Source organism: Phyllobates terribilis, unplaced genomic scaffold, assembly GCF_046119375.1.
Source record: "Phyllobates terribilis strain yellow unplaced genomic scaffold, ASM4611937v1 Scaffold_9__5_contigs__length_417890890, whole genome shotgun sequence".
Taxonomy (NCBI): domain Eukaryota; kingdom Metazoa; phylum Chordata; class Amphibia; order Anura; family Dendrobatidae; genus Phyllobates; species Phyllobates terribilis.
The window spans coordinates 35,854,947-35,999,125 of NW_027362769.1; positions in this window are offsets into that span (position 1 = coordinate 35,854,947).

The following is a 144,179-nucleotide window of genomic DNA, read 5'->3' on the forward strand; positions in this document are numbered from 1 at the left end:
CCTTGTAGATTGTTTGTGTGCCCACACTAGCAGGGTCCTCTCTCCTCTTTTTCCAGTCGGTGACCTCTTTTCACATGTAAAGCACCATGGAATAAGTGGCGCTATAATAATAAATAATAATTATACTACTTGTACTCTGGGTCAATTGATGGCACTTTCCTGGTGTCTGCCCCTAATTTTATGTGTTTTGGCAGCTTTTGGGCCCATTTGAAGGAGCTGTGTATGTGTTTGGTTTCGCCCCCCACTGAATCTAATGGCGTTCGGCAATGTTCGGCGAAAATTTAATGACTAAATCGGCGAATATTGCAAATTCGGCGATCGTAATCCGAACCAAATATTGAAATTTTCGCTCATCTCTAGTTATAGAGCTAAGTCTCCATGTATGACTGAAGTTTTCACCAAATTTTTCATGCTGAACAGGACACAAGACATTATGGCTGCCAAACAGAATAAAACTTTTTTTCTTATTTTGTTTCTCTTCTGCAGAGATATTAGCAATTAAAGTATTTGGCACTTGAGTTTATTTTTGTTAAGTCCATGTGGGCATTATCAGAGTGTACTCACTGGGGGCATGTACTTCAGCGGTATGATGTTGCTTAATAATAAACAGAAAGCATCATTCAGGAGAAGAAGAACATGCCCCATAATAGCTAAAAACAGGTTACTCTTGTGTGAAATGTAATCACAGTCTGCTCTGATCTCACTACAAAGTGATTGGTGAGCAAGGAGTCTGCTATAGACATGTCTGCAGTGCATTGCCTTAAGTGTATTGCTTAAGTGTACGTGACCCAACTTTCCCATGCTGATGACTTCTTCCTTTCTCTGCTCCTACATACACATGGTACGTGACCCAACTTTCCCATGCTGATTTTTTACTTCCTCTGCTCCTACATACACATGGTATGTTTTTCAACTAACAACCCCTACACCCAACTGTTATTTATGACCTTGTTTATTCTGAATATCCAGCATCTTGCGCAGCCTTAATCAGCTGATCAAGATGAGCACAGACCACTCTCCTCTGGTTCACACCTGAATGCACTCTGTAGCACATATATTGTGAGCAAGGAGTCTGCTATAGATGTGTCTGCAGTGCATTGCCTTAAGTGTATTGCTTAAGTGTGGAAAATATGAATTATACCTGAATTGGAACAAAGGTAACTGGATACTTGGACACTGTTTGCTTTCACTCTCACCCTCATAATCCTTCACTTTTTACAACCACCCATAATCCCTACACCTAGCAATGAACTGTTCAACTCTCCCTCAATCCTTCCCATCCATCTCACCTACTCCTCAGAACTATTCCTCAACATTCAATCCTGTGGCTTTAAGCACAGCCAGCCACCTCATGCCCTCTCCTGCTCCTACCTGCTAAAACTTTCTCTACTCCTCCTCACTGCTAGCGATATCTCCACAAATCCTGACCCTCCTCACCACATCTCCACAGTTACTTCCACCTCCTATCCACAATCTATCACTAACTCTCACAACCTTTCTAACATTATACACATCCGCCCAGCCCCGCTTCCCCAGTCCCACTAACAGGAGTTCTATGGAACATGCGTCCATCTGCAACAAACTTTTCTACATCCACAATATTTTCATCACTAACAAACTTTCCTTCTTCAGTATCACTGAAACCTGGCTCACCCCCTCTGACACGGCCTCCTCAGCTGCACTTTCGTATGGTGGATTCCACCATTCCCACACACCCACCCCATTGGCAAGCATGGTGGAGGAGTAGGTTTTCTCCTGCCAGATAACTGCACTTACTCTCCCCTCTTTTGAGGTGCACTGTGCGTCATTTACCATCCCCTAGGACCAGCCACCACCTTCTTAGACCACTTCACCACCTGGCTACTTCATGTCCTTTCTGCGGACTTTCCCACGATCAACATGGGTGACTTCAACGTCCCCATCGACACTTCCCTCTCAGCTGCCTCTAAGCTGCTATCCCTCACTTCCCCCTTTACCCAATGGTCTTCCGCAGCCACTCACAAAGATGGCCACACTCTGGACCTCATCTTCACCCGCCCCTGTTCCCTGTTCAACCTCTCTAACTCACCCCTCCCTCTTTCTGACCACAACCTACTTACATTCTCTACTCCCTACTCTCCAGGGCAACAATCCCCACTCCACAAACTTGCATACCCTTGCAGAAATCTTAAACACCTTGACCTACACTCACTCTCTGAATCCCTTCTCCCTCTTATAGACATCAGTTGCTTACATGACGCAGATATTGCTGCTGCTTTATATAACACCACAACAGCGGCAGCTCTCAATTCGGTCGCCCCCTCACACATACCAAAGCTCGCACAATCAACAGGCAACCCTGGCATACCAGCCTAACCAAAGAACCGCGACGGGCTTCCAGGGTTGCGGAGCGGAGATGGAAAAGGTCCCACTCCAATGAGCACTTCATTGCATTCAAACAGTCCCTCACTACCTTCAAGTCCACACTCACTGCAGCAAAACAAACATACTTCTCATCTCTCATATCCTCCATGTCTCACAACCCTAAACAGCTATTTAACACTTTCAATTCTCCTCCGCCCCCAGTGCCTCCTCCCTCTCCTCTCATCTCAGCTGAAGACTTTGTCTCATTCTTCAAGCAGAAGATTGACACCATCAGACAAAGCTTTTGCCTAAAGTCCCACCAGCCCCTCCTCACACCTACTCAATCCTCCTCCTCCAAAACCAGCTTCTCCATCATTACAGAACTTTACTCTTTACTCTCCAAATCATACCTCACCACCTGTGAACTTGACCCAATCCCATCCCACCTCATCCCCAGCCTTACCACTATTTTCATCCCAACCCTAACCCACCTCTTCAACCTGTCACTAACAACTGGTGTCTTCCCCTCATGCTTCAAACATGCCTGAATTACACCCATCCTCAAAAAGCCATCCCTTGACCCATCCTCTCTGACAAGCTACCACCCCATATCACTTCTCCCCTATGCCTCAAAACTACTGGAACAACATGTCCACTTTAAACTGTCCTCCCACCTCTCCTCCTGCTCTCTCTTTGACCGCCTCCAATCTGGCTTCCGGCTGCATCATTCTACTGAAACTGCCCTGACTAAAGTTTCCAACAACCTACTAACCACCAAATCCAAGCGACACTACTCTGTCCTCCTCCTCCTAGACCTGTGATCTGCCTTTCACACAGTGGACCATTCCCTCTTACTACAGACTTTCTCATCTCTTGGCATCACAGACTTGGCCCTATCTTGGGTCTCTTCATACCTAACAGACAGGACATTCAGTGTCTCACACTCACACACCACCTCCTCATCTCGCCCCCTATCTGTCAGTGTCCCACAAGTTTCAGTTCTAGGACCCCTGCTCTTCCCCATCTACACCTTTGGCCTGGGACAGCTCATAGAGTCTCATGGCTTTCAGTATCACCTCTATGCTGATGACACACAGATCTACCTCTCTGGACCTGATATCTCCTCCCTACTAACCAAAATCCCACAATGTCTGTTCGCTATCTCATCCTTCTTCTCTGCCAGATTTCTAAAACATCATGAATAGAATATGAAAACGGTCTGCGGACCGCGTTGTGGAGTGGGTTAATAAAAGGCTGTTATAGCCCTAATTTTGTCCTAATAGTGATCATTATTCTAGCTCTCCGCAGATCGCTTTCATATTCTATTCACGTCATTCTCTCCCTCTTTCTGAGGGTAAGTGGCAGGAGCAGCTTTGGGTGGATCCTATCTTATATCGGAGAAGTGAGAGGACCTGCGGTGATTGGGGCTAACACTCCCTGCCCATAGGACCTGCAGTGACGCACAGCTAGCTCCCGACCACGTGACCGGAATACGGAAGCTCCAGTGATGGGCGACGGTGAGCAGTGTACTGAGCGAGAACCAGCCTCTCCACACTTAGGCGCACACTGGGGTTGTGCAGGGGTGCACAACTCCATTAAGTGAGTAGTCAATTGGACTCAGTTTTTTAAAATCCATCAGACTACCAGGTCTTTCACATAGTGCACTCTCTTTCTTTTTGTTTTACAGATTTCTAAAACATAACATGGATAAACCTGAATTCATCATATTTCCACCTTCCAATTCATCCCCCCCATCTGACCTATCTATCAACATGAATGGCTGTTCACTCTCCCCAGTCCCGCAAGCTCGCTGCCTTGGGGTAACCCTGGACTCTGATCTCTCCTTCAAACCACATATCCAAGCCCTTTCCACTTCCTGCCGACTCCAACTCAAAAATATTTCCCAGATCTGCACATTCCTCAACCATGAATCTGCAAAAACACTAGTGCACGCCCTCATCATCTCCTGCCTCTACTACTGCAACCTCAGGCTCTGTGGCCTCCCTTCCAACACTCTTGCACCCCTCCAGTCTATCCTAAACTCTGCTGCCCTACTAATCCACCTGTCTCCCCGCTATTCCCGGCCTCTCCTCTCTTTCAATCCTTTCACAGGCTCCCATTGCCCAGAAATTCCAGTTTAAAACCCTAACCACGGCATACAAAGCCATCCCCAACCTGTCTCCTCCATATATCTGTGACTTAGTCACCTCTGATCCTCACAAGATCTCCTGCTCTAGTCCCCTCTTATGTCCTTTTACCTCAATTGCATACAAGATTTGTCCTGTGCAACCCCCCTACTCTGGAACTCTCTACCCCAACATATCAGTCTCTGACCTACCATGGAAACCTTCAAAGGGAACTTGAAGACCCTCCTCTTCTGACAAGCTTGCAACCTGCAACAACCATTGCTCCAGCATACCACTGTGTGACTAGCTCTACCCCCACCTACTGTTTCCTCACCCATCCCTTGTAGACTGTGAGCTCTCACGGGCAGGGTCCTCTCTCCTTCTGTACCAGTCGCCGTAACATTTTGTTAAAGATCATTGTAATTGTTTTTGTGTCTATACCCCTTTTTCACATGTAAAGCGCCATGGAATAAATGGCGCTATAATAATAAATAATAATAATTACAATTTGCCATGAGTACAATAGACATAAGTGATTACTGACAGCTTTGCGCTCTTTGAGCTCTCATTTCCTGACAGGCAGGGGCAGTAAAGCAGAGGTGACTGCTAATAGAGGAGAACTTTATAGAAGAACTTGAAATGTAACACAGCAAAACTTAGCTGTGCAGCATCTCCCCCAATCCTGACTGCCATGTAGATTCAATAGAAAAAACTTTTCCAGCCAAAAATCCAGGTAAGGCTAAATGCCCACGATGCAGAAATGCTCCGGATTTTTCCTGAGCGTTTCTGCATCTCCCTGGCAGAAAAAACACATGCGGATTTTACATGCGTTTTTCCTGCCAGGGACAGTGAAGCGTTTTTGCATGCATTTCCGCATGCGGGTTGTCAAGCGCTTTCCAAGCGATTTTAGCATCACTTGGAAAGTGCTTAACAACTTGGTCACACTATACAAATCCATGCAACCGGCATGCATTTATATAGTATGACAGTAAAAGAATGGTAAAAAATAAAAAATAAATTTTATACTTACCTTCTGATGGCCCCCAGTCTCCTTATCCGATCCGTCCGGTGTCCCCGGTGTCTAACAGTGGTCTAAAAGCACCTTCCATGACATCATTTAGTCATGTGATGGGTCACGCGACCGCCGACGTCAGCGGTCGTGTGACCCATCACATTACTAAATGACGTCATGGCAGGTCCTTTTAGACCATCTCGAACTGCCAGCGAGCCAGGACACATCGCTATGGAGACCGGGGGCCATCGGAAGGTAAGTATAATGTATATTTTTTATTTTATTCTTTTTTTTTACAGGTACTATGGTACCCGGGTCTGGAGGAGAGTCTCCTCTTCTCCAAACTCAGGTACCATCCGCACATAGAATCGCTTAATATCCGCATGTGCAGATGTAGTGATGCGGATATTATGCGATTCAATGCAAGCCAATGGCGACGGAAATTATGTAATTCCGCAAAATAATTAGTAGTGCTGCGGATTTTTCCGCAATGATAATCCGCAGCAGAAATTTCCGCAGCATGTGCATAGCACATGCGGATTATCATTGGGGAACATGGCAGGCCTTCTACCAAGCGTTTTTTAAGAGTTTCTACAGGGGAATTGCTGCTGCGGAAATGCTTAAAAGACGCATAGTGGGAACACAGCCTAAAAGAACTTTATTCCAGTGTGATTGAAAAATGAATGACATCTTCAATTTCATCCAGCAATGTAATATAAATTTTCTGCTGTGACTTTATCTGAAAGATGTAAGTCATCTTTGCATTACTCCCAGCACTTTCTAATCATACACAAGGTTAGACCAGGAGATCGGTGCTGTTTGTCATTACATTTCATACACTGAGGAACCTGCTCTTAGCTATTGTGAGGGTGTGTTCATTTCCTCCTATGTGTTGCTGCCTGCTTATGATTGGGCAAAATCATACATGGGGAAGAATTACATGCTCCAAGTGAAAACTCTCTAAGGCTATGTGCACACTGGGCATTTTTGGTGCATTTTCGCTGTGTTTTTTCTGCACGGAAATGGGCAAAAAACACTAGGGAATCCTTGTGCCAGCTAATGCAATGACAATCCTGAAGTGTTGTGCACATGATCAAGAATTTTCCTGTCAGGATTGTCATTGCGTTTTAATCTGCAGCATATCAATTCTTTGTGCATTTTTGCAGCGTTTTTCACTCATTGACTTCAATTGAGTCAGTCAAATCCACAGCAAAAAACTAAGGTATAAAAATATTCGTGGATTTACTGCAGATTTTTGCTGTGTATTTGACTGACTCAATTCAAGTTAATGGGTCAAAAACACACAAAGAATTGACCGCGGGAAACTACTCCTCCCATCAGCCTACGGCCGCTCTCACTGATAAAAGTCATACCAGGCTGTTATTGATTTTCTCTAGCCATGATGTTTTCTTAATCGTTTTTAACTTTTATGGTCTTTTGTATGTAATGAATCATGTGTAATAAAAATTTGTATTATTAATCTATTTCTGGTGATCCTTATATTTGCACGCTTCTTTTTCTTCGGTTTGTTTTTGAACCATGCGGATTTACCGCATTGCATACATTCTAGTAGTCAAATTTCTCTTGCATAGACTAGCGACTCCACTAGAGAAATTGACATGCTGCGGTCCTGAAAGATGCGCCGCATGTCAGTGTCCGCGGGTGATCCGCAGCCTCAGAAATACACATAGTGGACATGGGATTTCTAGAAATCCCATCCACTGTGCTGTAACATCTGGCTGCTGGGAGTTTGATGCTGCATAAACACGCAGTGTCAAACCCGCAGCATTTCCTGATCGTGGGCACATACCCAAACTCACCCGCAGCATGTCAATTTCTGTAGTGAAGACTATAGTCTCCACTTCAGATGTTCACCAATTGAAATTTAAATATATGTGGTAGATCTACATGTACTGACAAAACAAGTGCGGTATTAGGAGTAATGGGATTAGCGTTAATAGGATTAGGTGTCGCTGACACCAAACTGTAGCTTTAGTAATGAAGAGGTGTCAGCCAGACACCCTCATTATTAAACCTGTAAGTAAACACACATACTGAGAATATAACACTTTATTTGAAATAAGACAGACTCATTCTTTAAATTATTTAAATTAACCCAATATACTCACCCCAAGTCCAATGGTAATCCAATGGTTAAAGCGATGTCCCAGGTTTCTTTTTTCAAATATCTTTTTTTAGCTCCAAAAAGCATTCATTGCTGTACAAAAATGCATCAAAAAAACGCATAAAAAATGCACCAAAAATCGAGGCAAAATGCGTGTGTTTGCTGCCAAGAGATGCAAAAAACTTGCAGAAATTTCTGCAATCAAATACTGAACATGCGCATATAGCCTAATAGTGTCCGCTTAAACTTAATGAAAATCAATTCATTAGGTGCCAACTACTTTGATTACTAACATCTCAGCAATGATGAGGGGTGAAAAAAACAAAAACATTTTATTCTGGTCTGCACTCTGCAGTCATTACTACATTGTGTGCCTAATTCAACATATGAATAATTTGGTGAAAGGTCCTCTTTAACTGTATGAATTAACTCTCTACTACTGAGCCTGTGCTATCTTAGTAAGATTTTTTAAAACAACAGATTGAGTTTGTCTGCAGCGTCTTGCTGCCCAGTGAAATCACATTTGTTGGTCACATTACTACAGTGTGTTTAATCATACTATATAGATCTGACCTATTTTGACAACTTTACATCCTTTTATATTGGCAGACAAAAAGTTCACCCTTACGCTTCTGTAACTTGCAAGGAACATTAAAGGTGCCCCAGCTGGCACTTATCCGGCTTATGGGACCATAGTGTTTGCAATCTGGAATGACACTGCCACCCTCAGTGCAGCACTGGTGTCTAGACAAGCTAAAATCTGTATGACTTATTAATGAACCCCATGGGCTATACGTGATGCCCAGTTCATGGCCACTTCTGATTTGTGCATAGTGCAGAAGATATTACATGGTAGGATCTGTAATCTTCATTTTAATGAGCCCTTCCATAATGTTACGGAAGAATAAATATTTATTTTTAATTAGCTCTACATGGTGAAGTATTTCGGTCTAGTCAGTGGTCTACTTTGCTGAACATAATACAATATGCCATATTTTTCTATTATATACTGTATCTCCTTCCTGTAAGGGGTATGTGTGAATTTTCTATGCACATTTTGAACTTTGATTATTTTTTTGCTCGCTGTTAAATTCCTTAGCAAAATAATGTTTTCAGGCCATTCTCTGACCGGTTTTCCCACTGCATTTGACTTCCAATCTCAGTTCATACAGGACCTCCTGTTTACATCTGACATTGTTCTGTGGGGGGATTTGCTCAGCTAAGAAACAATCCAGAGTTTTCCTCTATGATATGACTGACAAGTTTTCCTGTCTGTTTATGTTATGTACAGTATATATCGAAGCAATTACATTTTTCACATTGCACCTTTTCTTAAATGCTAGCTGGTTCCCATCTGTTAGTTCAATGCATTGCTTGACCTTGTGTAAATAGCTGCAATTGAAAAAACTGCTCTTGTTTCTTTATGCTGATATGTTAGATTGGTAATATAAGATCGTGCTTTGATTTTAACAGTTAGAAATGATTGTGTTTAATATTGTGTTTTATGGCATGTATTATGGATGCACTAAGTTGCATATATACAGGGATGTATTTACTGTTTGTGTGCTTGAATACACACATTAGTATCTATTAGGGTCATATGTCAAAGTAAATTTTGGACATCTTTGCAATAAAATGAAAAAATGCGTTTGGCACAAATGTCAAATGTTCAAAGGCCTCCACTCACCGTTTTTCCCAACATAAATGTTGCTTGTTATTTTGGATGAATGCACATACACTGTGTGCACAATTATTAGGCAATTTGTATTTCTAAAGATTTGTTTTATTATTGAACAACTACAGTGCTTTTTAGGTATATGCAAAAAATTAATAAACCTAAAACATGAATATTTATGAAAGTAAGTGACATTTTGTCTTTCATAGAAGAATATCTACAGTTAGGTCCATATATATTTGGCCAGAGACAACATTTTTCTAATTTTGGTTCTAGACATTACCACAATGAATTTTAAGCAAAACAATTCAGATGCAGTTGAAGTTCAGACTTTCAGCTTTCATTTGAGGGTATCCACATTAAAATTGGATGAATGGTTTAGGAGTTTCAGCTCCTTAACATGTGCCACCCTGTTTTTAAAGGGACCAAAAGTAATTGGACAATTGACTCCAAGGCTATTTCATGGACAGGTGTGGGCAATCCCTTCGTTATGTCATTCTCAATTAAGCAGATAAAAGGCCTGGAGTAGCCACCCTTCTTTTCAATAACAGTCATAATTATTCCATTCATGTCAGTTTCTTAATTTGTTGACAATCAACTTTTTTGGGCAGCACCAACCACAACCTCCATAATACTGTTTAGAGAGGTGATTGACTTCCTTCGCTGTAAATCTCCCATTTGTGAAGGGCCCACAAGTTCTGAATAGGGTTTAGGTTAGTTGAGGAAGGGAATCATGTTATAATTTTTTTCATCTTTAAGGCTTTTACTGGCAGCTGAGCAGTGGGGGACTTTGATGCATTCAATGAAGCATTGTCCTGCATAAAAATAATGGCTTTCATGAAAAATGCACTTTTTCCTGTACCACAACTTGAAGAAAGTGTTTACTAAAACCTAACAGTAGGTTTGGCAGTAGAGATGAGCGATGTTCGACTCGAACTGTTCGCCAATCTCAAATTCGAGCTGTTTTGGGCGGTGTTCGAGCCATTCGACGAACACGAACGATTTGAAAAAAATCCGGCTGTTCGATGTTATGCTCGATAATTGTTCGTGCACCAAAATCGTAACTGGATTTTTTCACAGTAATGCTGTTAATCAATGTTAATACACAGTTTGAGTGTACAGTGGGTGGGGGAGGGGCAGGGGATGGATCTCTGCAGAAATAATGAAGATCTCCATTTTTTTTTCTCTTTCCCGCATTTACAGTGGGGAGGTGCAATCTGTCAGCCTATCAGCAGCGCTCACACGCAGCGAAGTGCTTTTTTTCACACAAGCAAGGGCATGTGTCATTAGCTGTGTATGTCACATGTCCTTGCCTTATAAGACCCAGCCATTTTCCACGTCGCCACCATTTTCTCACTGCTGCAGCTGAGTGTTAGACGGCACCGCTGCTGCTGTGGGCGCTATACTTTCTAACTTTGTGAATTGCAAGCGAATTTGCTCTTAAATAGACAGATAGGTTAGGAGTAGGGACTAGTTGTAATTGCAGCCCTTTTGAGGGCTAGGTTACAGCATTTCCTAGGATTTCCTAAGTGTTTTTCACAGCATTTGGCTAAATCTAGCTAAGCAAATCCTTTTGGGCCTCTTGCAGTGTGTGTTAGTCAGTGGAGTAGCCTATCTGTGTTGCAAGCTACACCACCTGTGTATGTAATACAAATTTTTTACTGCACCTAGCCAAGTAAAACCTTTTGGGCATAGTAGCAGTGTGTGGTACTCATTGTATTAGGCCATCTATACCAAGCTCCACCAGCTTTGAAATTAATAATAATTTTTAGCTGCATCTAGCCCGGAAAATAATTTTGGGCATAGTAGAAGTGTGTGGTACTCATTGTATTAGGCCATCTATACCAAGCTCCACCAGCTTTGAAATTAATAATAATTTTTAGCTGCATCTAGCCAAGTAAAACCTTTTGGGCATAGTAGCAGTGTCTGGTAGTCAGTGGAGTAGCCCATCTGTACCAAGCTACACCACCTTTGTATTTAATAACAGTTTTTTACTGCATCTAGCCCAGTAAATACTTTTGGGTCTGTAGCAGTGTCTGTTACGCACTGTAGTAGCCCATCTGTACCAAGCTACACCACCTTTGTATTTAATAAAATTTTTTTACTGCATCTAGCCAAGTAAAACCTTTTGGGCCTGTAGCAGTGTCTGTTACTCATTGGAGTAGCCCATCTGTACGGATATGCAGCGATACAAAATAACCAATGGTGCCCAAGCTTATGGCCTCCGTATTGGGCAGAACAAGTGCTGACAAAAAAACAGACACTCCTGGAACTCTTCCCAATAGTGGTAGCAATAGAAATATGGGGCGTGCGCCTGGCTAACAAAAATATACGCTTCATAACAAAAAACACCAGCCTAGCGTACTGCATTAATAAGATGGCATCATCGTCTCCCCCAGTGCTAGGCCTACTACGCCGGCTAGCATTCCTGTGCCTAAAACACAATGTATGGGTCCGCGCTAGCCACGATGCTGAGGGGTCTAACGCTGCTGCTAACGCTTTATCACAATTCAATTGGCAGATTTTCTCAGAGCTCCTCCCCAACGCCCACCCATCGGGCAACAGTTGCCCACCCTCCCTATGGGATCTAGTGGTGAATAGTTGATGCCATTAATCAGAGCGTCAGTTGCCCCGTCGACGTGGCAAGCATACGGTAAGGCATGGGAAGAGTGGACATGACTAGTAGCAGGCAGACGGGTTGACCAATGTGAACAAGCCAGATTACAAGTCACCATAGAATTTCTCCACCAGCTAATGATGAGGGGCATATCAGGGGCGTCAGCGCAGCGGTGTCTGACTGGAGTAGCATTTCACTTCCAACTACTGAATTGGGGAGATGTGACAAAGAGATTCATCATCAGACAATCCATAAAAGGGTGGAAAAGGGGTCAGCCAAGTCAGGAGTGTAGACGTCCCGTCCCGTGTCACTAAAACTGATTTCTCACATCATATCCCAAACACCATTAACATAACACTCACAATTTGAAGCAACACTACTGTCTACTGCATTTGCGATCGCCTTCTTCGGGGCGCTATGCATAAGCGAATTAGTACCTCAATCCAAAATTACCACCAGTGGAGGCTTATTACACCAGGACGTAGTCGTAGCCAATAATGCAATACGTCTACGCATACGCAAATCGAAAACAGTTCCAGCGGGCAGGGGCACTTGGGTACTTCTACAACCCACAAATGGTACACTGAGTCGGGTAACAATAGTAAAGACATATATAACCATCAGATTACAAAGTAATTTCTTCCTATCACACATTGATGGAACGCCATTATCAAGATACCAGTTCCAAGCTATATTTAATAAATGCCTAACATCGGCAGGGAACCACCCCAAAGATTACGGGACACACTCATTCAGCATAGGCGAGGCCACAGAAGCAGCAAGAGCAGGACAGTCAGAAACGGAAGTTCAGAGGATTGGGAGATGGCGATCCACGTGTTTGGCGAGATACATAAGACCGGACTTGTTATCCTAGCGTGGTTTGTTTCTTTTACAGGTGACGCTAAGCAGACAGTGTGGGTGATAGGCCACTCGTATATATATTGGGCAGAAAAAAGGGCGAAAGTCCGCCCAGGCGGGAGGAAATTAGTTTCATAACACATATTTCAACTGTAGAGGTATTAGAGGCCTGCAATGGCCAAAGGTACTATTGGAGGTAATCAAGGTAGGGAGAGAGGCAAGAGGTCCGGTCATCTTAGTTATACAGGCCGGGGGAAACGACCTAGGTCATCACAAGAGCGCATAACTAATGGCAATAATGAAACTAGACACTGAGTGCTTCAGAGAATTTTTCACAAAACTAACTATAGTATGGTCAGAGATTGTGCCGATAGCGGTATGGCAAGGTGCGCGAGACATCACGGCCATCGAACGGACAAGGCGGGTAATAAATATTCGGATGGCAAAATTTAGAAGAGACAGAGGCGGTGTAGTGATACGACACCGACAACTGGAAGGAGATAAAGCAGGCCTCATACGGCCCGACGGTGTTCACTTAATGGATATTGGACTGGACATATTCCTGTCAGGACTCCAGGACGGAGTGGAACAAGCGTTAAGAGTGATGGATGGGGGTCAGAGTCCTGCATACGAGTACGCAGGATCCTCCGGGGCCTGGAAATAGAAAGGACATGTTGGAGAGTTACACTTGTTGGCCAACTTGCCGGTGTGGAGACACAGGGCATGCTGCAACAAGCTGAATTATTTTAGAAATAAAATGCCTTTCTAATGGAATGAGTATAAAGAGTTAATAAAGCTGTGCCCGATCCTCACCCATCCAGTTGTAAGAGTTACATTATTGTATTGTCAAGGAAAGGGGGGCGGTAGGGGGGCTGAGCGTCTGGGTTTGGTTGGGGGTCCCCACAGTCTGCCTAGGCTAGATGCAGTTAAAAATTCTTATTAGATACACAGGCAGTGTAGCTTGCTTCAGAGCTGGGCTACTACGCTGACTAGCAGACACTGAAGCTTTGGAGCAGACCTCTGAGTAAACAGCTCTTCAGGCGCAACCATCTGTGTTACCCCAGGCCATAGTGTATGTAGTTTCTTACGGTTAAAAGGGGGGGGGAGCTACCCAACCCACCTGGAATTGACAATGCCAATGTCACATAAAACACAGCAAGGGGACTCCAAAAAGAGTCTCCATTTTTTCCAAAAATTGTGGCACAGACACCACTTAAGTGGCATCAATTGCCCCAGAGTTGCTTAAAACGGTTGGTGAGGTGATTTTATCAAATCCTCAAGCTTTTAGTCTCCCCAGGATGACACAGGGGTAGAAACGTCCTTGCGAATCCATGATTTGTTCATCTTTATGAACGTGAGTCAGTCTACATTCTCAGTGGACAGCCGCGTGCGCTTATCTGTCAGCACACCACCAGCACTGCTGAACATACGTTCAGAGAGAACGTTGGCTGCAGGGCATGACAAGATCTCCAAGGTGTGAGTGGTGAGCTCCGGACATTTTTCCCGATTAGAAGCCCAAAATGAGCAAGGGTCCAGTGACACAGTCATGGCTTCGATGTTCACTTGGAGATACTCTTGTACCATCCTCTCTAGGCGTTGACTATGTGTCAGACTTCTTGTCTCTTGTGGCCTTGCAAAGGATGGGCTAAAAAAGTGGTGAAACGATTCCACAAAATTGCTGTTACCAGCAGATACTGTGTTACTGTTACGGTTTGAGTGATGAAGACTCGACAGTCCCACGGTTGGCAAGTTAGAACTGTGAGATTCACTACGTGCACCACTGGTGTTTTGTGGAAAAGCAAATGTAAGATTCTGCAACAGCCTCTGCTGATACTTCTGCATGCGTGAATCCCTTTCTATGGCAGGAATTATTTCGGCAAATTTACTTTTGTACCAGGGATCTAAGAGTGTGGCAACCCAGTAGTCGGGATTACTTCGAATTCTGACAACCCGAGGGTCATGTTGCAGGTAGTGCAGCAAGAAGGCACTCATGTGTCTTGCGCATCCAGGAGGACCAAGTCCTTGTTGTGTTGGTAGCGAGGTAAGAATCATGCTTCCTTCCTCTGCCCTCTCCCCCCAACCTCGCACAACTGAAAGGTGATCAAGGTCTCCCTCATCTGATGAGTCTTCCATGCCCATCGCCAGTTTGTCCTCCACTTCTTCCTCGGCTCCTGCACCATCCTCAACAGTTTGGCTGCTACCATGCACCCTGGTTAATCCCTCTCCCCCACCCTCCCATGCCTGCCGCCTTGGTGCTGCCGAACGTCTGGACCTTGGAGATGTTATCCCTTCCGCATAAGACTCCTCCTCTACTTCCTCCACCTCCTCTTGTCCCACCACCTGACTCCGAATTCTGTTTAGTGTGTGCTCCAGCATGTAAATCACCGGAATAGTCATGCTGATAATGGCATCGTCAGCACTAAACATCTTCGTCGCCATTTCAAAACTGTGCAGAAGGGTGCATAGGTCCCTGATCTGAGACCACTCCTGCAGCGTGATTTGCCCCACCTCTGGATCTCGTTGGCCCAGGCTATACGTCAGAATGTATTGCACCAGGGCTTGTCGGTGCTGCCACAGTTGCTGCAACATGTGCAGAGTTGAATTCCACCGTGTCGGCACATCGCATTTCAGCCGGTGAACTGGCAGGCCCAACGACTTCTGTAGAGATGTAAGTCGTTGAGCTGCGGGATGCGAACGGCGAAGTGAGCACACAGCGACAGTGCCCTCTGCAGAAAGCCATCTAGTCCGGGATAGTGGGCTAAAAATTGCTGGACAACCAGGTTCAACACATGAGCCATACAAGGCACGTGTGTGACATTGCCCCGGCGAAGGGCCGCACCCAGGTTTGCAGCATTGTCACACACGGCCTTCCCTGGTTGCAGGTCCAGTGGAGACAACCATTCATGAAACTAGGTCTCCAGAGCTGACCACAACTCCTCAGCTGTGTGACTCACATTTCCCAGACATTTCAAAGTAAACACCGCCTGATGCTGTTGAACCCTGCTGCCAGAATAGTAAGGAGGTGTGCAGGATTCCTTCTGCGCAGTTAGAAAGCGGGTGGCATTACCAGACAGGCTTTGGGTGCAGGTGGAGGACCGATAGGAGGTTGAGGAGGCAGAAGCAGTGGAGGAACTTCTAGATAAAGAGGATTGACGCACAACTCGTGGGGATGGTAAGACTTGGACAGCAGCCCCTTGTCCTGCTGTCACCATAGTTACCCAGTGCCCAGTCAGCGACATGTAACGCCCCTGTCCATGCCTACTCGTCCAAGTGTCTGTGGTGAAATGCACCCTGTCACACACAGAGTTTCTCAAAGAAGTGGTGATGTTGTGTGCGACATGCTTATGTAGCGCAGGCACACCTTTCTTTGAGAAGTAGTGCCGACTGGGCATCTGGTACTGGGGCACTGCGACGGACTTAAGGTCTCGAAAAGCCTCTGTGTCCACCAGGTGGAAAGGCAGCATTTCTGTAGCCAACAGCTTGCAGATGGTGAAATTCAACCTCTTAGCTTTGTCATGGCTAGGAGGAAATGTTCTTTTACTTGTCCACATCTGAGGGACCGAGGGCTGGCTGTTGTGCTTAGACGGGGTTGAGTAGGGTGAAGGAAGACTAAGTCCATCTAGTTCAACCCATAGCCTAACATGTTGATCCAGAGGAAGGCAAAAATACCCCATGTGGCAAACACTAAGCTCCACATTGGGGAAAAAAAATCCTTCCCGACTCGATACGACAATCAGACTAGTTCCCTGGATCAACGCCCTATCAAGGAATCTAGTATTTATAACCTGTAATATTATACTTTTCAAGAAAGGCATCCAGGCCCTTCTTAAATTTTAACAGTGAATCACTCATTACAACATCATGCGGCAGAGAGTTCCATAGTCTCACTGCTCTTACAGTAAAGAATCCCCGTCTGTGATTATGATTAAACGTTCTTTCCTCCAGACGTAGTAGATGCCTCCTTGTCCCCGTCTCAGGCCTCAGAGTAAAAAGATCAGTAGAAAGGTCTTTGTACTGTCCCCTCATATACTTGTACATAGTAATAAGATCACCCCTAAGCCTTCTTTTTTACACAGTAAATAACCCAAAGTGTAATAACCTGTCTTGGTATTGCAGACCCCCCAGTCCTCTAATAACCTTGGTCGCTCTTCTCTGCACCCGCTCTAGTTCAGCTATGTATTTCTTATACACCGGAGACCAGAACTGTACACAGTATTCTAAGTGTGGTCGCACTAATGACTTGTATAGAGGTAAAATTATGTTCCCCTCATGAGCATCTATGCCTCTTTTAATGCATCCCATTATTTTATTTGCCTTTGCAGCAGCAGCCTGACTCTGGCCACTAAACGTGAGCTTGTCGTCGACCAATACACCCAGGTCTTTTTCAGTTACAGTTTTGCCCATTGTTTTACAATTAAGCATATAATTATACATTTTATTTCCTCTGCCCAAGTGCATTACCTTACATTTATCCCCATTAAAGCTCATTTGCCATTTATCAGCCCAAGCGTCTAGTTTATATAGATCCTCCTGTAATATAAAATTGTCCTCCTCTGTATTGATTACCCTGCAGAGTTTAGTGTCATCTGCAAATATTGAAATATTACTCTGTATGCCCCCTACAAGGTCATTAATAAATATGTTAAAAAGAAGGGGGCCCAATACTGACCCCTGTGGTACCCCACTGTTAACTGAGACCCAGTCTGAGTGTTTTCCATTAATAACCACCCTTTGTTTCCTATCACTGAGCCAATTCTTAACCCACATACATATATTTTCCCCTATCCCCATTGTTCTCATTTTATGTATCAACCTTTTGTGTGGAACCGTTTCAAAAGCTTTTGAAAAGTCCATATACACAACATCCACTGCATTTCCTTGGTCCAGTCCAGAACTTGCCTCCTCATAAAAGCTGATCAGATTAGTTTGACAGGAACGGTCCCTCGTAAGCCCATGTTGATATTGGGTCATGAGGTTATTCTTCTTCAGATACTCTATTATAGCATCTCTTAGGAAACCCTCCAGGATTTTACCCACAGTAGAGGTTAAGCTTACCGGCCTATAATTACCAAGTTCAGTTTTTGTCCCCTTTTTGAATATTGGCACCACATTTGCTATACGCCAGTCCTGTGGTACAGACCCTGTTATTATGGAATCTTTAAAGATTAAAATAATGGTCTATCTATGACATTACTTAATTCCTGCAGTATTCGCGGGTGTATCCCATCCGGGCCCGGGGATTTGTCAACTTTAGTGATTTTTAGACGCCGACGTACTTCCTGCTGGGTTAAGCAAGTGACATTTAATGGAGAATTTTTGTTATCACTAATCATGTTTTCTGTCATGCGATTTTCTTGTGTAAATACGGTTGAAAAAAAATCATTTAGCATATTGGCTTTTTCCTCATCCTCATCCACCATTTCACCCAGACTATTTTTAAGGGGGCCAACACTATCATTTTTTAGTTTTTTACTATTTATGTAGTTAAAGAATATTTTGGGATTATTTTTACTTTCTCTGGCAATGATTCTCTCTGCCTCAATCTTTGCTGCCTTGATCTGTTTTTTACATAATTTATTTAATTTTCTATATTTATTTAATGCTTCATCACTACCTACTAGCTTTAGTTCTCTAAATGCTTTCTTTTTGTCACTTATTGCGCCCCTTACAGCTCTATTTAGCCATAGTGGTTTCCTCCTATTTCTAGCATGTTTATTCCCAAAGGGTATATATTGTGCACAGGTCCTATTCAGGATGTTAATAAATGTCTCCCATTTGCTTTGTGTAGCTTTATGTCTCAGGATATCGTCCCAGTTTAATGCACAAAGATCATCTCTTAACTGCTGGAAATTTGCCTTCCTGAAGTTTAGTGTCCTTGTAACCCCTCTACTACACATCTTATTAAAGGTTACATGAAAATGTATTATTTTGTGATCACTATTACCCAAGTGACCTCCAACTCGTATATTTGATATGCGGTCTGGCCTATTGGTTAATATTAGGTCTAGCTGTGCCCCCCTTCTTGTTGGGTCCTGAACCAGTTGTGAAAGGTAATTGTCTCTCATAGTTGTCAAAAACCTATTACCTTTGCTTGAACTACATGTTTCTGTCCCCCAATGTATTTCAGGGTAGTTGAAGTCTCCCATAATAATGACTTCTCCTTGAGTCGCTGCTTCATCTATTTGCTTTACGAGGATATTCTCCGCTACTTCCATTATTTTTGGAGACTTATAACAAACCCCTATCAGTAATTTATTATTTTTCCCCCCTCCCCTTATCTCCACCCACAGGGACTCTACATTTTCATTAGATTCACATTTATCCTCCCGCAAGACTGGTTTTAAGGATGATTTTACATATAAACACCCCCCCTCGCTTGTTTGTACGGTCATTTCTGAACAGACTATAGCCCTGTAAATTAACTGCCCAGTCATGGCTCTCGTCCAGCCACGTCTCAGATATCCCTACCATGTCATAATTATTGTCCAACAAAATTAATTCTAATTCCTCCATTTTGTTGGTGAGGCTTCTGGCATTAGTGTACATGCATTTTATGTATCTCTCTGTACCTCTATTCCTTCGTACTTTATTGACTGTTCTAACCCCACCCCTAATTTCTTTATTTGTGCCCAGGTCACTATCTGCACTATCTTCCCCACCTATAAAATGAATACCCTCCCCCCCAATCCCTAGTTTAAACACTCCTCCAACCTTCTAGCCATTTTCTCCCCCAGTATAGCTGCACCCTCCCCATTAAGGTGCAGCCGGTCCCTAGCGTAGAATCTGTAGCCAACTGAGAAGTCGGCCCAGTTCTCCAGGAACCAAATCCCTCCTTCCTACACCAGTTCTTGAGCCACTTATTTATCTCCCTAATCTCCCGTTGCCTCTCTGGCGTGGCACGTAGTACCAGTAGTATTTCAGAGAATACCACCTTGGAGGTCCTTGCTTTCAGTTTGCAGCCTAATTCCCTGAAATCATCTTTAAGGACCTTCCACCTACCTTTAACTTTGTCATTTGTGCCAATGTGCACCATGACCGCTGGATCCTCACCAGCCCCTCCCAGTAATCCGTCAACCCGATCAGCGATGTGCCGGACTCGAGCGCCAGGTAGGCAGCACACTTTTCGACGATCCCTGTCTTTGTGACAGATTGCCCTATCTGTTCCCCTAATAATTGAGTCCCCCACTACCAGCACCTGCCTGGCCTGCCCTACTCTCCTATTTCCCTCTTTACTGGAGCTGACATTCCTCCGGCTTTCAGGGGACATGCCTTGCTGCAGTAGTGCTACCCCTGTACCGTCACTCCCCTCATCTGCCAACTTTGCAAACTTATTGGGGTGTGCCAGATCAGGACTAGCCTCCCTGGCACTCTTCCCTCTACCACCCCTTCTAACTGTCACCCAACTAGCGACCTCACTGTCCTGCAGCTCCCGACTACCACCCTCCCCCACATCTACCCCAGTGAGCTGCTGCTCAGTGAGCAGCAGACTCCTTTCCATGTTGTCAATGGATCTCAGTGTTGCCAGCTGCTCATTTAGATCCAGTATCTGGGCTTCCAAATGTACAACGCACACACATCTCGCGCAGCAGTAAGCAACCCCGACCGACTGTTCAAGGAATACATACAGTACAGACCAAAAGTTTGGACACACCTTCTCACTTAAAGATTTTTCTGTATTTTCATGACTTTGAAAATTGTACATTCACACTGAAGGCATCAAAACTATGAATTAACACATGTGGAATTATATACTTAAGAAAAAATGTGTGAAACAACTGAAAATATGTCTTATATTCTATGTTCTTCAAAGTAGCCACCTTTTGCTTTGATAATCAGTGAATATGAATAGCGGTACCAGAGCGCCAATAACAGGGCAAAAATATTAAAAGGACTGATTTATTAATATACACACAACGCGTTTCGGTGGACACAGCCACCTTCATCAGGTGTCAACCTGATGAAGTTGGCTGTGTCCACCGAAACGTGTTGTGTGTATATTAATAAATCAGTCCTTTTAATATTTTTGCCCTGTTATTGGCGCTCTGGTACCGCTATTCATATTCACTTATTGTCCCTTTCCCCCTGTTGGGGTGCGGTAGAGCTGCCTTTAATTTATTGTTCTTTCACCTGTGGGAGGAATTTAATTAGAATCACTACCCAGGTTTTCCAAGCTGCGCTGCCCTAACCCCTCCGGAGCGCTGCCTGGGGTGTTGGTGAAGCTGGGCGTTCATCTCGGCGTTACATGCAACTAACCTGACCACGTGATTCACCACCGAGAGATCAGGATCTGTGAACGCCGCTGGAATTAGATGACAGCCACCAACAGAGCGGAGCTTGTGGAGCTTTACACTGGGGTTGTGCAGAGGTGCACAACTTCATAAGGTTAGTAGCCATCCTCACACCCCTCTAACAATTGCAATACTGAGTCACCCATTGCGCCTTGTTCTCTCCTCTCTTTACCTTTTGCTTTGATGACTGCTTTGCACACTCTTGGCATTCTCTTGATGAGCTTCAAGAGGTAGTCACCGGAAATGGTTTTCACTTCACAGGTGTGCCCTGTCAGGTTTAATAAGTGGGATTTCTTGCCTTATAAATGGGGTTGGGACCATCATTTGTGTTGTGCAGAAATCAGGTGGATACATAGCTGATAGTCCTACTGAATAGACTGTTAGAATTGGCCATCATTACGTTAAGAAATGAAGGTCAGTCAGTCCGAAAAATTGGGCAAACTTTGAATGTGTCCCCAAGTGCAGTTGCAAAAACCATCAAGCACTACAAAGAAACTGGCTCACATGAGGACCACCCCAGGAAAGGAAGACCAAGAGTCACCTCTGCTTCTGAGGATAAGTTTATCCGAGTCACCAGCCTCAGAAATCGTAGGTTAACAGCAGCTCAGATTAGAGACCAGGTCAATGCCACACAGAGTTCTAGCAGCAGACACATCTCTACAACAACTGTTAAGAGGAGACTTTGTGCAGCAGGCCTTCATGGTAAAATAGCTGCTAGGAAACCACTGCTAAGGACAGGCAACAAGCAGATGAGACTTGTTTGGGCTAAAGAACACAAAGAATGGACATTAGACCAGTGGAAATCTGTGCTTTGGTCTGATGAGTCCAAATTTGAGATCTTTGGTTCCAACCACAATGTCTTTGTGCAACGCAGAAAAGGTGAACAAATGGACTCAAATGCCTGGTTCACACCGTGAAGCATGGAGGAGGAGCTGTGATGGTGTGGGGGTGCTTTTCTGGTGACACTGTGGGGGATTTATTCAAAATTGAAGGCATACTGAACCAGCATGGCTACCACAGCATCTTGCAGCCGCATGCTGTTCCATCCGATTTGCGTTTAGTTGGACCATCATTTATTTTTCAACAGGACAATGACCCCAAACACACCTCCAGGCTGTGTAAGGGCTATTTGACCAAGAAGGAGAGTGATGGGGTGCTACGCCAGATGACCTGGCCTCCACAGTCACCAGACCTGAACCCAATCGAGATGGTTTGGGGTGAGCTGGACCACAGAGTGAAGGCAAAAGGGACTGTGGGGGCCAGGTCATCTGGCGTAGCACCCCATCACTCTCCTTCTTGGTCAAATAGCCCTTACACAGCCTGGAGGTGTGTTTGGGGTCATTGTCCTGTTGAAAAATAAATGATGGTCATGAAAATACAGAAAAATCTTTAAATGAGAAGGTGTGTCCAAACATTTGGTCTGTACTGTACATGTGGCAAGATGTACACTGGATAGCATTGTCAATAATGGAGCTCATTTCCTATTGGGGATTGCAATAGACAGAATGTTAAGTAAAAAGAAAAGTAAAGAATTAATGAAATACAGACAGCAATTCAGTCCAAAGTCCTCCCTTCCAAACTCCCTGAATCCAAGTCACTGAAAAACAAGTCACACACTTACTTTAGTTCGCACTTACGCTCCGGACACATTCAGCTCGTTCACACTCGCAAACTAAGAGATTTAAAGAGTTTTTTTTTTTTCCCTTTTCCAGCAATGCACACTTCACCTCAATGCACTTCCAAAGGACTGGATGCACAACCAGAGTTGTGTTAGGATGCAGTTATTGACGTGCTTCCAGTACTCCGTCTCTGTCCAGGAAGGCGCAACCTAGCCTAGTCGTCAATAGCATATTCCTCCACCTCCTCTGCTGACCTCATCGACTGGCTGACTGTGGGTTGACAGTAAGTGGGATCTCCAACCTCGTCATCATCACCCTGTGTGTTCTGACACCCGTCGTCCTCAGAGCCAACCTCTTCCTGCCCTGACCGAAAAGTCAAGTTGTCGCTCCAATCAGGTATTTGAGTCTCATCATCGTCTTCATCATTATCTTCACCAACAGGAGTTACAGTTTGGGAACGATGGTCTACATTATGCTCAGAACCTTCTTCATCTGGTCCTGGGTCCGACTCATAAAGATTCTGGGCATCAGCGCAGATCATTTCCTCGTCTGGATTAACAGAAGCTCTGGAGCAGACCTCCGTTTCCCAGGCTATAGTATGAGTAAACAGCTGTCCAGACTCAACCATCTGTGTTACCCCATACTCAGACGGGCAGCTAGAGACTTGGGAGCTGTGAGGAAGCAAGTGCGATTGGGGTGACACCTCTGAGGACTGGAGTATTTGTGATGTTGAAGTTAAGGTGGAGGAGAGACCACTTGAAGGAGCACTTGATATCCGTTGAAGCACCTGCTGTTTTTGTGCCTCATCTGGAATTTGTAGCGATGGGCGTGTTCGTAAGAAAGGGATCGTATCACATTGTCCACGAAAAGAAGCAGACATCTTAGTTTGGTTGGAAGATGGTCTTTCTTCTGCAGATGTTACTCCCCCCCCACCGCTGGGGGGCTCGACCCACCAGCAGACAGGCACCAGTATTGGGAGAGGGGGGCTGGCCGTCAGGGTCCACCGCGGCTCTGGCACAAACCCGGCGACACGGAGGTCGCACGGGCAGGAACGGACTGGCCGTGTCGGCTTCGCACTCCAGCGTAGTCTCTCTGCCCGCTCGCACCCATAACCTCAAAGGGATGCGCAAGCGGCTTTTCTTCCCAGGGCTGTTCCCCGCCCAGCAGGAACGTGGGAGAGCTCAGGTCTGCCTTCCACTGTACTCCCTTACCTCCCTCGCCCTATTTCCTTCTTCTGTTCTCCATCTAACCCCTCGGCTCTGTGGTGTCCGCTCTCCCTCCAGCTCTCTCCTTCTCACAGGTGGACTACCGCGTGTATTCACACTGTGGCGAATCTTTTGGGCCCAGGCATAAGAAGTTGTCGAGGTAATGGATAATATGTGCCCCCTTAGAAACGTCCATTACAACCCATTCGAGGAAGCAACTAAATGCCTCAAATAATGAGTAGAGATGAGCGTTGTTCTACTCGAACTGTTCGCCAATCTCAAATTCGAGCTGTTTTGGGCGGTGTTCGAGCCGGTCGGCGAACACGAACAATTTGAGAAAAATTCGGCTGTTCGAGGTTATGTTCGATAACTGTTCGTGCACCAAAATCATAACTGGATTTTTTCTCAGTAATGATGAAAATTAATGTTAATACGCAGTTTGAGTGTACAGCGGGGCGGGGGGAGGGGCAGGGGATGGATCTCTGCAGGAACAATGAAGATCTCCATTTTTTTTTCTCTTTCCCGTATTTGCAGTGGGGAGGTGCAATCTGTCAGCCTATCAGCAGCGCACACACGGAGCGAAGTGCTTTTTTTCACACAAGCAAGGGCATGTGTGATTGGCAGTGTATGTCACATGTCCTTGCCCTATAAGACCAAGCCATTTTCCCCGTCGCCACCATTTTCTCACTGCTGCAGCTGCGTGTTAGACGGCACCGCTGTTGCTGTGTGCGCTATACCTTGTTAATTTCAAGCCAATTTTCGCACAAATATACAGATAGCTTGGGAGTAGGGAATAGTTGTGATTGCAGTCCTTTTAAGGACTAGGTTACAGCATTTCCTACGACTTTTATCAGGCAGGTCTGTGCTCTTAAATAGATAGATTGTGGGAGTAAAGACTAATTGTAATTGGAGTCCTTTTCAGGACTAGGTTACATCAGTTCCTATCAGTTTTTGCCAGGCAGGTCTGTGCCAGTGCTGTGCAAGTTTTTTTTCACAGCATTTGGCTGAATCTAGCAAAGCTAATCCTTTTTGGCCTATTGCAGAGTGTGTTAGTCAGTGGAGTAGCCTATCTGTGTTGCAAGATATACCACCTGTGTATAGAATACCAATTTTTTTACTGCACCTAGTGAAGTAAAATCTTTTGGGCATAGCATCATTCTATTAGTCCATCTATACTGACCTCCATCAGGTTGCAAACTGAATATAATTTTTTTCTGCATCTAGCTCTGAAAAAATATTTGGGCTTCTAGCAGTGTGTGGGACTTGGTCTATTAGTCCATCTATACTGACCTCCATCAGGTTGCAAATTAAAAATAATTTTTTTCTGCATCTAGCTCTGAAAAAATATTTGGGCTTCTAGCAGTGTGTGGGACTTGGTCTATTAGTCCATCTATACTGACCTCCATCAGGTTGCAAATTAAAAATAATTTTTTTCTTCATTTATCTCTGAAAAAATATTTGGGCTTCTAGCAGCGTGTGGACTTGTTCTATTAGTCCATCTATACTGACCTCCATCAGGTTGCAAATTAAAAATAATTTTTTTCTGCATCTAGCTCTGAAAAAATATTTGGGCTTCTAGCAGTGTGTGGGACTTGGTCTATTAGTCCATCTATACTGACCTCCATCAGGTTGCAAATTGAATAAAAAAAATTTCTGCATCTAGCTCTGAAAAAATATTTGGGCTTCTAGCGGTGTGTGGGACTTGGTCTATTAGTCCATCTATACTGACCTCCATCAGATTGCAAATTAAAAATAATTTTTTTCTGCATCTAGCTCTGAAAAAATATTTGGGCTTCTAGCAGTGTGTGGGACTTGGTCTATTAGTCCATCTATACTGACCTCCATCAGGTTGCAAATTAAAAATAATTTTTTTCTTCATTTAGCTCTGAAAAAATATTTGGGCTTCTAGCAGTGTGTGGGACTTGTTCTATTAGTCCTTCTATACTGACGTCCAGCAGGTTGCAAATTGAATATAACTTTTTTCTGCATCTAGCTCTGAAAAAATATTTGGGCTTCTAGCGGTGTGTGGGACTTGGTCTATTAGTCCATCTATACTGACCTCCATCAGGTTGCAAATTAAAAATAATTTTTTTCTGCATCTAGCTCTGAAAAAATATTTGGGCTTCTAGCAGTGTGTGGGACTTGGTCTATTAGTCCATCTATACTGACCTCCATCAGGTTGCAAATTAAAAATAATTTTTTTCTGCATCTAGCTCTGAAAAAATATTTGGGCTTCTAGCAGTGTGTGGGACTTGGTCTATTAGTCCATCTATACTGACCTCCATCAGGTTGCAAATTAAAAATAATTTTTTTCTTCATTTAGCTCTGAAAAAATATTTGGGCTTCTAGCAGTGTGTGGGACTTGTTCTATTAGTCCTTCTATACTGACCTCCAGCAGGTTGCAAATTGAATATAATTTTTTTCTGCATCTAGCTCTGAAAAAATATTTGGGCTTCTAGCGGTGTGTGGGACTTGGTCTATTAGTCCATCTATACTGACCTCCATCAGGTTGCAAATTGAATAAAAAAATTTTCTGCATCTAGCTCTCAAAAAATATTTGGGCTTCTAGCGGTGTGTGGGACTTGGTCTATTAGTCCATCTATACTGACCTCCATCAGGTTGCAAATTAAAAATAATTTTTTTCTGCATCTAACCCAGCCAATAGTTTTGGCCTAATACCACAGTTTGGCCACTCAGCTCTGCTCGGTTACCATCCATTGTTTTTTTGTGCAAACAACTCCAGAGTTGTGAATTAGTTAACCACCAAAATGAGTGGAAAAAGGCCTGCTGCTGGTGGAAAGGGGAATAGGCGTGTTGGGAAGGGGAAAAAAGGTTGTGTCCGTGGGGTAGGTGCAGAAGAAAGACCATCTTCCAGCCAAACTAAAATGTCTACTTCTTTTAGCGGACAATGTGATAAGATCCCTTTCTTACGGCCACGCCAATCGCTACAAATTCCAGATGAGGCACAAAAACAGCAGGTGCTTCAACGGATATCAAGTGCTCCTTTAAGTGGGCTCTCCTCCACATCAACTTCAACATCACAAATACTCCAGTCCTCAAAGGTGTCACCCAAATCGCACTTGCTTCCTCACAGCTCCCAAATCTCCAGCTGCCCGTCTGAGTATGAGGTAGAACAGATGGTTGAGTCTGCAGAGCTGTTTACTCATACTATAGCCTGGGAATCAGAGGTCGACTCCAGCGCTTCTGTGAATCCAGACGAGGAAATGATCTGCACTGATGCCCAGAATCTTTATGAGTCGGATCCAGGACCAGACGCAGAAGGTTCTGACCATAATGTAGACCCTCATTCCCAAACTGTAACTCCTGTTGGTGGAGACAATGAGAAAGACGATGATAAGACTCAAATACCTGATTGGAGCGACAACTTTAGTTTTTTGTCAGGGCAGGAACAGGTTGGCTCTGAGGACGACGGGTGTGATAACGCACAGGGTGATGATGATGAGGTCGGAGATCCCACTTACTGTCAACCCACAGTCAGCCAAGATATGAGGTCAGCAGAGGAGGTGGAGGAAGATGCTAGTGACGACGAGGTCAGGTTGCGCCTTCCTGGACAGAGACGTAGTACTGGAAGCACGTCAACAACTGCATCCTCAAACACAACTCTGCCTCTCACCACAAGTCGTGGTGGCTCTTCAGGTCGCATGGGTGCTAAGCCTTGCATAGCCTGGGCATTTTTTCAGATCGATAAAGATGACCCAACTCGTGTTATCTGTAACATTTGTCAGCAAAAGCTAAGTAGAGGCCAAAAAATACATAGTTTGAGTACTTCATGCATGAACCGGCACATGGACATGAAGCATAAGTTGCAGTGGGAAGCTCAGTGTGCTACAATGCGGTCTAGCCGGCCGGGCCAACCACCGTCTGCCATATCTTGTGCATCCGCGGCCTCTTCATCCTCTGTGACTGGGGGGACAGCAGTCACACCTGTTTTGGGGCGCAGACCTGCCACCTCTTTACCCGCAACAGCCAGCGTGATTGGCAGGTCATCATTTTCTTTGGAGGTGGTAACACCAGCTGGTCTTGAGCGCTGTCCGACATCGATAGCACCACCTTTGGATCAAGGCAACCTAACATGTCCGCCTGCATCTTCCTCACAGACCGGCAGTTTGCCGGGGACACCCTTATCAACCCCGTCTAAGCACAATAGCCAGCCCTCGGTCCCTCAGATGTGGACAAGTAAAAGACCATTTCCTCCTAGCCATGAGAAAGCTAAGAGGTTGAATTTCACCATCTGCAAGCTCTTGGCTACAGAAATGCTGCCTTTCCGCCTGGTGGACACAGAGGATTTTCGAGACCTTATGTCCGTCGCAGTGCCCCAGTACCAGATGCCCAGTCGGCACTACTTCTCAAAGAAAGGTGTGCCTGCGCTCCACCAGCATGTCGCACACAACATCACCGCTTCTTTGAGAAACTCTGTGTGTGACAGGGTGCATTTCACCACAGACACTTGGACGAGTAGGCATGGACAGGGGCGTTACATGTCGCTGACTGGGCACTGGGTAACTATGGTGACAGCAGGACAAGGGGCTGCTGTCCAAGTCTTGCCGTCCCCACGAGTTGTGCGTCAATCCTCTTTATGTCATTTTTCCTCCACTGCTTCTGCCTCCTCAACCTCCTCTCGGTCTTCCACCTGCACCCAAAGGCTGTCTGGTCATGCCACAAGCTTTCTAACTGCGCAGAAGGGATCCTGCACACCTCCTTACTATGCTGGCAGTAGGGCTCAACGTCATCAGGCGGTTTTTACATTGAAATGTCTGGGAAATGTGAGTCACACAGCTGAGGAGTTGTGGTCAGCTCTGGAGAACCAATTTCATGAATGGTTGTCTCCACTGGACCTGAAACCAGGGAAGGCCGTGTGCGACAATGCTGCAAACCTGGGTGCGGCCCTTCGCCGGGGCAATGTCACACATTTGCCTTGTATGGCTCACGTGTTGAACCTGGTTGTCCAGCAATTTTTAGCCCACTATCCCAGACTAGATGGCCTTCTGCAGAGGGCACGGTCGCTGTGTGCTCACTTACGCCGTTCGCATCCCGCAGCTCAGCGACTTACATCTCTACAGAAGTCGTTGGGCCTGCCACTTCACCGGCTAAAATGCGATGTGCCTACCCGGTGGAATTCAACTCTGCACATGTTGCAGCGACTGTGGCAGCACCGACAAGCCCTGGTGCAATACGTTCTGACGTATAGCCTGGGCCAACGAGATTCAGAGGTGGGGCAAATCACGCTGGAGGAGTGGTCTCAGATCAGGGACCTATGCACCCTTCTGCACAGTTTTGAAATGGCGACGAAGATGTTTAGTGCTGACGATGCCATTATCAGCATGACTATTCCGGTGATTTACATGCTGGAGCACATGTTAAACAGAATTCGGAGTCAGGTGGTGGCACAAGAGGAGGTGGAGGAAGTAGAGGAGGAGGAGTTGTATGCGGAAGGGCTAACATCTGCAAGGTCCAGACGGTCGGCAGCACCAAGGCGGCAGGCATGTGAGGGTGGGGGAGATGATTTTACCAGGGCGCATGGTAGCAGCCAAACTAGTGAGGAAGGTGCAGGAGCCCAGGAAGAAGTGGAGGACGAACTGATGGAAGACTCATCAGATGAGGGAGACCTTGATCACATTTCTGTTGTGCGAGGTTGGGGGGAGAGGACAGAGGAAGGAAGCATGATTGCTACCTCGCCACCAACACAACAGGGACTTGGTGCTCCTGGATGCGCAACACACATGAGTGCCTTCTTGCTGCACTACCTGCAACATGACCCTCGAATTGTGAGAATTAGAAATAATCCTGACTACTGGGTTGCCACACTGTTAGATCCCCGGTACAAAAGTAAATTTGCAGAAATTATTCCTGCCATAGAAAGGGATGCACGCATGCAGGAGTATCAGCAGAGACTGTTGCAGAATCTTACATGTGCTTTTCCACAAAATACCAGTGGTGCACGTAGTGAATCTCACAGTTCCAACTTGCCAACCGTGGGACCGTCAAGTGTTCAGCACTCAAACCGTAACAGAACCACAGTATCTGCTGGTAACATCAATTTTGCGGAATCATTTCACCACTTTTTTAGCCCATCCTTTGCAAGGCCACAGGAGACAAGAAGTCTGACACATAGTCAACGCCTAGAGACGATGGTACAGGAGTATCTCCAAGTAAACATTGAAGCCACGACTGTGTCACTGGACCCTTGCTCTTTTTGGGCTTCCAATCTGGATAAATGGCTGGAGCTAGCCACTTACGCCTTGGAGATCTTGTCATGCCCCGCAGCCAGCGTTCTGTCTGAACGTGTGTTCAGCGCTGCTGGTGGTGTGCTGACAGATAAGCGCACGCGGCTCTCCACTGATAATGTAGACAGACTCACGTTCATAAAGATGAACAAATCATGGATCCGAAACGACTTTTCTACCCCTGTGTCATCCTGGGGAGAGTAAAAGCTTGATGATTGGTTAAAATCACCCTACCAACCGTTTTAAGCTTTCAAATTACTAATCATGTTTATCTGTATCTTGACTGGAAAATAATTTGGGCTTTGTAGCAGTGTGCAGCACTGATCCTATTAGGCCATCTATAATAAGCTTCACCAGATTTAAAATTAAAAATAATTTTTAGCTGCATCTAGCCCGGAAAATAATTTTGGGGCTCCGAGATGCGCAAGACACATAAGTGCCTTCTTGCTGCACTACCTGCAGCATGACCCTCATATTGTCAGAATTCGAAGTAATCATGACTACTGGGTTGCCACACTCTTAGATCCCCCAAACTTTTCGATCAACCTTTTCATTTTAATAAAGACCAAAAAAATGGTCATTTTTGAAATTATAAGCATTAGCAGGTTGTTAGAAACTGAAATCAAACAGTTTTCAACTCAAAACTTTATTCTAGGTGATGTTACATTTTCACATAGGACCCCTTGTTCGAAAGGAGCTTCTGAACTCTCTCGTCCATTGAATTTGTCAGGTTTTGGATGGTTTCTGCTTCAATTGTTTTGCATGAGGACAGAATACCCTCCCAGAGCTGTTGCTTAGATGTGAACTGCCTCCCGCCATCATAGACACTCCTTTTAATGATGCTCCAAAGGTTCTGAATGGGGTAGAGGTCAGGGGAGCATGGGGGTCACACCATAAGTTTGTCCCCTTTTATGCCCATATCAGCCAGAGATGCAGATGTTTTATGTGCAGCATGAGATGGTGCATTATCATGCAGAAAAATGATCTTGCTGTGAAATACACGGTTCTTCTTCTTGAACCATGGCAGGAAGTGCTGTTTGAGAAAATCCACATACATTATGGAGTTCATCTTTAGCGCCTTCAGGGATCCTAAAGGGGCCGACAATCTCTCTCCCCATGATTCCAGCCCAAAACATTACTCCACCTCCTCCTTGTTGGCGCTGTAGCCGTGTTTGCGTGGGGTGTCCATCAACCAGCCATCCTCCACTCCATTCATCTGGACCATCGAGCGCTGCACGGCACTCATCCGTGAACAAAACAGTTTTGAAATCAGTCTTCATGTAATGTTTGGCCCACTGGAGCCGTTTCTGCTTGTGTGAAGTGGATAGAGGAGGTCGACAGGATGGCGTATGCACAGCTGCAAACCTCTGAAGGACCCTGAATCTTGTTGTTCGGGGGACGTTGGAGGCACAAGCAGCTTCAAAAACTTGTCTGCTGCTATGACAAGGCTTTTTTGCCGCTGCTCTTTCAACCTGACGTAATTGCCTGTAGGAAAGAGTCCTCAATTTGCCCTTATCAGCACGCACACGTGTGTACTGTGAATCAGCTACATACTTCTTGATTGCCAAGACACTTCATCCTGATCATCGCACAATGTTGATTGTAGTCATGCCTTGACCTAAACACTCCACAATTTGTTGCTTCTCAGCAGCCGACACATCCTTTTTCTTTCCCATTTTGGCAGAAAATGTAGGCTGCTTAATAATGTGAGAGAGCCTTCTTAAGTAGTCTTGCCTTTTTTGGACACACCTGCCAAACTAATTAGCACAGGTGTCTGCAATTGCTTACAGTGATATAAAGAGCCCTGACACACATCACCATCAATGAGTTTAACTGACAAACAAACAAATTCTTCCCTTATCACTCCTAAACACTTTTTGCATAATAATTTGGAACGCGGTGTACATGTGCTTTTCCACAAAACACCAGTGGTTCACATAGTGAATCTTACAGTTCTAACTTGCCAACCGTGGTCTGTATGGAATTGTTCAATAAAGGGCCCAAAATTAAGATAACATAGATGGGAGAGGTCTCTATGAATAGGAATTCCTAAGTATTTGATACCCTGTGAGGGCCAGGCAAAGGGAAAGTTGGACTGGATGGAATCCTATATGGATTTAGGGAGGGAGACATCGAGGGCCTCAGACTTCGCTGCATTGATTTTAAAATTTTACCATGTAACAAAGTGATCTATTTCAGCCATAACAGCAGGGATGGATATATGTGATTGAGTGATATATACTAGGACATCATCAGCAAATAGAGAGCACTTGTACTCGGTGCCTCCCACCTCAATCCACCTAATATTGGGGTTATGGCGAATTGATGAGAGCAGGTGCTCCGTCACTAGGATGTATAAGAGAGGGGACAGAGGACATCCCTGCCTTGTCCCATTGGTGATTGTGAAAGGTGATGAAAATGTTCTGACGCACCCCCTGGGCCTTGGGACACCCGGAGCCGGACCCTTTTTGGTGGATGCTGGTGGTTGTAGTCTTCGTGGCGGCGATCCGGTTCCATGGCTCAGGGCGGTCAAACCAGTGGCGGAACTATTTATGTGGTTTTGATGTTTAAATGTCCGACTACGCCACCCGTGGATTGCGGTCAGAGTGAACCGCCGCTACAGGGCAGACCGCTAAGGCTGGTGTTGTGGGTGCAGCAGAGCGTAGCATAACTCCCCACGGGAGGAGTATAGCCTCAGGGCAGTGTATGCGGAGGATGGGGGTGATGGTGCAGGGCAGCAGCAGTAACGACACGGAGTCAGTGATGCAGTTCAGGGCCTTTACTCACAGTTCTTATTATCCAGACCACGTCTGCAGGTAACGGCTGCCCACGTCGTACTGTGCTCACCAGGTGAGGGGCTCAGACAACTCCCAGATAACTTTGGAGCGCTTCACAGGACCCCCTTTGTGTGTCCTTTGTCTGGCCTTTCTTACCAACACTTCTGTCCGGCTGCCTCGGGCCTCCTCTTGGTAAACTTGGCGCCAGTTTCCCTGACCCTATGTGGTGCCTTCCTAGCGGGTGGAGCAAGGGGCTGCGCCACATAAAATGTCAGAGCCTCCGGTTTCTAGCTGAGGGTCGTTTCCTGCCTCCACTAGTTCGGGGACCGGTCTCCCCCTTTGGCCTGACCCCTCCACGCAGGTGGATTCGGGCGTGCGGTGGCGACTTGCCCGTCCGCACCCCTGGGATCCCTTCATTCCTCGTTCCTGGAGCCTTCTCCGCTCCTCTTCCTTCCTTCTCCCTCTTGCAGGCCTGGGCCTCTGTTGCTAGGCCCGCCTCCGGAGCAGAGCTCATGCAGAGCCCCTGCTCCCTGCCACTTCTGCTCAGACTTCTCTGCACTGAACTAAGATGGTGCCCACCTTTTATACTCCCTTCTCAATGCACCCAGGAACTGCTTCCTCCCTGCTCCTGCACTGCAGGGTTCCCCTTCCTCAGTGTTCCCTCCCCCCACTCCAGCCAGGGACAGGGACTGTCGTGCCCATCTCAGGGGCATATTGGTCGCCCTGCCCCACGGCAATGTGGTGTAATGCATGCAGGTGTCGGGTCCTGATCCACACTCCATCCTTATCTGAGAGTGAGATATCACACCTCTGGGTGAGGTGCAATACGTCTGTAGCAACCGAGCCCTCGGTGCTACAGTTCCATTTATCTTCAGCCTAGGTGACGTATTGTGATACAGGGCCGTGATTTTGGCTATAAAAGGGTCCCCTAGACCCCTACCCCAAGCTTTTTAAGAGAATCATATATGGCGTGCCAGGAGACTCTATGGAATGCTTTCTCAGCATCCAACGAGAGTATCTACTTACAAATTTTTAACTGCATCTAGCCCAGGAAATACTTTGTGCCTAGTAGCAGTGTCTGCTAGTCAGCGGATTATCCCGGCTGTTAAGCAAGCTACACCACCTGTAGTTTGGACACTTAATTTTTTCAAAGGAAATGCTTCGGGACCACGGGATACTTAGTGAAGAGCATCAGGAGGCACCCCAAGGCATAGGGGCTGGGACTGGCACTAGGATGCCTTGCGGTGGACAGCCGAGCTCGATCCTTATAAAAGCTTTTTAACTGCAGCAGCTTTAGTGGACGCTACTGGAGCTGGAATTACGCGGCTGCTGGCATGAGACTTGCCCTCCAATAGATCCTTGTAAATGGATTTAAAGTGTATTCATTCAAATTAGAGGGACAATTTAAATTAAAAAGCTTAGAGCTGCCTCCACCACAGGGGGGCTCTCTCGACCCACCAGCGGACAGGCACCAGTATTGGGAGAGGGGGGCTGGCCGTCAGGGTTCACCGCGGCTCTGGCACAAACCCGGCGACACGGAGGTGGCACGGGCAGGAGCGGACTGGCCGTCTCGGCTTCTCACTTTTTGGATTTTAGAAGGGCATGACATGCCTATATCTGTGTCTCCCCCTCCTTTTACTCCTCCACCTCTTTTCTTTTCGCATCACTATATGTACTTGTCACTTTTCCATGTGTTAGTTGTGTCTTCTGAGCAGTTTGTCAGCTTTTGGACACCTTTGAAGGTGTTTTCTATGTGTTTCTATGTGTTTTTGTTTGCCTGCCATTGGTTTTAACGGTGTTCGAAGGTGTTCGACGAACAGTTCGACGAACAGTTCGGCGAACACACGGGTGTTCGACGAACCGAACCGAACTCGAACACTACGGGGGTGGCTCAACACTAATAGTGAGCAGGATCTGGACCACCCCATGGGCAAACAGCGATCTATATAGTATGCTCCTTCCCAGAAGCAGCCCAATAGGGGGACACTATTCGGAGGGACAGGTAGTAAGTAACCGGAACGCCGCATCAATGTCTGTTTTGGCCATTAAGGTGACCCTTCCCAACTTCTTGATCCACCTGATTGCCTTGTCAAAGGATGTACAGTATATACTACTGTACTTGGTTCCGCGTCAATGTTGTCGTTTACTGACCTGCCCCTTGGATATGACAAATGGTGGATTAGTCCGAATGTATTGGGTTCCGTTTTTGGCACAACTCACAACGGGGATACCACTACGTCTTGTAAGGAAAGTGTTCTGAATGGAACCGCCATTCTACCTAAAGATATTTCTTTTTTTAATTTTCTTGTCACAACGTCTGGGTGTTGGTAGGCTGATTTTAGATTTTTACTCCAGCCTTTCTTGATTTTAGAAGGGCATGACATGAATATATCTGTGTCTCCCCCTCCTTTTACTCCTCCACCTCTTTTCTTTTCGCATGACTTTATGTACTTGTCACTTTTCCATGTGTTAGTTGTGTCTTCTGAGCAGTTTGTCAGCTTTTGGACACCTTTGAAGGTGTTTTCTGTGTGTTTCTATGTGTTTTTGTTTGCCTGCCATTGGTTTTAACGGTGTTCGACGGTGTTCGACGGTGTTCGACGAACAGTTCGGCGAACACACCGGTGTTCGACGAACCGAAACGAACCCGAACACTACAGGGGTGGCTCAACTCTATTTGGGAGTTGATTTTGAGTCCATCTTCAATCTCAAAAGGTCCAAATAGCTCAACTTTAATAATACCCTCACATAGCAGTACCCCATCTTCACCTTGTTGGCGTCAGAATCGAAGTAGAGGTCTGTGCCCATAACTGATCCAGCCATGAGCTGATCCATCAGGTTCATCAAGAGTCATTCTCATTTCAACAGTCCATAAAACCATTGAAAAATCTCTCTTCAGATATTTTTTGGCCCAGTCTTGACATTTCAACCTCTGTGTCTTGTTCACTGGTGGTCAGGTTTCAGCCTCCCTTATCTCGGCCATGTCTCTGAACTCTGAATACCTTGTACTTCTGGGAAATCCAGAGAGGTTGCAGTTCTGCAATATGACAGCATTGGAGGATATTGGGTTTTGAGGTTCCGGGTTGCTTCATGTTTGACACTTCTCAAATCTTTAACAGTTAATTTGCGTTTTTTTCTCAACACATTTTTTGAAATCCTGTTAATTATTTGCAACAAAACTTTTCGGATCTGTGATGACTCCCCAATACTTTAGTAATTTCAAGAGTGCTGCATCTGTATGTAAGACTTTTACCAATTTCTGATTTTTCAGAGTCAGTTAAATGGTCAAAATACTGACTTGCCTATTTGTGCACACACTGCGTTCTTCCAATTGAATGTACTGGTACCATTTGACTAAACATTAGGCCAAAAATAATCCAAATAACATTGCAAAACAGAGTTATTGTTTTTGCCTGCTCAATATATGTAGGCAATTGTGTATTCCATGTTCACTGCTTGCATGCATGTACACAGACTTGTATCTGCCATAGCATTAAACACATTTCAAAGTATTAGCAAGTCCAATTCAGTGTGTCCCCCAATGACCATTTTCTTCAAAAATATTGTGGAGACACGGGGGTCTCCCGTGGCCATAATACTACTCAGACAACATAGGGTGAAGGTAAAACAGTGTGGCAATACATTATTGAACCACCAAACATACAATAACATATAGAACAATCTCAGCAAAATACCCTAGAAGGTGCAAAATTACAGAGTCTCACCCTTCCTCTGGCTCGTCAGGATTAAAACTGCTGCAACTCCATGGCTTCCAGGACAGACTACCCATACCAGTCGCACCCCACTTTGCCGGCACACGCAGAGAGGAGGTAATGACAAGATTAGGAAGCTGACAGTCCATTGAGGTACATGGCCAGGAGACTCAAGGGTCCCAACCTGGCTTTCTCCAAGATTATCCATGGGTTCCAGGTGACTGGATGGTCACAATCTTGGCTTCCCCAAACATCTCCATGAGGCCAGGTAACCGAATGGTCCCAACCTGGCTTCTCAGAACATATCCATGGGACCAGTTGACCGGATGGTCCCAATCCTGACTTACCCAAACGTCTCCATAGGGTCAGTGATTGTCAATGCAGCAGATTTGTGTTCTTCCAGCTGGGGCTGTGGTCCCCTAAACTGAAATCCTTTAGAGTCAAATCTGTTTCCCTCTTGATGGAGCCATGTGTCCTAGCTGCTGTTCTGAAGATTCTCCCTTGATACAGAGGTATATGCTCCTTAGATAGTTTACAACTGTCCTTTCAAGCATACATTCACAGGTCAAGGATAAGGGATGATGATATTATCTAGCACTGTGTAACATACCTGGTGGCGGGCTTGCTTAGTGCACCATCTCTCACTATGCAAGATTGCAAACTTGATCATTGGCCCAGTCTGTTAGCATGGCTTCTTTCCATGCTGTCTGTTTGTCTCTGTTCTGACTGTTTAGGGCGGCGGCCCGGTTACTTCCTGATTCTTGTAGCTGCTTGGGCACACCCCTAATGCGTCTTCAGCCTATTGCTGTCAGTCACTGGATATTTAAATCAGCTTCACTTGGAAGCTGATACCTGAGCAACGTGTTCATTCAGTGTGCTCTTTCACTCTGAATGTGCCAGGTCCTATTCTGTGTTTTCTTGCCTGCCTGCCTGAATGTCTGCCTTCCTGGAGGCTGAATTTCCAGGCCTGTCTGAACACGCTCCTAGCCTGTTCGTCCCCCCTCTGGGGGCCGCATACCCAGACTTGCTCCTGTATCTCGCTGCAGTAACAGTTCCTGTCTGAACTGTCTCCTAACCTGCTTCCTGTTTTTCCCTATGTCCATACCTTCCCTTTCTCCTGCATTGTCTGAACCAGCACTTGGCTTTACCTTGGCTCGTTCCTGTATTCTGTTGCAGTAACAGTTCCTGTCTGAACTGTCTCCTAACCTGTTACTTGTTTTGTCTTTATGTCCATTTCTTCCCTTTTGCTGCAGTGTCTGAACCAGCACTTGGCTTTACCTAGGCTCGTTCCTGTATTTCGTTGCAGTAACAGTTCCTGTCTGAACTGTCTCCTAATCTGTTATTTGTTTTGTCTCTATGTCCATTTCTTCCCTTTTGCAGCAGTGTCTGAACCAGCACTTGGCTTTACCTAGGTTCGTTCCTGTATTTCGTTGCAGTAACAGTTCCTGTCTGAACTGTCTCCTAACCTGTTACTTGTTTTGTCTCTATGTCCGTTTCCTCCTTTTTGCTGCAGTGTCTGAACCAGCTCTTGGCTTTACCTAGGCTCGTTCCTGTATTTCGTTGCAGTACAGTTCTTGTCTGAACTGTCTCCTGGCCTCTTACCTGTTTTGTCTCTGTGTCCGTTTCCTCCTTTTTGCTGCAGTGTCTGAACCAGCTCTTGGCTTTACCTAGGCTCGTTCCTGTATTTCGTTGCAGTACAGTTCTTGTCTGAACTGTCTCCTGGCCTCTTACCTGTTTTGTCTCTGTGTCCGTTTCCTCTCTTTTTCTGCAGAGTCTGTACCTGCACCTAACTCCTACTCGTTGTCGCTGCACTTCTGTTTGTGAGTTTGGAGTCACTCGCTACTTATTTGCAAGTACCTTGTGTGTATCTGGTTCTGCTTTTTCCTTCCAGTCTGTTCCGTGTGAACAGAGCCCTGTCCCCTCTGCTCTGTCTTTGCTCACCGCTTTGGCGGTTTATCTCTGTTCTGCCTTGTCCACCGCACTTGCGGTTTAGCTCTGCTCAGCCCTGTCCACCGCACTTGCGGTTTCGCTCTGCTCAGCCCTGTCCACCGCACTTGCGGTTTCGCTCTGCTCAGCCCTGTCCAACGCACTTGCGGTTTCGCTCTGCTCAGCCCTGTCCACCGCATCTGCGGTTTCGCTCTGCTCAGCCCTGTCCACCGCACTTGCGGTTTCGCTCTGCTCTGCCTTGTCCACCGCATCTGCGGTTTCGCTCTGCTCTGCCTTGTCCACCGCATCTGCGGTTTCGCTCTGCTCAGCCTTGTCCACCGCACTTGCGGTTTTGCTCTGCTCTGCCTTGTCCACAGCATCTGTGGTTTCGCTCTGCTCAGCCCTGTCCACCGCATCTGCGGTTTCGCTTTACTCTGCTTGATTACCTCATCTGCGGCTCTGAACCCGTCTCCTAGTCTGTACTGGACCCTACCCAGCCTGTGCTCTAACCTGCCTGTTCCTGTATTCCCCGGTGTGGGTCAACAGCCGTGTCCGGGGTCTGACCTGGAGTCGCACCTGGTCCCTCTGCTCGGTTCCTCCCTGGTGCACAGGCGTCGTATGCCGTCGTGCGACCTTGGTCGGATCGGGTAGATACTTAGTTGCGCCCCTCCAGGCACTCTCCGGTTCATGGTCCAGTGGGATCACTAAACACGTACACGCCAGTCAGTCCGGGCGTGTGCATAACACACTGCTTGAGTATCCACAGCTCATCCTCCAATGTTGACTTGGCAACATTGCAGGATAAACCATTAACACCCAAACAATGCAAGTCAACCAGCTTCAGGGCCCACACAATGGTTAATCAACATATTTAGTAAACATCCATTGTTCAAAGACCCTGAGTACCTGTCCTCCAGAGATAACAGACAATAAACTGTAGGAGTTGATATGAGATGTAAATAACAGCCATTCATCAATTAACAAATATCAACTCAACCTACAAGAAGGGTCAACATTCAGACTTATGACAAAAGTCCATGTTTCTTGACCAACCAAAGAAAGAAACACCTAAATTTAAAAGTCAACATAAAGATAATAGCGTATTTCTCCTGGTCTACTGAATTTACATCTGGATAATTAAGATTAAATACTGTGTTGTCACATATATTATTATACATACAGTGGCATGTAAAATTTTGGGCACCCCTGGTCAAAATTATTGTTATTGTGAAAAGTTAAGCAAGTTGTAGATTAAATGATCTCTAAAAGGGCTAAAGTTAAAGATTGCACATGTCCTTTGTATTATAGGCAAAATAAAAAAAAATTGCAATTTTTTACCTTTTAAAAATTACAAAAAGGAAAATGGGCCAATGCAAAAGTTTGGGCATTCTCGGCGATTTGTGTGCTCAGCTAACTTTGATCAAGGTTTCAGACCTGTTAGGGTTATGGCTCGTTCACTATCATCATTAGGAAGCGCCAGGTGATGGAAATTTCCCAGCTTTATAAAAATCCAACCTCATCTAACCTTGTGCCAAAAAACAGTAGCTGTGGGTTCTTCTAAGTAGCTGCCTAGCACTCTGGAAATTAAAATAGTGGAGGCCAAGAAAGCAGGAAAAGGCTGTAAGAAGATAGCAAAGCATTTTAAAGTTGCCCTTTCCTCAGTTCGAAATGTAATAAAAAATGGCAGTTAACAGGAACAGTGGAGGTCAAGATAAGGTCTGGAAGACCAAGCAAAATTTCAGTGAGAGCTCCATGTAGGATTGCTAGAGAGGCAAATCAGAACCCCTGCGTGATTGCAAAAGACCGTCAGAAAGATTTAGCAGACTCTGTAGTTGTGGTACATTGTTCTACTGTTCAAAGACATCTGCATATGGCCTTCATGGAAGAGCCACAGAAGAAAACTTCTGCATCTTCACCATTAAATTCAGTGTCAGAAGTATGCAAAAGAAAATCTAATCAAGCCTGATGCAATTTGGAAACAAGTCCTGTGGACCGATGAGGTTAAAATAGAACTCTTTGGCTACAATGATCAAAGGCATTTGTGGAGAAGGGCACAGATTTTCAAGAAAAGAACATCTCACCAACCATTAAGCATGGGGGTGGATCAATCATGCTTTGTTGCAGCCAATAACATGGGGAACAAGAGGGAAGAATGGATTCAATGAGATTTCAACAAATTGGTGCCAACATAACACCATCTGTAAAAAAAATTAAGTTGAAAAGAGGATGGCTTCTACAAATGGATAATTCTGATCCTAAACACACGTCAAAATCCACAATAGACTACCTCAAAAGAGGCAGCTGAAGGTTTTACAGTCACCTGATCTGAACATCATTGAAAATCTGTGGCTAGACCTCAAAATAGCAGTGCATGCAAGACGACCCAGGAATCTCAAGAACTGGAAAAATTTTCTGAGAAAGAATGGATGAAAATTCTTCGAACAAGAATTGAAAGACCCTTGGCTGGCTACAAAAAGCGTTTACAAGCCATGGTACTTGCAAAAGGGGTGCTACTAGGTACTAACCATGCAGGGTGCCCAAACTTTTGCATCAAACCGTATTCCGTTTTGTAATTTTTAAAATGTAAAAGATGAAAATATATACCGTACTTTTCGGACTATAAGACGTACTTTTTTCCTCCAAAATTTTGGAGGAAAGTGGAGGGTGCGTCTTGCAGTCCGAATGTGGGGGGTATACATACAGTACAGACCAAAAGTTTGGACACACCTTCTCATTTAAAGATTTTTCTGTATTTTCATAACTATGAAAATTGTACATTCACACTGAAGGCATCAAAACTATGAATTAACACATGTGGATTTATATACTTAAGAAAAAAGTGTGAAACAACTGAAAATATGTCTTATATTCTAGGTTCTTCAAAGTAGCCACCTTTTGCTTTGATGACTGCTTTGCACACTCTTGGCATTCTCTTGATGAGCTTCAAGAGGTAGTCCCCGGAAATGGTTTTCACTTCACAGGTGTGCCCTGTCAGGTTTAATAAGTGGGATTTCTTGCCTTATAAATGGGGTTGGGACCATCAGTTGTGTTGTGCAGAAGTCTGGTGGATACACAGCTGATAGTCCTACTGAATAGACTGTTAGAATTTGTATTATGGCAAGAAGAAACCAGCTAAGTAAAGAAAAATGAGTGGCCATCATTACTTTAAGAAATGAAGGTCAGTCAGTGCAAAAAATTGGGAAAACTTTGAAAGTGTCCCCAAGTGCAGTTGCAAAAAACATCAAGCGCTACAAAGAAACTCGCTCACATGAAGACCACCCAAGGAAAGAAAGACCAAGAGTCACCTCAGCTTCTGAGGATAAGTTTATCCGAGTCAACAGCCTCAGAAATCGCAGGTTAACAGCAGCTCAGATTAGAGACCAGGTCAATGCCGCACAGAGTTCTAGCAGCAGACACATCTCTTCAACAACTGTTAAGAGGAGACTTTGTGCAGCAGGCCTTCATGGTAAAATAGCTGCTAGGAAACCACTGCTAAGGACAGGCAACAAGCAGAAGAGACTTGTTTGGGCTAAAGAACACAAGGAATGGACATTAGACCTGTGGAAATTTGTGCTTTGGTCTGATGAGTCCAAATTTGAGATCTTTAGTTCCAACCACCGTGTCTTTGTGTGACGCAGAAAAGGTGAACAGATGGACTCTACATGCCTGGTTCCCACTGTGAAGCATGGAGGAGGAGGTGTGATGGTGTGGGGGTGCTTTGCTGGTGACACTGTTGGGGATTTATTCAAAATTGAAGGCATACTGAACCAGCATGGCTACCACAGCATCTTGCAGTGGCATGCTATTCCATCCGGTTTGCGTTTAGTTGGACCATCATTTATTTTTCAACAGGACAATGACCCCAAACACACCTCCAGGCTGTGTAAGGGCTATTTGACCAAGAAGGAGAGTGATGGGGTGCTACGCCAGATGACCTGGCCTCCACAATCACCAGACCTGAACCCAATCGAGATGTTGGGGTGAGCTGGACCGCAGAGTGAAGGCAAAAGGGCCAACAAGTGCTAAGCATCTCTGGGAACTCCTTCAAGATTGTTGGAAGACCATTTCCGGTGACTACCTCTTGAAGCTCATCAAGAGAATGCCAAGAGTGTGCAAAGCAGTTAGCAAAGCAAAAGGTGGCTACTTTGAAGAACCTAGAATATAAGACATATTTTCAGTTGTTTCACACTTTTTTGTTAAGTATATAATTCCACATGTGTTAATTCATAGTTTTGTTGCCTTCAGTGTGAATGTACAATTTTCATAGTCATGAAAATACAGAAAAATCTTTAAATGAGAAGGTGTGTCCAAACTTTTGGTCTGTACTGTATATATATATATATATATATATATATATATATATACACTGCTCAAAAAAATAAAGGGAACACTTAAACAACAGAATATAACTCCAAGTACATCAAACTTCTGTGAAATCAAACTGTTCACTTAGGGAGCAACACTGATTGACAATCAATTTCACTTGCTGTTGTGAACATGGAATAGGCAATAAATGGAAATTATTGGCAATTATCAAGACACACTCAATAAAGGAGTGGTTCTGCAGGTGGGGACCACAGACAACATCTCAGTACAAATGCTTTCTGGTTGATGTTTTGGTCACTTTTGAATGTTGGTTGTGCTTTCACACTCGTGGTAACATGAGACAACTCTACAACCCACAGAAGTTGCTCAGGTAGTGCAGCTCATCCAGGATGGCACATCAATGCGAGCTGTGGTTAGAACATTTGCTGTGTCTGTCAGCGTAGTGTCCAGAGACTGGAGACGCTACCAGGAGACAGGCCAGTACACCAGGAGATGTGGAGGGGACTGTTGGAGGGCAAGAACCCAGCAGCAGGACCACTACCTCTGCCTTTGTGCAAGGAGGAACAGGAGGAGCACTGCCAGAGCCCTGCAAAATGACCTCCAGCAGGCCACAAATGTGCATGAGTCTGCACAAACGGTTAGAAACCGACTCTGTGAGGGTAGTATGAGGGCCCGACGTCCACAGATGGGGGTTGTGCTCACAGCCCAACACCGTGCAGGACGCTTGGCATTTGCCACAGAACACCAGGATTGGCAAAGTCGCCACTGGCGCCCTGTGCTCTTCACAGATGAAAGCAGGTTCACACTGAGAACATGTGACAGATGTGACAGAGTCTGGAGACGCCATGGAGAGTGATCTGCTGCCTGCAACATCTTTCAGCAAGACCAGTTTGGCAGTGGGTCAGTAATGGTGTGGGGTGGCATTTCTTTGGAGGGCCGCACAGCCCTCCATGTGCTTGCCAGAGGTAGCCTAACTGCCATTAGGTACTGAGATGAGATCCTCAGACCCCTTGTGAAACCATATGCTGGTGGGGTTGGCCCTGAGTTCCTCCTAATGCAGGACAATGCCAGACCTCATGTGACTGGAGTGTGTCAGCAGTTACTGCAAGATGAAGGCATTGAAGCTATGGACTGGCCTGCCCGTTCCTCAGACCTGAATCCAATTGAGCACATCTGGGACATCATGTCTTGCTCCATCCACCAACATCACATTGCACCACAGACTGTCCAAGAGTTGGCGGATGCTTTAATCCAGGTCTGGGAGGAGATCCCATAGGAGACCATAAGCAACCTTATCAGGAGCATGCCCAGGCATTATAGAAAGGTCATACAGGCATGTGGAGGCCACACACAATACTGAGCCTCATTTTGACTTGTTTTAAGGACATTACATCAAAGTTGGATCAGCCTGTAGTGTGTTTTTCCACTTTAATTTTGGGGGTGACTCCAAATCCAGGCCTCTATTGGTTATTAAATTTGATTTCCATTGATGATTTTTGTGTGATTTTGTTGTCAGCACATTCAGCTTTGTACAGAACAAAGTATTCAATAAGAATATTTCATTCATTCAGATCTAGGATGTGTTATTTGAGTGTTCCCTTTATTTTTTTGAGCAGTGTATATACACATATCTATATACTGGGGGGGAGCGCTAGTGGCTTAGCAGCGGGGCACAGGAGGCAGCAGCCGCCTACTGCAGCCTACATTGTCCCCCCTGATAAAGAAAATGAATATTCACTGCTCCGCATGACTCGCCCCCTGGGCTGTGGGGTACTCGAGACTGGGTCTCTGGGTTGCGCGGTGCTGATGGGGATAGTAGTGGCAACCCGGTCCCGTGCTCAGGGTGTCAGGCTTAAATGGTGGCAGTCTCTTTATGTATATATATATATATATATACATGTGAAAGTCCGACTACGCCACCCGTGGATTGCGGTCAGGGATAGCCGCCGCTGCAGGGCAGACCGCTGGGGCTGGTGTTGGTGAGCAGCACAGGAATGGTATAACTCCCCACGGGAGGAGTGTAGCCCCAGGGCAGTGTAGGTGGATGTTGGGGGTGATCGTTCCGGCCGCGATAGTCAGAATGCAGAGTCCGCTTAAACAGTTCAGGGTCTTTATTGCAACAGATGGTAATGACCCAACAACAGTACCAGCTAGAAGGGGGGAGGCTGGATGTCAGAGAACACTCGGGAAGCCCCTCTGGTCAGGGTGAGTGTGTAGGCCTACCGTGCTCTTTATGCTCTTTCTGACTATTCCCCTCTTCGTGGTATAATAGCCCACGTCCCTGAGCGTGCCGTGTATCCTCGCCTGTATGGCTTGCAACTTGGGCTCCTTTTACCTCTGGCCTCTCTTGGCTTTGCTGGTCCCTTCTGTTGTGGTGGAGCCTCCGGGCTTCTTAGACCAAGGGACATGAAATCCCTCGCAGATTGGTTCTTTGCTGCTGGACTTAGAGTCTTTACAGCCTCGAACCCCAATGTCCGGTTAGATGGTTCTCCCTTTCTGCCAGGACAGGCTCTCGGCGCCAGATGTCCCTGGCTAGCAGTTCCTCCACTGCCTCACGACCTCCTCAGCTTGCTGCTGACCCTTACTCTCTGGGACTAGACTCAGTCACGGTCTCAGGTCTCCCAGGTCTCCCAGGTCTCCCTAACCCTGCCCCCAGTTCCAGCTTTTATAGGGCAGCCTGCTCCCCCTACTGGCCTGGGACAGGAGGTGCTGCATGCTAATTGTCCCTAACCAGGGAACCTCCCTCCTGCTCTCAGACACAGCCTTTATTATTTGTGGCATCCAGGCCTGGGGTGACACACCCACGTCCATGGGCATGGGGAACACTGAATATTAATTCTCCTTAATAGCTGGCACACAGTGTAGCTGCAGCGTGACTCCTGCTGCTGCCGGGAGATCGCATGTGCCCGCTATTAAAGGGCATGATTATTCACCCCTCTCCATGCCCATGGGAGTGGAGAGGGGTGAATATTCATGCTTTTTAATAGCGGGCACACGTGATCGCCTGGCAGCAGCAGGAGCCACGCTGTGTCTACACTGTGTGCGGCTATTAATGAGAATGAAGTCACTGCTCCCCACACACACAGTCCCGGCGTAGGGAGCAGTGACTATTCCCACAGCTGATCTCACCTTGTGAGGGTGCATGGCAGTGACGCCATGCATGGCTCACATGGTGAGATCAGTGCTGGCAGCAGAGCAGGATGCAGCGCTGGAGGGAAGAAAGGTGAGTAGAAGTGTTTATTTTTTTTTATGTGCAGCGTGATGGGGATTAGGGGTGCCTTGCATACCAGGATGGGGATTGCTGTGCCATGCATACCAGCATAAGGATGAGGGGTGCCATGCATACCAGGGTAAGGATGAGGGATGAGATACATACCAGGATAAGGATGAAGGATGAAATGCATACCAGGATTAAGGATGAGGGGGTCATACATACCAGAATAAGGATGAGGGGTGCCATGCATACCAGGATAGGGATGAGGGGTGCTATGCATACCAGGATAGGGATGAGGGGTGCCATGCATAGCAGGATAAGGATGAGGGATGTCATGCATACCAGGATTGGGGATGAGGGACCATACATACCAGGATGGGGATTGCGGTGCCATGCATACCAGGATAAGGATGAGGGGTGCCATGCATACCAGGATAAGGATGGGGGATGCCATGCATACCAGTATAAGGATGAGGGATGCCATGCATACCAGGATAAGGATGAGGAATGCAATGCATACCAGGATGAGGGGAGCCTTGCATACCAGGATGGAGATCAGGGATGCCATGTACAGTGGGTGTGGAAAGTATTCAGACCCCTTTAAATTTTTCACTCTTTGTTTCATTGCAACCATTTGGTAAATTCTAAAAAGTTCATTTTTTTCTCATTAAGTACACTTTGCACCCCATCTTGACTGTAAAAAAACAGAAATATAGAAATTTTTGCAAATGTATTAAAAAAGAAAAACTGAACTATCACATGGTCATAGGTATTCAGACTAGTGATGAGCGAGCACTAAAGTGCTCGGGTACTCGTTGCTCGGGTCGAGCAAATTGGAATACTTGGGTGCTCGACCCGAGCTACGAGCCCAATATAAGTCTATGGGAAACTCGAGCATTTTTTAGGTGGCTACCCCAGCGGTCTGCAGAGGGCCTAAAAATTGCCCAAATCGATGGGAATAGTGCTCAAATGACATGGGAACAGCATGGGGAAAACCAATGGAAGCATTTCTGCCTCCCAGGTCACTGCTGTCAACAACGTTGTCAGAGTATTATGCCATTTTTACAGACTCACAATAAAACATACAAAAACAAAACCAAAATGGATTTTCCTGGGAAATATGTTAAGGAACATCCTTTCCAGGGTAATGACTTGTATATAAGGCAAAATAAATTACCAAAAACAAAAATACTCCTCCACACCTTGGGCTATGTTCACACGTAGCGTTTTTGATGCTTTTTTGCACTTTTGCATTGCTTTCAACCAAGATAAATGCATTCACTGGGAAATGTCATTTTAACATTTTACAACCTTATCTTGGCATGTGGTGTGTGACACATCATCAGACAGATGCGTACAGTGCTGAAAAAACATGGGAACAGCATGGGGAAGACCTCTGGAAGCATTTCTGACTCCGAGGTCACTGCCTAAAAGTGTGCCCATCATAAGTGATCCTTGGCGCATGCGAAGAAGCCTCCCGCCATGCACCTGTCATTGCAGACTTGAAACAATCACCGTCCAAGTCCTTGTCCCAGTGCAGCATTCAGTTGTCCCTACCCCATTCCTTGGAATGCAAGCACAAGTATGCAGCCAGCCACCCACCTACAGGCTGCAATACTATACTGCCAAACTTTTGACAGCTGCTTGCACTTGAAATGTGGCCTTTTAGGTTTGTGGAGATGGAAGCTGTCCACAATCTTAAGGCGGCAGCGACCGGGTATCCATACTCGGTCCCCAGCCGCCACTCTTTTTCCCGGTATCATCTCCGCCTTCCACAAGCATGGGTCCTACAACATTACTCGTGCCCTCCCCAGTGCACTTATTGGGAAGGACCGCCTAACCACAAACACGTGGACAGGTGAATGTGGCCAGCGACGGTACGGAGCCAGTCCACAGCTTTTTTTGCTGAGTTGTATTTCACCACAGCCATATTCTTTAGGACTTGGGAAACCATATCTGCGCAGCTTTCATTTCGCCCAGGAACTCCTCTAAAGCTGCTTTCACTTGAAATATGGCCTTTTAGGCTCGTGGAGCGGAAGCTTTTCATAACCTCATGCCAGCTGCCGGGTGTCCATACTCGGTCCCCAGCCGCCACTATTTTTCCCGGTATCATCTCCACCTTCCACGAGCACGAGTCCCACAACATTACCCGTGCTCTCCCCAGTGCACTTACTGGGAAGGACCGCCTAACCACAAACACATGGACAGGTGAATGTGGCCAGCGACGGTACGGAGCCAGTCCACAGCTATTTTGCTGAGTTGTATTTAGCTCGGTGAAAAGACTGGCATAGAGGGAAACCGTATCTACTCTGGGTGTCATTTCTCCCAAGAAGTCCTCTAATGCAGCTCGTTGCAGAAGAAATGGCAGCCCGTCCAACATCAACTCGCACTTTTCGGTGGTGCTTTGACACACACACATCTTTCTTTGCACATTTAATTTCATGACTGCAGAGTTGGGCAATGGCTGATATGCAATGCAGTTTAAGAAATAACATGCATAAGCACGTCCGATCCACATTAAAAAAGCAGCCATAGTGTCTGGGAACCTTCCCCCACACTTTTCTCGGCAGGGTTGGACGGTCCCACCAGAGAATCATCTGGTGTACCTTCTATCTCAGGAGAGTTCATGATAGCGCTAACTTTGCAGCTGCTATGGGGCTCTTGAGCGGGGGAGAAAAGTGAGCCCTCAGAATCAAATCCTCTGGTGGCCACAATGTTTTTCAATCTGAAACAACTTCTCAGTGGAAGTTGTATTTCACCACAGCCATATTCTTTAGCTCGGTGAAAGGACTGGCATAGAGGGAAACCGTATCCACTCCAGCTGTCATTTCTCCGTCACCAGGTTCTGCCCATTGTCACACACGACCATGCCTGGCTGCATGTTCAGCGGTGAGAGCCATAGATCCGGCTGCTGTGTTACAGCTTTCAACAACTCTGCAGCGCTGGGCGGTTTGTCACCTAAGCATTAAGCATGTTATCTTCAGCACAGCCTGTTGCCTCTTGGCCAAGGCAATGCTGCAGTGCTTTCAGTTTGTGACTGATGTGGTCATTTCGGAAATGGAGGAGGAGGTGCAGGAGCTGAACAATGTGATTACATTGAGGTTAAATTGGTGACGCTGTTTTTTAGACTAAAGAAAGATCCTATTGTTTTGCTTTTTTTTACGTTATTTTTTAAGACAAATGCATTCACCGGGAAATGTCATTTTAACATTTTACAACCTTATCTGGCAATGTGGTGTGTGACACATCATCAAACACATCCTGTTTCATTTATGATGGAGGGACTCTGAAAGTCATAAAGCCTAATTTTATAGGGCCATCAGACGGCCCTTACTATTCTTAAAAGGCCAGCAGTCGGCCCTCGCTATTGTTAGAGAGCCATCAGCCGGCTATGCTTTGTTGTTCCCATTACTAACAAGTGGGTCTCCTATACTGTTATTGCGTATGCAGTGACTGCAAGGGCTGCCAAAAATTTGGACGCAACCCAATACCCCTTTGAAGAGACATAGAGGAGGGTCTCAGTAAAAAAAATGTTCACATTATAAAGGAGTGGGTCTCCTATAGTGGTAATGCCCATGCTGTGACTGCAAGGGCTGCCAAAATTTGGGAAAAACCCCCCTAAGAATTTAAAGACACATAGAGCAGGGCCACAGTAACAAGTACAACATGTTCCCATTAGAAAGGAGAGGGTCTGCTATACAGTTATAGGGTATGGAGTGAGTCCAAAGAATGACTAAATTTAGGAAAAACTGCACTAAGAACTTAAAGACATATAGAGCAGGGCCACAGTAACGACAAATTCCCATTAGAAAGGAGAGAGTCTGCTATACAGTTATAGGGTATGCAGTGAGTCCAACGGCTGACCAATTTTAAGAAAAACCCCACTAAAAATTTAAAGACACATAGAGCAGGGCCACAGTAATGACAAATTCCCATTATAAAGGAGAGAGTCTGCTATACAGTTATAGGGTATGCAGTGAGTCCAACGGCTGACCAATTTTATGAAAAACCCCACTAAGAATTTAAAGACACATAGAGCAGGGCCACAGTAATAAGTACGACATGTTCCCATTAGAAAGGAGAGGGTCTGCTATACAGTTATAGGGTATGGAGTGAGTCCAAAGAATGACTAAATTTAGGAAAAACTACACTAAGAACTTAAAGACATATAGAGCAAGGCCACAGTAACGACAAATTCCCATTAGAAAGGAGAGAGTCTGCTATACAGTTATAGGGTATGCAGTGAGTCCAACGGCTGACCAATTTTAGGGAAAACCCCACTAAAAATTTAAAGACACATAGAGCAGGGCCACAGTAATAAGTACGACATGTTCCCATTAGAAAGGAGAGGGTCTGCTATACAGTTATAGGGTATGCAGTGAGTACAAAGGATGACTAAACTTAGGAAAAACTCCACTAAGAATTTAAAGACACATAGAGCAGGGCCACAGTAACGACAAATTCCCATTAGAAAGGAGAGCGTCTGCTATACAGTAATAGGGTAAGCAGTGAGTCCAACTACTGACCAATTTTAGGAAAAACCCCACTAAGAATTTAAAGGCACATAGAGGAGGGCCACAGTAACGAAAAATTCCCATTAGAAAGAAGAGCGTCTGCTATACAGTTGTAGGGTATGCAGTGAGTCCAACGGCTGACCAATTTTAGGAAAAAACCCCACTAAGAATTTAAAGGCACATAGAGCAGGGCCACAGTAACGAAAAATTCCCATTAGAAAGAAGAGCGTCTGCTATACAGTTATAGGGTATGCAGTTTGTCCAACGGCTGACCAATTTTAGGAAAATCCCCACTAAGAATTTAAAATCACATAGAGCAGGGCCATAGTAACAAGTACGACCTGTTCCAATTAGAAAGGAGATGGTATGCTATACAGTTATAGGGTATGCAGTGAGTCCATTGGCTGACCAAATTTAGGAAAAACCCCACTAAGAATTTAAAGACACATAGAGCAGGGCCACAGTAATAAGTACGACATGTTCCCATTAGAAAGGAGAGGGTCTGCTATACAGTTATAGGGTATGGAGTGAGTCCAAAGAATGACTAAATTTAGGAAAAACTACACTAAGAACTTAAAGACATATAGAGCAAGGCCACAGTAACGACAAATTCCCATTAGAAAGGAGAGAGTCTGCTATACAGTTATAGGGTATGCAGTGAGTCCAACGGCTGACCAATTTTAGGGAAAACCCCACTAAAAATTTAAAGACACATAGAGCAGGGCCACAGTAATAAGTACGACATGTTCCCATTAGAAAGGAGAGGGTCTGCTATACAGTTATAGGGTATGCAGTGAGTACAAAGGATGACTAAACTTAGGAAAAACTCCACTAAGAATTTAAAGACACATAGAGCAGGGCCACAGTAACGACAAATTCCCATTAGAAAGGAGAGCGTCTGCTATACAGTAATAGGGTAAGCAGTGAGTCCAACTACTGACCAATTTTAGGAAAAACCCCACTAAGAATTTAAAGGCACATAGAGCAGGGCCACAGTAATGAAAAATTCCCATTAGAAAGAAGAGCGTCTGCTATACAGTTGTAGGGTATGCAGTGAGTCCAACGGCTGACCAATTTTAGGAAAAAACCCTCTAAGAGTTTAAAGACACATAGAGCAGGGCCACAGTAATGACAAATTCCCAGTAGAGAGGAGAGAGTCTGCTATACAGTTATAGGGTATGCAGTTTGTCCAACGGCTGACCAATTTTAGGAAAATCCCCACTAAGAATTTAAAATCACATAGAGCAGGGCCACAGTAACAAGTACGACCTGTTCCAATTAGAAAGGAGATGGTATGCTATACAGTTATAGGGTATGCAGTGAGTCCATTGGCTGACAAAATTTAGGAAAAACTCCACTAAGAATTTAAAGACACATAGAGCAGGGCCACAGTAACGACAAATTCCCATTAGAATGGAGAGCGTCTGCTATACAGTAATATGGTAAGCAGTGAGTCCAACTACTGACCAATTTTAGGAAAAACCCCATTAAGAATTTACAGGCACATAGAGCAGGGCCACAGTAATGAAAAATTCCCATTAGAAAGAAGAGCGTCTGCTATACAGTTGTAGGGTATGCAGTGAGTCCAATGGCTGACCAATTTTAGGAAAAAACCCTCTAAGAATTTAAAGACACATAGAGCAGGGCCACAGTAACGACAAATTCCCAGCAGAAAGGAGAGAGTCTGCTATACAGTTATAGGGTATGCAGTTTGTTCAACGGCTGACCAATTTTAGGAAAATCCCCACTAAGAATTTAAAAACACATAGAGCAGGGCCACAGTAACAAGTACGACCTGTTCCAATTAGAAAGGAGAAGGTATGCTATACAGTTATAGGGTATGCAGTGAGTCCATTGGCTGACCAAATTTATGAAAAACTCCACTAAGAATTTAAAGACACATAGAGCAAGGCCACAGTTATGGCAAATTCCCATTAGAAAGGAGAGAGTCTGCTATACAGTTATAGGGTATGCAGTGAGTCCAACGGCTGACCAATTTTAGGAAAATTGCCGCTAAGTATTTAAAGACACATAGAGCAGGGCCACAGTAATGACAAATTCTCATTAGAAAGGAGAGGGTCTGCTATACAGTTATAGGGTATGCAGTGAGTCCAACGGCTGACCAATTTTAGGAAAAACCCTACTAAGAATTTTAAGACACATAGAGCAGGGCCACAATAACGACAAATTCTTATTAGAAAGGAGAGGGTCTCCCATAGTGTTGGCCTATGCAGTGAATGCAAGGGCTGCCAAAAATTTTCAGGCACTACAATGCCCCTTGGAAAAGACATGGAGGTCAGAGGGCCTCTTTAAAACAATGTTCCCATTTTAGGAAGTGGGTCTCCCATTGTGTTTGCCTATGCAGTGAATGCAAGGGTTGCCAAAAATTTGTGGAGGCACTCCTCTGCCCCTTGGAAGAGACGTGGAGGTCAGATGGCCTCCTGAAAACAATGTTCCCATTATTAGTAAGTGGATCTTCCATTGTGTTTGCCTATGCAGTGAATGCAAGGGCTGTCAAAAATTCGGAAGCACTCCAATGCCCCTTCGAAGAGACGTGAAGGAGGGCCTCATAAAAAAATGTTCCCATTAGAAAGGAGCTTATTAACATATTGCCTGTTGGCAAATAGAACCCCCAACTAAAGCTCTATAAAACTTAACTTTTAATAATTAAATCCTTATTATAGTAGTAATTTATATAAAAATTCCAATATAGGCGCAGGTAGTGAGGACTATCAGGATTATTCAATTGGCATAACTGTGTATCCAATAGTTATCCTATCTATTTCCATTATCTTATGCTTGTGGCCGCGGACCACTTATTGCACTATTCCCTACCTGTCCTATTGTAAACTAAAATTATAGCCTCCCCGACATATTTCGCCTAACCGGCGTCATCAGGGGATAGAGGCCTCTATCACTACCTGCGCCTATATTGGAATTTTAATATAAATTACTACTATAATAAGGATTTCATTATTAAAAGTTAAGTTTTATAGAGCTTTAGTTGGGGGTTCTATTTGCCAACAGGCAATATGTTAATGAGTTAAATTGCCCCTACGCTGTCTCTGGCTGAACAGTGTTGGCCATTAGAAAGGAGCGGGTCTCCTATACGTGGAATGCCCATGCATTAAGTGAACATACTGTATAATTTTTTTTTCTACGGGCATCATAAACACCCTTTAAAAAAATTATGTGGGTGTTGCATCACGGACCACGGTCACCCTGGTGATATGGTGTGGAGGATGAGAATGAGGAGAAGGAGGAGGACAAGAGCAAATAGCCAAAATCAGGAAGCGTATACCCATGTGTAGGTGTGAAGAGGTGCATGGGAATATAACTCCCAAAAAAAGACACTGGATTTAAGTTTATGTTACACTGCTATCATTCGGTGATGTTGAGAAGTCTGGCTCAATCCAGCCCTTGTTAATTTTTATAAGAGTCAGCCTGTCAGCATTTTCAGTTGACATACGGATGCGCTTATCAGTTATAATTCCACCAGCGGCACTAAAATCCCGCTCTGATAAAACGCTAGCGGCAGGTCATGCCAGGACCTCCAAGGAGGAGAGAGCCAGTTCATTCCACGTATCCAGCTTGGATACCCAATAATTAAACGGCACAGAGGAATCACATAGGACGTTGGTACGGTACTCTGCCGCCAGCATTTTCAGAAGGGAATTTTTTTAATAGTTCCGCAACAAGGGCCTTCTGGTACTGCCCATTTTTGTAGACCTGTCCGCCTCAGGAATAAGAGATATAAAGTTCTCCTTGTACTGTGGGTCTAGAAGTGTCACCAACCAGTAATGACTGTCACCCACAATTTTGAGAACGCGAGGGTCATGGGAAAGTCAGTGTAACATAAACTTAGCCATGCGTGCTAGACTGCTAACAGGCAAGACTTCCGTGTCCTCACCAAGAGGATGACTGACCATGCTCTCCTCCTCCTCCTTTCTGTCCTCTGGCCATCCACGCTGAACAGACGGTATGACAGTTGTGCAGGTAGTACCATTTATAGCACATGAAACTAGCTCCTGTTCTTCCTCCTCCTCTTCCTCATTGTCACTCAATCCATGTTGGGAAGAGATGAGGCTGGGCTGTGTGTTATCACCCTGTATGGTTCCTTGCTCCATCTCATCGTGTTTCGCCTGCAATGCATCCTCTTTGATTGTGAGCAGAGAGCATTTCAGATGACAGAGAAGGGGGATGGTGACGCTAATTATGGCGTCATCGCCGCTCACCATCTTGGTGGAGTCCTCAAAGTTTTGGAGGATGGTACATATGTCTGACATCCATGTCCACTCTTGAGGTCTTATGTATGGAGTCTGAACTGAATACCGACAGCCTTGTTGATGCTAGTACTCAACAACTGCCCTCTTCTGCTCACAAATCCTTCCCAACATCTGCAGTGTAGAGTTTCAATGCGTGGGGACATCACATACCAGTCTGTGAGCTGGAAGCTGCAAACGCTGCTGAAACACGGCAAGGGCGGCGGAAGCTGCAGGTGACTTTCCAAAATGGGCATACAGGTGGCGTACTTTAAGAAGCAGAACCGGCAGCTCCGGGTAGGATTTGAGAAACCGCTGAACCACGAGGTTAAGCACATGGTCCAGGCATGGTACATGTGTGAGCTCGCCTCGCCTCAGAGCCGCCACCGGGTTCCGGCCATTGTCACACACAACCATGCCTGGCTGTAGGTTCAGCGGTGTGAGCCACAGATCTTCCTGCTCTTTCAGAGCTGTCCACAACTCTTCAGCATTGCGCGGTTTGTCACCTAAGCATATTAGCTTCAGAACAGTCTGTTGCCGCTTGGCCGAGGCAGTGCTGCAGTACTTCCAGCTTGTGACTGATGTGGTCATTTCGGAGATGGAGGCTGAAGAAGAGGAGGAGGCTGAGAAGGATGAGGTGCAGGAGCTGTAGACCGTGGGGGCAAACCTGATTGACCTAGGGCCCGCAATCCTTGGCGTCGGGAGGACGTGTTCTGTCCCAAGGTCCGACTGGGTCCCGGCTTCCACTATGTTAACCCAGTGTGCCGTCAGCGAGATGTACCTTTCCTGCCCACAAGAACTTGTCCGTGGTTAGGTGGACTTTCCCGGTAACTGCGTTGTTGAGGGCACGGCTAATGTTTTGAGACATGTGCTTGTGTAATGCGGGGACGGCACACCGGGAGAAATAGTGGTGGATGGGGACCGAGTACTGAGGGATGGCCACCGCCATCAGGTTGCGGAATGCTTCCGTCTCCACGAGCCTAAAAGGCAACATTTCGAGAGCAAGCAGTCGTGAATTGTGGGAATTTAGTAGTGTGGCCTGTGGGGCGTTGGCTGCGTATTTGCACTTGCATTCCAAGGACTGGGGTATGGACAACTGAACGCTGCACTGGGACAAGAACATGGACGTGCTTCCTGATGCTGCTACTTGAGAGTGTGCAACGACAGGTGCAGGGCAGGAGGCATCTTCGCATGCACATGGACAGGGGATTGGCTTGCATGCACAACAGCTGAAGAAGCAATGGTGCCACCCGCAGACACTGTTCCTGGACCGTGGGATTCAGCCCACAAAGTCGGGTGCTTTGCTGCCATGTGCCTGATCATGCTGGTGGTGGTCAGGCTGGTCGTTTTGCCACCCCTGTTGATGCTGGCCTGGCAGGTGGTGCAAATGGCCTTTTTGGGGTTATCGGCAGAGTCTTTAAAAAACAATCAGACTCAGGAAGACCTAACAGTTGTACTGGCAACTTCCTTCGTGTTGGTGTTACGGGGAACGGTTGCCTGTCTTCTTTCTGCAGCCACCACACTGTTTCTTCATGCCTGTTGGGATGCTCTGCCTCCCTCCCCCTGTGTGCTGCTGTCCTCACTCTGCATGTCTTCCTGCCAGGTTGGGTCAGTTACTATATCATCCACCACCTCGTCTACCACTTCGGCACCCTGGTCCTCCTCCTGACTTTCTAGCAATTGTGTCTCATCATCGTCCATCTCTTGGGACACTTTCCCACCGTCACCTTTGTGTGACCATGGCTGCTCAAATATTTGAGCAACGCTACATGCTATCTCCTCTCATCCCTCTTCAAGTGGACCGGGCGAGAGGCCCGAATTTATAAATGGGAAAGTGAACAGCTCTTCGGAGTGTCCAATTGTGGGATCAGTTGTCTCTGGGCACTCGGCATGGTGGGAGGAAGGAGGTTCAGGGTGAGGAATATGCGGTCCAGACTCACAGCTACTGAGACTTGACCGTGTGGAAGACAAGGTGGTGGTGTTGGTGGCTAAGTGACTGGAAACATTATCTGCTATCCAACCAATAACTTTTTGACACTGCTCTGTGTTCAATAGTGGTATTTGCGGTCCCCTATTAATTGGGACAGGAAAGTCGAGCGAGAAGATGTGGGTGTTTGTTGTGGCACAATTTCAGCTTGCCCACGGCCTCGGCCTCTGCATGCACCATCATCACCATCACGTCCAGTTCCCCATCCCTTGCCACGTGTCTTGCCCATTTTAAATGAAGGACAATATCTTCCACACTCACAACAAGTGACTGAATTTGAAGTGAACTTATATGTGATCCGTTTGACGGACAAACCACAGTTTTAAATACCTGACCTGTAGGTAACTATTTTGAGCAGCAAACTGGTGTCAATTGCTTCACTGACACACTGAAACAAATTTTTAATGGAGGTCAGAAATGGCAGTATTTTCTGAAAACGTATATGTGATCAGTGTGACGGAGAAAACACATTGTTAAATACCTGACGTGTTGGTAACAATTTTGAACAGGAAACCGGTGTCAAAAACTTTGCAGACACACTGAAATTTTTTTTTAATGGAGGCCAGAAATGGCAGTATTTTCTGAAAACGTGTATGTGATCCATGTGACGGAGAAAACACAGTTTTAAATACCTGGCCTGTAGGTAACTATTTTGAATAGCAATCTGGTGTCAATTGCTACACTGACACACTGAAACAAATTTTTTATGGAGGCCAGAAATGCCAGTATTTTCTGAAAACGTATATGTGATCCGTGTGACGGAGAAAACACAGTTTTAAATACCTGGCCTGTAGGTAACTATTTTGAATAGCAATCTGGTGTCAATTGCTACACTGACACACTGAAACAAATTTTTTATGGAGGCCAGAAATGGCAGTATTTTCTGAAACCGTATATGTGATCCGTGTGATGGAAAAAACACAGTTTTAAATACCTGGCCTGTAGGTAACTATTTTGAACAGCAATCTGGGGTTAATTGCTTCACTGATACACTGAAACTAATTTTTAATGAAGGTCCGAAATGGCAGTATTTTCTGAAAATGTATATGTGATCCGTGTGAAGGAGAAAACAAAGTTTTAAATACCTGGCCTGTAGGTAACTATTTTGAACAGCAATCTGGGGTTAATTGCTTCACTGACACACTGCAACTAATTTTTAATGAAGGTCCGAAATGGCAGTATTTTCTGAAAATGTATATGTGATCCGTGTGAAGGAGAAAAAACAGTTTTAAATACCTGGCCTGTAGGTAACTATTTTGAACAGCAATCTGGTGTCAATTGCTACACTGACACACTGAAACAAATTTTTAATGGAGGCCAGAAATGCCAGTATTTTCTGAAAATGTATATGTGATCCGTGTGATGGAGAAAACACAGTTTTAAATACCTGGCCTGTAGGTAACTATTTTGAACAGCAATCTGGTGTCAATTGCTTCACTGACACACTGCAACTAATTTTTAATGAAGGTCCGAAATGGCAGTATTTTCTGAAAACGTATATGTGATCCGTGTGAAGGAGAAAAAACAGTTTTAAATACCTGGCCTGTAGGTAACTATTTTGAACAACAATCTGGTGTCAATTGCTACTCTGACACACTGAAACAAATTTTTAATGGAGGCCAGAAATGGCAGTATTTTCTGAAAATGTATATGTGAACCGTGTGACGGAGAAAACACAGTTTTAAATACCTGGCCTGTAGGTAACTATTTTGAACAGCAATCTGGTGTCAATTGCTTCACTGACAAACTGAAACAAATTTTTAATGGAGGCCAGAAATGGCAGTATTTTCTGAAAACGTATATGTGATCCGTGTGACGGAGAAAACACAGTTTTAAATAGCTGGATTTTTAGCGCTGTAATATGGAAAGGACCTGGCTGTATTCTGCAGTGCCAACAAGGAAATGGGGCAGAAAAACGGTGTTCTCTGGATTGCTTTTTAAGCAAATAATGAGGATTAAAAAATTATTCTTGGCCCCTGAGACCTGGGCCTTTGTCTAGAAATATCTAACAGCAGCAGAATGCAGAACTGGAATGGAGCCTCTTGTGCTATATACACTGCCTGCCTGCCTATTTACATTGCCTGCCTAATATCGCTGCAGATGGATTAGTCCTTAGAAGGACTGTTTATTGAGATGGATATGTGTCTCTAATATGGTTTGGTACACCTACACTAACTAGAAACAAGCGAATCTCTCCCTAGCTTAGCAGCAGCTCTCCCTACACTGTCTGATTCCGGAGTGACTGTGACGAGCATGGCGGCGCCAGGTCTGATATAGATGTGATGATGCTGTGCGGCCAGCCAATCACTGTAATGCCACAACCAACATGGCTACGGCATTACAGTGAGTGGCAGGCAATCGCTGCATGTTCATTGGCTCTCTAAAGAGTGCCAAACATGCAGGGAGGAGACCCGAGCTCCCGCCGAGCAACCCCGGAAATACTCGGCGAGCGCCGAGCGTGTCGAGCAGTGAGATGCTTGGGCGAGCACCGAGCAGTAGCGAACATGTTCACTCATCACTAATTCAGACCATTTGCTCAGACACTCATATTTAAGTCACATGCTGTCCATTTCCTTGTGATCCTCCTTGAGATGGTTCTACTCTTTCATTGGATTACAGCTGTGTTTAATTAAACTGATAAGACTTGATTTGGAAAGGCACACATCTGTCTATATAAGACCTCACAGCTCACAGTGCATGTCTGTCCAAATGAGAATCATGAGCTCAAAGGAACTGCCCAAGGAGCTCAGAGACAGAATTGTGGCAAAGCACAGATCTGGCCAATGTTATAAAAAAATTCTGCATTACTCAAGATTCCTAAGAACACAGTGGCCTCCATAATCCTTAAATGGAAGAAGTTTGGGACCACCAGAAGTCTTCCTAGACCTGGCCGTCCAGCCAAACTGAGCAATCGTGGGAGAAGAGCCTTGGTGAGAGAGGTAAGGAAGAACCCTAAGATCACTGTGGCTGAGCTCCAGAGATGCAGTAAGAAGATGGGAGAAAGTTCCACAAAGTCAACTATCACTGCAGCCCTCCACCAATCAGGTCTTTATGGCAGAGTGGTGCAACAGAAGCCTCTCCTCAGTGCAAGACATATGAAAACCTGCATAGAGTTTGCTCAAAAACACATGAAGTACTCCCAGACTGTGAGAAATAAGATTCTCTGGTCTGATGAGAAGAAAAAAATAACTTTTTGGTGATAATTCTAAGCGGTATGTGGGGAGAAAACCAGGCAATGCTCATCACCTGCCCAATACAATCCCAACAGTGAAATATGGTGGTGGCAGCATCGTGCTATGTGGGTGTTTTTTAGCTGCAGGGACAGGACGACTGGTGTTGCAATTGAAGGAAACATGAATGCGGCCAAGTACAGAGATATCATGGATGAAAACCTCTTCTAGAATGCTCTGGACCTCAGACTTGGCTGAAGGTTCACCTTCCAACAAGTCAATGACCCTAAGCACACAGCTAAAATAACAAAGGAGTGGCTTCAGAACAACTCTGTGATGATTCTTGACTGGCCCAGCCAGAGCCCTGACCTAAACCCAATTGAGCTCCTCTGGAGAGACCTGAAAATGTCTGTCCACCAACGTTCACCATCTAACCTGACGGAACTGGAGAGTATCTGCAAGGAAGAATGGCAGAGGATCCCCAAATCCAGGTGTGAAAAAACTTGTTGCATCATTCCCAAGAAGACTTATGGCTGTACTAGCTCAAAAGGGTGCTTCTACTCAATACTGAGCAAAGGGTCTGAATACTTATGACCATGTGATATTTCAGTTTTTCTTTTTTAATAAATTTGCAAAAATTTCTACACTTCTGTTTTTTTCAGTCAAGATGGGGTGCAGAGTGTACTTTAATGAGAAAAAAAAATGAACTTTTTAGAATTTACCAAATGGCTGCAATGAAACAATGAGTGAAAAATTTAAAGGGGTCTGAATACTTTTCGTACCCACTGTATACCAGGATGGAGGGCAGCCATGCATACCAGGATGGAGGGCTGCCTTGCATACGAGGATGAGGGGTACCATGCATACGAGGATGGAGATCAGGGGTGCCATGCATACAAGGATGGAGAGGTTCCATGCATACCAGGATGGGGATGAGGGGTGCCATGCATACCAGGATGGGGATGAGGGGTGCCATGCATACCAGGATGGGGATGAGGGGTACCATGCATACCAGGATGGGGATGAGGGGTGCCATGCATATCAGGATGGGGATAGGGGCCATGTATAAAAGGAAGGGGGGGCATATATACCAGGATGGGAGATATTAACAGAATTGGGGGATATTTCCCCTATACCAGTGTCAGCAGCAGGTCCCCTCTCCCTTAACAGCGCATCATGACCACTGACATTTTTTTATATTTTCCTCCTCTAAAACCTAGGTGCATCTTATAGTCCGAAAAATACGATATATATTTTTGCCTAAAATACAAAAGAAATGTGTCATCTTTAACTTTAGGCCTTTTAGAGATCATTTCATCTTCAACTTAGTTAACTGTTCAATAAAAGTAATTTTGACAAAGGGTGCCCAAACTTTTACATGCCACAGTATATACAGAGGAAGTGAAATAACTATTGAACATGTCACCAATTTTATAAGCAAATATATTCCTAAAGGTGCTATTGACATGAAATTCTTACCAGGTATTGGTAACAACCCATCCAATCCACACAGGCAAAGAAATCAAACCATAGATGTCCATAAATTAAGTTATGTGTAATAATGAGAAATGACACAAGAAAAAAGTATTGCTGTGAGTCCATATGAGTAAGTCTTGCATGCTGAGACATTGCGGTGTAGAAATAAGATGCATTTCAGGGGTAACCTCCTTAGGGATGAGTGGACCCATGGATGTTCTGGTTCATTGGGATCAGCCAAACTGTAGCTCAAAGTTCGGTTCGGCATGCGAACTTGACCCTGAACCCGAACCCAATTGAAGTCAATGGTGACCCGAACTTTGTGCTTTAAAATGGCTGTAAAATGGTCATAGTAAGGGCTAGGGGGATTACTTAAAATAACATAGAATAAAAAAAAAGGATCCCCGTGGCAAAGGCTGGTCTAAGCCTGACAGAGGCAACGCATAGGCCCCCATGCCCTCTCCCCTCTCCCGAGCTACCCTGTGCATCACCTTGGGTGTGGTGGGTGACTAGGCAGGGCGGCCGTGATGCCCTCTCAAGGCCAGTCATCTCACCCTCCCTGTGCAAGGGATGTTTTCCTTACGCCTGCTACTTCTGGACTTGCCCGCACAGTGAGCCACTCTCCCTTCTGACCATGCCATATGGGCTCTGTTCCATGGTGATCTCGGGTAATGGAAAATTAGGGTTCAATTATGGAGAGGGAGCCTGAGAAACGGCTACCACATCCAAGGAATATAGCAAGACAAAATAACAATCTATGACTATTTAGAGGCTCTGTAATTGGAATGAGTACTTTTAATCCTTTAATAAGGATCTATTGGAGGGCAAGTCTGGTGCCATCAGCCGCAGCAGGAGCTTGTACTGGAGATGTGGCCAACAAGTGCTGTGTGCTGGTGTGTGGAGGAAGGAGCTCTGTCTAATGCTTTAGAGGAGAGATCGTTTTCTGGCTCTTTCCCCAGGGAGAGGCAGGTCTCTAGGGAGACCTTGGGCCCTGGCCCTCTGGTCTATATCAGTGGGGATGGGTGGACTATGGAGTCCTCCTAGGATGCCGTGCGGATGTCTGAAAGTCTGTCCTTGAAAGAGGCTACATCAGCGGAAGGGGTTCCAGCTTGTCCATCCAGCAAGGGGTCAGTCTCTGCCCCGGGTGAGCAAAAGGAGTTGAGAGAGAAAAAGAGAGAGGAGAGACTTCATGGGAGATTAAAAACCCTGGTGAGTCCATGAATGGTTTCTCCTCATGCATTGAGGACATGCTAAGGAGCTATGAGGAAACAAAGGGGTCTTTAGTGAGGCTTAACAAATAACTGTGCCAGGCCAGGATCCTCCACAGTAAGGCTTCATAGAAAAACCAGGAGATTTCTGTGATCCAGGTAGAGAAAGTGAAGGCAAGGATTGCTGAGCTGGAGGCTCTCCAGGAGGGGACTGTGAGTAATGCTGGTCCCTTCTTAGAGAAGTTTTCTAATGACAGGGGGTTTATGGCAATGCGGGGGTTAACACCAGGGAGAGGATAGTCTTGTGTCAGTATGCAGCCCAGCGTTCAGTCTGGAGCGTCCCGGGTTAAGGGTAGGAGAGTGGGCGTGGCCTCGCAGGGAGTGGATGTGGCCTCGTGGGGAGTGGATGTGGCCTCACATGAAGTGGGCATTGCCTTGCGGGGAACGCCAAAAGTGCAGTACCTGCACCACTGTGGAGGATAGGGTGATTGATACATCTTTCTGGACAGAAAGAGACGTCTTATCTGCCTTCCGAAAGAAAGGGGCCGAGACTGTTTGGGAATGTATGCCCGCCTTCAGTGGTCGAGCAATGAAGCGGGTCCTTCCAGGGAGAAGGTAGTGGAGCTCCTTCTGAAGGTGGGTTTCAGAGCACATTACATCTATGCCTTGATCCATCCCTACGGTACCACCTACTTTCATGTCAGCTTCGTGAGGCCAGAGGGTTTGGAGCTGTTTTGGTCTCAGTACGATCTGATGTAAATTTGCCCTGAGTGGCGGGGTTTTGAGGTAGAAGCAATCTCCTGCCAAAATGCAGTAAAGAAAGTGACTGTGTTAACCAGTAATGAGTCACTTTCTGGTATGGACATCATGACCTGGATCAGCCACTTTGGGGAGGTGGTCTAAGTCCCAAGGAAAAACTTGGGTAAGTATGATATCTGGTCAGGAGCCTGGACCTTTAAGGTTAGGTTAAAGGTTTCTGGCAACTCGGTTACTCACATTCCCACCTCAATGTATTTGGGGAAACACCGATCCCTTATCTTCTACCAGGAGCAGCCAAAGCCTTGCCATAAGTGGGGCAGCCCCTCACACTTCAGCGCAGGGTGTAAGGTGATGAAGTGCGCCATGTGCGGGGGTCTGGGTCACCTTGATGCATCTTGTAGTAATATTTGGTGTAACCTATATGGGGATCTAGGTCACTCGTTTAGTCACTGTCTGCACTCCTACGCCAATGCAACCCAGAATCTGCAGGATTTCGGTCAGGATGAGGAGACTAATCCAGCCGGTGAAGGGATTAGCAGAGGCGGGGACAGCGAGGGACTAGTGAAGAGCAAGGGGTTGCCGCTGAGGTGAGCTTGCAGCTGAGGTCCCGGATTGTGTACTAGATGAAGAGGTCAGGAGGTTGGTCAGGGAGGAAGATGCCACAGCTTCTCAGTCCCCGTCCAGTGAAGGTCTGGATGAGGAGTAGAAGGAAATTAGCTAAAGCAAAAGGAAAAAATCAGAGAAGAAATAAGAAAAAGAGTAATGGGAAAAATCATAACAGGGGGAGAGCAAAGGAGCCCCAGGACCAGTCCCTGGAGTAGGACCCCTTGGAGGTGTCTATCCTGGGCCAGACAGCAAAGGAAGGTTCACCCACCCTGTCTCCGGTAGACCTCACTAATCAGTACCATGCTCTGGGAGGTTTTCCCCTTTCTTCAGAGGGGGAAGAAGAGGCAGAGCGCGTGGTGCTGGGTGTTGCGGACAAGGTAACCAGGGCTCCGGGTGATTTCAGGCTTTTTGCACTGGGGGCGGCTGAGGTGCCCTTGGTGGGGGGTCACTCCGGGGCCACCTGACAAGGGCAAGAATATGCCTGATAAGGGTAAAATTGTGCAGGGGAAAAAAAGGATAAGAATATGTCTGTAACCTTGAAGCATGTGATGTCTTCCTTTGAGGGCAAGCATGCTGTGCAGGAGGGTGGTAATAAGCTTGCTGTCAACTTGATCACCCATGATGGCGGCACTCATCCCGTTTACCCTGGTGACCATTTATTCTGCCAGCATAAAGTATAATGCAGCTAGGTATATGGCCTCTAATTTTCTTGGTTGCCTTGACACTGACATTTTGTTTTTGCTGGAGACCAGATTGACAGATCTCACGTCCTTGCATAAAGCAAGGAGGGAGTGGACACATGGGCCTTTCTACTGGCCTCTTGAGGCCGAGCCATATAGCAGGGTGGGGTTCTTTTTAAAACCACAGATGTAGTATGCCGACGGGTTATCGAGTTGGAAATGGAGAGGTGCTTGATCTTGGATGTGCTCATGAAGTGACAAGTGCTTTGGCTCATAAACATCTACAGTCCCAAGTCTAAATGGGATCGTAAAAGTCTCTTTATGAGTACTAAACCCTTTACATTTTGTAGCCGACAGGTGGTCTTTGGAGGGGACTTCAATAATGTCTCGAGTCCACAAGACAGAGGAGGTTTGTGAGACCGGTTGGCCTACGACAGTGTCGCTTTGAATATCATAGTTTGAATAGCATAGTTAGTGAGTCTCGCCTGGTGGTCCACATCCAGAACACCCTAAGCCACGTGAGTTTCATTTACTTTAGCGGTAGCCAATGTAGGTCTAGGATAGACAGGTTTTATTTAAAGGAAGAGGCCATCTCTTTACCGAGGTCAGTGGTGGTGGAATTCTCCGATCACTGTCTAATTATGTTTTCTTCGAATATTGCAGAGACTCCTCGGATGGAAAGAGGCTTATGAAAGCTGAATTCATCATTCCTTGAGAAAGCGGCTCTAAGATGGTCCTTTGAGGAGCTCTTTCAAAGCCAGGTACCATTGCTGGGCATTGGTAACTCAAAGTCGGAGTGGTGGCAGATATTTAAACACCGGGGGATGGCTAAATTCTTCCTCCAGCCCTCTAACCTCAGAAGCCTGAACAGGGAAAGCCTTTATCAGAGCCTGAAGAGGAAACTCAAGCAAATTGTCTCCACTGGGGATGACCGAGAGGACATCTCCAGAGTGAAAACCTTGCTAAAGAGATGCCACTATGATAGGCACACATCCTTAGTTTTTGAGAGGGATTTTGGGGAAGTACCACTCGCCCAACCTACAGGAACTTTATAATGTTAGTGAATAGTAAAGTTGTGGTGGGTCTGAAGGACAGTACGCAATCCCAGGTAAGGTCCATATTGGGGATCCTGGAGGTCATCAGATCCTTCTACTCCAGGGAAGGAAGGAGCTAGATTGGGATGGGATGTTGACTTTCCTGGCTGAGGCCGTTCCTGAGCCAGGGGTAGATCCCTTGCTTTGCGTTTTGATGGAATCAATCAAAGAAGAGGAAGTGAGACTTGTGATTGATAGGCTTTGGCTCAAAAAGTCGCCGAGCCAGGATGTCTTAACATCCAAGTTTTACAAGACATTTAAGGACTCTTTGGTCCCCTTATTGACTGTGTAATGAGTGTCTTTCCTCGGGTACTCTGCCTAGATCAATGAGGAGGTCTGCTTTGATCATTCTTTCAAAGGGTAAGGATCTGTCACACATTGATCATTGGTGGCCCATATCAATTCTCAATGTGGATAGAAAGGTTCTAGACAAGGTGCGGTTTAACAGGTTGGTGAAGTTTGCACCAAGGCTTCTTTCGGAGTCCCCAGTCATAGCACTTTTAGCGCTGTTCCCTGTATCCGGGAAGCCGTGGATCAGGATAGGGCAGGTCTTTGGAAGGGGTTTCTGCTGTCCCTGGATCAGGCTAAAGCCTTTGACTGGGTTGATCCCAAGTACCTCTGGTCCACTCTCTTGAGGTATGGCCTACTGGGGGGGTTTGTGGACTGTCTGAAGATGTTTTACAGAGGGCCCGAGAGTTTCTCACTTGTGAATGGTTGGGTTTTATGGGTCTTTGAGGTTGGATCCGGTGTCTGTCAGTGTTGTTCTCTTAGCCCTCTACTTTACGTGTTCGCCATTGATCCCTTCATAAGGAGAGTGGAGAGTGGAGTGTTGGCAGTGGTGAGGATGAACAAGGCAGGAGAGCAGGATGCCACTCTGAGGGTGGTGGCCTACGCTGATGATGTCTCCATCTTTGTAACTTCAGAAGAGGAGGTGCGGTGGGTGATTTCTGAGGTGGAGTGCTATTCTGAGGGATCTGGGTCCAAAATCATCTGGGACAAGTGTGTGATTCTCTAACTGGGGGAAAGAAACCCTGGTTTTAGTCTCCTTTGAACCCTTCCAGAGCACCAGGAGTATGCCAAAGTCCTAGGCATTGAGTTTGGCCAGGGTGATTACCCCGCAAAAAACTGGGATGGTAGGCTCAAAAGTTCCACCCAGAGAGTGGACCAATGTTTGACCCTAAGGGACAGGGTAAGCCTGTGCAAAGGTTTCCTGCTCCCCTTGTTAATCTACTTGGGCAGTGTGTGCATTTCGCCAGAGCCTCTCTGGACTGGGGGTTTATAGCATGTTTTTCCAGCTGTTATGGGGAAACAGGCTGAACCAATAGTAACAAATTGAGGAGGGCACCGCTATTATTATATATGAGGATCAACCTGCCACATACAGTTTATGGACTAATAACTAGTGTTGAGCCACCCCCGTAGTGTTCGAGTTCGGTTCGGTTCGTCGAACACCCGTGTGTTCGCCGAACTGTTCGTCGAACTGTTCGTCGAACACCTTCGAACACCGTTAAAACCAATGGCAGGCAAACAAAAACACATAGAAACACATAGAAAACACCTTCAAAGGTGTCCAAAAGCTGACAAACTGCTCAGAAGACACAACTAACACATGGAAAAGTGACAAGTACATATAGTCATGCGAAAAGAAAAAGAGGTGGAGGAGTAAAAGGAGGGGGAGACACAGATATAGGCATGTCATGCCCTTCTAAAATCCAAAAAGTGAGAAGCCGAGACGGCCAGTCCGCTCCTGCCCGTGCCACCTCCGTGTCGCCGGGTTTGTGCCAGAGCCGCGGTGAACCCTGACAGCCAGCCCCCCTCTCCCAATACTGGTGCCTGTCCGCTGGTGGGTCGAGAGAGCTCCCCTGTGGTGGAGGCAGCTCTAAGCTTTTTAATTTAAATTGTCCCTCTAATTTGAATGAATACACTTTAAATCCATTTACAAGGATCTATTGGAGGGCAAGTCTCATGCCAGCAGCCGCGTAATTCCAGCTCCAGTAGCGTCCACTAAAGCTGCTGCAGTTAAAAAGCTTTTATAAGGATCGAGCTCGGCTGTCCACCGCAAGGCATCCTAGTGCCAGTCCCAGCCCCTATGCCTTGGGGTGCCTCCTGATGCTCTTCACTAAGTATCCCGTGGTCCCGAAGCATTTCCTTTGAAAAAATTAAGTGTCCAAACTACAGGTGGTGTAGCTTGCTTAACAGCCGGGATAATCCGCTGACTAGCAGACACTGCTACTAGGCACAAAGTATTTCCTGGGCTAGATGCAGTTAAAAATTTGTAAGTAGATACTCTCGTTGGATGCTGAGAAAGCATTCCATAGAGTCTCCTGGCACGCCATATATGATTCTCTTAAAAAGCTTGGGGTAGGGGTCTAGGGGACCCTTTTATAGCCAAAATCACGGCCCTGTATCACAATACGTCACCTAGGCTGAAGATAAATGGAACTGTAGCACCGAGGGCTCGGTTGCTACAGACGTATTGCACCTCACCCAGAGGTGTGATATCTCACTCTCAGATAAGGATGGAGTGTGGATCAGGACCCGACACCTGCATGCATTACACCACATTGCCGTGGGGCAGGGCGACCAATATGCCCCTGAGATGGGCACGACAGTCCCTGTCCCTGGCTGGAGTGGGGGGAGGGAACACTGAGGAAGGGGAACCCTGCAGTGCAGGAGCAGGGAGGAAGCAGTTCCTGGGTGCATTGAGAAGGGAGTATAAAAGGTGGGCACCATCTTAGTTCAGTGCAGAGAAGTCTGAGCAGAAGTGGCAGGGAGCAGGGGCTCTGCATGAGCTCTGCTCCGGAGGCGGGCCTAGTAACAGAGGCCCAGGCCTGCAAGAGGGAGAAGGAAGGAAGAGGAGCGGAGAAGGCTCCAGGAACGAGGAATGAAGGGATCCCAGGGGTGCGGACGGGCGAGTCGCCACCGCACGCCCGAATCCACCTGCGTGGAGGGGTCAGGCCAAAGGGGGAGACCGGTCCCCGAACTAGTGGAGGCAGGAAACGACCCTCAGCTAGAAACCGGAGGCTCTGACATTTTATGTGGCGCAGCCCCTTGCTCCACCCGCTAGGAAGGCACCACATAGGGTCAGGGAAACTGGCGCCAAGTTTACCAAGAGGAGGCCCGAGGCAGCCGGACAGAAGTGTTGGTAAGAAAGGCCAGACAAAGGACACACAAAGGGGGTCCTGTGAAGCGCTCCAAAGTTATCTGGGAGTTGTCTGAGCCCCTCACCTGGTGAGCACAGTACGACGTGGGCAGCCGTTACCTGCAGACGTGGTCTGGATAATAAGAACTGTGAGTAAAGGCCCTGAACTGCATCACTGACTCCGTGTCGTTACTGCTGCTGCCCTGCACCATCACCCCCATCCTCCGCATACACTGCCCTGAGGCTATACTCCTCCCGTGGGGAGTTATGCTACGCTCTGCTGCACCCACAACACCAGCCTTAGCGGTCTGCCCTGTAGCGGCGGTTCACTCTGACCGCAATCCACGGGTGGCGTAGTCGGCCATTTAAACATCAAAACCACATAAATAGTTCCGCCACTGGTTTGACCGCCCTGAGCCACGGAACCGGATCGCCGCCACGAAGACTACAACCACCAGCATCCACCAAAAAGGGTCCGGCTCCGGGTGTCCCAAGGCCCAGGGGGTGCGTCAGAACATTTTCATCACCTTTCACAATCACCAATGGGACAAGGCAGGGATGTCCTCTGTCCCCTCTCTTATACATCCTAGTGACGGAGCACCTGCTCTCATCAATTCGCCATAACCCCAATATTAGGTGGATTGAGGTGGGAGGCACCGAGTACAAGTGCTCTCTATTTGCTGATGATGTCCTAGTATATATCACTCAATCACATATATCCATCCCTGCTGTTATGGCTGAAAAAGATCACTTTGTTACATGGTAAAATTTTAAAATCAATGCAGCGAAGTCTGAGGCCCTCGATGTCTCCCTCCCTAAATCCATATAGGATTCCATCCAGTCCAACTTTCCCTTTGCCTGGCCCTCACAGGGTATCAAATACTTAGGAATTCCTATTCATAGAGACCTCTCCCATCTATGTTATCTTAATTTTGGGCCCTTTATTGAACAATTCCATACAGACCACGGTTGGCAAGTTAGAACTGTAAGATTCACTACGTGAACCACTGGTGTTTTGTGGAAAAGCACATGTACACCGCGTTCCAAATTATTATGCAAAAAGTGTTTAGGAGTGATAAGGGAAGAATTTGTTTGTTTGTCAGTTAAACTCATTGATGGTGATGTGTGTCAGGGCTCTTTATATCACTGTAAGCAATTGCAGACACCTGTGCTAATTAGTTTGGCAGGTGTGTCCAATGAAAGGCAAGACTACTTAAGAAGGCTCTCTCACATTATTAAGCAGCCTACATTTTCTGCCAAAATGGGAAAGAAAAAGGATGTGTCGGCTGCTGAGAAGCAACAAATTGTGGAGTGTTTAGGTCAAGGCATGACTACAATCAACATTGTGCGATGATCAGGATGAAGTGTCTTGGCAATCAAGAAGTATGTAGCTGATTCACAGTACACACGTGTGCGTGCTGATAAGGGCAAATTGAGGACTCTTTCCTACAGGCAATTACGTCAGGTTGAAAGAGCAGCGGCAAAAAAGCCTTGTCATAGCAGCAGACAAGTTTTTGAAGCTGCTTGTGCCTCCAACGTCCCCCGAACAACAAGATGCAGGGTCCTTCAGAGGTTTGCAGCTGTGCATACACCATCCTGTCGACCTCCTCTATCCACTTCACACAAGCAGAAACGGCTCCAGTGGGCCAAACATTACATGAAGACTGATTTCAAAACTGTTTTGTTCACGGATGAGTGCCGTGCAGCGCTCGATGGTCCAGATGAATGGAGTGGAGGATGGCTGGTTGATGGACACCCCACGCAAACACGGCTACAGCGCCAACAAGGAGGAGGTGGAGTAATGTTTTGGGCTGGAATCATGGGGAGAGAGATTGTCGGCCCCTTTAGGATCCCTGAAGGCGCTAAAGATGAACTCCATAATGTATGTGGATTTTCTCAAACAGCACTTCCTGCCATGGTTCAAGAAGAAGAACCGTGTATTTCACAGCAAGATCATTTTTCTGCATGATAATGCACCATCTCATGCTGCACATAAAACATCTGCATCTCTGGCTGATATGGGCATAAAAGGGGACAAACTTATGGTGTGACCCCCATGCTCCCCTGACCTCTACCCCATTCAGAACCTTTGGAGCATCATTAAAAGGAGTGTCTATGATGGCGGGAGGCAGTTCACATCTAAGCAACAGCTCTGGGAGGGTATTCTGTCCTCATGCAAAACAATTGAAGCAGAAACCATCCAAAACCTGACAAATTCAATGGACGAGAGAGTTCAGAAGCTCCTTTCGAACAAGGGGTCCTATGTGAAAATGTAACATCACCTAGAATAAAGTTTTGAGTTGAAAACTGTTTGATTTCAGTTTCTAACAACCTGCTAATGCTTATAATTTCAAAAATGACCATTTTTTTGGTCTTTATTAAAATGAAAAGGTTGATCGAAAAGTTTGGGGGATCTAAGAGTGTGGCAACCCAGTAGTCAAGATTACTTCGAATTCTGACAATATGAGGGTCATGCTGCAGGTAGTGCAGCAAGAAGGCACTTATGTGTCTTGCGCATCACGGAGCCCCAAAATTATTTTCCGGGCTAGATGCAGCTAAAAATTATTTTTAATTTTAAATCTGGTGAAGCTTATTATAGATGGCCTAATAGGATCAGTGCTGCACACTGCTACAAAGCCCAAATTATTTTCCAGTCAAGATACAGATAAACATGATTAGTAATTTGAAAGCTTAAAACAGTTGGTAGGGTGATTTTAACCAATCATCAAGCTTTTACTCTCCCCAGGATGACACAGGGGTAGAAAAGTCGTTTCGGATCCATGATTTGTTCATCTTTATGAACGTGAGTCTGTCTACATTATCAGTGGAGAGCCGCGTGCGCTTATCTGTCAGCACACCACCAGCAGCGCTGAACACACGTTCAGACAGAACGCTGGCTGCGGGGCATGACAAGATCTCCAAGGCGTAAGTGGCTAGCTCCGGCCATTTATCCAGATTGGAAGCCCAAAAAGAGCAAGGGTCCAGTGACACAGTCGTGGCTTCAATGTTTACTTGGAGATACTCCTGTACCATCGTCTCTAGGCGTTGACTATGTGTCAGACTTCTTGTCTCCTGTGGCCTTGCAAAGGATGGGCTAAAAAAGTGGTGAAATGATTCCGCAAAATTGATGTTACCAGCAGATACTGTGGTTCTGTTACGGTTTGAGTGCTGAACACTTGACGGTCCCACGGTTGGCAAGTTGGAACTGTGAGATTCACTACGTGCACCACTGGTATTTTGTGGAAAAGCACATGTAAGATTCTGCAACAGTCTCTGCTGATACTCCTGCATGCGTGCATCCCTTTCTATGGCAGGAATAATTTCTGCAAATTTACTTTTGTACCGGGGATCTAACAGTGTGGCAACCCAGTAGTCAGGATTATTTCTAATTCTCACAATTCGAGGGTCATGTTGCAGGTAGTGCAGCAAGAAGGCACTCATGTGTGTTGCGCATCCAGGAGCACCAAGTCCCTGTTGTGTTGGTGGCGAGGTAACAATCATGCTTCCTTCCTCTGTCCTCTCCCCCCAACCTCGCACAACAGAAATGTGATCAAGGTCTCCCACATCTGATGAGTCTTCCATCAGTTCGTCCTCCACTTCTTCCTGGGCTCCTGCACCTTCCTCACTAGTTTGGCTGCTACCATGCGCCCTGGTAAAATCATCTCCCCCACCCTCACATGCCTGCCGCCCTGGTGCTGCCGACCGTCTGGACCTTGCAGATGTTAGCCCTTCCGCATACAACTCCTCCTCCTCTACTTCCTCCACCTCCTCTTGTGCCACCACCTGACTCCGAATTCTGTTTAACATGTGCTCCAGCATGTAAATCACCGGAATAGTCATGCTGATAATGGCATCGTCAGCACTAAACATCTTCGTCGCCATTTCAAAACTGTGCAGAAGGGTGCATAGGTCCCTGATCTGAGACCACTCCTCCAGCGTGATTTGCCCCACCTCTGAATCTCGTTGGCCCAGGCTATACGTCAGAACGTATTGCACCAGGGCTTGTCGGTGCTGCCACAGTCGCTGCAACATGTGCAGAGTTGAATTCCACCGGGTAGGCACATCGCATTTTAGCCGGTGAAGTGGCAGGCCCAACGACTTCTGTAGAGATGTAAGTCGCTGAGCTGCGGGATGCGAACGGCGGAAGTGAGCACACAGCGACCGTGCCCTCTGCAGAAGGCCATCTAGTCTGGGATAGTGGGCTAAAAATTGCTGGACAACCAGGTTCAACGCGTGAGCCATACAAGGTCTTTTACTTGTCCACATCTGAGGGACCGAGGGCTGGCTATTGTGCTTAGACGGGGTTGATAAGGGTGTCCCCGGCAAACTGCCGGTCTGTGAGGAAGATGCAGGCGGACATGTTAGGTTGCCTTGATCCAAAGGTGGTGCTATCGATGTCGGACAGCGCTCAAGACCAGCTGGTGTTACCACCTCCAAAGAAAATGATGACCTGCCAATCACGCTGGCTGTTGCGGGTAAAGAGGTGGCAGGTCTGCGCCCCAAAACAGGTGTGACTGCTGTCCCTCCAGTCACAGAGGATGAAGAGGCCGCGGATGCACAAGATATGGCAGACGGTGGTTGGCCCGGCCGGCTAGACCGCATTGTAGCACACTGAGCTTCCCACTGCAACTTATGCTTCATGTCCATGTGCCGGTTCATGCATGAAGTACTCAAACTATGTATTTTTTGGCCTCTACTTAGCTTTTGCTGACAAATGTTACAGATAACACGAGTTGGGTCATCTTTATCGATCTGAAAAAATGCCCAGGCTATGCAAGGCTTAGCACCCATGCGACCTGAAGAGCCACCACGACTTGTGGTGAGAGGCAGAGTTGTGTTTGAGGATGCAGTTGTTGACGTGCTTCCAGTACTACGTCTCTGTCCAGGAAGGCGCAACCTGACCTCGTCGTCACTAGCATCTTCCTCCACCTCCTCTGCTGACCTCATCTCTTGGCTGACTGTGGGTTGACAGTAAGTGGGATCTCCGACCTCATCATCATCACCCTGTGCGTTATCACACCCGTCGTCCTCAGAGCCAACCTGTTCCTGCCCTGACAAAAAACTAAAGTTGTCGCTCCAATCAGGTATTTGAGTCTTATCATCGTCTTCCTCATTGTCTCCACCAACAGGAGTTACAGTTTGGGAATGAGGGTCTACATTATGGTCAGAACCTTCTGCGTCTGGTCCTGGATCCGACTCATAAAGATTCTGGGCATCAGTGCAGATCATTTCCTCGTCTGGATTCACAGAAGCGCTGGAGTCGACCTCTGATTCCCAGGCTATAGTATGAGTAAACAGCTCTGCAGACTCAACCATCTGTTCTACCTCATACTCAGACGGGCAGCTGGAGATTTGGGAGCTGTGAGGAAGCAAGTGAGATTTGGGTGACACCTTTGAGGACTGGAGTATTTGTGATGTTGAAGTTGATGTGGAGGAGAGCCCACTTAAAGGAGCACTTGATATCCGTTGAAGCACCTGCTGTTTTTGTGCCTCATCTGGAATTTGTAGCGATTGGCGTGGCCGTAAGAAAGGGATCTTATCACATTGTCCGCTAAAAGAAGTAGACATTTTAGTTTGGCTGGAAGATGGTCTTTCTTCTGCACCTACCCCACGGACACAACCTTTTTTCCCCTTCCCAACACGCCTATTCCCCTTTCCACCAGCAGCAGGCCTTTTTCCACTCATTTTGGTGGTTAACTAATTCACAACTCTGGAGTTGTTTGCACAAAAAAACAATGGATGGTAACCGAGCAGAGCTGAGTGGCCAAACTGTGGTATTAGGCCAAAACTATTGGCTGGGTTAGATGCAGAAAAAAATTATTTTTAATTTGCAACCTGATGGAGGTCAGTATAGATGGACTAATAGACCAAGTCCCACACACCGCTAGAAGCCCAAATATTTTTTCAGAGCTAGATGCAGAAAATTTTTTTATTCAATTTGCAACCTGATGGAGGTCAGTATAGATGGACTAATAGACCAAGTCCCACACACTGCTAGAAGCCCAAATATTTTTTCAGAGCTAGATGCAGAAAAAAATTATTTTTAATTTGCAACCTGATGGAGGTCAGTATAGATGGACTAATAGACCAAGTCCCACACACTGCTAGAAGCCCAAATATTTTTTCAGAGCTAGATGCAGAAAAAAATTATTTTTAATTTGCAACCTGATGGAGGTCAGTATAGATGGACTAATAGACCAAGTCCCACACACCGCTAGAAGCCCAAATATTTTTTCAGAGCTAGATGCAGAAAAAAATTATATTCAATTTGCAACCTGCTGGAGGTCAGTATAGAAGGACTAATAGAACAAGTCCCACACACTGCTAGAAGCCCAAATATTTTTTCAGAGCTAAATGAAGAAAAAAATTATTTTTAATTTGCAACCTGATGGAGGTCAGTATAGATGGACTAATAGACCAAGTCCCACACACTGCTAGAAGCCCAAATATTTTTTCAGAGCTAGATGCAGAAAAAAATTATTTTTAATTTGCAACCTGATGGAGGTCAGTATAGATGGACTAATAGACCAAGTCCCACACACCGCTAGAAGCCCAAATATTTTTTCAGAGCTAGATGCAGAAAAAAATTATATTCAATTTGCAACCTGCTGGACGTCAGTATAGAAGGACTAATAGAACAAGTCCCACACACTGCTAGAAGCCCAAATATTTTTTCAGAGCTAAATGAAGAAAAAAATTATTTTTAATTTGCAACCTGATGGAGGTCAGTATAGATGGACTAATAGACCAAGTCCCACACACTGCTAGAAGCCCAAATCTTTTTTCAGAGCTAGATGCAGAAAAAAAATATTTTTAATTTGCAACCTGATGGAGGTCAGTATAGATGGACTAATAGACCAAGTCCCACACACCGCTAGAAGCCCAAATATTTTTTCAGAGCTAGATGCAGAAATTTTTTTTATTCAATTTGCAACCTGATGGAGGTCAGTATAGATGGACTAATAGACCAAGTCCCACACACTGCTAGAAGCCCAAATATTTTTTCAGAGCTAGATGCAGAAAAAAATTATTTTTAATTTGCAACCTGATGGAGGTCAGTATAGATGGACTAATAGAACAAGTCCCACACGCTGCTAGAAGCCCAAATATTTTTTCAGAGATAAATGAAGAAAAAAATTATTTTTAATTTGCAACCTGATGGAGGTCAGTATAGATAGACTAATAGACCAAGTCCCACACACTGCTAGAAGCCCAAATATTTTTTCAGAGCTAGATGCAGAAAAAAATTATATTCAGTTTGCAACCTGATGGAGGTCAGTATAGATGGACTAATAGAATGATGCTATGCCCAAAAGATTTTACTTCACTAGGTGCAGTAAAAAAATTGGTATTCTATACACAGGTGGCATATCTTGCAACACAGATAGGCTACTCCACTGACTAACACACTCTGCAATAGGCCAAAAAGGATTAGCTTTGCTAGATTCAGCCAAATGCTGTGAAAAAAACTTGCACAGCACTGGCACAGACCTGCCTGGCAAAAACTGATAGGAACTGATGTAACCTAGTCCTGAAAAGGACTCCAATTACAATTAGTCTTTACTCCCACAATCTATCTATTTAAGAGCACAGACCTGCCTGATAAAAGTCGTAGGAAACGCTGTAACCTAGTCCTTAAAAGGACTGCAATCACAACTATTCCCTACTCCCAAGCTATCTGTATATTTGTGCGAAAATTGGCTTGAAATTAACAAGGTATAGCGCACACAGCAACAGCGGTGCCGTCTAACACGCAGCTGCAGCAGTGAGAAAATGGTGGCGACGGGGAAAATGGCTTGGTCTTATAGGGCAAGGACATGTGACATACACTGCCAATCACACATGCCCTTGCTTGTGTGAAAAAAAGCACTTCGCTCCGTGTGTGCGCTGCTGATAGGCTGACAGATTGCACCTCCCCACTGCAAATGCGGGAAAGAGAAAAAAAAATGGAGATCTTCATTGTTCCTGCAGAGATCCATCCCCTGCCCCTCCCCCCGCCCCGCTGTACACTCAAACTGCGTATTAACATTAATTTTCATCATTACTGAGAAAAAATCCAGTTATGATTTTGGTGCACGAACAGTTATCGAACATAACCTCGAACAGCCGAATTTTTCTCAAATTGTTCGTGTTCGCCGACCGGCTCGAACACCGCCCAAAACAGCTCGAATTTGAGATTGGCGAACAGTTCGAGTAGAACAACGCTCATCTCTACTAATAACTAGCAGAGAAAAGAAGAAACACTGTATGCATAGACAGGGATCACTATAAATCACTTATTAGACAAAGACCATGTATACAACACCACGATTTGTTAAAAACACTTAAAATAACATAAATGCTTCAGTAAATATCATGAACCATAGCAAATCATGATATGGTAAACCCTCATATATGCAAGCCAAAAAACGTATATAATAGTCTATTATAGCAGCGACACCCTATAGTATCATATGGGAAAAAGATAAACAGCACAATTCAACCTAAGTAAAGGTATTGATGAAACATGAAGATATGCTGCTGACACAAAAAATGAAACATTGGTGACGTTAATTAATAAGCATGGCAAGCGCTAGAGGTGGGGGAGATATGGTAATGATCAAGAACCCTCAATCAACAACCCAAAGCGATCAACCTATGGGGCCCTTATACATGTAAAACATAACAACAAGAAATACCCTTAAAAAATTACCTTTATTTAGTTAGTTTAAAAACCCATATACTTTATAGTCATGTTTCTATGGACATGGATTACCTATATATACAGTACAGACCAAAAGTTTGGACACACCTTCTCATTTAAAGATTTTTCAGTATTTTCATGACTATGAAAATTGTACATTCACACTGAAGGCATCAAAACTATGAATTAACACATGTGGAATTATATACTTAACAAAAAAGTGTGAAACAACTGAAAACATGTCTCATATTCTAGGTTCTTTAAAGTAGCCACCTTTTGCTTTGATGACTACTTTGCACACTCTTGGCGTTCTCTTGATGAGCTTCAAGAGGTAGTCACCGGAAATGGTCTTCCAACAATCTTGAAGGAGTTCCCAGAGATGCTTAGCACTTGTTGGCACTTTTGCCTTCACTCTGCGGTCCAGCTCACCCCAAACCATCTCGATTGGGTTCAGGTCTGGTGACTGTGGAGGCCAGGTCATCTGGCGTAGCACCCTATCACTCTCCTTCTTGGTCAAATAGCCCTTGCACAGCCTGGAGGTGTGTTTGGGGTCATTGTCCTGTTGAAAAATAAACGATGTTCCAATTAAACGCAAACTGGATAGAATAGCATGCCGCTGCAAGATGCTGTGGTAGCCATGCTGGTTCAGTATGCCTTCAATTTTTAATAAATCCCCAACAGTGTCACCAGCAAAGCACCCCCACACCATCACACCTCCTCCTCCATGCTTCACGGTGGGAACCAGGCATGTAGAGTCCATCCGTTCACCTTTTCTGCGTTGCACAAAGACTCGGTGGTTGGAACCAAAGATCTCAAATTTGGACTCATCAGACCAAAGCACAGATTTCCACTGGTCTAATGTCCATTCCTTGTGTTCTTTAGCCCAAACAAGTATCTTCTGCTTGTTGCCTGTCCTTAGTAGTGGTTTCCTAGCAGCTATTTTACCATGAAGGCCTGCTGCACAAAGTCTCCTCTTAACAGTTGTTGAAGAGATGTGTCTGCTGCTAGAACTCTGTGTGGCATTGACCTGGTCTCTAATCTGAGCTGCTGTTAACCTGCGATTTCTGAGGCTGGTGACTCGGATAAACTTATCCTTAGAAGCAGAGGTGACTCTTGGTCTTCCTTTCCTGGGGCAGTCCTCATGTGAGCCTCATGTAGCGCTTAATGGTTTTTGCAACTGCACTTGGGGACACTTTCAAAGTTTTCCCAATTTTTCGGACTGACTGACCTTCATTTCTTATAGTAATGATGGCCACTCGTTTTTCTTTACTTAGCTGCTTTTTTCTTGCCATAATACAAATTCTAACAGTCTATTCAGTAGGACTATCAGCTGTGTATCCACCAGACTTCTGCACAACACAACTGATGGTCCCAACCCCATTTATAAGGAAAGAAATCCCACTTATTAAACCTGACAGGGCACACCTGTGAAGTGAAAACCATTTCCGGTGACTACCCCTTGAAGCTCATCAAGAGAATGCCAAGAGTGTGCAAAGCAGTCATCAAAGCAAAAGGTGGCTACTTTGAAGAACCTAGAATATAAGACATATTTTCAGTTGTTTCACACTTTTTTGTTAAGTATATAATTCCACATGCATTAATTCATAGTTTTGATGCCTTCAGTGTGGATGTACAATTTTCATAGTCATGAAAATGCAGAAAAATCTTTAAATGAGAAGGTGTGTCAAACTTTTGGTCTGTACTCTATATACAGTGGTGGCCAAAAGTATTGGCACCCCTGCAATTCTGTCAGATAATACTCACTTTCTTCCTGAAAATGATTGCAATCACAAATTCTTTGGTCTTATTATCTTCATTTAATTTGCTTGCAAGGAAAAAACACAAAAGAGAATGAAGCAAAAATCAAATCATTGATCATTTCACACAAAACTCCAAAAATGGGCCGGACAAAAGTATTGGCACCCTCAGCCTAATACTTGGTTGCACAACCTTTAGACAAAATAACTGCGAACAACCGCTTCCGGTAACCATCAATGAGTTTCTTACAATGCTCTACTGGAATTGTAGACCATTCTTCTTTGGCAAACTGCTCCAGGTCCCTGATATTTGAAGGGTGCCTTCTCCAAACTGCCATTTTGAGATCTCTCCACAGGTGTTCTATGGGATTCAGGTCTGGACTCATTGCTGGCCACCTTAGAAGTCTCCAGTGCTTTCTCTCAAACCATTTTATAGTGCTTTTGGAAGTTTGTTTTGGGTCATTGTCCTGCTGGAAGACCCATGACCTCTGAGGGAGACCCAGCTTTCTCACACTGGGCCCTACATTATGCTGCTAAATTTGTTGGTAGTCTTCAGACTTCATAATGCCATGCACACGGTCAAGCAGTCCAGTGCCAGAGGCAGCAAAGCAACCCCAAAACATCAGGGAACCTCCGCCATGTTTGACTGTAGGGACCGTGTTCTTTTCTTTGAATGCCTCTTTTTTTTTTCCTGTACACTCTATGTTGATGCTTTTTCCCAAAAAGCTCTACTTTTGTCTTATCTGACCAGAGAACATTCTTCCAAAACATTTTAGGCTTTCTCAGGTAAGCTTTGGCAAACTCCAGCCTGGCTTTTTTATGTCTCGGGGTAAGAAGTGGGGTCATCCTGGGTATCCTACCATACAGTCCCTTTTCATTCAGATGCCGACGGATAGTACGGGTTGACACTGTTGTACCCTCGGACTGCAGGGCAGCTTGAACTTGTTTGGATGTTAGTCAAGGTTCTTTATCCACCATCCGCACAATCTTGCGTTGAAATCTCTCGTCAATTTTTTTTTTCCGTCCACATCTAGGGGGGTTAGCCACAGTGCCATGGGCTTTAAACTTCTTGATGACACTGCGCACGGAAGACACAGGAACATTCAGGTCTTTGGAGATGGACTTGTAGCCTTGAGATTGCTCGTGCTTCCTCACAATTTGGTTTCTCAAGTCCTCAGACAGTTCTTTGGTCTTCTTTCTTTTCCCCATGCTCAATGTGGTACACACAAGGACACAGGACAGAGGTTGAGTCAACTTTAATCCATGTTAACTGGCTGCAAGTGTGATTTAGTTATTACCAACACCTGTTAGGTGCCACAGGTAAGTTACAGGTGCTGTTAATTACACGAATTAGAGAAGCATCACATGATTTTTCAAAGGGTGCCAATACTTTTGTCCACCCCCTTTTTTAGGTTTGGTGTGGAGTTATATCCAATTTGGCTTTAGGACAATTCTTTTTGTGTTTTTATCATTGAAGACAAATTAAATGAAGAGAATAATACCAAAGAATTTGTGATTGCAATCATTTTCAGGAAGAAACTGAGTATTATCTGACAGAATTGCATGGGTGCCAATACTTTTGGCCAGCACTGTATAGACCCTATATGGCCTGAACAGTTGTGTACTTAGCTTATTGGCACCTTCTTCTGATGCGTTTTCCCCCTCTTTTGGTCATTTAGGGATTCATCAGGGAATTCCTTCAACTAGGACAATTAAAGGAGACCATAAGCCATCCAGCAATGAGGACAACAGCTCACAGGCCCAGGCAATATGTCCCCACATTGCCCCTACATACAATAAGAGCCCCCACACATCCCCCCTATATGCAGTATGAGCCCCCACACAGCCCCCCTATATACAGTATGAGCCCACACACAGCCCCCTACATACAGCATGATCCCTCACATAGCCCCCAATATACAGTATGAATCCCCACATAGCCTCTTATATTCAGTAAGAGCCCCCATGTGGCCTCCTATATACAATATGAGCACAGACATCGCTCCATATATACAGTATGTGCCCCGGCATAGCCTCCTTGATAACGTATGAGCCACCAAATAGTAGCCTATATACAGTATGAGCCCGCACATAGCAGCCTACATACAATATGACCCCTCTCATATCCCATATATATAACACACATCCCATACACATAAGAAAACAACAACACATACTCACCTCACTCCCGTACCCTCGGCGCTGTGCTCTGGCACCCGGGGCTCTACTTCTTCTTGTAGCTGCATGCACATGCTGGCACCAGCGCGATGACATCATGTTGGTGCCATCTGATGACGTCATACACACGCGTATCAGAGTTGTCAGGAGCCTTCCTGGACCTGCACCACCATTCAGCATTGTCTACAGTGAAGCACCAGGAAAGCTCCCTGCCCGAAGAGAGCCTGAGCAGTAGCCCAGATTGCCCTCATTATACTCTGACAATGGTTAAATAGTATGCATGGTGTTTAGTTTTGATGGGTAGTAAAATGGGTAGTAAAATCCTCCCAGTGGAAGAGGTCTGTAGCAAGATCCTCGGTGACCTGGTGAAGATACACTCCTTGTAGTATGAAAGACTGGGTGCACCAAGAGCCTCCCGCCTCTTGAGGGGCTTCTCCTTTATGGTGCCCTAGTCCTGTAGTACTCCAAGTTCTCCTGGTGGTGGGCTAATTTTGGCACCATAGGTTTTTGTTTTACAAGAAAAGCATAGTAGGAAAGGGTTTGCAAATACCAAACTTTAAGCAAATATTGGGTTTTTGTTAGAATATTGTTGCTTGGTCGTTAGGGTTATCACTGCTGTATTTGAGCGGAACTAGTTATGTGGGGTGGGTGATTTTAGTGGTGGGGTGGGGTGGGGTCATGTGAAGTGTCATAAAGTCTGGTTTGGCCTAGCATGTACCCCATCTGGGGAAACTTTGGGGTGTGATCCAACCCGGATAAATGTCCTTAACTTGGTGGCTAGTGCTGGATCGGGGGTGGTGGATGTAGTTAAAATAGGATAAGGTTAGGTTTGCAATGGAAAAAAAAAATTACTGTGTAATTCTGTGTGACTTATATCAAGAGTTTGTGTATGGCGGTGGAACCAGATGCGTAGTAAAATAAAATGTGGACGTGGTTAGTAAATAGTGTAAATATTTGTTTTATACACATAGTAAGAATGGTGCCGAACAGGTGGGAAATTAGTTATGTTGCAAAAATTTTAATTTTATTGTAATGTTTTATATTTTTTCAATCAAATAGAGTTCCAGTTCCAGTAGCGTACATAAAAGTCTCCCACTACTTACCGTGTACAAATGGATGGTACAGTCAAGCTGCGAATGGTCATGCAATGAGCTAATTTTGCCTGCTTTGATGAATTTATGACTACAGATAGCCATAAAATACATTAATCTGTCAATAAGTGTATGGAAAAAAGCTATTAAGTAATGGACTGTGGAAGAGATGTAAGTAACCAAAATTAACACTTATTTCCAGAAAATGATACTGATATGAGACAACAAGAAACACAACAAGATGGCAAAAAGAAAGAACTTGACTTGGCCTCTGAAAATTTTTGGGACGAATTTAAAAAGATTGTGAAGTGGATTGGACTTAAAAAATTTTGGAAGATCAGGCCCTCTACCACGACTACTGCGTACATACTGATGGTACAGTCAAACCGCAAATGGTCATTCATTGAGTTAATTTTGCCTGCTTTGATAAATTTCTGACTACAGATCACCATAAAAACATGAATCTGTCAATGAGTGTAGGGAGAAAAACTATCAAATTATGGACTGTGGAAGAGATGGATTATGGACACGCTGCACCGTTTAGAGCAGGATAGTTGGCTATGGAGCAATGTCCAGAGGCCAAGTTTAAATATCCCCCTTAATTGATATGTTAGTACATACCCCACACCCTCTGGTATATGGTCCTATATAGTGCATTGTGCTTCCCTGTCCTAATCTCACGATTGCGCATGTCTGACATCTAGACCCTAGAGGTCCGCAGAACAGTGACCATGCGCAGATGCAGCAACGTCACCGCCGGGTCCGGAAGCACCTCTCAAATCCATGGAGAAGCGTGCGTCCGGCCGGACACGCAACAGGAAGTGACGTGTGCACTCCACAGTGGAACGCACACCAGCGCTGCGCACAGGTCACGATGGCACTAAACCGGATGTGCCTTTCACTGATTGGCTACACACCCGGAAGTGACGTGTGCATTCCACAATGGAGCGTACACTGACACTATGTGCAGATAATGAAGTGTATTTCCCGGAGTTAACATCTGCGCTCCAGACTGTAACGCATATTAGATTCACTCTACGCATCTACAGTGAACAGGTACAGTTCCCCATAGAGTATATGCCCAAGGGACAATATAAAGCCATTCCCATGGGTAGTAAAGTTGCATCAGGAGTACTGTGGCCACAATAATCCATCATATTAATAAGAGAGTAGGTTACAAGGCTTCTCAAAATATTAGTCATCCATGACCATAAACCGAAATGGGGAATTAATAAAGAAAAAGAGAAAAAAAAAGGGATATAAAGGGAAATGTCATAGACAAATGATAAAAGAGAATAGGGGTACCCATGATATGTGTATGGAACTAAACCCAATGTCACAGTGTCCCTGTCATTATAATGAACACTGGGCTGTTTCTACACTCAATCTCTACAATGAGGAGACCCCTGATAGACTGGTCAAAAGTATGGCAATGTTCAGGTTTATGTTGCTAAAAACCATATGTTAAAAGGAGGAAGGCTAAACCAGATGAACAGAGGGGGAGGGAGGAAGGGAAGACCAAGAGGGAGAGACTCATAGGAAGCATGTGTATGATAGCTGTTCGTTCAATCCTTTTGGGGTCAGCGATTGCATTCTGAAGATCCATTCGGATTCCTTCCTCAGAATCGCTCTGTCAAGGTTATCCGCTCTTATTTTGGGTCTGATCAGCTCCACCATGCAAAAAGATATTTTGTTTAAGCGTCCTCTATGAACTTCATTGATGTGACATGCAACCAGGGTATCCCGCCTGTTTCTAATGTCCCCCAGGTGTTCTCCCACTCTCCTTCTAATCTTCATCGTGGTCTTCCCCACATAGCCCAATGGACAGTTACAGGTGGCCTTGTAGACCACCCCAGACGTTTTGCAGTTACCATAGTCCCTTATAGAGAATATTTTTCCCGTGGATGCACTCTTGAAGGTTTTGCAAACCTCCATCCACCCACAGTAACAGCAGTTTCCACAGTGGTAATAACTAGTGTTGAGCCACCCCCGTAGTGTTCGAGTTCGGTTCGGTTCGTCGAACACCCGTGTGTTCGCCGAACTGTTCGTCGAACTGTTCGTCGAACACCTTCGAACACCGTTAAAACCAATGGCAGGCAAACAAAAACACATAGAAACACATAGAAAACACCTTCAAAGGTGTCCAAAAGCTGACAAACTGCTCAGAAGACACAACTAACACATGGAAAAGTGACAAGTACATATAGTCATGCGAAAATAAAAGAGGTGGAGGAGTAAAAGGAGGGGGAGACACAGATATAGGCATGTCATGCCCTTCTAAAATCCAAAAAGTGAGAAGCCGACACGGCCAGTCCGCTCCTGCCCGTGCCACCTCCGTGTCGCCGGGTTTGTGCCAGAGCCGCGGTGAACCCTGATGGCCAGCCCCCCTCTCCCAATACTGGTGCCTGTCCTCTGGTGGGTCGAGCGAGCCCCCCTGTGGTGGAGGCAGCTCTAAGCTTTTTAATTTAAATTGTCTCTCTAATTTGAATGAATACACTTTAAATCCATTTACAAGGATCTATTGGAGGGCAAGTCTCATGCCAGCAGCCGCGTAATTCCAGCTCCAGTAGCGTCCACTAAAGCTGCTGCAGTTAAAAAGCTTTTATAAGGATCGAGCTCGGCTGTCCACCGCAAGGCATCCTACTGACAGTCCCAGCCCCTATGCCTTGGGGTGCCTCCTGATGCTCTTCACTGAGTATCCCATGGTCCCGAAGCATTTCCTTTGAAAAAATTAAGTGTCTAAACTACAGGAGGTGTAGCTTGCTTAACAGCCGGGATAATCCGCTGACTAGCAGACACTGCTACTAGGCACAAAGTATTTCCTGGGCTAGATGCAGTTAAAAATTTGTAATTAGATACTCTCGTTGGATGCTGAGAAAGCATTCCATAGAGTCTCCTGGCACGCCATATATGATTCTCTTAAAAAGCTTGGGGTAGGGGTCTAGGGGACCCTTTTATAGCCAAAATCACGGCCCTGTATCGCAATACGTCGCCTAGGCTGAAGATAAATGGAACTGTAGCACCCTGAGGGCTCGGTTGCTACAGACGTATTGCACCTCACCCAGAGGTGTGATATCTCACTCTCAGGTAAGGATGGAGTGTGGATCAGGACCCGACACCTGCATGCATTACACCACATTGCCGTGGGGCAGGGCGACCAATATGCCCCTGAGATGGGCACGACAGTCCCTGTCCCTGGCTGGAGTGGGGGGAGGGAACACTGAGGAAGGGGAACCCTGTAGTGCAGGAGCAGGGAGGAAGCAGTTCCTGGGTGCATTGAGAAGGGAGTATAAAAGGTGGGCACCATCTTAGTTCAGTGCAGAGAAGTCTGAGCAGAAGTGGCAGGGAGCAGGGGCTCTGCATGAGCTCTGCTCCGGAGGCGGGCCTAGTAACAGAGGCCCAGGCCTGGAAGAGGGAGAAGGAAGGAAGAGGAGCGGAGAAGGCTCCAGGAACGAGGAATGAAGGGATCCCAGGGGTGCGGACGGGCGAGTCGCCACCGCACGCCCGAATCCACCTGCGTGGAGGGGTCAGGCCAAAGGGGGAGACCGGTCCCCGAACTAGTGGAGGCAGGAAACGACCCTCAGCTAGAAACCGGAGGCTCTGACATTTTATGTGGCGCAGCCCCTCGCTACACCCGCTAGGAAGGCACCACATAGGGTCAGGGAAACTGGCGCCAAGTTTACCAAGAGGAGGCCCGAGGCAGCCGGACAGAAGTGTTGGTAAGAAAGGCCAGACAAAGGACACACAAAGGGGGTCCTGTGAAGTGCTCCAAAGTTATCTGGGAGTTGTCTGAGCCCCTCACCTGGTGAGCACAGTACGACGTGGGCAGCCGTTACCTGCAGACGTGGTCTGGATAATAAGAACTGTGAGTAAAGGCCCTGGACTGCATCACTGACTCCGTGTCGTTACTGCTGCTGCCCTGCACCATCACCCCCATCCTCCGCATACACTGCCCTGAGGCTATACTCCTCCCGTGGGGAGTTATGCTATGCTCTGCTGCACCCACAACACCAGCCTCAGCGGTCTGCCCTGTAGCGGCGGTTCACTCTGACCGCAATCCACGGGTGGCGTAGTCGGACATTTAAACATCAAAACCACATAAATAGTTCCGCCACTGGTTTGACCACCCTGAGCCACGGAACCGGGTAGCCGCCACGAAGACTACAACCACCAGCATCCACCAAAAAGGGTCCGGCTCCGGGTGTCCCAAGACCCAGGGGGTGCGTCAGAACATTTTCATCACCTTTCACAATCACCAATGGGACAAGGCAGGGATGTCCTCTGTCCCCTCTCTTATACATCCTAGTGACGGAGCACCTGCTCTCATCAATTCGCCATAACCCCAATATTAGGTGGATTGAGGTGGGAGGCACCGAGTACAAGTGCTCTCTATTTGCTGATGATGTCCTAGTATATATCACTCAATCACATATATCCATCCATGCTGTTATGGCTGAAATAGATCACTTTGTTACATGGTAAAATTTTAAAATCAATGCAGCGAAGTCTGAGGCCCTCGATGTCTCCCTCCCCAAATCCATATAGGATTCCATCCAGTCCAACTTTCCCTTTGCCTGGCCCTCACAGGGTATCAAATACTTAGGAATTCCTATTCATAGAGACCTCTCCCATCTATGTTATCTTAATTTTGGGCCCTTTATTGAACAATTCCATACAGACCACGGTTGGCAAGTTAGAACTGTAAGATTCACTACGTGAACCGCTGGTGTTTTGTGGAAAAGCACATGTACACCGCGTTCCAAATTATTATGCAAAAAGTGTTTAGGAGTGATAAGGGAAGAATTTGTTTGTTTGTCAGTTAAACTCATTGATGGTGATGTGTGTCAGGGCTCTTTATATCACTGTAAGCAATTGCAGACACCTGTGCTAATTAGTTTGGCAGGTGTGTCCAATGAAAGGCAAGACTACTTAAGAAGGCTCTCTCACATTATTAAGCAGCCTACATTTTCTGCCAAAATGGGAAAGAAAAAGGATGTGTCGGCTGCTGAGAAGCAACAAATTGTGGAGTGTTTAGGTCAAGGCATGACTACAATCAACATTGTGCGATGATCAGGATGAAGTGTCTTGGCAATCAAGAAGTATGTAGCTGATTCACAGTACACACGTGTGCGTGCTGATAAGGGCAAATTGAGGACTCTTTCCTACAGGCAATTACGTCAGGTTGAAAGAGCAGCGGCAAAAAAGCCTTGTCATAGCAGCAGACAAGTTTTTGAAGCTGCTTGTGCCTCCAACGTCCCCCGAACAACAAGATGCAGGGTCCTTCAGAGGTTTGCAGCTGTGCATACGCCATCCTGTCGACCTCCTCTATCCACTTCACACAAGCAGAAACGGCTCCAGTGGGCCAAACATTACATGAAGACTGATTTCAAAACTGTTTTGTTCACGGATGAGTGCCGTGCAGCGCTCGATGGTCCAGATGTATGGAGTGGAGGATGGCTGGTTGATGGACACCCCACGCAAACACGGCTACAGCGCCAACAAGGAGGAGGTGGAGTAATGTTTTGGGCTGGAATCATGGGGAGAGAGATTGTCGGCCCCTTTAGGATCCCTGAAGGCGCTAAAGATGAACTCCATAATGTATGTGGATTTTCTCAAACAGCACTTCCTGCCATGGTTCAAGAAGAAGAACCGTGTATTTCACAGCAAGATCATTTTTCTGCATGATAATGCACCATCTCATGCTGCACATAAAACATCTGCATCTCTGGCTGATATGGGCATAAAAGGGGACAAACTTATGGTGTGACCCCCATGCTCCCCTGACCTCTACCCCATTCAGAACCTTTGGAGCATCATTAAAAGGAGTGTCTATGATGGCGGGAGGCAGTTCACATCTAAGCAACAGCTCTGGGAGGGTATTCTGTCCTCATGCAAAACAATTGAAGCAGAAACCATCCAAAACCTGACAAATTCAATGGACGAGAGAGTTCAGAAGCTCCTTTCGAACAAGGGGTCCTATGTGAAAATGTAACATCACCTAGAATAAAGTTTTGAGTTGAAAACTGTTTGATTTCAGTTTCTAACAACCTGCTAATGCTTATAATTTCAAAAATGACCATTTTTTTGGTCTTTATTAAAATGAAAAGGTTGATCGAAAAGTTTGGGGGATCTAAGAGTGTGGCAACCCAGTAGTCATGATTACTTCGAATTCTGACAATATGAGGGTCATGCTGCAGGTAGTGCAGCAAGAAGGCACTTATGTGTCTTGCGCATCTCGGAGCCCCAAAATTATTTTCCGGGCTAGATGCAGCTAAAAATTATTTTTAATTTTAAATCTGGTGGAGCTTATTATAGATGGCCTAATAGGATCAGTGCTGCACACTGCTACAAAGCCCAAATTATTTTCCAGTCAAGATACAGATAAACATGATTAGTAATTTGAAAGCTTAAAACGTTTGGTAGGGTGATTTTAACCAATCATCAAGCTTTTACTCTCCCCAGGATGACACAGGGGTAGAAAAGTCGTTTCGGATCCATGATTTGTTCATCTTTATGAACGTGAGTCTGTCTACATTATCAGTGGAGAGCCGCGTGCGCTTATCTGTCAGCACACCACCAGCAGCGCTGAACACACGTTCAGACAGAACGCTGGCTGCGGGGCATGACAAGATCTCCAAGGCGTAAGTGGCTAGCTCCGGCCATTTATCCAGATTGGAAGCCCAAAAAGAGCAAGGGTCCAGTGACACAGTCGTGGCTTCAATGTTTACTTGGAGATACTCCTGTACCATCGTCTCTAGGCGTTGACTATGTGTCAGACTTCTTGTCTCCTGTGGCCTTGCAAAGGATGGGCTAAAAAAGTGGTGAAATGATTCCGCAAAATTGATGTTACCAGCAGATACTGTGGTTCTGTTACGGTTTGAGTGCTGAACACTTGACGGTCCCACGGTTGGCAAGTTGGAACTGTGAGATTCACTACGTGCACCACTGGTATTTTGTGGAAAAGCACATGTAAGATTCTGCAACAGTCTCTGCTGATACTCCTGCATGCGTGCATCCCTTTCTATGGCAGGAATAATTTCTGCAAATTTACTTTTGTACCGGGGATCTAACAGTGTGGCAACCCAGTAGTCAGGATTATTTCTAATTCTCACAATTCGAGGGTCATGTTGCAGGTAGTGCAGCAAGAAGGCACTCATGTGTGTTGCGCATCCAGGAGCACCAAGTCCCTGTTGTGTTGGTGGCGAGGTAACAATCATGCTTCCTTCCTCTGTCCTCTCCCCCCAACCTCGCACAACAGAAATGTGATCAAGGTCTCCCTCATCTGATGAGTCTTCCATCAGTTCGTCCTCCACTTCTTCCTGGGCTCCTGCACCTTCCTCACTAGTTTGGCTGCTACCATGTGCCCTGGTAAAACCATCTCCCCCACCCTCACATGCCTGCCGCCTTGGTGCTGCCGACCTTCTGGACCTTGCAGATGTTAGCCCTTCCGCATACAACTCCTCCTCCTCTACTTCCTCCACCTCCTCTTGTGCCACCACCTGACTCCGAATTCTGTTTAACATGTGCTCCAGCATGTAAATCACCGGAATAGTCATGCTGATAATGGCATCGTCAGCACTAAACATCTTCGTCGCCATTTCAAAACTGTGCAGAAGGGTGCATAGGTCCCTGATCTGAGACCACTCCTCCAGCGTGATTTGCCCCACCTCTGAATCTCGTTGGCCCAGGCTATACGTCAGAACGTATTGCTCCAGGGCTTGTCGGTGCTGCCACAGTCGCTGCAACATGTGCAGAGTTGAATTCCACCGGGTAGGCACATCGCATTTTAGCCGGTGAAGTGGCAGGCCCAATGACTTCTGTAGAGATGTAAGTCGCTGAGCTGCGGGATGCGAACGGCGGAAGTGAGCACACAGCGACCGTGCCCTCTGCAGAAGGCCATCTAGTCTGGGATAGTGGGCTAAAAATTGCTGGACAACCAGGTTCAACACGTGAGCCATACAAGGCACGTGTGTGACATTGCCCCGGCGAAGGGCCGCACCCAGGTTTGCAGCATTGTCGCACACGGCCTTCCCTGGTTTCAGGTCCAGTGGAGACAACCATTCATGAAATTGGTTCTCCAGAGCTGACCACAACTCCTCAGCTGTGTGACTCACATTTCCCAGACATTTCAATGTAAAAACCGCCTGATGACGTTGAGCCCTACTGCCAGCATAGTAAGGAGGTGTGCAGGATCCCTTCTGCGCAGTTAGAAAGCTTGTGGCATGACCAGACAGGCTTTGGGTACAGGTGGAAGACCGAGAGGAGGTTGAGGAGGCAGAAGCAGTGGAGGAACTTTGACATAAAGAGGATTGACGCACAACTCGTGGGGACGGCAAGACTTGGACAGCAGCCCCTTGTCCTGCTGTCACCATAGTTACCCAGTGCCCAGTCAGCGACATGTAACGCCCCTGTCCATGCCTACTCGTCCAAGTGTCTGTGGTGAAATGCACCCTGTCACACACAGAGTTTCTCAAAGAAGCGGTGATGTTGTGTGCGACATGCTGGTGGAGCGCAGGCACACCTTTCTTTGAGAAGTAGTGCCGACTGGGCATCTGGTACTGGGGCACTGCGACGGACATAAGGTCTCGAAAATCCTCTGTGTCCACCAGGCGGAAAGGCAGCATTTCTGTAGCCAAGAGCTTGCAGATGGTGAAATTCAACCTCTTAACTTTCTCATGGCTAGGAGGAAATGGTCTTTTACTTGTCCACATCTGAGGGACCGAGGGCTGGCTATTGTGCTTAGACGGGGTTGATAAGGGTGTCCCCGGCAAACTGCCGGTCTGTGAGGAAGATGCAGGCGGACATGTTAGGTTGCCTTGATCCAAAGGTGGTGCTATCGATGTCGGACAGCGCTCAACACCAGCTGGTGTTACCACCTCCAAAGAAAATGATGACCTGCCAATCACGCTGGCTGTTGCCGGTAAAGAGGTGGCAGGTCTGCGCCCCAAAACAGGTGTGACTGCTGTCCCCCCAGTCACAGAGGATGAAGAGGCCGCGGATGCACAAGATATGGCAGAAGGTGGTTGGCCCGGCCGGCCAGGCCGCATTGTAGCACACTGAGCTTCCCACTGCAACTTATGCTTCATGTCCATGTGCCGGTTCATGCATGAAGTACTCAAACTATGTATTTTTTGGCCTCTACTTAGCTTTTGCTGACAAATGTTACAGATAACACGAGTTGGGTCATCTTTATCGATCTGAAAAAATGCCCAGGCTATGCAAGGCTTAGCACCCATGCGACCTGAAGAGCCACCACGACTTGTGGTGAGAGGCAGAGTTGTGTTTGAGGATGCAGTTGTTGACGTGCTTCCAGTACTACGTCTCTGTCCAGGAAGGCGCAACCTGACCTCGTCGTCACTAGCATCTTCCTCCACCTCCTCTGCTGACCTCATCTCTTAGCTGACTGTGGGTTGACAGTAAGTGGGATCTCCGACCTCATCATCATCACCCTGTGCGTTATCACACCCGTCGTCCTCAGAGCCAACCTGTTCCTGCCCTGACAAAAAACTAAAGTTGTCGCTCCAATCAGGTATTTGAGTCTTATCATCGTCTTCCTCATTGTCTCCACCAACAGGAGTTACAGTTTGGGAATGAGGGTCTACATTATGGTCAGAACCTTCTGCGTCTGGTCCTGGATCCGACTCATAAAGATTCTGGGCATCAGTGCAGATCATTTCCTCGTCTGGATTCACAGAAGCGCCGGAGTCGACCTCTGATTCCCAGGCTATAGTATGAGTAAACAGCTCTGCAGACTCAACCATCTGTTCTACCTCATACTCAGACGGGCAGCTGGAGATTTGGGAGCTGTGAGGAAGCAAGTGCGATTTGGGTGACACCTTTGAGGACTGGAGTATTTGTGATGTTGAAGCTGATGTGGAGGAGAGCCCACTTAAAGGAGCACTTGATATCCGTTGAAGCACCTGCTGTTTTTGTGCCTCATCTGGAATTTGTAGCGATTGGCGTGGCCGTAAGAAAGGGATCTTATCACATTGTCCGCTAAAAGAAGTAGACATTTTAGTTTGGCTGGAAGATGGTCTTTCGTCTGCAGATGTTACTGTTGCTTTAACACCTACCCCACGGACACAACCTTTTTTCCCCTTCCCAACACGCCTATTCCCCTTTCCACCAGCAGCAGGCCTTTTTCCATTCATTTTGGTGGTTAACTAATTCACAACTCTGGAGTTGTTTGCACAAAAAAACAATGGATGGTAACCGAGCAGAGCTGAGTGGCCAAACTGTGGTATTAGGCCAAAACTATTGGCTGGGTTAGATGCAGAAAAAAATTATTTTGAATTTGCAACCTGATGGAGGTCAGTATAGATGGACTAATAGAGAAAGTCTGACACACTACTAGAAGGCCAAATATTTTTTCAGAGGTAGATGCAGAAAAAAATATATTCAGTTTGCAACCTGATGGAGGTCAGTATAGATGGACTAATACAACAAGTCCCACACACAGCTAGAAGCCCAAATATTTTTTCAGAGGTACTGTAGATGCAGATAAAAATTAGTTTTAATTTGCAACCTGTTGGAGGTCAGTATAGATGGACTAATAGAGAAAGTCCGACACACTACTAGAAGGCCAAATATTTTTTCAGAGCTAGATGCAGAAAAAAATTATATTCAGTTTGCAACCTGATGGAGGTCAGTATAGATGGATTAATAGAACAAGACCCACACACAGCTAGAAGCCCAATATTTTTTCAGAGGTAGATGTAGAAAAAAATATATTCAGTTTGCAACCTGATGGAGGTCAGTATAGATGGACTAATAGAACAAGTCCCACACACTGCTAGAAGCCCAAATATTTTTTCAGAGGTACTGTAGATGCAGATAAAAATTAGTTTTAATTTGCAACCTGATGGAGGTCAGTATAGATGGACTAATAGAGAAAGTCCGACACACTACTAGAAGGCCAAATATTTTTTCAGAGCTAGATGCAGAAAAAAATTATATTCAGTTTGCAACCTGATGGAGGTCAGTATAGATGGACTAATAGAGAAAGTCCGACACACTACTAGAAGGTCAAATATTTTTTCAGAGGTAGATGCAGAAAAAAATATATTCAGTTTGCAACCTGATGGAGGTCAGTATAGATGGATTAATAGAACAAGACCCACACACAGCTAGAAGCCCAATATTTTTTCAGAGGTAGATGCAGAAAAAAATATATTCAGTTTGCAACCTGATGGAGGTCAGTATAGATGGACTAATAGAACAAGTCCCACACACTGCTAGAAGCCCAAATATTTTTTCAGAGGTACTGTAGATGCAGATAAAAATTAGTTTTAATTTGCAACCTGATGGAGGTCAGTATAGATGGACTAATAGAGAAAGTCCGACACACTACTAGAAGGCCAAATATTTTTTCAGAGGTAGATGCAGAAAAAAATATATTCAGTTTGCAACCTGATGGAGGTCAGTATAGATGGATTAATAGAACAAGACCCACACACAGCTAGAAGCCCAATATTTTTTCAGAGGTAGATGCAGAAAAAACTATATTCAGTTTGCAACCTGATGGAGGTCAGTATAGATGGACTAATAGAACAAGTCCCACACACTGCTAGAAGCCCAAATATTTTTTCAGAGGTACTGTAGATGCAGATAAAAATTAGTTTTAATTTGCAACCTGATGGAGGTCAGTATAGATGGACTAATAGAGAAAGTCCGACACACTACTAGAAGGCCAAATATTTTTTCAGAGGTAGATGCAGAAAAAAATATATTCAGTTTGCAACCTGATGGAGGTCAGTATAGATGGATTAATAGAACAAGACCCACACACAGCTAGAAGCCCAATATTTTTTCAGAGGTAGATGCAGAAAAAAATATATTCAGTTTGCAACCTGATGGAGGTCAGTATAGATGGACTAATAGAACAAGTCCCACACACTGCTAGAGGCCCAAATATTTTTTCAGAGGTACTGTAGATGCAGATAAAAATTAGTTTTAATTTGCAACCTGATGGAGGTCAGTATAGATGGACTAATAGAGAAAGTCCGACACACTACTAGAAGGCCAAATATTTTTTCAGAGGTAGATGCAGAAAAAAATATATTCAGTTTGCAACCTGATGGAGGTCAGTATAGATGGATTAATAGAACAAGACCCACACACAGCTAGAAGCCCAATATTTTTTCAGAGGTAGATGCAGAAAAAAATATATTCAGTTTGCAACCTGATGGAGATCAGTATAGATGGACTAATAGAACAAGTCCCACACACTGCTAGAAGCCCAAATATTTTTTCAGAGGTACTGTAGATGCAGATAAAAATTAGTTTTAATTTGCAACCTGATGGAGGTCAGTATAGATGGACTAATAGAGAAAGTCCGACACACTACTAGAAGGCCAAATATTTTTTCAGAGGTAGATGCAGAAAAAAATATATTCAGTTTGCAACCTGATGGAGGTCAGTATAGATGGACTAATAGAACAAGTCCCACACACTGCTAGAAGCCCAAATATTTTTTCAGAGGTACTGTAGATGCAGATAAAAATTAGTTTTATTTTGCAACCTGATGGAGGTCAGTATAGATGGACTAATAGAGAAAGTCCGACACACTACTAGAAGGCCAAATATTTTTTCAGAGGTAGATGCAGAAAAAAATATATTCAGTTTGCAACCTGATGGAGGTCAGTATAGATGGACTAATACAACAAGTCCCGCACACAGCTAGAAGTCCAAATATTTTTTCAGAGGTACTGTAGATGCAGATTAAAATTATTTTTAATTTGCAACCTGATGGAGGTCAGTATAGATGGACTAATAGAGAAAGTCCGACACACTACTAGAAGGCCAAATATTTTTTCAAAGGTAGATGCAGAAAAAAATATATTCAGTTTGCAACCTGATGGAGGTCAGTATAGATGGATTAATAGAACAAGACCCACACACAGCTAGAAGCCCAATATTTTTTCAGAGGTAGATGCAGAAAAAAATATATTCAGTTTGCAACCTGATGGAGATCAGTATAGATGGACTAATAGAACAAGTCCCACACACTGCTAGAAGCCCAAATATTTTTTCAGAGGTACTGTAGATGCAGATAAAAATTAGTTTTAATTTGCAACCTGATGGAGGTCAGTATAGATGGACTAATAGAGAAAGTCCGACACACTACTAGAAGGCCAAATATTTTTTCAGAGGTAGATGCAGAAAAAAATATATTCAGTTTGCAACCTGATGGAGGTCAGTATAGATGGACTAATAGAACAAGTCCCACACACTGCTAGAAGCCCAAATATTTTCTCAGAGGTACTGTAGATGCAGATAAAAATTAGTTTTAATTTGCAACCTGATGGAGGTCAGTATAGATGGACTAATAGAGAAAGTCCGACACACTACTAGAAGGCCAAATATTTTTTCAGAGGTAGATGCAGAAAAAAATATATTCAGTTTGCAACCTGATGGAGGTCAGTATAGATGGACTAATACAACAAGTCCCGCACACAGCTAGAAGCCCAAATATTTTTTCATAGGTACTGTAGATGCAGATAAAAATTATTTTTAATTTGCAACCTGATGGAGGTCAGTATAGATGGACTAATAGAGAAAGTCCGACACACTCCTAGAAGGCCAAATATTTTTTCAGAGGTAGATGCAGAAAAAAATATATTCAGTTTGCAACCTGATGGAGGTCAGTATAGATGGACTAATACAACAAGTCCCACACACAGCTAGAAGCCCAAATATTTTTTCAGAGGTACTGTAGATGCAGATAAAAATTAGTTTTAATTTGCAACCTGATGGAGGTCAGTATAGATGGACTAATAGAGAAAGTCCGACACACTACTAGAAGGCCAAATATTTTTTCAGAGCTAGATGCAGAAAAAAATTATATTCAGTTTGCAACCTGATGGAGGTCAGTATAGATGGATTAATAGAACAAGACCCACACACAGCTAGAAGCCCAATATTTTTTCAGAGGTAGATGCAGAAAAAAATATATTCAGTTTGCAACCTGATGGAGGTCAGTATAGATGGACTAATAGAACAAGTCCCACACACTGCTAGAAGCCCAAATATTTTTTCAGAGGTACTGTAGATGCAGATAAAAATTAGTTTTAATTTGCAACCTGATGGAGGTCAGTATAGATGGACTAATAGAATGATGCTATGCCCAAAAGATTTTACTTCACTAGGTGCAGTAAAAAAATTGGTATTCTATACACAGGTGGTATATCTTGCAACACAGATAGGCTACTCCACTGACTAACACACTCTGCAATAGGCCAAAAAGGATTAGCTTTGCTAGATTCAGCCAAATGCTGTGAAAAAAACTTGCACAGCACTGGCACAGACCTGCCTGGCAAAAACTGATAGGAACTCATGTAACCTACTCCTGAAAAGGACTCCAATTACAATTAGTCTTTACTCCCACAACCTATCTATTTAAGAGCACAGACCTCCCTGATAAAAGTCGTAGGAAATGCTGTAACCTAGTCCTTAAAAGGACTGCAATCACAACTATTCCCTACTCCCAAGCTATCTGTATATTTGTGCGAAAATTGGCTTGAAATTAACAAGGTATAGCGCACACAGCAACAGCGGTGCCGTCTAACACGCAGCTGCAGCAGTGAGAAAATGGTGGCGACGGGGAAAATGGCTTGGTCTTATAGGGCAAGGACATGTGACATACACTGCCAATGACACATGCCCTTGCTTGTGTGAAAAAAAGCACTTCGCTCCGTGTGTGCGCTGCTGATAGGCTGACAGATTGCACCTCCCCACTGTAAATGCGGGAAAGAGAAAAAAAAATGGAGATCTTCATTGTTCCTGCAGAGATCCATCCCCTGCCCCTCCCCCCACCCCGCTGTACACTCAAACTGCGTATTAACATTAATTTTCATAATTACTGAGAAAAAATCCAGTTATGATTTTGGTGCACGAACAGTTATCGAACATAACCTCGAACAGCCGAATTTTTCTCAAATCGTTCATGTTCGCCGAACGGCTCGAACACCGCCCAAAACAGCTCGAATTTGAGATTGGCGAACAGTTCGAGTAGAACAACGCTCATCTCTAGTAATAACCACAGGGTCTCCTATCCAGCCATGTCCCTGGTCTAGTTGGTCTTTGGTATAGGCTGTGTACAAGACGGTCCCCAATCGATCTTCCTCTTCTGTAGGTGACACTCGGCGAAGATGAAACCAATCCTCTAAGATTTGGGTCTGCCAATAATATATTCCAGTGTCTCCTCAGAATTTGATGTACATTTTGGGACTGATTGTCAAAGGTACTAACAATCCTTGACATTTCTGTCCCTTGTTCTCTTCCCTTATTTGTCAACAGGGACCGCCTGTCGCTGATGCTTGCATTCCTATACGAATTATCTAGGACCTGACGAGGATACCCCCTGTCTCTAAATCTCTTGTAGAGGTTATCTGCTTGTTCCCTGAAGGTACCAAAGTTGGAACAATTCCTTCTGATCTGAAGGAACTGGCCCATTGGGATGCCTCTCTTCAATGTTTCTGGGCTCGACCCGAGCAACGAGCCCAATGTAAGTCTATGGGAAACATACTGAATCACCTTAGCAACTGAAAAAAATAGTTTTTTTTACTCTGGTTTCAGCTGAAATTCAGCAGCACTAAATGACATGGTAAGGTATGTTGTGTTGAATCACGTTAGTAACCGAAAAAAATTGAATTTTTTTTACTCTGCACACAGCTGAATTTCAGTGGCATTCAATTACAATGTGAGGTATGGCATGCTTATTCATGTTAGCAACTGAAAAATGTATTTTTTTTACTCTGCAACAGCTGTGCGCACAGTTTTTTTAATCTGCACACAGCTGAATTTTGGCTGCATTAAATGAAAAGGTGAGATATGGCTTGCTGTATAACGCTAGCAACCAAAAAATATTACTTTTTTTACTCTGTAACAGCTCTGCACACAGCTGAATTTCAGCAGCGCTAAATCATAAGATGAGGTGTGGCGTGCTGAATCACTTAAGCAACTGAAAAAAATAATTTTTTTTAATCTGCACACAGCTGAATTTCAGAGGCATTAAATAACAAGGTAATGTAAGGCAAGCTGCATCACGTTAATAACAGAAATTTTTTTTATTTTTTTACTTTACACACAGCTAAATTTCAGCGGCATTCAATGACAAGGTGAGATATGGCATGCTGAATCACGTTAGCAACTGAAATTTTTTTTTTCTCTGCACACAGTTGAATTTTAGCAGCACTAAATGACAAGGTGAGGTATAGAGTACTGAATCACGTTAACAACTAAAAAATATATATATTTTTAACTCTACACACAGCTCTGCACACAGCTAAATTTCAGTGCCACTAAATGACATTTTGAGGTATGGCGTGCTTAATCACGTTAGCAACTGAAAAAAATAGTTTTTTTACTCTGCACACAGCTGAATTTCAGTGGCACTAAATGACAAGATGAGATATGTCTTGCTGTATTACGTTAGCAAACCAAAAATATTACTTTTTTTCACTCTGCAACAGCTCTGCACACAGCTGAATTTCAGTGGCACTACATGACAAGGTGAGGTGTGGTGTGATGAATCACCTTAGCAACTAAAAAAATTGTTTTTTTTACTCAGAGCACAGCTGAATTTTATTGTCGCTAAATGACAAGGTGAGATATGGTGTGCTGAATCACGTTAGTAACCAAAAATGTTTTAATTTTTTTAGTCTGCACACAACTGAATTTCAGCGGCATTCAATGACAAGGTGAGATATGTCGTGCTTATTCACTTTAGCAACTGAAAAATATATATTTTTTTACTCTGCACACAGCTCTGTACACAGCTGAATTTCAGTGGCATTAAATGACAAGGTGAGATATGGCGTACTGAATCACTTTAGCAACTGAAAACAATAGTTTTTTTACTCTGCATGCCGCTGAATTTCAGCAGCACTACATGACAAGGTGAGGTATGTTGTGCTGAATCACCAAACACCTGAAAAATATATATTTTTTTACTCTGCAACAGCTCTGCACACAGCTGAATTTTAGCAGCACTAAATGACAAGGTGAGATATGGCGTGTTGAATCACGTTAGCAACTGAAAAAAAAATTTTTTTCTCTGCACACAGCTGAATTTCAGAGGCACTAAATGACAAGGTGAGATATGGCATGCTGAATCATGTTAGCAACTGAAAAAATATATATTTTTTAATCTGCAACAGCTCTGCACACAGGTGAATTTTAGCGGCACAAAATGACAAGCTGAGATATGGCGTGCTGAATCACGTTAGCCACTGAAAAAATTAGTTTCTTTTTATTCTCCAAACAGCTCTGCACGCAGTTGAATTTCAGCACCACTAAATGACAAGGTGAGATATGGCGTGCTGAATGACGCTAGCAACTGAAAAATATATTTTTTTTACTCTGCAACAGCTCTGAACACAGCTGAATTTTAGTGGCACTAAATTACAAGATGAGATATGGCTTGCTGTATCATGTTAGCTACCAAAAAGATTACTTTTTTACTCTGAAACAGCTCTGCGCACAGCTGAATTTCAGCGACACTAAATGACAAGGTGAGGTGTGGTGTGCTGAATCACCTTAGCAACTGAAAAAATATTTTTTTTTACTCTGCACACAGCTGAATTTCAATGGCACTAAATGACAAAGTGAGGCATGGCGTGCTGAATCACATTAACAATTGAAAAAATAGTTTTTTTTCCGCACACAGTTGAATTTCAGCACTAAATGACAAAATGAAATATGGCGTGCTGAGTCAAGTTAGCAAGCGAAAAAATATATATTTTTCTCTGCCCACAGCTGAATTTTAGTAGCACTAAATTACAAGGTGAGATATGGCATGCTGAATCACGTTAGCAACTGAAAAAAATATTTTTTTTTACTCAGCGCACAGCTGAATTTTATCGGCACTAAATGACAAGGTGAGAGATGGCATGCTGAGTCACGATAGCACCTGAAAAAATTTTCTTTTTTACTCTGCACACAGCTGAATTTTATCGGCACTAAATGACAAGGTGAGAGATGGCTTGCTGGATCACATTAGCAACTGAAAAAAAAATGTTTTTTTACTCTGCAACAGCTATGCACACAGCAGATCTTCAGTGGCACTAAATGACAAGGTAAGGTATGGCATGCTGAATCACGTTAGCAACTAAAAAAATGTTTTTTAACTCTGCAACAGCTCTGCACACAGCTGAATTTCAGCAGCTAAAAATGACAAGGTGAGATATGCTGTGCTGTAGCAACTGAAAAAAATAGCTTTTTTTTTACTCTGCAACAACTCTGCACATAGCTGAATTTTAGCAGCATTAAATGACAAAGTGAGATATGGCTTGCTGTATCACGTTAGCAACCAAAAAAGATTACTTTATTTACTCTGTAACAGCTCTGCACAGAGCTGAATTTCAGCGGCACTAAATGATAAGGTGAGATGTGGCGTGCTGAATCACCTTAGCAACTGAAAAGAATATTTTTTTTTACTAAGCACACAGCTGAATTTTATCGGCACTAAATGACAAGGTGAGATATGGCTTGCTGTATCACGTTCGTAACCAATTTTTTTTAAATTTTTTTACTCTGCACACAGCTGAATTTCAGTGGCATTAAATGACAAGGTGAGATATGGTTTGCTGTATCAGGTTAGCAACCAAAAAAGACTTTTTTTTAACTCTGCAACAGCTATGCACACAGCAGAACTTCAGCAGCACTAAATGACAAGTTGAGATATGGCTTGCTCTATCACGATAGCAACCGAAAAAGATTTTTTTTTAACTCTGCAACAGCTATGCACAAAGTTGAACTTCAGCAGCACTAAATGACAAGGTGAGATATGGCTTGCTGTATCATGTTAGCAAACGAAAAAGATTTTTTTAAACTCTGCAACAGCTATGCACACACGTGAACTTCAGCGGCACTAAATGACAAGGTGAAACATGGTGTGCTAAATCACTTTAGCAACTGAAAAAATAGTTTTTTTTTTAATCTCCACACAGCTCTGCAAGCAGTTGAATTTCAGCCGCACTAATTGACAAGGTAACATATGGCTTGCTGTATCACGTTAACAACTGAAAAATATTTTTTTTTTACTCTGCAATAGCTATGCACACAGCTAAATTTCAGCAGCACTAAATACAAGGTGAGATATGGCATGCTGGATCACGTTAGCAACTGAAAAAAATAGTTTCTTTACTCAGCGCACATCTGAATTTTATTGGTACTAAATAACAAGGTGAGATATGGTATGCTGTATCATGTTAGCAACTGAAAATATATTTTTTTACTCTGCAACAGCTCAGCACAAAGCTGAATTTCAACGGCACTAAATGACAAGGTGAGGTGTGGTGTGCTGAATCACCTTAGCAACTGAAAAAAAAATTTTTTTTACTCAGCGCACACCTAAATTTTATCAACACTAAATGACAAGGTGAGATATGGCTTGCTGTATCACGTTAGCAACCGAGAAAGATTTTTTTTTAACTCTGCAAGAGCTATGCACACAGCTGAACTTCAGTGGCACTAAATGACAAGGTGAGATATGATGTGCTGAATCACGTTAGCAACTGAACAAAAATAGGTTTTTAACTCTCCACACAGCTGAATTTCAGCGGTACTAAATGACAAGGCGAGACATGGCATGCTGAATCATGTTAACAACTGAAAAAAATAAGTTTCTTTACTCTGCACACAGCTGAATTTCAGTGGCACTAAATGAAAAGGTGAGGTATGGCTTGCTGAATCACATTAGCAACTGAAAAAAAAATTTTTTTTTTTTACTCTACACACAGCTGTACACATAGCTGAATTTCAGCACCATTAAATGAGAAGGTGATATATGGTTTGCTGTATCATGTTAGCAACTGAAAAAGATATATTTTTTACTTTGCAACAGCTCTGCACATAGCTGAAATTCAGCGGCACTAAATGACAAGGTGAGATATATCATGCGGAATCACATTAGCAACCAAAAAAGATTACTGTTTTAACTCTGCAACAGCTCTGCACACAGCTGAATTTCAGTGGCACTAAATGATAAGGTGAGGTGTAGCATGCTTAATCACGTTAGCAACTGAAAACAATAGTTTTTTTTACTCTGCACACCGCTGAATTTCAGCGGCACTTAATGACAAGGCGAGATATGGCATACTGAATCACGTTAGCAACTGAAAAAAATAGATTTTTTTTCCTTTGCACACAGCTGAAATACAGCACCACTAAATGACAAGGTGAGATATGGCGTACTGAATCATGTTAGCAACTGAAAACAATAGTTTTTTTTCACTCTGCACACCAATGAATTTAGCAGCACTAAATGACAATGTGAGATATGGCATGCTTATTCACGTTAGCAACTGAAAAATATATATTTTTTACTCTGCACACAGCTGAATTTCAGCAGCATTAAATGACAAGGTGAGATATGGCGTGCTTATTCACGTTAGCAACTGAAAAATATATATATTTTTTACTCTGCACACAGCTCTGTACACAGCTGAATTTCAGCGGCATTAAATGACAAGGTGAGATATGGCATACTGAATCATGTTAGCAACTGAAAACAATATTTTTTTTTGCTCTGCATGCTGCTGAATTTCAGCGGCACTACATGACAAGGTGAGGTATGCTGTGCTGAATCACCTAAGCACCTGAAAAATATATATTTTTTTACTCTGCAACAGCTCTGCACACAGCTGAATTTTAGCAGCACTAAATGACAAGGTGAGATATGGTGTGTTGAATCACGTTAGCAACTGAAAAATATATTTTATTTTACTCTACACACAGCTCTGCACACAGCTAAATTTCAGTGGCACTAAATGACATTTTGAGGTATAGCGTGCTTAATCACGTTAGCAACTGAAACAATAGTTTTTTTTACTCTGCACACTGCTGAATTTCAGCGGCACTAAATGACAATGTGAGATATGGCGTGCTTATTCACGTTAGAAACTGAAAAATATATATTTTTACTCTGCAACAGATCTGCACACAGCTGAATTTCAGCAACATTAAATGACAATGTGAGATATGGCGTGCTTATTCACGTTAGCAACTGAAAAATATATATTTTTTACTCTACAACAGCTCTGCACACAGCTGAATTTTAGCAGCACTAAATGACAAGGTGAGATATCGCGTGTTGAATCACGTTAGCAAACGAAAAAATTATTATTTTTTCTCTGCATACAGCTGAATTTCAGTACCACTAAATTACAAGGTGAGGTATGGCGTACTGAATCACGTTAGCAACTGAAAAATATATTTTATTTTACTCTACACACAGCTAAATTTCAGTGGCATTAAATGACATTTTGAGGTATAGCATGCTTAATCACATTAGCAACTGAAAACAATAGTTTTTTTTACTCTGCACACAGCTGAATTTCAGCAGCACTAAATGACAAGGTGAGATATGGCTTGGTAAATCACGTTAGCAACTGAAAAAAATATTACTTTTTCTCTGCACACAGCTGAATTTCAGCACACCACTAAATTACAAGGTGAGGTATGGCGTACTGAATCACATTAGCAACTGAAAAATATATTTTATTTTACTCTACACACAGCTCTGCACACAGCTAAATTTCAGTGGCACTAAATGACATTTTGAGGTATAGCATGCTTAATCACATTAGCAACTGAAAACAATAGTTTTTTTTACTCTGCACACAGCTGAATTTCGTGGCACTAAATAAAATTTTGAGGTATGGCATGCTTAATCATATTAGCAACTGAAAAAAAAAAATTTTTTACTCTGCACGCAGCTGAATTTTAGCACCACTAAATGAGAAGGTGAGATATTGCGTGCTGTATCACGTTAGCAACCAAAAAATATTTTTTTAACTCTGCAACAGTTATGCACACAGCTGAACTTCAGCAGTACTAAATGACATGGTGAGATATGGCGTGCTGTATCACGTTAGAGACCAAAAAAGATTTTTTTTAACTCTGCAACAGCTATGCAAACAGCTGAACTTCAGCAGCACTAAATGACAAGGTGAGGTATGGCATGCTGAATCACGTTAGCAACTGAAAAAAATAGGTTTCTTTACTTTGCAAACAGCTGATTTCAGCAGCACTAAATGACAAGGTGAGGTATGGTGTGCTGAATCACATTAGCAACTGAAAAAAATAGTGTTTTTTACTCTGCACACAGCTGAATTTCAATGGAACTTAATGACAAAGTGAGACATGACGTGCTGAATAACGTTAGTAATCAAAATTTTTTTATTTTTTTTACCCTGCACACAGCTGAATTTTAGCGGCATTCAATGACAGGTGAGATATGGCGTTCTGAATCACGTTATCAACTGAAAATTATTATTTTTTTTAACTCTGCTCGCAGCTGAATTTCAGTGGCACTAAATGACAAGGTGAGGTATGGCGTGCTTATTCGCTTTATCAACTAAAAAAAATAGTTTTTCTACTCTGCACGCAGCTGAATTTCAGCACCACTAAATGACAAGGTGAGATATGGCTTGCTGTATCACGTTAGCAATCAAAAAAGATGACTTTTTTTTTACTCTGCAACAGCTCTGCACACAGCTGAATTTCACTGGCACTAAATGACAAGGTGAGGTGTGGCATGCTGAATTACCTTAGCAACTGAAAAAATAGTATTTTTTACTCTTCACACAGCTGAATTTTATCGGCACTAAATGACAAGGTAAGATATGGCATGCTGAATCATGTTAGTAAACAATTTTTTTTTAATTTTTTTACTCTGCACACAGCTGAATTTCAGTGACAGTAAATGTCAAGGTGAGATATTGCGTGCTGAGCCATGTTAGCAACTGAAATTTTTTTAATTTTTTAACTCTGCACGCAGTTGAATTGTTGTTTTTTTACTCTGCAACAGCTATGCATGCAGCTTAATTTCAGCGGCAATAAATGACAACGTGAGGTATGGCGTGCTTAATCACATTAGCAACTGAAAAAAAAGTTTTTTTTCACTCTGCATGCAGCTGAATTTCAGTACCACTAAATGGCAAGGTGAGATACGGCTTGCTGAATCACATTAGCAACTGAAAAATTTCAAATGGCAAAAAGACGACTGCTGAGATTTATTACTTTGCCACATTGCTAGTAAAGACACATCGGTCCAGAAAAATTATTTGTTTGTCCTACAAATGGCAAAGAGACGGCTGCAGAGTAGAATTAGGCTATGTGCCCACGATGCAGAAATGCTCTGGATTTTTCCTGAGCGTTTCTGCATCTCCCCTGGCAGAAAAAAACGCATGCGGATTGTAAATGCTTTTTTCCTGCCAGGGACATGCGGATGTGAAGCGTTCTTCACATGCATTTCCGCATGCAGGTTGACAAGCGCTTTCCAAGCGATTTTAGCATCACTTGGAAAGTGCTTGTCAACTTGGTCACACTATATAAATCCATGCAAACGGCATGGATTTATATAGTGTGACCGGAGAAAATAAAAAATAAATCTATACTTACCTTCCAATGGCCCTCGCAGTCTTACTTCACTCGGTGCTGACTGCCGGCAGATCGCAGTACACTACACTGAAGAACCTGCCGACGTCAGTGTAGCGTGACCCGTCACATGACTATGACGTCAGCGCAGGTCCTTCAGTCCATCGCGATTTGCCGGCATGAGAGGAGGAGCGCAGCGGGGGCCGTCAGAAGGTAAGTATCATATTTATTTTTTATTTTATTCTTTTTTTCAGTTTCTATGGTACCAGGGTGCAGAGGAGAGTCTCCTCTCCTATAGACCTGGGTACCATCCGCACATTGGAACAAGTGGATTGCACATTTACATATGCAGTGATGCGGAACCCATGCGTTCTAATGCAAGTCAATGGCGGCGAAAACTCAGCACTTCCGCAAAATAATTGGTAGTGCTGCTGATTTTTCCGCAATGATAATCCGCAGCGGAAATTTCCGCAGCATGTGCACAGAACATGCGGATTATCATTGGGGAACATGGCAGGGCTTCTGCCATTTGCTTGGTGGCACTGCAGAATACAGCCCGGTCCTTTCCATATTATAGCGCTAAAAATCCAGCTATTTAAAACTGTGTTTTTTCCATCACACGGATTGTTAAAGATAAGATTCTAAAATCTGCTAAAAAAACATTATATGAAACTCTGATGTATACTGAATATCTATACTTATATTCTGTTATATGTTATCAATCTTGTTTTGCATATATTTCTTATATTGGATATCATTTAGTCATATATACCCTCACTTTAATATATTATGAAAACCTTGATATATATATATATATATCAGATATCTGTACTCGTGTGGCACTATACAAATATCCTAAAAGGACTAGTTGGAATTAGTTATAGAAGTGGACTTTCAAATTGTTTACAAGAAGGAGACGAGACAAAGGATTCAACATGACACCTCCCAAGAGAATATCCTGATGAATGAGGAGAATATCTGGGGGGAAACATTTAACCCCATAGGACAAGATAATGAGACTTATCTATACCATGGGCCAGAGACCACTGTGATTGCTCAATTGCCTCAGGGCGACACCCTATTGGGACCTTCCTTTATACTGAACATGTATATGTTATGCTGGAATAATAAACACATGTTTCCTGCGCCATTTCTCTTCAAGATAAGTTCAGTATCTGACTCTGTCTGTCCGATATCAAAGCTTCACGTATACACTTGAATAAGTTAATTTGGCAAGGGATAAGCAAAGGGTTGGGGTCCTTTGAACCTCACTTCCACAATTGGCGCAACCAACGTGGGGCACCACACGGGCACCACACCAGAGCAGACCGAATGAAGGTGTCCAGCTGTGGATCGTGGATGACTGGATGGGCCTGATCACCCCCCTTACACGGTAAGTCTAGTTTAATTACACTGTAATTACAGACTTGCTTGTGTTTCCAGTCGTTCATAGATTAGCAGAGGGCACGAGTCGGTCTGTTGTGGCAATCCTTAAGTGGGGGTAGGTGTGACCCTGCTGGTGTTATTGAAACCCACTCACATTCCAATCCACTGTAACCTTTGCTTATTCTAATTTGTTTGTGTTTGAGACTGACTTAGTGGATGGGCTGTCGTGTGTGACTTGTGAACGGAGTATTCTCCTGGGTGTAATCCCACATTGCATCCCCATATACCTCCTGTTCTTGAGAGAACGTAGGGGGGATGATGTGAGAAGGTAAAAAAAAAAAAAAAAAAAAAAGTTTTGCAGTTCTGTATCGCTCCCTAGAAAACGTCCTGTTCTTGGAAGATAGAACGCACGAGGGGGGGTATAGAAGCCAGGCTGGCCAGCTGGTAACTACCGTTATTGTTTATATAAGGAGATTATTCTGTTTCATTGAGTCATACTGACACAAGAATTCACTTTGTCTGGTCCGTCTTTCTGTTTGTATTGTGTCAACATTCGTCAGCCATGCAGAAATTCTTGAGACTGTTCGGAAAGGAAGCCAAGGTGTCGAATAACAGCTATAGGGCTCAGACACTGGTTGCAGACAGGGAAGGAGTCAAGTATATTGCTAGAGTTAAACAGTTAATGGACATTGTAGGAATGAATAAGAGGGGAAGACTTCAGCCTGGGCTGTGGAAAATAGCTTTAAAGGAAAAGAAGGGTAAATTAGAGGATACAGGTTTATTATCTGCAGCTATGGTCTGGGGTCGTATAGCAAATGACATAGCTAAAGAGGGATGGGAAGAGGAAGAGAGAACAGATGATAATGATGATGTATATTACATGTATGTTAAGCCCCATGTTTTTAATGTTGCTTTGAAAACTGTTGAGCCACCACCTTATAATGGCCTCATGGGGTGGACATGTTCTAGGAGTGATGTGCAAACTTTAGACTCTGGGGACAATGGTTTACATTGTGGAGTTCATAGACCATCCCCCCTCCCCACTGACTTTGTAGCCACAGCGCCTTCTCTTGACTGCTCCCGGACAGACACGCCACCCAGGTGCCCTCCCACCTTTGGAATGCATGACTCAAAGGAAATCCCACCCACAGGTACTTCCTGTGGCGGCCATCTTACTCCACCCGGAAGGCCTGATAACAATGAGACGACAGATATTCCAAAGCCTAATGCCCAATTAGTTCCTCCACCAGTTTCTATATATCCGGTTGTGACTATGCAAGGACAATATTACACCCCACCTCAGCAATCTACCTCAGCATCTCCCCCACTACCGACACCAATGTTCCCAGCTCTTACATTACCTGTCCCTCAGTCAGGTGAAGGGGCTCCATCTGTTGCCCCATCATATCAACATGTGGATAATGGTAGCTTTGTGTCAGGCCCCCCAGAGGACTGGGATCCTATTTTTGAGAAAATGATTACCCAGGGACAGACAGGGGCTGGGGTACTAATCTCTGAGGGTGTAGGGAACATGGTCACTCAGCGGGTGGATGCTATAGTGAATGCTACCAATAGCCACCTGCAGCACAGGGGTGGTCTGGCTAGAGATATTGTTATGGCGGGGGAGACAGTATTCAAAGGGAAAGTGATAATATTGTATGACGACATGGTCCCTTCCAGCCAGGAATGGTCACAGTTACAGAATCAGGCGATCTACCCTGTAACACTATTATTCATGCAGTGGGGCCCATCTATGACCCTTCCTATCCAGATAATAGTGCACGGCTCTTGTGCCAGACTGTACATGCAGCATTAGACATTGCAAACAAGACTGCTGGCATTAAGACTATAGCACTTCCTTTAATTAGCTCCGGTATCTTTGGATACCCAGTCAGAGCATGTGCAAGGGAGCTAGTACAGACAGTGATAGAAGAAGCCTCTAAGCCTTCTTGCCATCTAACCGAGATACGTCTAGTCAGTAAACAGACTGACACTGCAAGGGCAATGAAAGATGCTTGTCAAACACATGTGATTCCCATCACACCAGTACCAATTAAAAATGATGGGGATGAAGAAGAGTTGCTGCCAGGCCTACCTAGACCACCATCTAATTTAACCCTTAAACCTATCACGCCACCACCTGCTCTTGGCAAACCAGAACCGATCATGTATGTAAAATTCACACCGACTCAGGCCATGACACTCTGCAACCAATTGCCAGACGCAGAGAAACAACCCATGCCTTTCTACCGTGTAGTTTTGGCTATTCAGAAGACATATTCAGCTATGTGGCAAGATTTGTCCTCCCTTGTGTCTGTTAAAGCAGGAGATGCATATTGGCCAGTAATAGAAAGATCTCTGGATGATGCCCGGTTAGTCTCTGATACTACATGGGAATCGGGACAGGATTTCTGCCAGCAACTTAAAACATGGGCCCAGGAGAAATTAAGCGACCAGTCGACCAATTTAACAGATATTACACAGGAGGAGAAAGAATCAGTGGAAAGGTATGCAGCCAGAATGACTCAAATGTTCCAAGACATGGGCTTCAGTGAACAAATTAAAGTTCAGCAGGGTATTTTAGTTTCTTCCTTTGTTCGTGGTTTTAGAGATGACCTTAAGAAACTGATCACTACGGCTAGGCCAGAAATAGAGACTCTAGATATGAAAACTGCAGTGCTTATAGCTAAAGGATTCCAAAAGATTACTCCAAAGCAGAAGAAAGCAGTCACTGCCATGTTAACTACAGATGAAGAAGATTATCCCATGATGCCCTATATCTCAGCAGACCCGTGCCAAGTTCCCTATGGCCAGCCACAGGGACAGCAATACTCCCTGCACCAGACTCCAGTTGTTTATTACCCACCACAACAATTTTATCAAGGAAGGCAACAAAGATCTTTTACTGGCCCCTGCTATAGATGTGGCAAGATTGGCCACATGAGGAATGATTGTAGAATGCCCAGAAATTTTTGTAACCCACACCCGAGATCAAGACAATCCACAGGACAAGATTACAGACAACATCAAGATGCGATGAATCAGCCTCACTCCCAGCCATAGGAATTCGGCGGTCTCGTGTCAACAATGGTGTCTAAATCTGGCTTCACGTGTCCCAAGGTACCCTTACAGGTGGAAGGACAAACGCTTGAATTTATGGTTGACACGGGCGCTGCCAGGACTGTTATACGCCATGATGAGTTGCCATTTTCTAATATGACTACTAAAGACTTTATTACGTGCATAGGGGTGGATGGGAAACCTACTAAAGCCCATTTGACTCAACCGGTACAGATTGGACCCTATGAAGAGGTGCTCGCCAGGTTGGTTGTCTCCCCCACCTGACCTGTTAATCTCCTTGGAGCTGACCTACTCGCCAGATTACGAGCAAATATCCAATACACTTCTACAGGTCTCCAGTTGATCCTACACAATCCGCGCACGGAGGATATACTTCAAGATGAAGATTTGTGTGTGCTCCAAGCCGTGCCTTAGCTTCTTTTTGAATTAACAATGGGATATGGAGTACCAGACCACATTGTCCCCCAAGTACCCGATCATCTCTGGTCAAAAGGACCAGATGATATTGGGTGCCTCAGGGTACCCCCTGTTTCTGTGCGACTGAAGGAAGGGGCACAATTACCCCGAGTGCCCCAATACCCTCTCAAGGCAATACATGAATCTTCTCTCAAAGAACAGATCATGGCTCTATTAAAGAATGGTGCTCTCGTCAGATGCGTTTCTCCCTGCAACACACCCTTGTTTCCAGTAAAGAAGAAACCAGTGAAAGGTCAGCCAGATAAATTTAGACTAGTACAAGATCTCAGAGCCGTCAATGAAGCAACAGTGTTGGAATCTCCAGTGGTCCCAAACCCACACACTCTTCTTTCTGGAGTCCCCCCAGATGCTACGCACTTTACCGTTATTGATCTTGCAAATGCTTTTTTCAGCGTACCACTCCACGAAGACAGTCGTTTTTTGTTTGCCTTTACTTTTCAAGGGTCCCAATTCACTTGGACAGTAATGCCACAGGGAGCTCAGAATTCTCCAAATCAATTCACTCAGGCCTTGTCAGTATGTCTCCAACCATGGAAAGATTCACATCCAGACTCTACGCTGCTACAGTATGTTGATGACCTTCTTCTCTGTGCCCCAACCTTCGAGGATTGTGAGAGTCTATCTCTTGATCTCCTTCTACATCTTGCTGCACAGAACTGTAAAGTCTCCAAGGACAAGGTTCAATGGTGCCACTAGAAGGTTGTTTTTTTAGGCCATTGTCTATCTCAGGGCCTCCGACATTTAACAGATGAAAGAAAACAAGCCATTGTGGATATACCTTTCCCTAAAGGGTATAAACAACTCCAAGCCTTCTTAGGCCTCGTCACCTACTGTAGACAATGGATCCCCGATGCTTCAAGACTCATGCAACCTCTCTATGATGCCCTAAGAGAAGGTAATCTTGTTGCCTATGTTCATAACATACCCAGCCAGATGTATGACTCCTTTGAGAAGCTAAAAGAAGTCATCGTATCTGTCCCAGCCTTGGGCATACCTGTTTATACCAAGCCCTTCTACCTGTTTGTACACAAAGTCAAGGGACATGCCTTTGGAGTTCTTGCCCAGAAACATGGAGGCAGCATGAGACCTGTTGCCTACTCCTCAGCTAGGCTTTATCCTGTTGCCAGAGCCGCCCCCTCATGTCTCAGAGCTGTTCAGGCTGCACACTTGCTTCTTGACAAGACGGCTGATGTGATCCTCGGACATGAAACCCGCGTTATGGCTCCTCATGACCTCAAGGCTATCCTTGCTCAGACACAGCCAAGATTCCTATCTGCGCAAAGACATGTCAGTCTTGAGTGTTCCTTTTTGCTTCCTGAGAACATCACTCTCCACAGATGTACAGTACTCAACCCTGCCACTCTGCTGCCTCTTTCCAGGGGGGATGATGTGGACAATTCTCCTCCCGTTAATCTCAGGCCACATGATTTTGACCCAGACGGCCCGAACATAGAAGATCTTCTTGAGCATGATTGCATTGAACAGATGATGTCAGAAGCACAACATAATTTGAAGATCCAAGAAGAGCCCCTCCCCAATCCAGACCTCCAGATGTGGACAGATGGTTCTAGGTTTGCTGATAAAGCAGGAAGATTCCACACGGGCTACGCAGTGGTCACAATGGACCAGCCTGTCTCGGTAGGCCCATTGCCCCCGTCCATGTCAGCTCAGGAGGCGGAGCTAGTTGCACTCATAGAGGCTTGCAAGGCAGGGGAGGGCAAAAAGATTAATATCTATACAGATTCGAATTATGCTTTTGGTGTGGCACATGATTTCTGTTATCTGTGGAAGAACAGAGGATTTCTTACAGCCACCGGGACACCCATTAAGCATGCAGATCTTGTAAAAGACCTTTTGGAGGCATTGAAGGTGCCAGAAGAAATAGCTGTAATCAAGGTCCGAGCACACAGATGCTTGGATACAGAAGAAGCCCTGGGTAATCATTATGCAGATGAAGCAGCCAAGGATGCGGCCCTTCAGTGGTGCCCAGGGAAAGAGACAACAGAAGTGGCACAGCAGGAACAACAAATCCCAGCCCAAACAATGGTTATGACAAGAAGTCAGAGACAAATCCAAGATCAGAATGAGAATGAACATATAACACCACCATGGACCTTACTATACAAACATCAGGCAGAAGCTGAAGCAGAAGAAAAAGAAGAGTGGAAAAAGTCGGGAGCCAAGCAGGACAAGTATGGCCTATGGATGTTAGGTCCAAGAGTATGCCTTCCACGAACACTATATCCAGCGGCAATCTCATGGGCCCATGGAGCCACACACCTGGGAAAAGATCAGATGTTCCAAAAGATAAACAAATTATACTTGGCACCTGGAATATCAACACCCATTCTGCGATACACAAAGGCCTGCTTGATCTGTGCAACTTGCAATCCAGGAAAAACAGAGAAGACTCCACCAAAACATCTGGCAAAACCACTATACCCATTTCAGAGAATCCAAGTTGACCATATTCAGATGCCCAAAGTAGGGAAATATGAAAATGTTCTGGTAATAGTGGATATGTTTTCAGGCTGGCCTGAGGCCTACCCAGTCACTAACATGACAGCCCGCACCACAGCTAAGAAACTGATGACAGAGGTTGTGTGTAGGTTTGGGGTACCAGAAGTAGTAGAAAGTGACCAGGGACCAGCATTCATGGCCCAACTCTACAGGGATCTGTGGAGTATGGTAGGAACCAGCTTAGGTCTTCATACGCCTTACAATCCCAAAAGTAGTGGGAAGGTTGAGAGACTGAATGGTACTTTAAAGTCCAAATTGTTGAAGATTAATCAGGAGACACAAATTCCCTGGCCAGACGGTCTTCCCATTGCCCTGTACTCAATCAGAAACACCCCGACAGGCCAACACAAACTGACTCCCTATGAGATTTTGTTTGGGGGAGCCCCAAGGTTGGGAGGGTATTTCCCCCAAGAGATGGTTGCAGGTAGTGATACCATTGTTAACTATGTAATACAATTGCCCAAAGAACTTGCAATAACACACGCTGCAGTCTTGTCTTCTATCCCAGATCCTGACAGTGACGAGCATACTCACTCAATCAAACCTGGAGACTGGGTGGTCGTTAAGAAGCACGTCCGGAAGTCCTGCCTGGATCCCAGAGGGCCCATTCCAAGTGATCTTGGTGACACCTACATCAGTCAAGGTTGAAGGGAAGGCCACTTGGATTCACGCTTCACATTGCAAGAAGACCCCAGCACCAGCACAGCCATGAAAATATATATCTTTTTCTGCATTGTTTTTGTGAGCGCTCAGAATTCCGAGTCCCAGGTAGCAATTACTAAAACAGGAGGTGTACCTACCTTCTGGTATAATGCCACCAGCATTCAAGTGGCAACGTTTAGATTTGATTATTGTAGCATTGTTCCCTGTTATCATGAGTATGCCCCACAAATGGGTAGGGCCGCCCAATTAAGGAGAGGGCAACAATATATATGTGTAACAGAAGGGGGATGGGGAGAGAGTTATAGTTCATGGAAAGCGGCTGGGTGGAACACAGGGGATGATTGGGGGTACAGACCTCAAGTAGCACTAAACAAGCAGGACACTAAACGAAGATCCCTCCTTATCAGAATGACCCTCACCAAACAGTCAATCTAAAGTAATAAGTCTAAAGGCCCCGTCGCGCAGTAGCGATTTCGCTGGCGATCTTGTTATGTGTGAAGGGGCCTTAACACTGGATTGTGGCAGCTGTATAGTTCCCTTGTTTGTAGTGGTTTGTGTGAGTTCGTTTCCATCCGGCAGTGTAGCGGACAGGCTTGTCTGGGGAATCCGGCCTCGGCTGGCTCCTCCCACTAGGGGCGGAGAAGTACGTGGGCGGGTCTGTGTGTCTGCACTTCGGCTGGAGCGTTCACCCACTGCCAAAAGAGAAGGGAGCTGTGAAAGCAGTATTCATTTACTTATATCTAGAATTTATATTATTAAATGTAACCTCTAGATTCTTTTGTGTGAAATTGTTGCTATGTATTTCTACAAGTGCTAAGCAGAGAGGGGGTCTGATGAAGGGTTTCAAAAATGTTTTAAGGGGGACTGTTAAAGATAAGATTCTAAAATCTGCTAAAAAAACATTATATGAAACTCTGATGTATACTAAATATCTATACTTATATTCTGTTATATGTTATCAATCTTGTTTTGCATATATTTCTTATATTGGATATCATTTAGTCATATATACCCTCACTTTAATATATTATGAAAAACTTATATATATATATATATATATATATATATATATATATATATATATATATCAGATATCTGTACTCGTGTGGCACTATACAAATATCCTAAAAGGACTAGTTGGAATTAGTTATAGAAGTGGATTTTCAAATTGTTTACAAGAAGGAGACGAGACAAAGGATTCAACATGACACCTCCCAAGAGAATATCCTGACGCATGAGGAGAATATCTGGGGAGAAAAATTTAACCCCATAGGACAAGATAATGAGACTTATCTATACCATGGGCCAGAGACCACTGTGATTGCTCAATTGCCTCAGGGCGACACCCTATTGGGACCTTCCTTTATACTGAACATGTATATGTTATGCTGGAATAATAAACACATCTTTACTGCGCCATTTCTCTTCAAGAGAAGTTCAGTATCTGACTCTGTCTGTCCGATATCAAAGCTTCACGTATACACTTGAATAAGTTAATTTGGCAAGGGATAAGCAAAGGGTTGGGGTCCTTTGAACCTCACTTCCACAGGATCACATATAATTGCGCTGAAAATATTGCTATTTCTGGCCTCAATTGAAATTTTGTTGCAGTGTGTCAGCGAACTGATTGTCACGAGGACAACGCTGTTAAAAATAGTTACCTACAGGCCAGGTATTTAAAACTGTGTTTTCTCAGTCACACGGATCACATATACATTTTCAGAAAATACTGTCATTTCTGGCCTCCATTAATAATTGGTTTCAGTGTGTCAGCGAAGTTTTTGACACCGGTTTGCTGTTCAAAATAGTTACCTACAGGCCAGCTATTTAAAACTGTGGTTTGTCCATTACACGGATCACATATAAGTTCGCTCTAAATTCAGCCATTTGTAGTGAGCGTGGAAGATATTGTCCTCCATTTAAAATGGGCAAGGCACGTTTCAAGCGACAGGAACTGGACTTGATGGTGATGGAAATGGTGCATGCAGAGGCCAAGGCCGTGGCCGTGGGCAAGCTGAAATTGTGCCACAACAAACACCCACATCTTCTCGCTTGACTTTCCTGTCCCAATTAATAGAGGACTGCAGAACACCACTATTGAACACAGAGCAGTGTGAAAAGGTTATTGGTTGGATAGCAGATAATGCTTCCTGTCGCTTAGCCACCACCACCACCACACTGTCTTCCACACGGTCAAGTCTCAGTAGCCGTGAGTCTGGACCGCATATTCCTCACCCTGAACCTCCTTCCTCTTACCATGCCGAGTGCCCAGAGACAACTGATCCCACACTTGGACACTCAGAAGAGTTGTTCACTTTTCCATTGATAGATTCGGGCCTCTCGCCTGGTCCTCTTGAAGCGGGGCAAGAGGAGATCACATGTAGCGATGCCCAAATATTTGAGCAGCCACGGTAACATGAAGGCGACGGTGGGAAAGTGTCACAAGAGGTGGACAATGATGAGACACAATTGCCAGAAAGTCAGGAGGAGGACCAGGGTGCGGAAGTGGAAGACAAGATGGTGGTGATATAGTAACTGACCCAACCTGGCAGGAGGACAAGTAGAGCAAGGACAGCAGCACACAGGGGAGGCAGGCAGACCACCCCAACAGGCAGGAAGAAGCAGTATGGTGGCCGCAGACAGAAGGTAGGCAACCGTTCCCCGTAACACCAACATGAAGGAAGTTGCCAGTACAACTGCTAGGTCTTCCCGAGTCTGGTTGTTTTTAAAAGACTCTGCCGATAACCCCAAAACCCCATTTGCACCACCTGCCAGGCAAGCATCAGCAGAGGTGGCAGAACTACTAGCCTGACCACCACCAGCATGATCAGACACATCGCAGCAAAGCACCCGACTTTGTGGGCCGAACCCCAGGGTTCAGGAACAGTGTCTGCGGGTGGCACCACTGCTTCTTCCGCTGTTGAGCATGCAAGCCAGTCCCCTGTCCATGGTGCATGCAAAGATGCCTCCTGCCCTGCACCTGTCATTGCACACTCTCAAGTAGCAGCATCAGGAACCACGTCCATGTCCTTGTCCTAGTGTAAAGTTCAGTTGTCCATACCCCAGTCCTTGGAACGCAAGCGCAAATACGCAGCCAAAGCCCCACAGGCCACACTACTAAATGCCCACATTTCACGACTGCTTGCGCTTGAAATGTTGCCTTTTAGCCTCGAGGAGACAGAAGCATTCCACAACCTGATGGCAGCTGTCCCTCAGTACTCGGTCCCCAGCTGCCACTATATCTTTCGGTGTGCCGTCCCCGCATTACACAAGCACGTGTACCAAAACATTAGCCATGCCCTCAATAACGCAGTTAAAGGGAAAGTCCACCTAAACATGGACACGTGGACAAGTAATTGTGGGCAGAGACGGTAAATCTTGCTGATGGCACACTGGGTTAACATAGTGGAAGCCGGGACCCAGTCGGACCTTGGGAAGGAACACATCCGCCCGACGGCAAGGATTGCAGGCCCTAGGTCAATCAGGGTTGCCCCCACAGTCTACAGCTCCTGAACCTCATCCTCCTCAGCCTCCTCCTCCTCTTCAGCCTCCATCTCTGAAATGACCACGTCAGTCACAAGTTGGAAGCACTGCAGCACTGCCTCGGCCAAGCGGCAACAGGGTGTTCTGAAGCTAATATGCTTAGGTGACAAACCTCACAATGCTGAAGAGTTGTGGACAGCTCTGAGGCGAGGCAAACTCACATATGTACCATGCCTGGCTCATGTGCTTAACCTCGTGGTTCAGCAGTTTCTCAAATCCTACCCTGAGCTTCCGGATCTGCTTTTTAAAGTACGCCCATTTTTGAAAGTCACCTACAGCTTCTGCCACCCTTGCTGTGTTTCAGCAGCGTTTGCAGTTTCCGGCTCACAGACTGGTGTGTGATGTCCCCACGCATTGGAACTCTACACTGCAGATGTTGGGAAGGATTTGTGAGCAGAAGAGGGCAGTTGTTGAGTACCAGCATCAACAAGGCTGTCGGTTATCAGTTCAGACTACACACATAAGACCTCAGGAGTGGACATGGATGTCAAACAGATGTACCATCCTCCAAAACTTTGAGGACTCCACCAAGATGGTGAGCGGTGATGACGCCATAATTAGCATCACCATCCCGCTTCTCTGTCTTCTGAAATGCTCTCTGCTCACTATCAAAGAGGATGCATTGCAGGCGGAGCACAATGAGATGGAGCAAGGAACCATACAGGGTGATTACACACAGCCCAGCCTCATCTCATCCCAACGTGGATTGGGTGACAATGAGGAAGAGGAAGAACAGGGGCTAGTTTTATGCGCTACAGACGGTGCTACCTGCACAACTGTCATACCATCTTTTCAGCGTGGATGATCTGAGGACAGAGAGGAGGAGGAGGAGGAGAGCATGGTCAGTCGTCCTCTTGGTGAGGACTCGGAAGTCTTGCCTGTTAGCAGTCTGGCACGCATGGCTGAGTTTATGTTATGCTGCTTTTCCCATGACCCTCGTGTTCTCAAAATTTTGGGTGACAGTCATTACTGGTTGGTGACACTTCTAGACCCACGCTACAAGTAGAACTTTATATCTCTTATTCCTGAGGTGGACAGGTCTACAAAAATGGGGCAGTACCAGAAGGCCTTTGTTGCGGAGCTTTTAAAAAAAATTCCCATCTGAAAACGCTGGCGGCAGAGGTCACAGTTCGTTGGACAACCAAGGACACAACTCCAATCCAGCAGAGACAGGGGAACACTGTCAAAGTTCTGGGAGAATTTTCTCAGCCCCTGCCATTGCACAGGCTCTGAGGCGCTGGGTACTCTCACAAGGAGTGCAACGTTTGATAAGATGCTGACGGAGTACCTTGCCGGCCGTACCACCGTCCTCCGTGATTCCTCTGTGCCTTATAATTATTGGGTATCCAAGCTAGACACGTGTCATGAACTGGCTCTCAACGCCTTGGAGGTCCTGGCCTGACCTGCCGCTTGTCAGGGCGGGTTTTTAGTGCTGCTGGTGGAATCATAACTTATAAGCGCATCCGCCTATCAACTGAAAATGCTGACAGGCTGACTCTTATAAAAATGAACAAGGGCTGGATTGGAAACTTCTCAACACCACCGAATGATAGCAGCGTAACATAAACTCAAATCCAGTGTCTTTTTTTGGGAGGTGTAGTCCCATGCACCTTTTCACATCCACCCATGGGTATACGCTTCCTGATTTTGGCTATTTCCTCTTGTCCTCCTCCTTCTCCTCATCCTCCAAAACTATATCACCAAGGTAACCGTGGTCCGTAATGCAACACTCACATATTTTTTTTAAAGGGTTTTATGATGCCAGTAAAAATTTTTTTTTATACATTATGTTCATGTATACCCCCCAGGGGTAAATGTTTGTCAGCCCATACACTTAGTGCATGGACATTACAAGTATAGGAGACCTGCTCCTTTCCAATAGGAACATTTTTTTTTACGAGGCCCTCCTCCACGTCTCTTCCAAGGGGCATTGGAATGCCTCCAATTTTTGGCAGCCCTTGCATTCACTGCATAGGCCAACACAATGGGAAACCCACTTCCTAATAATGGGAACATTTTTTTTCAGGAGGCCCTCCTCTACGTCTCTTCCAAGGGGCATTGGAATAGGTCCAAATTTTTGGCAAACCTTGCATTTACTGCATAGGCCAACACTATGGGAGACCCACTTCCTAATAATGGGAACATTATTTCATGAGGCCCTCTACGCTTCTTCCAAGGGGCATTGGAGTGCCTCCCAATTTTTGGCAAACCTTGCATTCACTGCATAGGCCAACACAATGGGAAACCCACTTCCTAATAATGAGAACATTGTTTTCAGGAGGTCCTCCTCTATGTCTCTTCAAAGGGATATTAGGGTGCGTCCAAATTTTTCACAGGGGTATTGGGCAGCCCTGTCACTCACTGCATATGCAATAACAGTATAGGAGACCCACTCTTTAGTAATGGGAACAACAGAGCATAGCCGGCTGATGGCTCTCTAAGAATAGTGAGGGCCGACTGCTGGCCCTTTAAGAATAGTAAAGGCGGCCTGATGGCCCCCTAAAAATAGGCTTTGTGACTTTCAGAGTCCCTCCTTCATAAATGAAACAGGATGTGTCTGATCATGTCTCATACACCACATGACCAGATAAGGTTGTAAAATGTTAAAATGACATCTCCCGGTGAATGCATTTGTTACGGTTGAAAGCAATGCAAAAGTGCAAAAACGCATCAAAATGCTACGTGTGAACATAGCCCAAGGTGTGGAGGAGTTTTTTTTATTTTGGTTATTTATTTTGCCCTATATACAAGTCATTACCCTGGAAAGGATGTTTTTTTAACATATTTTCCAGGAAAATCCATTTTGGCTTCGTTTTTGCATGTTTTATTGTGAGTCCGTAAAACTGGTGTAATATCTCTGACAACATTGTTGACAGCAGTGACCTGGGAGTCTGAAATGCTTCAGGGAATTTCCCCATGCTTTTCCCATGCCATTTGAGCACTGTTCCCATCGATTTGGGCAATTTTTAGGCCCTCTGCAGACCGCCAGGGGGGAGCTGCCTGAAAAATGCTCGAGTTTGCCATAGACTTACATTGGGCTCGTTGCTCGGGTCGAGCACCCGAGTATTCCAATGTGCTCGACCCGAGCAATGAGCACCCGAGCTTTTTAGTGCTCGCCCATCACTAGTGCAAAGTATGCACAGTGGATTTGTGGCAGAGTGCTCTACCTAACACTGTCCCTCACTCCAGCTGCATCCTGTCCCTACACTAAGCAGAGCAGAATGGCGACGGCACCCATGATCCAGCATTTATACAGTTCAGGTCACGTGGTGCGCCGGCCAATCGCAACCATGCCAATACTTATCATGGCTCTGATGGCTCCGGAAGTGTCCACAGCCTAAAATCTTGTTGATTGATCTTGGGCTCTTATCTAATATTGGGAAGTGTGCTATCAAGCTTAAAGGATAATTGCCCATTATGCGACTTATATCTTACATTCTCACAAGTTTTCCCCTATGCATGCTCTATCTGTAACTTGCAATCGACTAGGAGCTGGGGCAGGAGGCGAGCTACAGTAATATCTCCGATACACAGCACATTATTATCACTGGTCTATAATAACTGGTTACTCATACTCCTGACTATAATTAGTATTACTAAATCCCTTTGTGCAAGTATACCTAGACAAATTCATGAAGACAAAGGGCGACCACACCAAATAGTGATCTGATTTAGATTCTGCTTTTGTTCACTTTGCATTTTGTTAACTGATAAAAATAAACTACAAACATTCCTATTTTTAATGCATTCTTAGTTGGTAACATTTTTCCACACTTGCCTAAAACTTTTGAGCAGTACTGTATTTAGAAAGAGGAAGCAACAATAACCACAGGATTTATAATCCACCATTTCTAGTTTCTAGTAGTTTTCTATATTTTTATGTGATTGTTCTGAAGATTAGCACTTAGGGAATATGAAAGCCATTAATTAATTAGTACGAAAACCTTTGTCCACATCCATGACCACTGATGAAAAGCGGTTTACTGGAATTCTCACTTGTTTTCCTCTTCAGCAGAGTCCCCATTCTATTACTGAGTCAGTTTATTAGGTTTTTTTCTTGCTGCTGCAAGAACACAGTTTCTCAGTGTGGTGTGGTATAGGTGTGTGTTTGTTGTGAGACAGGGAGTGATGATTTATTCATTCAGTTGCTCTTTTTCATCTGAGTAACAAGGGAAAGGGGGTGAATGCATGCATATATTTCAAAAAAGTGCTTTGTACATCTCAAATGTTGGGTTAATAAATGTTCTGTCTTTTGTCTGACTGCTACTTGTATATAATTGTCACCATGTGAGTTGTAGTCATTTACACATTACTGAATCTTTAAAAACATTTCAGCAGATAATATCTGTACAGTCAGTGCCCTGACATCAGAGTACTTCACTAATGATCTGTTATCCCTCTACACTAAAGAGTGAAAACCTTTTTCCTTCATATGATTATTTCTTTAATGCATTGTTAAAGGGAACCTGACAGCAGGATGTTCCCCTATTAACTAATTAAAGTGCTGCATTCCTCACTTAATGCTGATTTGCAGCAACCCCAAAGTTAACCCCTTACCGACAACATCCAACATACATATATGGTGCAAGGAGTGGGTGTATGGTGCGGGCTCAAAGGCTGAGCCCACACTATACCTGGCAGAAAATGGCTAGACACACAGCTAGGATCTGACTCCAACAGCCGGTTAACCTGTTAAATGTCACTGTCAATCTGTGACAGTGATATTAAGAGCCCATGCATAAGGGAACGTCATTCTATACGTCTATTGGCCGCCCCATGACGTGATCGCAGGGCGCCGACTGGTTGCTATGGCAGCTGGGGGTCACATATATGTGGTATCATAAAAGTCAATTCTATTAAAATATAATATTAATTAGCAGATTGAACTTGTTTTGTTTACGGTGTTTACCAAAGCACAAAAAATGCAGTCTTTTGGTTGCCACAATACTGTCAAAAATTGCAAAAACAATCAAAATGTCATATCTATAACGAAATGGTATCAATGGAAATGTCAGCTCTTCCTGCATAAAAACAATCCCTCATCCACCTTTTAAAAGGTTTTGGAAGAAAAATTGAGTGGAAACTCTCAAATACTCAATATTCCCCACAAACATGAATGTTCTGATCAGTTTCTGCTTAGAAAACTGACTCCATACAGTTATGTGCACACTAAGTCTGTTTGCTACTTTTTGGAAAATAATCTGATTGGAAACTCAAAAGTTTTTGAGGAGTTTTGAGACTTAGAGGAATATGTGCATAAGTCCTTTCCATAATGTCCAGTTTCCATTTTTTCATTTTCGTTTTTTAACTCCCCTTCTTCCAAGAGCCATAAGATTTTACTGTCCAGTTTTTTTTAATTATTTTAATAATAAAAAAAAATCGGAAATTTGTAAAAAAAAAAAAATAGTTTTTTCTTGTGTTGCAATTTTCTTAGACATTTTCATTTTTTAGGGCAAAGGAGCTGGATGATGGCTTGTTTTTATGCAGGAAGAGCTGACATTTCCATTAATACCATTTTGCTATAGATATGACATTTTAATTGTTTCTGCATATAGCATATAGCTTTAACCCCTTTACCCCCAAGGCTGTTTGCATGTTAATGACCAGGCCAATTTTTACAATTCTGACCACTGTGACTTTATGAGGTAATAACTCTGGAACGCTTCAACGGATCCCACTGATTCTGAGTGTGTTTTTTGATACATATTGTACTTCGTGATAGTGGTAACTTCGATCTGACTTGCGTTTATTTGCAAAAAATTTAGCAATTTTCAAACTTTTAATTCTTTTGCCCTTAAATCAGAAAGATATGTCACACAAAATAGTTAATAAATAACATTTCCCACATGTCTACTGTACATCAGCAAAATATTTAAAACTATTTTTTTTTTTGGTAGGAAGTTATAAGGGTTTAAAGTTTAAAGTTGACCAGCGATTTCTAATTTTTGCAACAAAATTAACAAAAACATTTTTTTAGGGACCACATCACATTTGAAGTGACTTTGAGAGATCTATATGACAGAAAATATCCAAAAGTGACAACATTTTAAAAACTGCACCCCTTAAGGTGTTCAAAACCACATGCAAGAAGTTTATTAACCCTTCAGGTGATTCATAGGAATTAATGGAATGTGAAAGGAAAAAATTAACATTTTACTTTTTTTTTCACTTAAATTTTTTTTAGACCCAAATTTTTTTATTTTCACAAGGGTAACAGAAAAAAGTGGACCCCAAAAGTTGTTGTGCAATTTCTCCTGAGTACGCTGATACTCCATATGTGGGGGAAAACCATTGTTTGGGTTCAGAAGGGAAGGAACACTGTTTGACTTTTTCAACGCAAAATTGGCTGGAACTGAGAGCGAATGCCATGTCGCATTTGGAGAGCCACTGATGTGCCTAAACAGTGGAAACTCTCCACAAGTGACCCTATTTTGGAAGCTAGACCTATAAAGGAATTTAGGAATTTACTTTGAACCCCCAAGTGCTTTACAGAAGTTTATAATGTAGAGCCGTGAAAATAAAAAAATGAAATTATTTTCACAAAAATGATCTTTTAGTCACAATTTTTTTATTTTCACAAGAATAACAGGAAAAATTGGACACCAAAAGTTGTTATGAAATTGCTCCTGAGTACCCTGATACCCCATATGTGTGGGAAAACCACTGTTTTGGCACACGGCAGGGTTCGGAAGGGAAGGCGCGCCATTTGACTTTTTCAACGCAAAATTTGCTGGCATAATTAGCGGATGCCATGTTTTGGAGAGCCCCTAATGTGTCTAAACAGTGGAATGCCCCACAAGTGACTCCATTTTGGAAACTAGACCCCCAAGCAATGTATCTAGATGTGTAGTGAGCACCTTGAACCCCCATGTGCTTCACAGAAAATTATAACGTTGAGTTGTGAAAATAAGAAATAAAAAAATCACATTTTTTTCCACATAATTGTTATTTTAGCCCCAAAAAATTATTTTCACAAGGGTAACAGGAGAAACTGGACCTTAAAATATATTGTGCAATTTTTCCTGAGTACACCGATACCCCTTATATGGGAGAAAACTACTGATTGGGCGCACGTCAGAGCTCGGAAGGGAAGGAGTGACATTTTGGAATGCTGGAATGGTCTGTGGGCATCATGTTGCGTTTGCAGAGCCTCTGATGTGCCTAAACTGATCTACTGTTTCCTGGTATGTGAATCCTATAATATAGTGGCATACGTAAGTTGTGTAGTGTTCGTCAGGTTGGCATAAGTGAGTTGTATAAGTCAGAAATGAATTTTGTATTCCATGGATATGTCTAATAATGTCTAAAGCATTCTTTTATACACAGGCCTGGTTTGTTGGGGGCAGGTGTTGCATTGATAAGTGATGTCCTTGCATATCCCCCTTCTGTAACACATTCGGAACCTCTTTTGCGACCTTCCTACTTTGAGTGACCACCCTCGGGAAATGTTGGCCTGGTACAATATGAGCACCTTCAGTTCCAGAAGTACTGGGGCCTGCTCAGTCCTGACTGCCAAATATCAAGGCCTTGATCACTACCTCCTGGAACTGAAGGTACAACATTGCGGTCTGGCCTGAACATCGTGATAGCACAAAAGTGTTGTGCATTTCCATCTGTATGATGTGCACGGCCAGCTTCTTGTACCACACCCTGGCCTTTCTCATCTCAAGGCACTGAACGGCTGGAGGACTTGATCAGAGAGATCAACACCCCCATGTTCTTATACAGTCTGGTTTGTGGACCTGTGTAGGGGTACCTCATACAGTGCTGGGGGTGCTGCAATTACCATGTATGATGGTCAAGAAAAGGACATCCCTCTTGTCCTTGTACTTGAAAACCAGCATGTTGTCACTACATTGGGCTCTGCTCTCACCCCTTCTGAGCAGCTGCCCAATTAGCATCTTAGGGAAGTCTCTCTGCTTTTTGCGGACAGTACCGCAGGCTGCAGTAGCTCACGCAGAGAGGGAGTTGAAGAGTGGGATGCTGGTATAAGAGTTATCTACATAGAGGTGATAACCTTGATCCAGCAGTGGGTGCACCAAATCCCACACAATTTTCCCACTCACTGCCAGGACAGGGGGGCATTCCGGGAGCTTCAATCCATGGGTCCTTCCCTTCATAAACCCTTAACTTGTGGGTGTACCCTGAGGTACTCTCACACAATTTGTACAGCTTAATTCTGTACCTGGCCCTCTTACTGGGCAGGTACTGCCGGAATTTGAGACTCCGCTTAAAATGGATTAGGGACTCATCCACGCAGATGTCCCTTTGGGGAATGTACACTTCAGCAAACTTGAAAACAAAAAGTGCTCAATGACTGGCCAAACTTTGAAAAGACGGTCAAAGTTGGTGTCATCGCAGGGAGGATGCCGTGCATTATCATTATAATACAAGAATTTTAGAATCCTCAAAACGTTTATGGGTCATCATTATTCGGAACAGTGGAGAGTTGAATAAAACATCAACACGCCAATATTGCCCAATTTCTGGCTTCTTCACTATCCCCATGTGAAGGATCAGGCCCCAAAACGTCATAATTTCTACTTCGTCTACAGGAGTCCAGTTAGAAAATGCTGAAAAGCGATTTTGTGCCAAAAATTGCTGGGTATACAAATTTGTTTGGCCCACCATGAGGTTTACAAAATCCTCAGAGAAAAGGAATTTGAATAAGTCAATTTCTGTGAGGCCTGTGGTGTCAAATTTGATTCCTAATTGTGCCCCAAAATCAGGAATCAGTGGCTCATAATTTTCAGGGGGTGAGGTCCATGTGGGGTCTGTAACAGTGGGTGCTGGTTCCGTTTCTGTCCTGGGGCACCTGCATGGCGGTTCAGCATCACTTGAGGAGGAGGATGAGGAGGAGGAAGAATAAAGGAAGATGGGATCCTCTCCCTCACGGTCAGTGTTAGAGGCAAGGAAAGCACATGCCTCCTCCATGAAATATCAGGTTTGGGATGAGTGCGACGTCTTTTATTTTTTTATGTAAATTTTATTCAGTTGTGTGTGTGAGTGCTTGGTGTAAACTTTTTTTTTATTGAGAAAAGAAAAAGATAAAAGAAAAAAAGCAACAACCGGAGGTTGATTACTGATGTGTGTCAGTGATCAGCGCTTGACGGCTGTAGGATGGTGTTTTGCCAAGTTTTTGACACTAAGGTTTGGATACAGCATTAAAGAAGGCAACTGCTTGTGATATAACACAATTTTATTTATAATAGTTGATTTGAAAGATAAAATACACAATTAACGGAAAAGTATGATATTATGATATTGCGTATACTTTTGTATATGTTAACATACAAAGGTTAAGTACATGTACTCACGTCATCACCAAGGAGATTTTAAACATCATCGGTCTGGAATATCAGAGAAGCAATCACCAAGACAGAGAGCCCCTGGAATTATCACAACACTGCATGAGCAAGTATCACAACACTAGACACCAGTGTAGGTACAATGTATGGCTTCTCCCTCAGTGATATTTCTCTGGCCTTATATAGTGAATGTACACTAGAAAGTTTAATTCACTTTTCCCCCCATAGTGGCCAGCTGTAGGTGAAAGGTACATCAGATACAGGCTTTCACACAGACAATGGTGGGCAATAAATGCACACAATTCAAAAGCTCTTTGGAATCAAGTAAACTAAACACAAAGGTTCCCTGTTTTACAATAACGAAAACCATTTGTGGTAAATGTTTCAAACAATGTGAATAAGCGGTTCTCAAGATGTTGTTACTATTAACATTGTCTTGTGTATAAACTTCAAGTAAATACAAAGTAAAGTAAAACAGAATGAGCCTTATCTATCTGTGAATAAACATTGCTCAAAAAAATAAAGGGAACACTTAAACAACAGAATATAACTCCAAGTAAATCAAACTTCTGTGAAATCAAACTGTCCACTTAGGAAGTAACACTGATTGACAATCAATTTCACAACGGCAAAAAAGGAACTTAGAAGGGGATTGGGGTGGATGAGGAGAGATCAGGCAAGGGTCAGGTATCAAGAACTCTTTTTTTCTTCTTTCTTCATCAGAAGCAGCAGGCAGCAGGAGCAGCGAAGATGCAGCAGCAGCAATTGTGATGTCACAGGTTTCTGTGGCACCACAAGGCCCAGAACAGGGCACATACAGACAGAGTGACTGCCCTGTACAAATATGAAGCTACAATGAGGAAGTACAGGGCAGTTACCCTGATGTCAGACCGTGTCGGTGCAATCGATGTCATCGTCGATTGCATCAATCAGAGCTGGCTCAGGTGAGCTTGGCATCGCCAGTCACCAGCCTACGATTGGTGCTCTAGTGCACTAGGCTGGACATCAGTGCTTCAGGCAATCTGATTGCCTGAAACACTGAGAAGTTCTGAGATTGGCTGTTAAGAATTGAACTGCCAATAACAGAGATCGTAGTTGCAGTAAGATGGCGCCGGAATTTTAATGTGATCAATGCGACCTCGCTCGCGGTGCCGTATTAAAGATATGACAGATCCATATGTCCAAGGTCGGTAAGTACCAGGCCACATGGACGTATGGATACGTCTAAGTCATAAAGGGGTTAAATAGTACTTAAAATCCTCATGGTAAATTTGGTGGGAAAAGCAAACTGTCCGACTCCATAGAATAGCATGACTGTCGTGATCAAATACCACCATGTAGTCCTAGTCTAGACTTTGGCTATGTGCCCACGATGCAGAAATGAAGCAGAAAATTTCTGCAGCATTTCTGCATCTCCCTGGCAGAAAAAACGCATGCAGATTGTGCATGCGTTTTTCCTGCAGAATACATGCGGAATACATGCAGATTCACATGCGTATCCACATGCGTTAACGCATGTGTTTCCGCATGTGGACTGACAAGCACTTTCCAGGCGATAGCATCACTTGGAAAGTGCTCGACAACTAGGTCACACTGTATAAATCCATGCAAACGGCATGGATTTATACAGTGTGACCGTAAAAATAAAAAAAATAAAGCTATACTCACCCCCGATGCCCCGGCGTGTGCTGCAGCGCTCGTCCTGGCTTCTTCCGGGTTGCCGACACATCGCGAGACAGCCTGCGGTCACATGACTGCGACGTCATCTCAGGTCCTGGAAGGAGAAGCGCTGCCGGCAAGCAGAGAAAAGCTTTATTTTTTATTTTATTCTTTTTTTACAGGTACAATGGTACCCAGGTCTGGATGAGAGTCTTCTCTCCTCCAGAACTGGGTACCATCCGCACATTGAGATGCATGTTATCCGCTTGAACAAATGTACAGACGCGGATATTATGCGTCTCAATGCAAGTCAATGGCGGCGCTTCCGCTGCGCTTCCGCAAAATTAATGAACATGCTGCGGATTTATTTGCACTGCAGAAACGCTGCGGAAAAATCCGCAACATGTGCATTGACATTGCGGAATGCCATTGGGGACCATGGGGTGCGGATTACCATGCGTTTTTGATGTGTTTCCACTGCGGAAATTCCGCAGCATAAACGCATGAAAAACGCATCGTGTGCACGCAGCCTTAGGCGGTGTGCTTATGGTGAGTTTTTGGTACATTTTTGATAATGTGTGTTGCCACTGCTTACGGTTCCAGCAAAGTGGATGGGATTTTTAGAAATCGGATGCCAACTGTGCTTTTTTTAACTTTTACTTAGATTAAACTGACCTCCAGTGCGTGTTTTAAATCCACAACATGTAAATTTCTGTTGTGTCTGAGTTTTTTGTGCAGATTTTCCCCATAGACTCACATTAGATACAGAAAATTTGCAGGTAAAAATCTCACATGTGTGCATTTCTGCTGGGGAACACATAAAAAATGTATGTAAACTGCATATGACTATGAAGATAAAGCTTTGTCAAAGCCAAATACCAGGAAGTATAAAAAACAAAGCAGCTTTATTTAAAACATGACATAGCAAGAAGAGACAAAAAAAAGCAGCTTCAAAAATGCGATAAAAATACAATTTAAAAACAGAAGTAACCTAATTTACATAACAGGTGCAGAAATGGTGCAAGAAATCTGCAACATCAAAAACCTCACCAAAAGCTCATTGTGGGAACTTAGCCATAGTCTTGTAGTGAATCAAAATGAAAATGGGTTAGTTTGGTTCTCTAGCAGCATGTGTTTATACTATTACTCTAATACTTCTATAATGAAAACTGGAAAAAACTTTGCAAATATTCTTCATTAAAATTTCATACATTGTTTTGCATCATCATGGTAACAGACTACAAACAAAACTGTGTGTAGTCTAATTCTGCATCTGTCCTCTATTTGTTGATTACCTACTGAATATATGGCTGCAGGATCAGGCTACCAAGAATATGTTTGTAGAATTTTGCCATGGAGAAAAATAGTAGGCTGTTAACCCTTTCACGCTACATGACAGATAAATACTTCATGAAGCATAGCAGTGACTTTGCAGGGGGCTTAAAAGCAGAACTCGCTCCATAGATGCCACCTATATTACATAGCTGACATCTACTTCTAACAGCAGTGATTGGCATACGCTACTGTTAACCTCTTAAATGACGCTGTCAATCATTGACAGTGGAATCTAAGTGATACCATCCAGCCTGGAAGTTTGTTTGGGCACTCATTTGTCCCACTGTAACGTGATCACAAAGAGCTAATGGCCCCATGACCTGTCATGTGATCTCTTCTGTGATATATGTTGTAGGAAACTACAATTTTTGCTATATACTGCAAACTGTATTATTGCTGTATCTAATATGTGTGATAAGAAGATCACTAGTTCAATTCCCCTAAGGGGAGTAACAAATAAAATAGTTAAAAAAAGTAAAAGAAAAATGTAAAAAAAATGTAAAAATTTGAATCACCCTTGTTTTCCCAGTTAAGACATGTAGATTTTTTTTTAATATATATATGTGTGTGTATATATACATATACTGTATATATAAATATATATTTAAAATTACTATATTTAGAAACGTCCTATATATCAAAATCTAAAATTAATTAACCCAATTGGTAAACGCTGCAAAAAGCAAAAACATTAAAATACCAGAAATGCATTTTTTCGATTCTACAATAATGCAAAAAAGATAAATAAATGAATAAATAATGAGCAATCAAAACATAGTATGTACCACAAAACGGAATAATTAGGAACACCAAATCAGTACACAAAAAAAAGCCCCCACACAGCTCCATTGATGGTACAGGTGCATCTCACTAAATTAGCATATCATCAAAAAGTTAATATATTTCAGTTCTTCAATACAAAGAGTGAAACTCATATATTATATAGAGTCATTACAGAGTGATCTATTTCAAGTGTTTATTTCTGTTAATGTTGATGATCATGACTTACAGCCAATGAAAACACAAAAGTCATTAACTCAATAAATTAGAATACTTTATGACAGCAGCTTGAAAAATGTTTTTAAAATCTGAAATGTTGACCTACTGAAATAAATAAACTTTTTGATGATATTCTAATTTAGTGAGATGCACCTATAATATAAAAAAAAGTTATGGGTTTTGGAAAATGACGAAACAAGACAATTACTTTTCTTTTTACAAAATTCTGAAGCCAATAAAATGGTAATGGTACATGTTCCCAGGTAATTTTGTTTGCAAACAATGCTGTAATTGTGCTTTTTTTCTTCACCATTTCACTGCACTTGGAGTTTTTTTGCCATTTTCCCTTGCTCTTTATGGTAAAATGAATGGTGCAATTAAAAATTACATCCTTTCTCACAAAAAATAAGACATCTATGTCAGTGTGAAAATATAAAAGTTATGGCTATTTGAAAAAAATAGCAAAAAATGTAAACACTAAAGTAAAAATTGGGGTTAATTAGGATGTATTGTGAATTTACTTCATTTTACATGTGGTGAAGCAATAAAAATGTGATTGTGAAAGGGAAAATGGCTTTCAGTCTCTGTAATCAAACAGCAATGTCCTTTTTTATAATTTCAACACATTGAGTCTATGCTCAGGGCCAATGTTAAGGGCATAAAATTGGGCAATTGCCCAAGGCCCTCACTCGCCCAGGGGGCCCCAGTCAGACTTACCAGTAGTAGTGGCAGACCACAAGGTGAGTCTGGGGAGCTTGGGACTGGCACTAGCACTCCACCCGACTCACGGGCCCGACTTTCAACTATATCCACATCCTGGATACAAATACAGCAGATGGAGGAGGAGGAAGCCGTCAACTGACACTCCCTCCTCCGTCATATTCCCTGGTCGTCTGACATATCAGCGGGTGCAATGACATCATTACATTGTGAACGCTGTGCCGATCAGTGCAGACCATGCACTGCAGAGACTGGAGCAGTGAAGGAACGGGGAGAGATGAGTATTATTGTTTTTTTTTAATCAATTAGTACTTTGTGGGACATTATACTTTCCAGAGGACTATTTATAGGGCTATTATACAATATGGAGGGCTATCTATATGGCCATCATACTGTGATGACATATGGTAAGTTTTAATAATAGACAGGTTAGGACTGTCCCGATCGGTAGACCTTGTTATGGCCACTGGTGGCGCATGTGGATTAGGGAATCCACTATGCCACAGGGCCGGGTCTTCCTGGCCACACCGGGGCCAGGGGACCTAAAAACACAATAGTAGGGGAGACTACATACTAATGAAAGCTGTTACTTCGTAGACTCCCTAAGGGAGAGGGAGTCTTTTATACAGGATGACTCTCAGTAATAGGCTGAGAGCCATCCAGCAGGTGAACTCATTATACTAAATGCCACTGTGAAGACCCAGGGTCTTCCGTGGGCATAATACTACTCAGACAACACAGGGTGAGGGTAAAACAGTGTGGCAATATTTTCCTGAACCACCAAACAAACAATACACATATAGAACAGCCCCAGCAAATGCCCAAGATGGTGCAAAATTACACAGTCTCACCCTTCCGATGGCCCGTCGTGAATAGATCAGCTGTGACTTTGGGACTTCCAGGGTCAACCACCTCAATCTGTGGCACCCCACTTTAGGTAGACACCCACATAGAGGAGGTAGCGACAAGCTTAGGAAGCTGACAGTCCATTGAGGTACAAGGCCAGGAGACCCGAGAGACCCACCAACAAGGGCTGCCAAAATTTGTGAAAAACCCCACTAGCAATTTAAAGACACATAGAGCCTGGCCACAGTAACGACATGTTCCCATTAGAAAGGAGAGGGTCTGCTGTACAGTTATAGGGTATGCAGTGATTGCAATGGCTGCCAAAACTGAGGAAAAACCCTATTAACAATTTAAAGACACATAGAGATGGGCCACAGTAATGACATGTTCCCATTAGAAAGGTGAGGGTCTGCTATACCGTTATAGGGTATGCAGTGAGTCCAATGGCTGCCAAAATTTAGGAAAAACCCCACTAACAATTTAAAGACACATAGAGCTGGGCCACAGTAACGAATACAACATGTTCCCATTAGAAAGAAGAGGGTCTGCTATTCAGTTATAGGGCAAGCAGTGAGTCCAACGGCTGCCAAAATTAAAAAAAAAAAACAATAATAGTTTAAAGACACATAGAGGTGGGCCTCAGTAACGACATATTCCCATTAGAAATGAGCGGATCTCCCATAATGTTTGCCTATGCAGTGACTGCAATGGCTGTCAAAAATTTGGAGGCACTCCGATGCCGCTTGCAAGAGACGTAGAGGTCGGAGGGCTCCTGAAAACAATGTTCCCATTATTAGCAAGTGGGTCTCCCATACTGTTTGCCTATGCAGTGAAGCAACAGCTTCCAAAAATTTGGAGGAACTCCAATGCCCCTTACAAGAGACATAGAGGTCAGAGGGCCTTTTGAAAATAATGTTCCCATTATTAGGAAGTAGGTCTCTCATACTGTTTGCCTATGCAGTGAATGCAACAGCTGCCAAAAATTTGGAGGAACTCCAATGCCCCTGGCAAGAGATGTAGAAGTTGGAGGGCATCCTGAAAAAATACTCCCATTATAAGGAAGTGGGTCTCCCCAACTGTTTGCCTATGCAGTGAAGCCACGGCTGCCAAAAATTTGGACTCCATTGTCCCTTGCAAGAGACGTAGATATGTTGATATGGTGGTGATATGGTGGATGGAGGATGAGCATGCAGAGAAGGAGAAGGACAAGAGCAAATAGACAAAATCAGGAAGCGTATACCCATGTCTGGGTGTGAAGACAGAGGTGCATGGGAATAGAGTTAGACCTCACAAAAAAAAGACACTGTATTTGAGTTCATGTTACGTTGCTATCATTCGGTGGTGTTGAGAAGTCTGGCCCAATCCAGCCCTTGTTCATTTTTATAAGAGTCAGCCTGTCAGCATTTTCAGTTGACAGGCGGATGCGCCTATCAGTTATAATTCCACCAGCGGCACTAAAAACTCTCTCTGACAAAACGCTAGCGGTAGGGCAGGCCAGGACTTCCAAGGCATAGAGAGCCAGTTCATTCCACGTGTCCAGCTTGGATACCCAATGATAATAAGGCACAGAGGAATCACGGAGGGTCTGAGAAAACTGTCCCAGAACTTTGACAGTGTTCCCCTGCCTCTGCTGGATTGCATTTGTGTTCTCTCTTGCCTGTACTCCTTGGTTGTCCAACGAACTGTGACCTCTGCCGCCAGTGTTTTCAGATGGAAATTTTTTTAATAATTCCATAACAAGGGCCTTCTCGTACTGCCCCATTTTATTAGGCCTGCCCTGTGCAGGAACAAGAGACAGAAAGTTCTCTTTATAGCGGCAGTCTAGAAGTGTCACCAACCAATAATGACTGTCACCCATAATTTGGACAATGCGAGGGTCACGGGAAAGGCAGTGTAACCTAAACTCAGCCATGTGTGCCAGACTGCAAAGAGGCAAGACTTCCGTATCCTCACCAAGAGGACGACTGACCATGTTCTCCTCCTCTTCCTCCTACTCCCTGTACTCAGGCCATCCAGGTTGAACAGACGGTATGACAGTTGTGCAGGTAGTACAATCTATAGCACAGGAAACTAGCCCCTGTTCTTCCTCCTCCTGTTCCCCATTGTCACCCAATCCACGTTGGGATGAGATGAGACTGGGCTGTCTGGAATCACCCTGTATGGTTCCTTGCTCCATCTCATCGTGCTCTGCCTGCAATGCATCCTCTATAATTATGAGCAGAGAGCGTTTCAGAAGACAGAGAAGCGGGATGGAGATGCTAATTATGTCGTCAATGCTCACCATCTAGGTGGAGTTCTCAAAGTTTTGGAGGATGGTACATATGTCTGACATCCATTTCTACTCCTGAGGTCTTATGTGTGGAGTCTGAACTGAATACCGATGACCTTGTTGATGCTGGTAGTCAACAACTGCCCTCTTCTGCTCACAAATCCTTCCCAACATCTGCAATGTAGAGTTCCAACGTGTGACAACATCGCAGATCAGTCGGTGAGCTGGAAGCTGCAAATGCTGCTGAAGCACGGCAATGGCAGTGGAAGCTGCAGCTGACTTTCTAAAATGGGCACAAAGGCAGCGTACTTTGACAAGCAGATCTGGCAGCTCCGTGTAGGTTTTGATAAACCGCTAAACCACTAGGTTAAGCATATGGGCCAGGCATGGTACATATGTGAGCGTGACATGCCTCAGAGCCGCCACTAGGTTCCGGCCATTGTCACACACGACCATGCCTGGCTGTAGGGTCAGCGGTGTCAGTCACAGATCTGCCAGCTCTTTCAGAGCTGTCCACAACTCTTCAGCATTGTGTGGTTTGTCACCTAAGCATATTAGCTTCAGCACAGCCTGTTGCCGCTTGGCCGAAGCACTGCTGAAGTGCTTCCAGCTTGCGATTGATGTGGTCATTTCGAAGATGGAGGCTGAAGAGGAGGAGGAGGTGCAGGAGCTGTAGAATGTGGGGGCAAACCTGATTGACCCAGGGCCCGCAGTACTCGGTGTCGGGAGGACATGTTCCGTCTCAAGGTCCGACTGGGTCCCGGCTTCCACTATATTAACCCAGTGTGCCGTCAGCAAGATTTACCATCCCTGCCCACAAGCACTTGTCCACGTGTCCGTGGTTAGGTGGACTTTCTCAGTAACTGTGTTGTTGAGGGCATGGCTAATGTTATTGGACACGTGCTCGTGTAATGCGGGGATGTCACACCGGGAGAAATAGTGGCGGCTGGGGACCGATTACCGAGGGACGGCTACCGCCATCAGGTTGCGGAAAGCTTCCATCTCCACTAGCCTAAAAGGCAACATTTCAAGCACAAGCATCCGCAAAATGTTTGAATCTAGCAGTGTGGCCTGTGGAGCGTTGGCTGCGTATTTGTGCTTGTGTTCCAAGGACTGGGGTAAGGACAACTGAACGCTGCGCTGTGACAAGGACGTGGACGTGCTTGCTGATGGTGCTACTTGAGAGTGTGGAATGACAGGTGCTGGGCGGAAGTCATCTTGGCATGCGCCATGGACAGGGGATTGGCGTGCATGCACAACAGCGAAAGAAGCAGTGGTGTCACCCGCAGACACTGTTCCTGGACCCTGGGGTTCTGCCCACTTAGTCGGGTGCTTTGCTGCCATGTGTCTGATCATGCTGGTGGTGGTCAGGCTGCTAGTTTTGCTTCCCCTGCTGATGCTGGCCTGGCAGGTAGTGCTAATGGCCTTTTTGGGGTTATCTGCAGAGTCCTTAAAAAATAACCAGACTCGGAAAGACCTAACAGCTGTACTGGCAACTTCCGTCGTGTTGGCATTACGAGGAACGCTTTCCCGCCTTGTGTCAGCGGCCACCACACTGCTTCTTCCTGCCTGTTGTGGTGTTACGCCTCCCTCCCCCTGTGTGCTGCTGTCATCGCTCTGTATGTCCCCCTGCCAGGTTGGATCAATTACTATATCCACCACCTCATCTTACACTTTCGCTCCCTGGTCCTCCTCCTGACTTTCTGGCAATTGTGTCTCATCATCATCATCCAGCTCTTGCGACAGTATTTGCACTTTCCCACCATTGCCTTCATGTGACTCTGGCTGCTTCAATATTTGGGCATCACTACATGCGTTCTCCTCTTGACTCCCTTGAAGCTGGCCGGGAGAGAGGCCCGAATCTACAAATCGAAAAGTGAACAGGTCTTCTGAGGGTCCAAGTGTGGGATCAGTTGTCTCTGGGCACTCGTCATGCTGGGAGATAGGAGGATCAGGGTGAGGAATATGCGGTCCAAACTCACGGCTACTGAGACTTGACAGTGTGGAAGACAATGTGGTGGTGGCAAAATGACTGGAAACATTATCTCCTATCAAGCCAACAACCTTTTGACACTGCTCTGGGTTCAATAGTGGTGCACTGCGGTCCTCTAGTAATTGGGACAGGAAGATCGAGCAACAAGATGTGGGTATTTTTTGTGGCACAATTTCAGCTTGCCCACGGCCACATCCTCGGCCTCTGCATGCACCATCACGTCCACTTTCCCGTCCCTTGCCACGAAACTTGCTCATTTTAAATGGAGGACAATATTTTCCACTTTCACGAGAAATGGTTGATTTTGGAATAGTCTTATAGGTGATATGTCTGACAGAGAACCACGGTTTTAAATAGCAGGCCTGTAATTTACTAATACTATTCTTCACAGAGACCTAATGTGAATAGGTTGATCGACACACTGCAACAGAATGGAAATGGAAGAAATGGCTGATTTTGGAACAGTCTTATAGTTGATATGTCTGACAGAGAACCACGGTTTTAAATAGCAGACCTGTAATTTACTAATATTATTCTACACAGAGACCTAGTGTGAATAGCTTGTCCGACACACTGCAACAGAATGGAAATGGAAGAAATGGCTGATTTTGTAACAGTCTTATAGGTGATAAGTCTGACAGAGAACAACGTGTCACGGTCTCCACACTTTTCTTGTCTGCCATGTTACTATTGTGTGGAGGCTGTCATTCTGTTTTGGTGTTGTTGGGTCGGTTTTGCAATCATCTGTGTTAACTTCCCTTGATTAGTCTTCTACTTAAGCACGCTAGCTTCTTCACTCAGTCTCAATTGTACACTTGCTGTTGCCTGTGTAGGACTGATCTCTCAGTTCTCTGTGCCTGACCCAGCCTGACTAATTTCCCTTACCTGGATTTTGACCATTTGTCTGTTATCTGACTATTCTTTTGTCTGCTGCCTTGGTACTGCCTTGTCTTTCTGGTTTTCCTGACCCCGGCTTGTGTTGTGGATTACGTCTCTGACTTCTCCTTGTTGTACTGCGCCATTTTCCTGGACTTGTCTGACAGAGAACCACGGTTTTAAATAGCAGGCCTGTAATTTACTAATACTATTTTTCACAGACACCTGGTGTGAATAGCTTGACTGACACACTGCAACAGAATGGAAATTGAAGAAATGGCTAATTTTGGAGCAGCCTTATAGGTGATATGTCTGACAGAGAACCACGGTTTTAAATGGCAGGCCTGTAATTTACTAATATTATTCTACACAAAGACCTAGTGTGAATAGCTTGACCGACACACTGCAACAGAATGGAAATGGAAGAAATGGATGATTTTGGATCAGTCTTATAGGTCATATGTCTGACAGAGAACCACGGTTTTAAATGGCAGGCCTGTAATTTACTAATATTATTCTACACCGAGACCTAGTGTGAATAGCTTCGCCGACACGCTGCAACAGAATGGAAATGGAAGAAATGGCTGATTTTGGAACAGTCTTTTTATTGATATGTCTGACAGAGAACCACGGTTTTAAATATCAGGCCTGTAATTTACTAATACTACTCTTCACAGACACCTAGTGTGAATAGCTTGACCGACACACTGCAACAGAATGGAAAAGGAGACCAATATTTTCCACGTTCAGTTCAAATTTCTGGATCCTTATTGCTGAAATTTGGAACAGATCTGGCTTTGTTCTGAAATGCTAACAAGCAAATGGAGCAGAAAAATGGTGTACTCTGGATTGCTTTTTAAGCAAATAACCAGGATTCAGATAAAAAAATTGCCCTGGCCCCTGATATCTGAGGCTATGTCTATAAACATCTGTGATTATTACAGCAGCAATGGACCCTCTTGTGCTATATCATACACTGCAGTCTGCCACATACACGGCCTGCCTGCCTAGAACTGATTACATGTAGCTGGATTAGTCCTCAGAAGGACTGTTAGTTCAGATGGATGTATATATACATATACAAATATATATATATATATGTTGTGAAATACCTATACTAACTATAAAGAAGCAAATCTCTCCCTAATTCAGCAGCACCACTCCCTACTCTGCCTGTTTTCAGGGTAGACTGTGACGAGAATACAGGTGTCAGGTCTTATATAGACCTGATGAGGCTGTGCGGCCAGCCAATCACTGTAATGCCCACAACCAACATGGCTATGGCATTACAGTGCGTGGCAGGCAATCCCCGCATGCACATTGGTTCGCTAAAGAGTGCCAAACATGCAGGGAGGGGACCCGAGTTTCCACCCGAGCAACCCCTAAATACTCGCCGAGCGCCGAGCTTGTCGAGCACAATGATGCTCATGCGAGTACTGACCAGTTGCGAGCATGTTCGCTCATCGCTATTCATTAGGTCTTGGCATGCACGAGGTTTATCATTTGTATTTTAGGTGGTGTCCTTGTTTTTATTACTTTCATATATATAGGAGAGGGGAGTAGCCAATACTGAACAGCTGAGATAATCTAAGTTAACCATTTAATTTGAAGGAGAAGTGTTTCTGATCAGTGTAGGAGCACGTGAAATAAGACTCTGCTGTCTTCTGGCCCCTCTCTGTCAAATATGGTTGCGTATGTGCTCTTTGTATACATGTGTGTTTGCTATGTATATATACTGTGGTCGATCGCTCACTCAGCTGCACATGGAGGTAGACACAGGTATGCTGTCTCTTTAAATTTCAAGTTGGTTTATTAAAATGCAGCATAAACTAACATTGAGTCCATAAAATAAAACACAGCCCTCTGGGAAAAAAAACAGGAAACAAAACAAAATTGTAACACAAAGCACAGTCCTTGTGGTAGCAGGGATCAGCCTGCTCAGAGTTGAGGAACTCCACATGGTTCAGGTCAGCTGAACACAAACATGTCTGGAGTTCCTCTCTCCAGACCTACTGAACACTGAATGCCTCAGCAGGCTGAGTATTTAAACTCCAGACCATACCCTGAGGTGGAGATATGGAGAACAACCTCCCACCCGCTTTATAGTCGATCACTCAAACTGGCCAATTTAAATATGACTGATTAACCCTTTCAGCACATACCATGCAGGAGAATACTTCCAGTTTCTCATCACTGAAGCTAATAGCCTCAGGGAAGTCTGGAAAGGGAATCTGCATTACTATATAGTTTCCCGGGCCTGTTCTTCACATGAAATTTAAAGTCCTGAAGCACTAGAAACCATCTAGTTACGAGAGCATTCTTCCTCTTCCTTTCCCTCATTCATCTCAGGGGCGCATGTGACTCACCCCCTGGGCCGTGGGGCACTCGGATCCGGGCAAATAGGGAAACGGTGGGAGTAGTAGTGGCAACCCGGTTCCGTGGCTCAGGGTGGTCAGGCCAGTGGTAGTCCGTTATGTGCTGTTGATTATGTCCGACTACGCCACCCGTGGATTTGCGGTCATTAGGAACCGCCACTGCAAGGCAGACCGCTGGGGCTGATGATGTGTGCAGCTGGGATGGTGTGACTCCCCACGGGAAGAGTGCGGCCCCAGGGCAGTGTAGTGGATGGTGGGAGTGATTGTGGTGAGAGTCCCAGTACTGGTAGTGCTGGAGGCGCGAAGGAGCACACAGACAATAGGTTGCAGTCCAGGGTCTTTACTGAAACAGGTAAACTGACCCATAAACAGTCCCAGCTAGGAGGGGACCTGGATGTCTGAGAGCAACGGGGAAATTGGCCCTGGTCAGGGTGAGGGTGTAGGCCTACCGTGCTTTCTGCGTTCCTTCTGGCTATCTCCTCGTTATAGGGTAACAGCCCACGTTTCCGAGCTTTCCGTGTATTCTCGCCTGTATGGCCTGCGACGTGGGTTCCTTTCTGCTCCCAGCCTTGTACGGCTTTACTGGTCCCTTCGGTTGTGGCAGGGCCTCCAGGCTTCTTAGGCCAAGGAATATACAGTCCCTTGCGGACTGGTTATCTGCTGGGGGATGTGGAATCCTTCCAGCCTCAGACACCAAAGTCTGGTAAATTAAGTCCGTTATCTGCCAAGACAGGCTCACTTCGCCTCTTGTCTCTGGCTTGTGGCTCTCCTCCTGCCACACTTCCTCTTAGGTGCAGTGCAACTGTCTGTCCCTGCTCTGCTCTGGGACAAGTCTCAGTGCTGAGACAGGCCATCAAGTTCTCTCTAACCCTGCCCCCAGCACCAGCTTTTATAGGGGCAGCCAGCTCCCCCTACTGGCCTGAGACAGGAGGCATTGCATGCTAATGTTCCCCTGACTAGAGAACCTCCCCCTTGCTCTCAGACACAGCTTTAATTACACTTGTGGCATCCAGGCCAGGGTGACACATTCCCCCCTAGTGAAATTTAGTACTCCGGGACTAAACAATACACAAAGACAATATGCATAACTATAAAACATTAATAGACAGACGACGCACAAATTGAGTTCTTAAGGTCACAGTGTGGTCTGTGACCGGGTGTCCATATCACCAACACAACGGGGAGCCTTAACCAGGTGGGGGTCTGTCCTACCCCAAGTCCTTTACAGTCTTAGTTCATTCCTGGGTTAGGCTCCGAACGCAGTCCATACAAGGTCCCGGTAATAAAAAGTCCATAACCTTTGAGTCCTTACGGTAGCTGCAAGAAACTGAAGCACAGAATTACCAAACATGCATGTAACTTGGCAAACATTTCAACATTTAGCAACAGGGTTATTTACAATTTTAGTACACTCTATATTCTCCAGCGAGCGGGTATCTGTCCCTTTGTGCTCCTGGTTGACCTACGTAGCCCACTGTCTGGTGGTGGACTGACTTGGCTTTCCCCACTAGCGTTAGGGGTGCAGCTACCAGCTGGGTGTACAGGTAGGGCAGGCAGCTGTCTGTGGGTCCTTTGGCTTACCGCAGGCATGGCAGGCTCACTGTCAGCAGAGTGTTGACTCTCCTGGGCTGCTGGTACAGGCTCTTCTGCCTCTGGAACTGCTTGCTCCTCTTCACCTTCCGGCTCTGGTGTTGGTTGTTGCTGTGCCGGTTGCAGGAAATGCAGGACGGGTACCACTATGGCATCATTTATGTGAGTCCAGGACTGAGGGAACTCTCCGAGAACGGTGCTGATCATCTCTTCCTTGTCCTCTGCGGGTTCAAGGTCACTCTGATCCTCTTCTGCACTACGGAGTTGCTCGGGGCACCTTTTGAGGTGGTCTCTGGAGACGACACTAGTGGTTTCTCCTCCGTCCTTGGTGATTACGCACACCTTTGGGTTGTCGTGGTCAGACTGCAGTACGGTGTAGGGTTCCCTTTCCCACTGGTCGTCCAACTTATGTAGCCTTCTTTTTCGCTTTAGGACTTGCTCACGAGGTTCTAGGGGACCAGCAGGGGCGTGTTGATTGAAGAGTTTTTCTTGCCTCTCTCTCACCTGGGTCAGGCTCTTCTCCACACCTCCTGTACCTTCTTGTACTGCAGTTGCCTTTCCGTATCCCAGTCCGCATCCGGGGAGGTGTCCTCAGGTGTTAGGACTCCCATCTCCAGGTCTACGGGCAGCTTACCTGGTCTAGCTCGCATCAGGTAAGCCGGGGTGCAGTTGGTAGCATTCACCGGGATATGATTGTATAAGTCTATCAGGTCCGGCAGTTTTTCTGGCCACAGGCTGCGTTCCTCCAGGGGCAACGTCTTCAGGAGATCAATGACTATATTGTTCATCTTCTCACACATCCCGTTGGTTTGGGGGTGGTAAGGCGTTGTACGAATCTTCTTACAGCCATAGAGGTTGCAGAACTCCTGGAAGATTTCAGCCTCGAACGCTGGACCCTGGTCTGTCAGGACCTGTTCCGGATACCCGTGTGGACGGCAGAAATATTGCTGGAAGGCTCTGGCCGCTGTTTGGGCTGTCAAGTTCTTTACCGGGACCACCACTAGAAAACGGGAATAGTGGTCCACGATTGTCAGGGCATAGATGTATCCTGACTGGCTGGGAGCCAATTTGACATGGTCCAGAGCTACCAGCTCAAGAGGCTGCGTGGTGACGATGGGCCTCAAGGGTGTCTTCTGGCTGGTGCGGTCCTTCCTCCTTAGGTGACAAGGGCCACAGTCTCTGCACCATTTTTCTACAGCTCCTCTCATGCCGACCCAAAAGAACCTTCCTCTTAGCAGGAACTCCAGTTTCTTCCAACCGAAGTGTCCCGCTCTGTCATGGTAAGCCCCCAGGACCATGGCTGCATCCCGTCTTGGGACCACGACTTGGCAGGTCAGCTCGTGCGTCCGGTGGTTGACAATCCTTCTGCACAACTTGCCTTCGTAGAGGAACAGCTTGCTCTTCTCTTTCCATAGCTGCTTGGCTTCCTCTGGAGCATCCGGATCTATGCGGGCATCTTCCTGGGTCAGCAGATCTTTCACCAGGCAGATGGCAGGGTCACTATCTTTGGTCTCGGCCCAGCTGTGGTGAGGTAGGGGATTGATCATCACGGTTGTTAGATCCTCCTCCTTCACGCGGTGGGAGTGTTGAGCGGCTCCATACCGGTGAAAAGCGAGAAGTTCTACCTCCTCCAGCTCTTCTGGGTCTTCGTCACCTTCAGGTAAGTGAGGCATCCTCGATAGGGCGTCAGCGTTGGCATTGGTTTTGCCGGCCCGGTACTTGATCACGAAGTCATAGTTGGAGAGACGGGCCATCCACCGCTGTTCCAGGGCACCCAGTCTTGCATTGTCCAGGTGAGTCAACGGGTTGTTGTCCGTGTACACGGTGAACTTCGCGGAGGCCAGGTAATGCTTGAAGCGTTCCGTCACGGCCCACACCACCGCCAAGAATTCTAGCTTGAAGGAGCTGTAATTCTCCGGGTTCCTCTCGGTGGGCCTCAGCTTCCGGCTGGCGTATGCGATCACCCGTTCTCTGCCCTGTTGGTTTTGGGACAGTACGGCTCCCAGTCCCACATTACTGGCGTCTGTGTGGAGGATAAAAGGCTGGCCATAGTCAGGGTAGGCCAGGATCTCATCCTCCGTGAGGGCCATCTTCATCTGGCGGAAGGACTCCTCTTCCGGTTTATCCCACTTGAAGGGTGGCTTTTGACTTCTGGACTTAGACTGTCCGATCAGGAGGTCCTGCATAGGAGCTGCCATCTTAGTGAACCCGGGGATGAACCTTCGGTAGAAGCCTACCAACCCGAGAAACTGTCTCACCTCTTTGATGTTCGAGGGGCTTGGCCAGCTCTTGATTGCCGTGACCTTGTCAGGGTCGGGGGCCACTCCTTCCGCGCTTACCACGTGCCCTAGGTACTGGACCTTTGGTTTCAGCAGGTGACACTTCGATGGTTTCACCTTCAGGCCGTAGCCTGCCAGGGCTTCGAACACCTCGGCCAGGTGCTTTAGATGGTCCTCGTAGGTCTTCGAATAGACGATCACGTCG